This window comes from Trichosurus vulpecula, chromosome 4, assembly GCF_011100635.1.
Source record: "Trichosurus vulpecula isolate mTriVul1 chromosome 4, mTriVul1.pri, whole genome shotgun sequence".
NCBI lineage: Eukaryota > Metazoa > Chordata > Mammalia > Diprotodontia > Phalangeridae > Trichosurus > Trichosurus vulpecula.
In genome coordinates, this window is record NC_050576.1 from 145,638,517 (window position 1) to 145,760,412 (window position 121,896).

The 121,896-nt window shown below is 39.1% G+C and overlaps 1 protein-coding gene and 1 pseudogene across 1 annotated transcript; one reads left to right on the forward strand and one right to left on the reverse strand.

The window, feature by feature from the left end:
* Positions 1–13,447: 13,447 nt before the first annotated feature.
* EDARADD (EDAR associated death domain) lies at positions 13,448–111,814 on the reverse strand. The gene is made up of 7 exons (XM_036755551.1): positions 111,725–111,814; positions 111,093–111,660; positions 88,363–88,421; positions 78,742–78,781; positions 72,834–72,892; positions 27,134–27,179; positions 13,448–13,904 (listed from the first exon to the last, which is right to left on the reverse strand). Exons 1-7 carry the CDS (start codon positions 111,812–111,814, stop codon positions 13,525–13,527), a joined length of 1,242 nt encoding a protein of 413 aa, XP_036611446.1. The 3' UTR covers positions 13,448–13,524.
* LOC118847481 lies at positions 54,245–55,010 on the forward strand (annotated as a pseudogene).
* Positions 111,815–121,896: the final 10,082 nt, after the last annotated feature.

A 121,896-nucleotide genomic window follows, 5' to 3' on the forward strand; every position in this document is an offset into this window, starting at 1 on the left:
GGTAAGGCTCATAGCTTTAGAGCTGGAAGGATCCTTAGCAGTTATCTAGACCAAGTTAAAAAGTAAGAAATGTTGGAAGGAAGAGATCATATCCAAATATTTAAGATCTTTTGGCTCTTTAGTCTTTGATTTATTGGCATTATTAACTGGGCACCCTGCCAAAGATACATTGCAAGCCTAGCAAAATGATTGGCTTCATTCCAGAGATCAATATAGAAGTTTGGTTGGCACTCCCCTCTATGCCTCCAAAGGAACCATATTACCTTTCCTCTCCTGTGCCAACCTTAAAATGACCTGGTTTCCCATCAAAAGAAAGTACCTTACTTGCTTGGAATGCCTGAGGATTTTACTTCTTGCTTTTTGTCTGGATCATGGATCCTCTCTGCCCCCCTTTGCCCCTTTCCTGGGTTGTATTTACTCAATTGGGTTGTTTGGTAAAGTTCCACTGATATGGGGACCAGTATATTCTCTTGCAATTGATCCCATCATTGGATCTTATCATTTTGCCCATGTGGAATGGGCAAGCCTTTGGTAATTTCTCACTTTGTATTGCAGCTGGGCCATTTCAAGAAGTCACTTTTTGTATTCAAATGAAAAATCTAGTGTCTTTCTTTGCAGATGATAATAAAATAATAAAATAAAAAATCTAGTATTTGATCTGGGTAAACTGGGAAGGTTTTATAAGATCACTGAGAGTTTTTATTTTTATTTTTTATTTTTAAGGTACCTCCTGATTGGTGGAGCTGTGAAATGGTACAAATATTTTGGAAAGCAAATCAGAATTATGCAGATAAAGTGACTAAAATGTCCATAACCTTTGAACCAGAGACTCCATTGGTGGGCTTATACCCCAAAGAAGCCATCAATAAGAAGAAAATCCCCATAAATGACAAAATATTTACAGCAGCACTTTTTGTGATGGCTAAAAATTGGAAACAAAATAGATGCCTATTAATTGGGGAATGACTAACAAATTGTGGTATGTGAATGCAATGGAATATTACTATGCTGTAAGTATAAGCTGACTGCCACTGAGGCAGAAGGTCAGAGGCACAGCCGGGAGTACAGCTCCTTAGGCCTCTTCACTCACAATGGAACCTCTCTAAAGTTCTCCTTTGATGACCCATCATGGTGTGAAGATGACCCCAAGCACTCAAGAGCTATGCCAGCAAAGCTCAAACCTTGGCAGGTTCTACCATGTTGGAAAGGCTTCAAGTAGAGGCCTGCCTGCCTGCAGCATGTATGTCATTTGAGGACCAGTCTAGCTAAGTTCAGAGACTCATTAACTAGTTGGCTCCAGGATAATGAATTTTTCAGCCACAGAAACTCTGCAAAAAGACCATCCACTTAACTGTAGAGAAATTGCTGCCTGCCTCCCTGTGAAATCTCAGATCAGTCATATTGAAGTATTATAGTGAAAACAATCCTTCCATCAGTCAGGCAACAAGTATTTATTAAACCTCTGTTATATGTCAGGTACCGTGACAGACAGGTTCTGGGGACACAAAAACAAAACTGAAGCAGTTTCTGCCCTCAATAGGCTTACATTCTGTCAGGGAGAGAACATATACATTGTAGGTAAGCAATAGTAATGATATCAATAGCCAACATTTATGTAAAATGCTTTAAGGTTTACAAAGAGCTTATTTTATATTTGATTATATGAAATATTTTCTATCTAGTAAACATCTTAAATGTTGCCTACTTGTGACCCTTGCCTACCCCATATATCTTTATAACAACGTTTTTATATGTTTCCTGAGTTGATGCAGGCAACAACAAAAAACGTTATCACCCGGTGGCCACCCTTTTAAAGAACTTCTTTGCACTGATTTGTTGTTGTAGAGTCATTTTTCAGTTGTGTCCAACTCTTTGTGATGTCATCTGGGGTATTCTTGGCAAAGACACTGGAGTGGTTTGCCATGTCCTTCTCTAGCTCATTTTACAGATGAGAAAACGGAGGCAAGCAGGATAAGTGACCTGTCCAGGGTCACAAAGCTAATGAGTGTCTGAGTCCAGACTTGAACTCAGGAAGATGAGTCTTCCTGACTTCAATTCCAGCATTCTATCCATTGTGTCACCTAACAGCCCTTTGCACTGTTAGCTTGGTCGTAAAAGCCACATTCTACATTAAAAAGAAAACAAACTATTGTCACTGACCTCTTCAACAATCTTGGTAAGATTACTAGAAGTTCCTCATATCGAGAAGCAGAGGGCATTTTTTGGAATTAGAACAGGGCTGTCCAACCTTAGGTTATCTTAGGGCCGTATTAAAATAAAATAATTATTCAAGGGCAGCATTCAGAATTAAAAATATAGTACATTAATAGAAAGTCGGGGAATGCACGTCATCAATATGACAGGCAAAGGCACGAAGTGTGAAAGTAAACACAAAACAACAAAGTGACAACACAACAGTATGAAGGTAGGTGCATACTGACTAGTCTGCATCATACAGATGGACGCATCCCACGGATCCACTGAAAATTCTGTGTGCTATGTTCCATCCATAATACTGCTTAAAAACACCAAAGAAAATTAACATCAATTAGATTATTTATTAGTGATGGAATTAAAACATCTAATACGCATTCCATACAAATTATTATTTTATATTTTTGCTTGTGAAAATTAGAACCCACAGGTGGGCCTCATAAAATCGCACTGCGGGCCGCATGTGTCCTGTGGACCATATTTTGGACAGCCCTGAATTAGAAGAAAGAAGACATCTGGTTTTGGCCCTTACATTTACTAGCTGAGTGACGCTAAGATAAACCACTTAACCTTTCTGAGACTCAGTTTACTCTTTGCATAAAATAGGGATGGAATTATTTGAACTATCTGCCTCAAAGGTTTGTTGTGAGTTAGGACACCTGGCTGGGCTCAAATCCTCAGATTCTTACTAGTTATGTGACCATGGGAAAGACATTTAATTCTTCAGAGACTCAGTTTCTTTGTCTATAAAAGGGGGTTAATAATGCTTGTACTGCCCACCCTAGAGGACAGTTATGAGGAAAGTACCCCATAAACCATAAAGTATTACATATGTCCTCCATGATTAGCCTAGGGTAAGAGCGGGGTGGGCTAGAAAGACTGGAATCAATTTGAATCCCATTCACTAAGGCTAGCAGCAGCTTGTACAGCATTCATAGACGAAATATGACGGGACTAGAAGACAAAACAAAGAGCTGCTGTGGACGATAAGTTGGCAGCTTGTGTTTGGGGGTAGCTGGTGGAAAGAGAGGAATAAGGGAGTAGTTGGTAAGACTGGTCTCCAAGCCCTTGGCAACTTCCCAGTGAAACCCCAGTTTGGGGAAACAAATAGAAGTTCAAATGTTAGCTTGGAGCAAAACACAGCCCCTCTACTTGGTTACCAACTTGTCTAAAGCTTCCTTTATTGTCCTTGCCAACACCACTAAGCCACTGTCCATTATGTAGTTTTCTGTTGGATATTGTGTAAAAGGATTTTTTGTTTCCATGAAAGGAAGTAAAAATAGATTCTTCAAAGATCTGAACAGATCCTTGCTTCTGGCCACAGGTGTTTTATTTGACTTGGATGGAGTTTGGGAAATGCAGTTAGGCTCCAGCGACAATTATGGGCTACAATTTATGACTTGAATGAAAACATGAAATGTGCTTCCAAGTCTATCTGGCCCCTCCTCCAATTCTCCTTCAACTAGATATGCAGCTCAAATTTTAGTTCACTGACAATGGCAACCTGTATTTAACCCAAGGAAGAAGTACCTTAAAACAGTAAAAGTATAACCATTTCTTTTTTATGTATTATATTAAGACATCGTCTCTTTCCTATCATTTAAAACATAACTCTAAATTCTTTTACCTCCTCCAAGAATCTTGGACCAGGCATGGAAGAGTAATAGTTATTATAGTCAGCATTGATATAGTGCTTAAAGTTTTGCACAGTGCTTTACATAGGTCATCTTATTTGATCCTCATAATGACCCCAAATATGGTTCCTTGTGATTTGAGAGGCAGTGTGGAATAATGGTTAAAGAACTGGCGTTGAATTTTTATTCCTGAATCAGATACTTATGAACTGTGTGACCTAAGGTGAGTCTTAACTGCTCTGAGCCTCAGTTTCTTATCTGTAAAATGGGGGAGGATGGTGGTGAGGGTTAACTACCCTGAAAATCCTAAAGGGCTCTTTAATAACTCTTTAGATGTGAACTTCAGTTATTATTACCTTACAAATCAATCAACTGTTAACATCACCACCCACCTATTTGTCAATGAGCCATACTGGTCAATCACCCATGGAAAATATTTATAGGTGGCTTCCTTTTGCTATCTATGACAGTACTGGGTACTTCCCCTCACCATCCAAATGGTGCGAACTCAGGGGATACAGGTGATATCAATGTTAGCCTCAGCCAGGGGTGTGTTGGAACCAGCTTGTACCAGCTAGAGAAAGCTGATTGTTAAATTTTCAGTGACAGCATTTACACCTTGGAAATCTGCAAACTCTACAAGTCAAGGCTTGATTTATTACTTTTTCATTGTTTAGATTTAATAAAAATGATGGAAGAAATGTTAATGATACAGATCAAACTTTAAAAAGTGTGTCTTGTGTTTATTTTTCATAAAGCCAGTTGTTAAAAATTTACCAGCACACTCATAGCCTCAGCACAGTATAATTTAAGAGCTGAAATTTCTGCTTTGTAGAGTTCATCCAATACATTCCCAAGCCAGTTCCTTTACACTTTGCACTAATTGACTTTCATTGACTTTGGGCACATCACTTAGCTTACCTGAGCCTCAAATTTCTCATCGGCAAAATGGGATGATATCTGCACTGCAAATCTCACAGAGTTTTTGTGGAGCTTAATGAGGTGGTGTACATGAATGTTATTTTCAAATGGTAAAAGGCCAGATGAATGTAAATTACTATTGTTATGAAGGCCTAGTAGATTCTCTCCTTTGCTCCTTCTACTGAATCCCTTGCCTTAGTCTCACTCTGGCTTCTTTGGCTTTCTTTTCCAGGACAGTCTTGAAGAAATAAAGGGTAGCAGAAAATGATGGGTTTGGAATCCAATGGGTACCTTTTCTCTACCACTACCATAGTTCAGTCATAGTTCAGGCACTTATCAATCCTTATCAGGATTATGAAAATAGTTACCGGAAAAGAAGGGGTCTAAACCAGACCACTCCAGTGTTGCCTTGCTATCTTAACCTAACATGCATGGGCCTTAAACTAAGAGCTAAAAGGCTTTTGACTGCACAAGAATCACGTTTGGATTGTTGTTGAGTCAATTTTCGTGACTCCATTTGGAGTTTACTTGGCAAAGATAATGGAGTGATCTGCCATTTCCTTTCTCTAGTGCATTTTATAGATAAGGAAACTGAGGCAAATGGGGTTAAGGAACTTGCCCAGGGTCACACAGCTAGTGTCTAAGGCTAGATTTGAACTCACAAAGATGAGTCTTCCTGACTCCAGAAAAAATCCACTGTGCCACCTAGGTGCCCCAATGTTTGGATAGGCTGAGGAAACTTGGCTATGCCCTAGGGATTGTTTATAAATTATCAAACAAGTTGAGAAGTGATTGAATTCCAGAAATTGGAGCATACCTGGCATTCTGGCTGAACCCCCTTACCCTCCCTCCCAAGAACTTGGGTGGAGGGGAAGGGGGGCGTATAGCGAGCCTTGGCTTCAGTCTTGGCTAGATCTCCTTTCCTCCCTTCCTCCCTGACCAGAAGAGATATTTGAAAGTTTTTGGGGATTCTCATCTTCCCATCATCAGTGTCTTAGCAATGATCCTGGATCAGCTGGTGTCTATATCAGGAGCCATGAACAGATGGATGTAGATTCACCATGCTTAGGGGAAACTTACTGAGTACCCCAGGAATGAGAAAAAAGAACTTCTGGCAAGTAGGAGCTGTGAGTTACCCCCTTGTCACTTTTACTTCCCCATGGGTTCTGTGTATTTCCGTGGGAGAGTGTATCACAGACTGTAGTGGATATATTTTGTATCAACTATTTTTAATTGTACCACCTTCGTAAATACAATTTTCTAAAAGCTATTTTAGGGTTGGCTAATGAACTGATTTTCAATTGACAATTTGATGGGGGATCAAGATGATGCATTAGAGAATCACACCGACCTCTCAAGGGTACCCCTAAATCCCTAAGGGGGAAGATGTAGCTAGTCAAGTTCTGGGGACCAGAGTTGCTATTGGGAGTAGGAGTTAAGATAAGAGGTCTTACATGCCTAACTGGTCTCCCACCATTCAGTCTTTCACCTCTAACCTTCCTCTGCACAGCTGCCAAACTGATACTCCTTAAGAGCAGGTTTTACCCTGGCATTCCTCTGCCCAGGAAGCTTCAGTTGCCTTCAGAACAAAAATACAAACTTCTCTGTTTGGCATTTACTGCCCTTCATAGTATCCAGCCCATCTTTCCAGTTTGACTGCACATTACTCCCCCTTATAAATTCTACATTTCAGCAGACTGGCCTAATGGCCCAGTACATGGAATTCCATTCCCTACCAACATGCCTTTATATAGGCTGACCCCAGTATGAATACTTTTCTTCTCTCTCTGGCACGCACTCTCTCTCTCTCTCCCCTCCCACCCCTCCCATCTCCCTTTAAGGTTCAGCTCAACTGCTACCTTTTTAAAGAGATCTCTCCTGATTTCCCCTAGTCGCTAGTCCTTTCCTCCTCATCCCCATCACTTTGTATTTACTTTGCATCTAGACTATATTTTGCTATGACTATGAAGAGTACCCCCAGTAGTGTATAAGCTCCTTGAAGGCAAGGACTGTCAGGTTTGCATCCCCAGGACCTAGTGCAATGCCTTACACAATAAATGTTAGTTGATTGACTGACTGCTACCTGTGTGACTTTGGGCTAGTCTTAATCTGCCTCGGCCTCAGTTTCTTTATGTGTAAAATGAGAAGTGACTTGAATGATCTTTGGGGTTCTTTCCAGATATAAATCCTGTGATCCTCTAAAGCAGCTCCCTCTGCAGAGGTAGGAGGAGAAATGTAGAGGAAACAGGAACTCTGACAAGTGGGCACGTTCCGTCACTGTTGGTCACATTTCACCCCTCTGTGCCCTGGAAAGTATAATGGAGAAGTTACCCCATATATAGGTGGTAGGAAACTACAGAGAAACTCCTTTTGGGTGGTGGTAATTGCGGTTGACCTTTATGTAAGCTGTGATAGCATCTATCACTACATAGATTGGTTTTTTTAAAAAAAAATCTTTATTTGTAAGAAAAATACAAAATAACAAAGGAGGTCTGTGATGAAGCCTCACATACAACACAAATGAAAAAGTACAGTACCAAGACCCACAACAGGAGAATACCACAAAGAGTGCTCATAGTTTAGAAGCTGAAATCTTCCTTACTCACTGGAGAAATATCCCCCATGGAGTCTCAGAGGGTGTTTGTCAAGTTAAAAGGATTAAACCGTTTTTCATGGGTTGCAAATATTTTTTTCTTTTACAAGATGCTAAAAGAAAGAAAACCCGGCTTAGCTTAAAGGAAGTTGAAATAGACAGCCCCCTTTCATATCACTAAAATAGTTGATAAAAACTCTGGTCTTTGATTGTAGGATGTGCATTTCCACAACTAGATTCTGTTCTCGTGGATCCAGCTATGACCACTGGGGCAGAAATCGTGAACAACAGTGAAAAGGTCTGTTAGTTTCTGCCACGTGCATACAAGAAGGTGGAAAACAAGGACCTGTCCTGCTGAGGCTGATTTCATCACCAGAGCCATTCAGTTCCAGCCAGCAACACCCAGAGTAGCCTAAGGACATCCCACACAAAATCTGGCAACATCACTCTAAACATAGCAATAGAGCAGGAATGAGACGCATCGTAAAAGGTGGAGTCACAGACAGAATTAACTAAGCTGGAATCCGTTGAATATTCTTGAAGGGTGGTTTCTAGGATTTTGATGAATGTTTGTGTGTATATATGTTCTGATTACAAAAATGGAAAAAAAAGTTATGACATTATCAAGCTATATGCCCATTTATTAAAAATGACCCTTAGTTAAACAAAAAGTTCGACAAATCCCATCTGCATGCATAAGCTTAGCAAACAGACAATAAAACATCACCAAGGAAGGAGGCTGTAATGCATATATAAAAGATATTGATGCTTGAAACCAGAGAAAAATTTCAAGTACATATTACCAAGATCAGTGAGAAGGAGAACTAAGGAGAGGGAGAGTAGAGGAAGAAGAAGTAGCCTAACAGATGTAAGATACTTTTTTCAACAGAGATGGTAGCCTTTAGTAAAAACCGAATAGAGGCATGCCTTACTCTTCTAGAAGGAAAGGTAAGCAGAAGGGCTGGCTATGTGTAAGCTATTAATAGCATATATAAACGTAAAAAAAAAAGAAATCACATTTTTGTATTACATCTTAAAGACAGGTCAGAGAGATTAGTACTACTGATGCACACTTATTACCTTTTGATATGAAAAGTTACCCTTGGCCTCTGCACCATTTAATTATGTGGGTTGTGTCAAAGTATTTCATTTACCTGAAAGAAGAGATATCCAAGATGGCAAGCCCAGGATCTACATGGGAGAATTTTAATGAAATAAGACCCAGAATGAAGCTCCTATTATCAGTGGCCGTTGGATTCTTTTGCTTCCAGCTCAACCACTATTAGTCTAGATGAGCCAGAGTGACCTAGTGACAGCTACATACTCCACAGATTCAGGGGACCAGAACTTAGCCACTGACTTATTATGAGATACTCAACGACGCACTGAGGCTCTCTGTTCCTCCATTTGTAAAATGTGGACACTTGCCTTCTCTCTATTTTATGGGGGTATTACAGAGGTATTCTAGGAGTTCTTTGGGTGATAACTGTAAGAATTAGAGGAGGCAGTCAAGTACCTAAGTACAAGGTGGCTGGTTGTGGGAGCCTCATGGCCAAGGTACTGAACCCCTATAGGTAAGTTATCTTTTTTGTAAAATAAGGGAGTTGGGCCACATGATCCCTAAGAACTCTTCCAGCTCTAAATCTATGATCACTGTAGAGCTTAATTAGCAGCATATCAAAAACGCCTCTAATTCCATAGCTTTTAAACTCCAGCAGAGGGCAGTATCGCATCAAAATTCACTACTATCTTCGCATTAAAAAAACCATCAGTTGTTATCATTGCTACCTTCGACTCACCATTTCTCTTTGTTCACACGAGATATACCAGTCTAGTGCTCTACTGTAAAACAAGAGGGAGAAGAGGGAATTTGTATACCATAAAATGTACAGTCTTAAAGTGCACTCCACCATAATCTCTGCCTTTTTTTAGGGAGAGAAGGGGAATAGCAGTCAGGTATGTCTTCTCTTTCCCTTTTCCTAGGCATAAAATGAATCTAAATGACAACTGACTCGAAATCCTTAAATTAGCCAAGGAGCAATACCTTCCAATCAACGAGGAGGCATGCTGCTTACTTACGTATTTATAAAATGTGCCACATATTACTGACATTGAATCTCATTATGGAACCCTACAAATGAAAATGTGGTATAAGAAGTATCTGCTACAGGCCAGATCCAAAGAGCTTAACTTATCGAAGAAACAAAGAAAACAAAGGACCTAATACCAAGGCAATTTAGTCCATAAAGCAGTCACACTGCATGGACCCCGAGGACAGCACTAGAATGAAGCTATTGGGCTTAAATGGGAAACAACTTGATTAATTTACTATGAAGTTATTTCCTACCTTCCTACCCTTTTCTTCAGTGTACTTTCTCTTTGCTCAAACTCCTCCTAGTCCATAGAACCCTTTCTGAACATATTTATAATATTGTAGTGATCACCTAATATAAAAAATTATTATTAAGTAGTTTTAGATTAGCACATATATTTGATTTGCCTACATTTATTTTTAGGCTCAAACCACTTTTTGGTCTTATGGATCTATGTATGCAAAACTCACCCTGTGGCAGTAAACTTTTGATAAATGCACATGTTGAATTATCTAATCCTAATATCTAATATCTAATTATCTAATGAATTTATCTAATATAGTCAACATTGTCTTGAAAAGATCAGAGTATGCCAGATTTTAGAACAAATGGGCAGAGAAAAATTAATGCAGTGATAAATAGATGTCAACTTCTGTATTTGCCATGGGGAGGAAAACACCAAGAACTTTTAAATTTCATAACCATGCTGGTAAAATAAGCAAATGGAGTGTAATAGTGGAAGTTGTTAGTAACAAGTATCTACCTACTTTGGAAAAAGTGATGCAGATGAGTGGGTTGTATACTATGGTTCATATCTCACTTAGGTTTCAGTGGGATTCCCTTTAGTCCCTAAATGAAAAGATAAGGACAACTTTGGGTCTACATCCTGTTTAATTCAGTTAAGATTTCTGGCCTAACTTAAGAAAGGAAAGGTAATCTAGATAAATAAAAACCGAGTCATTTCATGATGTGTCTATAAAATGACTTAATACAGGCTATACCCAGCATATGTATAAAAGGGCTTTATATGTTACAAAAGTTCATTTGTGAGTGGATTGTCTGGGACTGAGAACACAGGGAAATGATGTCCCATATGGTGGATTCCCATGTTAGGTCACAGTTACCTATAATGTACCTAAATACTACTGTACTATTTGTGTCATACCTAACAATGTATTGGCAGTATTTCTATGGAAAAATATACCACACAGACTGCCCTTATTTCCACTTGAAGCCCTGATGAGACAGCAGAGATTCAACCTCTTTACATCTGCTGGGTATTAGGGTCTGGGGCTCCCACAGCTCCCAGTCTATGATAGTGGCTCCAGCCAGGTTGGATTTAGAGAAGGCTGAGGGATGGCAATATGGGTTTGGGGATGTCAGTGGTTGAGGACCTAGAGTAGGGACCGTGATGAGTATATTCATGTGCTACAGATCTGGCCACTAGGACAAAGTGAGAACCTGGAAATGGGGTCAGCTAAATGGGAGTATAAGGCAGTATGGAGTCTATAGCAGTGAGGAGAAAGGGGAAGGAAATCTGGGATAGTGGAGAGGGAAGGAGAATTCCTATGCCCACACAACAGGGATGGCCATTTTACAAATGGGGTGGAAGTATATTGAAGATGGTTTATATTCTAAAAACTCAATACCTTTAAGAAGGCTAAAGGGATGTAAGAAGCAATGAGAATCTAGCTTGTGAGTGAGATCTATACCTGTATCTATGTTACTCTTTATGCACCACTGCCTTTTTAGTTTCATATATTTACAAAGTCTAAATGAATACCAATTACAACTACACTTTCCTTCAATAAATTGTAGGAAGAAATATGAGAAGGCCATCTTTAGGTTAAACAGGCACCCAGAGGGGAACCTTCACTTAAATGTTCAGCATAGTGCCTACTCCATTGTCAATATTCAATAAAAATTCAACAAATAGTTTATCGGTTCTATTTAACAACTTATTAAGCACCTATTTTTAAAAATTACATTTCATTGTAAATTGTTTCAATCATATCTTATAGTAACTCTAACCAGGGAAGACAGTGAGTTGGGAATAATTAAGAATGGGCCAGAAAGCTTAGCAATCGTCTCTTTTATTTTAAAGTTAAAGTTCATCCTGCCATGGTGGAGCTGATTAAATGAGCAATATTAGGCTCTAAATGAAAACTATCATAAGGCATTGCTAGAAAGAGTGTTGGTGGCTTAGCAAACAGTTTTATTCTAAGTTACCTCTGAACTTTATTGATGTTGACAGGCAGTGTACTTCAAAAAAAGAAAAGAAAAAAAGTGTTAGCCTCAGGGCTTTGGGTACCTAATTCTCACTCATGACATGTATTTTTACATATATATATATACATATATATATATATATATATATATATATATATATGTATGTATGTTAGGGATTTCGACTGAGCTAAATACCAGATATCAAACTGAACTGCCCTAATATCTATTAAACCCAGAACTACATTTTTGTTTTCCCCTCAAAAACACATTACTGCTGCCTAATTAATTAGTTCTGATCAGAGGATAATTTGGTATATTGGGAAAAGCACTGGACTGGGAGTCAGAGCATTTGGGGTCTAATTTCTGCCTGTACCATTGATACACTCTGTGATCCTGGGCAAATGATCTAATCTTTTGGGGCCTCAGTTTCCTCATCTGTAAAATGAAGGGGTAGGAGGCAGCATGGTACAAAGGAAAGATGGGTTTGACTTCCTGTTGTGCCTGTCTTCCCCATGGACCATACAGGCACTCACCAAATCTGGAGGTCTTTGTCTAAAATAAGGGAATGGGACCAGGCTACCTCTCGGGTTCCTCCTAGCTCTAAGACTATGACACCAGCACTAGATGACATTCTCGGTTCTTTCTAGCTCTAATGTTCTGTGATTCTGTGGGAGGTGATGCCATCTATTCCCACTAAGGAATAAAGAAAAGACAATAGTCTGGGGAACTGGGCAGTCTTTCCACAGCATCCATAGAGATCCAATGTAGCTTCGATTTTTTTTTTCTAAACCATCAAGCCAGAACACTGAAAAAGTCTCTGAGCAAAGCCATTAATTAAGTTGGTTGGATTCCTGGATTCTCATTTCCGCTTGTGGAGGTTTTTCACTTCTTAGCTAAGTGCTTTTACAGTGTGACTGGGACATGTCTTGGCTGGCACAAGAGACGCTAGAGATAGCTATGTTTCAATGAGAGGTCAGTAGATCCAGACTGACCTCTTAATGGAACCTTAAAACCTTTCACTAGCAAAACGCTCAGTCTCGGTCTCACGTGGAAGATGCAAAAATGAGTGTTATATTAGCTTAACATAATTCATAGCTAATATTAAAGCATTTTGAAGGCCACCCATGGAAAACTCTCCTTCTATAGAGCAATAGTTAGTACTAAGTTTTTGTTCTAAGACTTTACTCTAACCTCTACAGTATTTACTTGTATTTTTTAAAAAAATTCTTTCTTTGAAAAGGTGAGCAAATAACATCTTTAGATCCCTGAAAGGGCACAAGGGTATTCAATGATACTAGATGGGCATATCAACTGCAGATGATAGTAATATCCCGGTAACTGGGCCTTATAGCACCTTACGATGGATGAGCGATAATGACATGGAAATAAAATGGAACAATCGTTTAATGGTGTTTGGCCTCCAAGCAATGGAAATCAAGGCTATTCATGGCAGATATTGTATGTGATTCCGCTGGGGTCATCAACAGCTTTGGGCCCTGGGAATTGTTCTTATAGTCTATATCATTAAAGTCATTGGATAATCTGATTTTATGAAGGAAGGAATTCTGAATTCAAACATTAAATCAAAATACAGATGTCCAAACACACACACACACACACACACACACACACATGCACGCACGCACACACATGCATGCACACACAATAACAACAACAAAAACCAAACCAAAAACTGCTTAAGGGAACACAAATGTCATCTTTTTTGAAGTAAACACTTTAAAAAAAAAGAGGGAGAGACCAATGTCCTCTCCTCCCCTCCATCCCAAGCTATAGTAGTTTTTAATGTCCAAAGAACCAATGGAATAAAGGAAGAAAGCTTTTAAAAGTGATTATGGTAGTCTCCATGCCTCCTCTTTGGCCATTCCTCTTCCACCCACCTCCGCAAGACTTTTTCCACATCAACTCTATGATAGAGCCTACAGAGCTCAATCAGCTGATCCACAGTTTTGTGACTATTCCGGAGCAGGAACTCCAAGGTAGGACTCTGTTGTTTCTGTTCCAGAAAACACAATTCATCATAGTGCATTCCCCATTTGCTTGCAAAATTTCTCCAGTTTTTAACTGTCGGGTGACAAGGATCCAGCTTTATTCTGATCACATCTAGCAAGTCCTCGTCATTGAGCAAGTCACTGATGTTGGGGGCCTGAAGCGAGCATAAGGAACATGTGCAATTTTCTTGGCAAGAGTTGTTCTTTATATCTGTAGGGGAGAAATAGCAAGTTCCAGTAAGTCAACAAGAAAACCACAGATAGGTGGGTTTTTTGCTTCCTTTTTCGAAACATTTTCCCCATCTCACTCAGGCTGGAAGGGTAGCAGGGACTACTGATGGGCCTAGTCCCATGTGGATCAACCAGAGAACTTTGATCTGCTCCAATTTCCAACCTATAATGGTTTGCCCCTTCGTAGGCAGCCTGGTGGCCCCCCACTCCCGGAAGCTCATCACACTGGCACTGGACTTTGTGTGGAGGCTCTATGGGTTTAGCTCACTGCAGCTAAGAATTCCTGAGCTCAGGAAATCCATCAGGTTTAGTCTCTGTCTGATAGCAGGAGTTACAGGTGTGCCTCAACATGCCTGGCTGCCTCTTCTAGCTTTAATCTCATTATCCTCTGAGTTGTCAGTAGCATTCGAATAAACGTGACATGGCATGGTCAAGGAAAATGAATATTTCCAGTATTTTTTTTTTACTAGATCTATGATTTCCTCAATGTGAGGGAACTCCAGGGAAGAGCTTCCTCTAGAGCTAGAAGGGACCGTCATCCAGCTCAGCCCTCTCATTTTATAGAGAAGGAAAGTGAGACCTGGAGAAATTAAAGGTCATACTGTCAGTATGTATCAGAGGTGGGACTCGAACCCAGGTCTTCTTAGTTCCAAGTCCAGCTTTCTATTCACCATACCATGCTGCCACTGTTTTCTATGCATGTGTGTAATGGAGATGTATATTATAAATAATGGCTATATAATGGAGATAGGTATATATACCTCATGGGATATTATGGATACATATATATGCACATATTATATATGTGTGTGTGTGTGTGTGTGTGTGTGTGTGTGTGTGCGTTTGTATCTTCTTTTACATACACGGGAATTTGCATTCCTCTACAATGAGGTTGCCAAACTTTACGCACCTATTTTTGTACTGCCTGATGGATAAGAATGGTTTTTACTTTAAATAATATTTTACATATTTAAAAATGTAAGAACTATTTTTAGCTCTCAGGCAGTACAAAAGCAGGCAAATAAGCTTCTAGTCAGAGCTGACCCCTGCTCTACATGAGGATCAGCTGCTGTTCCAGTAATGAGGAAGTGTTTGCCCTTAACTAGCTACAATACCCTTCCTTCTTAAGAACTTCAAGAATCATACCCCGTTCCTTGACAGAGATGACCAATCCTCTGTGACTCAACAGATCAACAGCAGATCAACAGATGACTCCCAACAGGTCACTGGGAGTTTCTGTGGCCAAAAACCTTCAGCCCTTTGTGGCCGCCCTGGCAATGAGTTTCTTTGAACTCAGCTAGGCTGGTCCTCAGATGACAGAAGTATGGTTGGTTTGCTGCTGGGTCTGTATGTAAAGCCTTTTTTCCTTGGTAGGACCTGCCTGTTAGATCTTGTACTCTGCTGGCACAGCCTTCCAGGTTCAGGAGTAACTTCCATGGCACAATTAAGCATCAGAGGAGGACTCTGGCAGAAGAATCCCTTTCCTAGTCCTTTTATAACTTTTTCAGAATAACTAATAACATGCATTTGTGAGATAGTTGGACTGAGTTAGGAATTCCCAAAAGGGTTTTCTCAGAACAAAGATAAATTGCCCATCTGTGTATCAAAGTTACCCTCATTAGCACCATGCTCTACCCCATCTGAACTAACCAGCCCAGGCATGTACATAGCCCCACTCCTCCCTGCCCCATCCCCCTTCCAATTTTAAAGTCAAAGCTGACAGCTTTTAAATGCCAAACACAGTACTTTAGGGTGTAAATGATTGAAAAACCCTTAAAGAGTTCTTTAAAAACATACACACAAACTTGAAAATCCACCCTGTACACATATTTGAAAATGAGTGATAATTGACAATGTCAAAACACTGATTTTAAAAAAATTATGGCCAATTTATCATCCTTCTGTTTTTTCTTCACCCATGGGGCTCTCTTTGAAGCTGAGCCAAAACCTTAGCTATGTACATGGGATGAGAATCAAGCTGAAAAAAAAAGAGACCCAACAGCTGTAGATTCTTCTCTCAAGTTCTCATTATATAAAAACAATTCTTCTGCAGCTTGAGTTTTCTGATCCAGTGCAAGACAGCATTCAAATTTGAGGTGCTTTTTACATTGAAGGTGCATTTAGGTACTTACTGAGAGGATAAAGGAAAATGGAACTGGTTGGTAATAGTGGCTGGCAAGCAATTCACACCAGCCAACTTTAGGTGTCTCCACATAACCAGGGCAAAGAAGCTAATTCTGCCACAAGGCCCCAAAATGTCTACAAGACTCCACTTGGATCAGGTTAAAATTGTGATTGACTATTAAGGCATTAGCTCTTGTTGATTTGAGTAGGGGCCACGAGGACTCTTAGTAGATATCACATCTTGCTCTGGCCTCTCTAACTGAAAGAAATAGTAATCTCAGAGTGACATATTTTACGATTCCTCCCTGAAGTCATGCTAGACCCTTCCAAGTCACTAATGCTTCCCTTCTACTCACAACAGCGCTTTGCCTTCTTATGTAGTGGCAGGGATAGGCCCTGGGCCTATGATCCCATTGGAATAGGAAACTCCCTTTATCAATGAAGGTCAGCACCCTCTTTGCCTGGGAGGTACCGAGAAGTTAGGTGATTTGCCCAGATTCACAGCCTGCATGTGTTGGTCTTCCTGGTTCTGAGGCCATCCTTCCCACTCTATTCACTATGCCGTACTATCTTTCATATCATGTATTACTTTATATTACTGTTACCAGATAATATGTACTTTATATGTAGTATTTGTCATGCTCTAGACTGTAATCTCTCAAAGGACAGGGACTGTGTTTAAAATTTGTAAGGGAAGGATTTGTTAAGAGAGAACTGGTAGATGGTGCTGTGGTACTTGATACATATTTGTTAATCAGAATGGACTAAAAGATTGGAAAATAACAACATTGAGGAACACCAGCATCCAAAGATTAAGTAGCTTAAGGAGCAAAGTCTTAGTAATATTCTTCAAGTAAATGAAATACACAGAAAATCACCCTTATCTTCATGAAGGGCAGAGAAAGGAGACACAGATTTCAGCTGCAATATAAGAGATTTAGGTTAGATATGACAGAACTTCCCAACAACAAGAGTTACTTAAGATCAGAATGAACTAGTAAGGGGCATTGTCAAATTCATTCTAGAAGCCTTTAAAAGAAGTATTGATGCCTATTATTACAAGATTATGTAGAATATTTTATGAAGACAGGGTGGGAGTTTTAAATAATCTTTTCTGGCCACGTGCTTGTATGATTCTATGCTACCTTTGTTTTTATATTCAAGAAAAAGAAATAATCAAGGAAAAGGATAATCCAGTTATTAATATGTTAGTAGAACTACTTTAAATCTTCAGTTTGTAAGATAAGTTGATTTCTTTAAATCACCAGTGAGAGCATGCATTAGTTTCGGTTTAAAAGGGCACGATGTGCCAAGAGTGATTGCCTTAGTGGGTTTTGTTTTGTTCTTTGTACTTCAATCACTAAATTGACAAACCAGTTAGTATATTGGAATTCACTTGAGCTGGCAACATCAGTGAATTTAAAGCAGCCCATGAGAGTCATAGACTATAATTAGCCACTCTGAGGGGTGTAGGAGGTGGAACATGTTTTATCTACCAGATACATTTTGTCCTGCCATATTTTAAAAACCTATCATGTAAAGTCAAACATGAAAGGGTAGAGTGCGTAATGCCAAAAGGAAAAAATAATAATGGGAAGAGGGAAGATGTGGAAACTACAAAATCCAAGTTAATTGAGAATTTTAATAAATGTCAATATTACTGGATAATTGTCTAAAGCCATGTGAAATTTTATTAGCATGTAGAAAAGGTACTTATTAACTGTTCATTGACTATGATTTCTACCTTCCTTAAGTGACAGGACAGCTTCAATACTATTGCTTAAAGAGATGTTAGAATCTAAAGGAAAAATGATGATAAGAGAAAAGCTATTGGTGCTTAATCATACATAAACAGAAGCATTTTTGGAAAACAGTGGAAAATTCATTGAAAGGGGTAGGTGCCCTTTGAATTTTTTTTAAAGTTGGTATTAAAGAAATGAGGCTACAAACATTCAAAACTCACCTGGATCCTACAATAACAACTACCTAAATAGGGTCTCCTCCCCATTACCTAGCTTTCATTGCCTGATGGCCCCCTATTTTGAACTTCAAAGCTGAAAGCAAGAATGAGCCCCACTATTCATACATTAGGCAAGGAATTCATTAACCCTTATTAAGTATTGAAGACTGGATGGACATTTCTCATAATAAGCCAAAAATCTGAGAAGATTTGATACCTGTAAGAGACACTAGTTTTAATACGATTTGGGAACATAAAGAAGGACTAGAAAGAGAATATTGAGAATGATAGGGCAGCTAGGGGGCACAGTGAGTAAAGTTCTGGGTCTGTGGTCTGGAAGACTCATCTTCCTGAGTTTAAATCTGGCCTCAGACACTTACTAGCTGTGTGACCCTGGGCAAGTCATTTAACCTTGTTTGCCTCAGGTTCCTCACTTATAAAATGAGCTGGAGAAGGAAATGGCCAATCACTCCAGTATCTCTGCCAAGAAAACCCCAGATGGAGTCACAAAGAGTCAGACATGACTGAAAAATGATGACAACGACAAATCTATCATAAGGAGAGAGATTTACAGAAAATCTCTAAAATATGGTTGAGTGGCTTGCCATAGGACAGTTAGGCAGGTAAACCATGAGGGCTATTATATACTTGTTACATAGATGAGAGAAATGTCTTGCATTTTCTACATTTGGAAAGTCTACCTGCGCCATCTGTCTACCTAAATCAAGCTCAAGTGGAGTCATTTGAATTGCTATAAGATTTTACATCAAGATCCAATTGTTTGGGGGATGGAGCCAAGATGGCGGCTGGAAAGTAGGGACTCGCTTAAGCTCTCCTCCAAATCCCTCCAAACACCTATAAAAATGGCTCTGAACAAATTCTAGAGCTGCAGAACCCACAAAATAGCAGTGGGAAGCAGGGCTCCAGTCCAGGACAGCCTGGGAAGGGTCTATAGCACTGTGCTGGGAACCGAGTACAGTCCAGCATGGGCCACACCAGGACAGAACAGACTGGGAGTTGGGTGGGCGGAGCAGGCCTTAGGGCCATGAAACACTGAGCTGTGGCAGTTACCAGACTTCTCAGCCTACAAACGCCAAAGACCACAGCACAGGTTAGTGGGAAAATTGCTGAATTGGGGTGAGAGTGGTCTGGCCCCAGCCCTGGGGGTGGCAGGGGTGGCGGAGGTGGCACAGTGGTGGCAGCAGCAGCACCAGGAAGCTCCAGTGGCTGCTTCCAGAAGTCCAGCACCAGCTGCTTCTGGAGTCTCTGGCCCATATGGTGGGAGGAATCAAGCGACAGATCAGAGAGTGCAAGGAGCATTTTGCTGGCACAGAGGCAGCTTTGCCCTGCTTGGATCTGGGTCGAGGTCCTGGTTGGTGGTTCTTGGGGGAGGAGGAGCACAACTGTGGCAGAGCTTGCTGTGTAGAAGTAGCTCTGAAAACAGCAGCACAGTCCCTAAAGTTTGGGACAAAGTACTCTCTACTCTACAAGCAGTCATACCTGGTCAAAAAGCTCAAAGATCAAGTAGGTGGCTGGGAACATGACCAGGCAGCGAAAAGGGATGCAGACTCAGACTCACACTCAGACTCTAGAATCTTTTTTTGATGACAAAGAAGATCAAAACATACAGCCAGAAGAAGTCAATGAAGTCATAGAGCCTATATCAAAAGCCTCCAAGAAAAATATGAATTAGTCTCAGGCCATGGAAGAGCTCAAAAAGGATTTGGAAAAGAAAGTAAGAGAAGTAGAGCAAAAATTGGGAAGATAAATGAGAGTGATGTGAGAAAACCATGAAAAACAAGTCAATGACTTACTAAAGGAGAACTAAAAAAATACTGAAGAAAATAACACCTTAAAAGATAGACTAACCCAAATGTCAAAAGAGCTCCAAAAAGCTAATGAGGAGAAGAATGCCTTAAAAGGCAGAATTAGCCAAATGGAAAAGGAGGTCCAAAAGACCACTGAAGAAAATGCCACCTTAAAATTAGATTGCAGCAAATGGAAACTAGAGACTTTATGAGAAACCAAGATATAAAATAGAACCAAAGAAATGAAAAAATGGAAGACAAGGTGAAATATCTCATTGGAAAAACTACTGACCTGGAGAAAAAAAAGAGCCTACACATCATCTTTCAAGAAATTATCAAGGAAAACTGCCCTGATATTCTAGAACCAGAGGGTAAAATAGAAATTGAAAGAATCCACCGATCACCTCCTGAAAAAGATCCCCAAAACAAAACTCCTAGGAATATTGTCACCAAATTCCAGAGTTTCCAGGTCAAGGAGAAAATACTGCAAGCAGTCAGAAAGAAACAATTTGAATATTGTGGAAACACAATCAGGATAACACAAGATCTAGCAGCTTCTACATTAAGGGATCTAAGGGCTTGGAATATGATATCCCAGAGGTCAAAGGAGTTAGGATTAAAACCAAGAATCGCCTACCCAGCAAGACTGAGTATAATGCTCCAAGGCAAAATATGGATTTTCAAGAAAAAAGGACTTTCAAGCTTTCTCAGTGAAAAGACCAGAGCTGAATAGAAAATCTGATTTTCAAATACAATAATCAAGAGATGCATGAAAAGGTAAATGAGAAAGAGAAATCAGAAGGGACTTACTAAAACTGAACTGTTTTGTTTACATTCCTACAAGGAGAGATGATGTTTGTAATTCATGAGAACTTTATCAGTATTAGGGTAGTTGAAAGGAATATATATATATATATATATATATATATATATATATATATGTATTTATCTCACATAAAAGTGGCAAGAAAAAGTAGTTCATCGGAAGGGAAGGGGGAGCAGATGAGAGGGAATGAGTGAATCTTGCTCTCATCAGATTTGACTTGAGGTGGTAATAACATACACACCCAATTGGGTATCTTACCCCACAGGAAAGCAGGGGGAAGGGGATAAGAAAGGGGGGATGATAGAAGGAAGGGCAGATGGGGGGAGAAGGCAATCAAAAGGAAACACTTTTAAAAAGGGACAGGGTAAAGGGAGAAAATTGAATAAAGGGGGACAGGATAGGATGGAGGGAAATATAGTTAGTCTTTCACAACATAATTATTGTGGAAGTGTTTTGCATATTGATACATGTGTGGCCTATGTTGAATTGCTTGCCTTCTTAGGGAGGGTGGGTGGGGAGGGAAGAGGGGAGAGAATTTGCAACTCAAAGTTCTAAAAGCAGATGCTCCAAAAAAAAAGTTGGTTTTGCATGCAACTGGGAAATAAGATATACTGGCAATGGGGTATAGAAAGCTATCTTGCCCTACAAGAAAGTAAGGGGAAAGGAGATTGGGGCAGGGAGTGGGGTGACAGAGGGGAGGGCTGACTGGGGAATGGAGCAATCAGAATATATGCCATATTGGAGTGGGGGGTGAGGGTAGAAATGGGGAAAAAATTTGTAACTCAAAATCTTGTGGAAATCAATGTTGAAAACTAAAATATTAAATAATAATAAAATATGAAAAAAATGGTTCCCCAGGGATATGTACACCCAAGCATGGTAGAAATCTTCATAAGATTAAAAACTGGAAATATCATCCATGTACCTTGAGGAGCAGCATGGAATAGGGTAGTAAGCACTGGACTTAAGAGTCAATTAGATCAGACTTTGAATCCTGTCTTAGATACTTACTAGCTGTGTAGTCCTGGGAAAGTTAACTTTTTGGGTCTCATTTTCCTCATATATGAAATAAGGGAGGTAGGACATGATAGACTCAAAGGTCCTTGACAGCTCTACATTTATGATCCTGACTTCCAATCTTTGTCTTTTTTGGAAGCCATGTAAACTACAGGGTGCTTAAAGTAGCTTAAAACAGAACTAAGACTTTTAGGACACCCTGCGTTATAGTGATAGGAAGAGAAGACTGACACATTTTAAATATCATTGTAACTGCCAGAAATGACAGACTTTGTTATATCTTTCCTCTCCTCACTACCCGTTATATTGCAACCTGTTTCAGGTAAGGAACTATCTTACTTGCTTTTATTTGTATCATCAAATGCTTAGCACAGTGCCTGACACATAGTAAACACTTAAGTTCTCAGTCTCTGTCTCTGTTTCTCTCTGTCTCTCTGTCTCTCTGTTGGTCTCTCTCTCCCCCTTTCAATCTCTTCCTCTCTCTCATTCTATTTTAGAAAACACAATGAGAATCCATTAAATGAAAGGCACGATTTCATTTGTGATTTCACTGGCATAGGGAACTCCTGGGTGAGGAAATTCTCTCTACCAATGCAAGTGGACACCTTCACTGCAGTTGAAAGACTTAGAGAATTATCTAGATTATTAAGAGGTTAAATAACTTGCCCAGGCTCACACAGCTAGTATGTGTCAGGGGTGACCCTTGATACCAGGTCTGACCCCGAGGCCAGCTCTCTATCCCTAAACCATACTTCCTGTCAATGTATTATAACAGCACAGAGTATACAGTGCAAAATGTCCTTTTTTAAAGCAGGAAAAGGAGGAAAACAAAAAGGATGAAATAATGAAGTTGCCAGTCTCTGGTCAATGTCACAAAAAATTCTCTCCAGCAAACCTTGACTAGAAACTCCTGAGCCTATTTATATTATTTCTGTCCTTGCTTAATTCAATTATTAATGAGAACTCTAAGGTAACAGGCACTTCCCTAGGTAGAATGGGGCCCAGAAGGCCTTCTAGAGAACATGCTTCTATCAAAATGGCATGGTTATTTGCTTCAAAAAGGATGAGTCATCTTTCATTATTTAGAATATTCCTTTAAATGAAATTTTGGAATCACAGTGACTTGGTCTTTCATGCCTGTAGTTTTCAAATGAAAAAAAAAATCTGAACCAACCACATGACAGTGGCAGATATTTCCTAGTGCTCATATAATTCAGAAAATTGCTGAATGTATTATTTTTTAGGTTCTACTTTGGTGGAAATTTACACCTTTATGAAGGATTCAGGCATCAAATATGCATGCAGTTAGAAGCAACTGGTAAGATCTAATGTAAAATTAGGCTGCATTTAGCTTTTTTTTTGGCTTGCAGACTGTAAAATACTGGTCAATTAACAGTTAATTAGGCATTTGAACAAGACTCAGAAATCACAAAGGTCATTATTAATTGTGCCTAGAAAATGGCTGCAATCAGGATGTTGGCAGTGGATCACAGATTAAGTTAATAGATCTGCTTGCAGGTGAGATGCTCTTTTATCTCACATGTTCTGGCTGCTAGAGAACTATTACCATGTGGGTGTTTCCCAGAACTTTATGAAGGTACTAAAGCACAATTGTTAGATCTCAAATGACTCCTAGTGATGCTCCCCAGGTTAACTGAGGCTGGCCCTGAGACATCTGATAACTTAGAAAAAAAGATGTGGTTAGCATTTAGCATTTTTATATTGGGGCCTCTGGAGACAGTCAAAGTCTCTGAAAGAGAAAATAATCCTTTAGCAAATGTAAAAAAAAAAGATGTAATTAGCATTTTTATATTAGGGACTTTGGAGAAGTCAAAGTCTATGGATGAGAAAATGTTTCTTCATCATACATAAGTGACTTTAAATTCTAAAGAATTCGTAAAATGAAATGTATTTGTGTGTCAAAGTCGGGTTAACTATTTTTTCATCAGGGATGTGCAAGCACACAGCTTTTCTCTGTGTGGTTTCCAATGTGGTTGGTAGCAAAACTATTTAAATTCCACTTCATGGTTTTGACAAATTAACTGTCCAATCATGTGTGCACATACAACAGATGCAGTTGCTACGTTGAGAGCTGGAAGATGATAAAGAATTATTCTTATTATAATTTCAAACTAGCAACAGGAGGCCAGTTTGGTGTACTTATAGAAGAACATGGGGAAGAGAGACACAGAATGGGCAAACACGGATAGGCGGCAACCTGCATCATTGGAGGGAGTACTCATATTGGTGAGATAAGAGATGATTCTTTTTTATACAGAAGACACTGACTTAGGGGCTCTGGTGGGTTTTCTCCTATTTCCTGAAATATTCTTAAGAGACGGCATCAACTTGGAGGCTGTGGCCTCCATAACTGCTGCTAATGAGTTCTGTGTTCTGACCAATTATTTGAATTGTTTTGTGTCTTGTTTTGCTTCTTGGAGGAGTGCTGTCTATTTTTATCCATCTCAGGAATGAGAAATGTTTGGAGAGACACATGGAATAATGTATATCAAGTAAATTGAGCTCTACTGGAAGAAAGCTACTAAATAAAAATATATGACATTAGTAGCTTAATAATACACATAACTTCCATAACTATTTGTGTTTAATAAGTTTCTTTTAAAATTACTTAGTAATTTTTTCCTTATTATGGTTATATGTTATATTTTTAGGAAGGCCCCAAATATTACAATTAACTAAGACACCCAAGTAACTGAATCTTATCCATTTAAAGAACAAAATGAAAACAGTTATCTTCAATAGAAATATTTTAAAAGTACATCATATGTTTTAATGCCTTTCAAAACAGAATATACCAAGCATATGTAAGAACTTGGATAAGTTATTTCTTGTACTAATCTTCAGAATGTTGGAGAGAGACTAGATGATTGCTAAAACTCTGGGATGCTATGATCATTTGACCTTTTCTTAATAGCTTAGGGTCAACATTATGAATATTGATTTTTCTAATATTTGCCCTTACATCACATAACCCCAAGTGACTGACTTTTCTAATTTTTACGTCAGTATTTTAATTCTCATCTTTCTCCCATCTCACAGTCAATCAGGATTTCATTTCCAACTGCTATCACTACTATTGTCTAGCAATTTTTATCCTCCTCCATCTCTCAACTCCAATGAGCTGCTTCTAATCTGTTAAGGACTGTGAAAGATAGCACACATTTGAAGATCATCAAAAAAATGCACTAGGAAAAATCATAAGCTCTAGAGGTGGAAAGGATCCTAGAGACCATCTATTAACCTATTTTTAGGTCCAATTAACCTATTTTTACAATTGAGGAAACCAAAACTTGGAGAAGTTAATTTGCTTACACTCTCTCCTTTCTCAGATTATCTTTACTCATCTATGGATGTGTCATATTCCTCAGAAGAATATAAGATGCTTGAAGGCAGTGTTTTCTAGGTGGTCCAGTGAACACAGCACTGTACCTATACACTGTACCTCAGAAAGACCTAAGTTTGAATCTTGCCTTAGATCCTTACTGTGTGACCCCCAAGCAAGTAACCTAACCTGTATTTGACTCAGTTTCCTCCTCTGTAAAAGAGGGATAATAATAGCACTTACTTTTCAGGATTGTTGTGAGGGTGAAATGAGACAACACATGTAAAAGACTATTTTTATATTATTATTCCAGCACTTTGAAGATGCCTTGAACATAAATAGGTGCTCAATAAATGTTTGTTGAGTTAAACTGAGTTGCTCAAGGTCATATAGATAGTAATTGGGAGTAGAGATGCAGCCAGGATTTGAATCCACGTCTTCTGATTCCAAGATTCAATGTTCTTTCCACTAATAGCACGTTGCCTTTTAGAAGTAAATTTAAGATTGAGATTGTCTCTTAAAATTTATATGATACATCCACAAAGGCTTGCTGCACTGTTCTCTTTTTTATTTTTTCATTGTGATTTGTTTCACAACTTTAAACTTAAAATGTAGTTTTAAATAAATTTTGAACTTGTCTGTAAAAAAAAGGCTATGCGGACAAAGATTAAGTCTTGCTTCCATATGTAGACAAATACCAACAAAGCTATTTCAGGGATCTTGAAGGTTACTAAGTTGGTGTAGAAAACCCAAAGGGAGTTAAAATCCTAAATTAACACATCTGTACACACAGTGAGTCAAACTGGCACTGCCAAAAAGTTTTAAGGTTGTTCAGTTTTAAAAGGTTGCTCTCTCTAAGGGTTATCCTATCTTAATGTAATTTAGCCACAGGCACATGCTGCATCTCTAGGTGCTACAGTGGATAGAGTGCCCAAGCAAGGCTTGTTTTCTGTACTGGGGATCCCTGAAGAGTTTGGCTCTTGTTTCCTTTGATTAATTCAGGGTATTTCATTGAGTCTTACTAGGTGCTAAGCCCCAGGCCCTAACCCCTATTAGGTGCTTAACCTATGTGGGTGTGGATTGGTAACTAAGGTGGGGCCCAAGGTGGGGCTAACTAAGGGAGGCCTTAGATCTTTGCTCCTAAGTTTGCCCCAAGCCCCTAGTTACTAGGTGCTAAGCCTAGCACCTAGCTTCCAGGGTCCTAAGGGGAGGTGCTAACTCCAGAGCCAATCATAGCAGCCTAAGTTCTGGTCATTCAGATGACGCTTGATGATGTCTGAAATGGTATAAGAAGGGAAGACAGAGCTATTTGCTCAGGGCTCTCACTCTTGGTGGCAAGCTGATGTGGAGACTCCGGGCAGCCGTAGTTAAGAGCCCTCCAGCTTGTCCGGACGTCTGGACTTGGTTTTCTTGGTAACTATGAATTGTATTTGGTCTGTGTGTAATTTGTTTGTATTTGCTCCGAAGTTCAGGCTGCTGGCTTTTTCCCCTAAACTGAGTGAATGGTATTTGTATGCTGAATTAAAGTAAGCTTGTCAACCCCTTAACATTGCTTTCCTTACTAACGCAGATCAAAAGAACCTGGGCTTTTGCAGCGTGCTGGTAGCGTGCTTGTTGTTGGGGTTTTGTTGGTCTTTCACCCCCACAGCAGCTGCTAGCTGGATTGTTGAAATGTCTTCCTAAGTCCAAATCTAGCCTCAGATACTTACTAGGCTGAGTGACCCTGGGCAAGTCACTTAATCATGTTTGCCTCAGTTTCCTCATCTGTAAAATGAGCTGGAGAAGGAAATGGTAAAACACGCCACTATCTGTGCCGAGGAAAACCTCACATGGGGTCATGAAAAGCTGGACACGATTGAAATGACTGAACAGTAACAACAACCTCTGATCCTAGATCCAGAGCTCTTATCTTGCACTGTGATGATGCCTCCTTGAGGACAAGCCATTCGACACTTCACATTAGTATAAACCAAGTCTTAACAAATGGTGTCTGGCAATTTTTCAAAATACATCTTTCTGTTTTACAGATTTGTTTTCAGTTGGAAAATTTTATTCTGTCAAATCCTTTTTTTCTTAAAGCTGGAACTTGGCTGTCATTGCAGCTTAGACATAATTAAGGTCAAGAGGTTACCTGAAAGTGGATCCCCAGTGCTGTCTGGATAGCCATTTTCTTCTCGCTACAAACGAAAAAGAGCAAACTTCATTAAACTTATACTATCGAACAAAGCGAATGACAGTTATCCAAGCTAATCAGTTAGATGGCTATAAAAACGTAGAATTTTGTGACAGGTTAATATATGCCATATAGAGAGAAAACATAGATAATTAATCTTCAATGATGTAAAATATATTTTAAATTTAAAGGATATATCCTTTTTCAAAAAAAAATTAAAGCATGAAAGAATTGCTTAATTTTCTTTTTGTGTCATAGACAAGGTATGACACACTTTTAAATTCAATCTACATCATTAATACTTTTCTTAAGTGGCGATCATCCAGACAATAAATCATGCTCTGATTTGTAGAGTTTGTTAAATTTTCAGTAGAGCTGTCTCCAAAATAGATCATTACTTATCTAATTATTGCCTCTCACCATAAATACCAATCCAAAGTGTTTTTTTTTTGTTTTGTTTATGATGTAGGGAAATCAATCCCTAGTGAGGAAGTTCCCTCTTCAATGTGGATGAGCAGTTCTTCTGCTATTTATAGTCTTAGAGAATGGCCTGGGTGGCACCTGGAGGTTAGCTGACTTGTTCAGTCGCAGAGCCTGTGTCTCTTCAACCATCACCTTTTAGTTCATCAAAATACCAAGCAGGAAACAAACTAAGTTGTGGCAGCCATCGACAAAGTCTTAGATGAGCTGTGTTGCTTCCATGAGGGTGATGAAGAACCTAATGGCTGCTTGGCAAGTGTGGTAGAGTGGGAAGTGCACTGCAATTGGAGACAGAGAACCTAGCTTTCAGTCCCCACCTGACTGACCTTGGGCAAGTCACTCCAACTCCTTGAATCTTAGTTTCTCCATCTGTAAAATGGGGAGTATAAATGATATTTGCACTACCAACCTCAAAGGGTTTAGCTAAAAATTCTTTGTAAAATGTTTATACACACACACACACACATATACAAATAATGTGCATTTATATTGTATATGAATAAATACACAATACATATTTACTATATCATAAACATAAAATCCATAATAAATCTATAAATATGTGAAATCTATAAATATATGCATATATTATATATGCAAGTATATATGAGCTGTAAACAATATAACATTTACATATATTTTTATATTTAAACATATTTTATATATTTATAACATAATATATGTATATATGTATCCATGTGTATGTGTATGCATGTATATATATGTGGTTTATTTTTACTTTAAAGGATTTTAAAAAATATTTTTAATTCTAGTGTATCCCAGTCTCAATATATTCAAAAGCAACACATTTATGGTAAATTTACCTCAGTACAATAAGCTTCCTTCTCTGTAGCACCTGTTCCTCCTCTACCTGTGGTGAACAGAAGGACCAAAAACCAAACCAAAGAACTACCTCTCCTATTGTTAGACATGAGAATGCATTTACCAAAGAATTTGGGGGAAGAAAAGGGGACTAGTCTTCTTTGAGACTGTCAAGAACAAAAAAGATGGTAGATCTAGAGCCAGTAGGGGTCAAATCCAACTCTCTAAGAGGTCAAATCCAACTCTCATTTTATAGAGAAAGAGTGAGGTCCAGGAAGGTTACAGTGACTTTAACCCAAGGTCAAAAGGAAAGGGGACTGAACCAGACTTGGAGCCTGGCTCCTTTCCTGCCAAATGCATTCTTTCCATTAACAAAGTTTGGGTAGGGGACGTCTTCAATATAGCTCTTTCCAGAGTCAAGGTTTTGTGCTTTATAACCTCTAGGGAACTACACAACTAGGAGTTCGGTCCTAACTAGCTGTGTGATCTTGAACAGATCGCTTAGCCTCTCTGAGATGCTGCTTCCTAATCCATAAAACAAAAGGGTTGGTCTATATGATCTTAGGCCATCCCTTCCAGTGCTAAAATTCTCCAATTCGATGCCCTTTGCTATAAGCTCCAATTGAGAGACCATCTTTAAGACAAGAAGGGCAACAAGAATGTATTAAGTGCCTATTATGTATCAGACACTGTGCTAAGTCCTTTACAATGACTATCTCATTGGATCCTTAAATTTGCAGTTGCACTTACGTCTGTGTTTCAGTTTCAGTATTAGTATTAGCGTCAAGTTTCTTATTTTTATTACTAGTTTTGTAACATCATGGGAAAAGCTGGGAAAGGGGGCACAAGAAACTATCAAGTCCAATGCCTTGCCTCTAGAAAGAACTATATAGAAGACATTTCACAAAAGAGATTTGTTGATGGAAAGACCCCTGAGTTTGGCATAAGAAGAGCTGGACTCCAAGTCTGTTTCAGTCCCTTTTCCTTCTGACCTTGGGTTAAAGTGACTGTAACCTTCCTGGGCCTCACCCTTTCTCTATAAAATGAGAGAGTTGGATTTGACCTCTAAGGTACCCTCCAGCTCTAAATCTATGATTTTTTTTTCCTCGACAGTCTACAAAGACTAGTCCCCCTTTCTTCCTCTAAATTCTTTGATAAACGCATTCCCATGTCTAACAATTGGAGAGGTGTTTTGTGTGTGGGACTTATTTTTTTTTTAAATGACTCACCTGCTTCGACTAAATCTCCTCTCCTCAAAACAGTCTTTAGTTGACTAAAGAAAAGCTCGTCACTGTCACTCATGCAGTACCTTTTCACAAACTTGAAGGCTGTGATTTCCCCTCAGCCCCTCCAGCCTGGTAACATTTTTTTTAATATGTACAGAGACAGTTGCTGAAGGAACAGAATAGATCCTTTTCCATCTGACCTTTCAGCTCTATACAAAGCTAAACAAGCCTGTTCTAAAATTTTAGGGACCTCATTCACCGGGTTATGCAGAGACTTGCCTTTTTGCTTCTTGCATAGTTTCAGAAATCCAGGATCATGGTACATCGATTTTTCCCCCATTTTAGTTATGGTATCCTTACCACCACTGAACTGAAAACTTGGGCTGAGGGAATGGAAGCAGGAACTTTCTGAGGTAATGCTAAGAGACATGAATTTCAGAACTTGGACACATCTTTCAGGAGCATTTTTGTAGTTCACAAAGCACTTCACAAATATCATCTCATTTGATCCTCACAACAATCCTAGGAGGTGGGTGCTATGATTGCCTCCACCCTTCTTTTATTAACAGATGAGGAAACTGAGGCAGATGGCAGTTAAGTGACGTGCCCATGGTCATACAGTGTGATGACAATTTAAATTTGAAGATCTTTTCCACTCATTAATAGCCCTATGTGACCTGCTTATATCACAGGAAGCCTGTCACATATGGTGGGAGGAGCTTGCTGAATGAGAGGAACTAGAAGGATGGAGCAGGAAATTCTCAGAGCAGTTTGAGCTGAGGGAGAGAGAAGATGTGTGCTAGCTGTGCTGTGAGTGATTGTTGGTAGGAAGACCCCAGGAGGGGGCCAGAATGGTTTTAAGATGGAGTCATTCTCTACTGTGATAATGTATATTAATATTTTTGCTGCTATGATAGATTGGACTTATTGGTTTTGGGATCTGGTTCTCTGGTGTCTGAATAAATGGTTTACTTCTTCTACCTTCTGTATGGAGAGTCTCTTATATTTTGCAATACAGAATTACACAGGCATATTTTACAGTTATCATCTATATTGTGATTATGGCCTTGTTAATACACACAGCCAGTAAGTATCTGGGGCCAGAGTTGAACTCAGGTCTTCCTGATGCCAGATCCAATGCTCTATCCATTTCACCACCCAGCTAACTCTTGTCAAGAAGAAGTGGTTAAAAATATAAATGAAGCTACTAATAACTAATATGTTATATGGAGCATTTAATTAGGGAAGTGTAAAATATTTTAGTAACTTTTACTGGAGTTAAAACCATTGTACATTAAAAAAAATCCTTTGAATATTGTTTAAAAACTGGAGGAAGAGAGACTGACCTTTTGGATGGTTAGTTCTTGGAGTAAACTTGGATTAGATCACCTCTATGTGAAGTTTAGAGGAGGATATAGAAAAGAAGAAAATGATGAGAAAGTGTGGATGATTTGAGAGCTATGATGTTAGAGGGGTTGCCGACACGGAAGAGCACTGATGAGATTACAACTCCACTGGGGTATTACTAATCTTTATCCTGAAAGTACTTTACTGAGCTACTTGCCTGGGGCAGTCTCATTCCCAATATACAGGTGGGGATTATGGCTAAAAGAATCATTAAATAACTTGCTTAAATTTTTTTTTTAACTGAACCTGTAATTTCATTAGTTTCGGGAACTCTCAGTGAGGTAAGTAACTATCTCTTTCAATGTAGGTCAGAAACTTCTCTAAAAATTATAGTTACTAGAGAGTTGCCTTGGAGAATGACAGGATAAGTGACTTGCTTAGGGTTATATAATCAATGAGTGTTAGAAGATGATGGGGTGGTTGGGCCCCAGCCCTAAGATTAGGTCTCTGGAAGCCTCCCGTGTCCCTTTTCTATATAAACCCCAGCACCATCCTTAGTTTCCTGCGGGTTTCCATAAGGACCCTGTCCTGATTTTGGTAAAGCTTTACAGTAAACTTTTTCCCACTTGACTAAGAAAAGGCTTGAGTGTGTGAATTCATTCCAGGCAGCTCTGGCATTCTCAGGGTCCCAGCATGCCCAAAACCTCTTCAAAGAGGGTCTTGAACCCAGGGTTTTTTCCCCATGAGGCTGACTGTCCACTACTACATATGACCTCATGCTTAAGGTTATTATGGAAGAGTTTGTACTTGTTATTCAGTTGTGTCTGCCCTATTTGGGATTTTCTCGGCAAAGATATTGGAGTAGTTTGCCATTTCCTCCTCCAGCTCATTTTACAGAAGAGGAAACTGAGGCAAACAAGGTTAAGTGACTTGCCCAAGGTCACACAGCTAGGAAGTGTCTGAGGCCAGATTTGAACTCAAGATGAGTCATCTTGAATCCAGGCCCAGCACTCTATCCACTGCCACCTAGCTGCCCTACTAGAATCTAGAAATATAATGTGCTCTGATAATTACCTTAGATTGTTTTCAGTTAACCTCTCAATTATAAAATGAAGTAGTTTTGTAGGGTTTTTTGTTCTTACTTGAATTATAGGGATGCTTGTGGTTCATAAAACTGCTTTAATGATATCACGGATTTTTGAGAAAACAGATCCATTTCCATATCTTAAGCTTTTATCTTAGAAAGGGAGGTAGTACTCACAATTTATGATTTCAGACTTGGAATTCAAATATAATCTAGGGCCTCAAGGCTATAGGTTCTCCACCCCTGATGGCTCTTGAAATTAGATCACAGTATCATGGCTCTACAGCTACAGGGAACCTCAGAAGTCATGTAGTCCAACTGCCTAATTTTACAGATGGTCATATGGTAGATGACAAGGCAGGATCTGAACCAAGGTTCTCTGACTCTGGAGATAGTACTTTTAGTTATGTGAGCCCAGAAAAACTTGGGATGATTTTTTAAAAAGTTTTCTAAAAATATTACTGTTATGAAATTCATTCTTTTTTTTAAAAACCTCACTAAGTTTTATTTAAATATCTTCTAAATAGTTTAGTTTGCAAAACATCCTGGCTCTTAGATAACAGATTTTGGTGTAAGCTTGGATCTCTATCTAAAAAAGTAAAGAGTTGTTTTATTTTAAAAAATTCTCCTGAATTTAACAAATACTAAAATAATAGCTCCATACACAAAGTAGAACAGAGAAAGAGGATTATTGTGAGACTGTGAATCTCTATTACAGACAGCTTGCTTTAAAAAAATAATAACAATAAATTCAGTTCTTTCAAAGCTGTCCTGCTTTTCTTAATTTCTTCTGTCCATTAAAAAAAAAGCCTCAGTGACCTTCTTTTCTTTCTTTTCTGGCAAAACTATTGTTAGATCCCCTTTTCCTCTACTGAAACCCTGCCGCACTGCCCCCAAAGGAAGCTTTGGAAGAAGACAATCTCCATCAGAAAGTGGGTTGTAAAAGTGCTGCTTGTTAAGAGAAACAACAGATCAAAGTTTAGTTCATGGACAGCATAATTAAGATCAAAGAGGGGGAACTTGGAGGAATTTCACCAAGTAGCTGTAGAACCCTTCTGTTTGAGAAAAAGGAACCACAGGTATCTTTCTCTCTCTGGCTTTTGCCCCATTGAGGTAGCAGGGGCTGAGAGGCCGTGGAACCAATGATTGGCAGAAATTCTTAGAGCAGATAGAACTTTAGCAAAAGCAAATGAATGCTCTCCTATTATTAATTTACAAGCATAGAGTTGGGGCTCACTCATACTAAGGAAGTTAAGACCACTGGTCACAAAAAAACGAAATGAAGCTTTGAACCCGGTGATGTGACACCTAATGAAGCTGTAGCTATGGACAGACAACCCATGAAAAGCTTTTGATGTTGAGATTAACATGTGGGGTGAGCAGAGGCCTACTTAAGAAGTTTCTAGTATAAAGTGAGACTTAAGCTGAGATAAATATTTTTTAAATTATATACTGAATTTATATTTCCTTTGAAAAAATTCAAGGCATATTTTTTTCAAGGTAGTCCTTGTCCTGAGGAATTGTGGCCCAGAGAGAAAACCACATTTATTTTATATATACTTTCACCTTTCTCAAGTTCACTTTCCCTACTAGAACTTTATATATACAGACTTACATTCCAAATTTAAGTGAGAGTACTTGGGAAAGTATGAGCTGAACATTAAATCCAACTTAAAAGTCAGATTCACATTCAGATAATCAGCTGGAATTCCTTTTAAAGTATATAAGCCTCGTTAATTGTAACTCCGCTAATTAGGAATCTGTGATCATTTAGACAGGACTGGGCTAAGCTGTTTGTTTAACAAACTCTTCACGGTGCAAATTACATGGAAATAAGATTATAGGGGAATACTTAAAAAGCTAAGAGAACTGAATGCTTCATGTGTCCTTGAACATTCTAAGAGCGTTTTTCTATATAAAAAACTTAAAATAGTCGCTTACACTCACCTATTAAATTCTTTATGTAAATGTATTTTTTTAAAAAAATAAGTACCTACTATGCACAAATCATTGTGTTAGGTGTTGGAGATACAGAGATCAAATAAGACACAATCCCTTTCCTAATGAAGCTTACAATTTAGGAGGGCACACTATGCATATGCAGACAAGTATAATACAAAATAGAAAATGAGAAAAGAGGTACTGGCTGGATCAGATATCATCTAAGATCCCTTGAACTCAGAAAGCTTTGCAAGAGTTCATGCTAAGAAAGTTTTCTGGTGGATCCATCAAGACCTTATCAACGTGGATGGTCCTTCCACTAACGCAAATTGTGGCACATCCATGTCATCCTATGTGACTTTGACCATCCCCTTCTATAAGTTCACCACAGAGAGGCCAACTAATATGTTCCAGGCCTTCTTTGTTGAGACAGTACCAAGGGAAAAAATGTGAATGACTGCAAATGGTCTCGGACCAAGCTATATTTTAATGATAAGCTATACTGGGCGTCTCACATAATCACATTCCCCAGTTTATGCCAGGGAGTTGGGCAGGTAGCGTGTGTGTGTGTGTGTGTGTGTGTGTGTGTGTGTGTGTGTGTACATATAGGTGTGTACGTGTGTGTGTATTGGACAAGCACTGCAGATGTTTTGAGACTTGAATTTGCAAAATTGCATAATGCCTTCAATGACTGACTCCAAATTGCTTGTTGTCATGAAAGCTTGTCTTTTTACCAGCTGCATCCTCTCAGTGACACTACATGGCTATGCCTGTGAATCATAGAATGCCATGATATCAGGAGAGTCAAAATTGCAGATAACCCAAAAGGTAATAGAAAGATCTAGGTAGACAAAGGCAGGCTGAAGCCTATTATCAGCAATCATTTGCACATAAAAGGCACCATCAAAAGCATGTATAGCCAGAAAAGGGAGAGAGGTCATGTAGTAAAAGCAAGGTATAATGTACAGATAGCTTGAGTGCTGCATTTCTAACTGCACAATATTAAAGGCTTAGAGTGGGCTTCCAGCACATTAAGTAGATAACTCTATGCAGAATTTATGTAAAGATTAAAAAAAAATCACACGGTATGAGAAAGCAGGAAGGCATAGTGGAGACATTACACCAGGATATATAGGGCATCAAAATTAAATGAATACATGGATACTAACACACATATGTATATATGTATACATATATACTATATATGTTTCATATATGTCTTCAATAGGTTTATGCATGGTTAAAGAAGTTAATAAAGTTTTTCTGGCATTATTCATTTGATAAATGTGGATATAGGGTCATAAAATTCTAGTGCTGTAAGAAGTTCAGATCATTTAATCTAATTCACTTATTTAAGAGATGACCCAAGAAGCAAAGTGACCTCTCCAAAGTCACACAGGTTGTAAGTGGCAGAGCCAAGATCCATTTGACCTCAATGGTAGTATTCAATCCACAGTCAATCGATCAGCAAGTATTTATTAATCACCTACTATGTGCCAGACACTATGCAAGGTACTAGAAATACAAGTACAAAGAATGAAACAATCCCTTCTTGCAACTAGCTTACATTCTAATGAGGGAAACAATTTGTGTATGTGTATGTGTGTGTTGTGAATAAATCTACATATATATACACAGAGTGTATATAGGATGTTTAGGGAGAGCACTAGCAATTGGTGGGGATCAGGAACAGCTTCAGTGGAAAGAAGGTATCTGAGCTGCTACTTAAAGGAAAAAGTTGACTCTGAGGCAGGAAGGAGAGAGAGGGAGGGAGCACATTCCAGGCACGGGGAATGGCTAGATAGAGCAAGGGCATGGGAGAAATGTTGCCAGCGAAGGACAAAGAAAATGCCAGTTTGACTGGATTGCTGACTGTGGGAGGAGGAGCAATATTCAATGTGGCTGGAAAAACAGATTTGGGCCAGGTTGTAAAAGGCTTTAAATGCTGGACAGAGGAGTTCATGTTTTTTCCCCTAGGGACAGTCACAGGATTTGGTTGAATAGCAGAGTCACGTGGTCAGATCTGCATTTAAGGAAAATTATTTTGGCAGCTGTGTGTAGGATGGACTGGAGTCAGTAAAGACTTTAGGCAAGGAGACCAATTAGGAGGTTGTTGCAATAATCTACATGAGAAAGTGATACGGACCTGAATTAAGGTGGTTAGCTATATACGCAGACAGAAAGGGTCAGATGTAAGAGATGTGAAGAGAGAATGGGCACTATCTGGATAACAGAGGGTGAGGAAGAATAATGAGTTGAGGATGATGCTGAGATTACAAACCTCAAACATTAGAAAGATGGCAGTGCCTTTGGCAGAAATAATGAAGCCTGGACCAGGAGAGGGTTGAAGGGGGGAAAGATAACGAGTTTGGGTTTAGACATGTAGAATTTAAGATGATTCTGGGTCATACAATTTGAGATGTGCAATTAGTGATATAGGACCAAAGTTGAGGGGAGAAGCGGGCTGGACAGGTACATCTGCGAGTCATCCGCATAGAGATGAAGGTTAAACCTATGAATGCTGATGACATTAATGAGAATGAGCAGAGAGGGAGAACAGAAGAGGTCCCAGGACAGAATACCCACAATTAGAGAGTATGATATAAACGATGAGCCATCAAAGGATACTGAGGAGTCGTTAGACAAGTAGGAGGTGCACCAGGAAAGTTGTGTCATGAAAACCCAGAAAGGAAGAGTCAATGGTGTCAAACGCAGCAAATAGGTTGAGATGTTAAGGAAAGAGATGAGATACGCCAATAAAGAGATCTTTGATTACTTTGAAGGCCTAGTACAATGTCTCCCCTGTATAACTGAACATGAAGAAAACTTCCATAACCTGTCTTGAGAAGACAGTCTGATCATATTTGCAGATAATGGGTGGGAAGCTGAGTTGAGATTTCTTTTTTCCCTAGAGTTCAGAATTGATCACAAATGATATTACCCAGAAAGAGGAGACAAAGGGGTGAATTCCCTATGCTTCCTCCCCTCTAAAATTAAGGACTGTTCTAGGGAATTATCCTTTAAAATGACAAATGTGATAGGTTTATCCTTAGGATCAGAACCCAGCAGAACTTAGCATTCTATTAAGCAGATCTTGCTGAAGCTTGAAAAGATTGCAGTATATGAAAAAGAGCAGGTCGGAACATGCTATGTAGGATCACCTGTAGCAAGTGCCAGCTTCGTTACATTCCCTGTTATTATAATTCTCTTTACTACTTCAGGTTTGTGGATAGTCTGGGCAAATCATTCTATTGCCAAGACAAAGAGGTTGTTTTGTGGACTGTTTTCCTTTTACCTCCCTCTATCATTTAAAAGATCCCCTCCATTTATTGATGAGTCCTATGGGATGGAGGGTAGAGCTCAGGGCTTGGAATCACAAGACTTGGGTTTGAATCTTGCCTCAGATACTTACTAGGCTGTCTCTCAGTGCCTCAGACCCTTCATCTGTAACATGGTGTAGTAATAATAATACTAATACCTGTACTACCTTCCTTACAGGATTGTTGTAAGGAAAGCACTTTGTAAACCTCCGAGTGCCACGTAAAAGATGAGTTATTATTTATCAATATTGTTGTAAGTATAAACACTTATTGACTGCCTGCCACAACAAAAAAATCCATAATTGTAGAGAAGCTTCAAATCACTCTGAATATAAATAAATGGGGTCTGGATGGGAGGTCACCTAATCCAGAGGAATACACTCTACTCAAGGGCCAGCAGAACCAGAGTATAATGTAATTGGGAAATGTTGAACAAGATAAATAAAACTACAGCTGAACACAGATAATATTACTTATTATTAATATTAATTAATATTATTATCTAAGTCAGTATGTGGCTAGTAAAGGTCCTTATACATGCATTAGTGCCCCCCTTTTATTTGAGTTTAACGTCACTGATCTAGTCCAACCCCCTCATCACAAAGATGAGGAAACTCAGGGCCAAGGAAGTTAAGCGACTTGCCCAAGGTCACACAAGTAGCATCAAGGACAGAATTTGACCCTAAGGTTTTCCGTCTCCAAAGACGCTGCTCTTTCTGGGGTATTACACCACCTCCTAAGAGCACTTGGAGTGGAGACCTTAATTCTAGTCCTATTTCTATGTCTAGCTAATTATATGACCCAAGACAAGTCACTTAATTTCTTTGTAATCAATTTCTTTTATAAAGAATTTCCTAAGTTGGAAAGTGACTATGTATGTAAATTACTATTTTCATGACCTAATAATAAAGTTAGCATTTATGTAGCACTTTAAGGTTTGCAAAACACTTAATAAATATTCACTTATTTGTTCTTCACAATGCCCCTGGGAGAAAGGTATGCCATTATTAGCCTGATTTTACAGATGGTGAAACTGAGGTTGTAACTTGCACACAGCTACTGTCTAAGACTGGATTTGAAACCAGGTCTTCCTGACTCTAGGTTAAGTGTCTAATGCACTGCACCATCTAGCTGCCTATGAACAATACTGGACTAGTTAATTTCTGAGACCTCATTCAACTGCAAAAATGCTTAGTGGCCTCTGGGCAAGTCACTTAACCTCAGTTTCCTCATCTGTAAAATGGAGATAATTGATAGCACTCACCTCCTAGAGTTGTGAGGATGGAATGAGATCATATTTGTAAAGTACTCTGCAAACCTTAAAGTGCTATAGAAAAGCTAGTTATTACCACCATCATCATTATTATTACAATGTAACCCAAGACCTCTTAATTGCCAAATCCAATGGCCCTTTTTAGTCCCTATTTTTCCTTGACTTCTCTGAAGCCCTGGACACTCTTGACGACTCATGCCCTCCTCTGGATATTCTCTCCCTTAGTTTCTTTGGTTTTCCTTCTACCTCTTTAGTGGTTTTTTTTTCTATTGAGCTTAGGTTCTCTGAGGTCCTGGCTGATCGTCTTCTCTCTTTTTTTCCTCCCTTGGAAATCTCATTTACTCGTGCGACTTCAAACACTTGGATAGTCTTCCAGAGTTCCTCAGACACAAGAACACAAGGTGGGTCCCAGGACACATCACTTTCCTGCCTTCTGCCTGTGCTTCCTGACAGGGGTGTACCACCTCCTACTTCCTCAACAAGGTTCCAGTGACAATAGCCATAATGCCACTAGGACCTGCTCATGCTTGCCTTGAGGAGGCATCTTAGGAGGCATCACCTCTGGCTCTTGCCTGTGTGAGGGAACTCCAGATGTGAGGATATTTCCTCCCTCCTTTCTCAGTCAACTCAGTGTATCAGGATCTCTCTCTTTGTCTCTGTCTTTCACTCTCCCCACTTTCCCAAATCCTGTCCTCATACTAGGGCACTTCGGTATACATGTGGCTCTTCCCTCAAATACCCTAACTTGTCAGTTTCTCAATGTACTCAACTCCCAGACCTATTCTTCAATTTTATCCCAGCTACAAAAAAGATGGTCTTATTTTCTCAAACCTGCTATCAGCCACAAGTATTCCCTTTCATGTTCAAGAGCTCCAAAATTCTTTTTCTGATTATCGTCTTTTATCATTTCATCTTCCCTATGCCCCTGAGGGGGATGGTTTTCTAATACTATGTAGCTTATGAGCCCTCACTGGTGTGTTTCCTGCTATGATTGTTAATTGAGAATCATTTAGTCAGCCAGACTCATGTAGTTTTTAGAAAAGGGTATTTACTAAAGTGGCACAGTGAGAATAACTGCTGCAAAAATAGCCCTCTTCCCCCCAAAAGTCTGTAACATACTTTCCCACAAGTCTATACAGAGTCCAGCAGAAAGTGGGCTCAAGCTTGGTGAGCACTTATGGCCAAGTGGTAACTAACAATTCCTGGTTGCTGTGAAGTTTTTTCTCAAGAAGATTCCCCCCCTAGACATGGCGTAGATTTTTGCTGGGCTCTTTGGAAGGCTATGAAGTTCAACATGCACTCGACTCCTGATTCAGACATTGCTGCCATCCACTGTTCTCCCAAAGGATGATGCTAGGATACTGATTGGAAGATGGGAAGTACAAAATACTGTGAACATTCAAAGCTCACAAAGTCATCCTCAGGCCAAGAGAGATGGAGAAGAAATAAAGACTGAAGCCAAAGTTCTCTCCTCTCTTCCAAGGTACTCCTTTCTCAGGGGGTTTAGCTGGTGTGATCTCTTCCCTTCACCAGAATCATTCTTGCATGCCAGATGCTCAAATAACTTGAGGTTAAAACTGATCTGTTTTATAGATGATCCACAAGTTAAACAAGTTGGCGATTTGGATACAGGAGTCAGGGAATTGGGAAGGATGATCATAAGGCTGTGAACCTTAGTTCCTGGGAAGATACTGGTACCATCAAATCAAAATGGAGATATTTGAAGAAGAGATACTCTTATTCAGGTATGGGTTGGATGAGATGTTTAGTTTCTGATTCAAATTCTGATGAGTTGGTAACTGATCAGATCTCACTTTTTCCGTCTATAAAATAAGCTGTTTTGGAACAGATGATTTTTAAGGTCCCTTCCAATTCTAAAATTCTATCAGAAGATAAGCCTGTGTAAATACCAAAAATTATTTTCGGTACTGTGAAAAACAAATACAAAATATCCTGAATTCTTGGCCAAGAAATACAGGAAATATAGGAAACTTGAAAGATCATGAGGGATGTGAAAGGTTTATAATCTTATAATCTTTCAGCCTTATCTCTCCCTATCAATAGTACCATACCGCAGACAAGGTAGACTATTAGGTATTTCCTGAACACGTCAGGTACTTTATCAACTGTATCTTTTTTCATGCTAGAATTTCTTTTCCATCCATACTTTCCATCTATTGATACCTTACCTATGTGTGTACCCAGTGGCATGTTAGTAAATGTTTAACAATCAGCTCTGTGTGTGTGTGTGTGTGATGTACTCAGGGCGCACTTCTAAGTTTAATTTGAATTATTAACATTTTCTCCACCACTTTCTTAAGTCTAGATAATCAATATAAAAATAAATCAAGCCCTGATTTGTGGCAGATTTTGAAGGTATAAATGCTCACACTGAAAATCTAATAATCAAGAGCCATTTGAAGCCAGATAGAGCTGGTTCTAGCACACCCCTGAGGGTGTCCTCAGGTTCTGCTCTGGACCCTCTCGTCTTTTCACTCTACATTCTGGTACTTGGTGACCTACTTCATCAGCTCCAATGGGTTCAATTATCATCTCTGAGCCAATGACTACCAGATCTCTGTCTCCAACCCTAGTTTCTCTCCTGAACTCCACTCTTACAGCACCAACAATGTCAAACTGGATATCCTCATAGACATTTCAAACTCAACATTTTCAAAACAGAACTTATTCTCTTCCCTTCTCCCCTCCCTGAAAAAATTATTCCTCTTTCACATTTCTTTATTTCTTTCAAGGCACCACTATATTTCCAGTCACCCAAGCTTACAACCTTGTAGTCATTCTTAACTCTTCATTCTCCCTTACCCCACATAGCTAACCTTTTGTTAACTGTTGTTGAATCTACCTCCAAAATATTTCTCACATCCTTTCCATTTTCTCCATTCACAAGGCCATCATTCTAGTCAAGGCCTTCATCACCTCTCTCCTCAAGTACTTCAATAAGCACTTAATTGGTCTTTCAGCCTCAACTCTCTTCCCCTTCCATACCATACTCCACAGAGTGGCCAAAGTGAGCTTCCTAAAGCAGGGCTGACTATGCCGCTTCCCTGTTCTATACTTAGAAGCCTGTAGGATCAAACACTGACACCTCGGTTTGGCACTTAAAGCCCTCCCTTTCCAGATTTATTATACCTCACTCTCCTTTAGACACTTTTTAGTTGGCCAAGCTGGGAAGACCTCCTGCAGAAGGGTAACATTTGAAATGAAATCTTGAAAGAAGACAGGGGTGTCAACAGGTGGAGGGGAGGAGGGGGACTATTCCCTGTCTAGGGAGCCCACAGCCAGTACAAAGGAGGAGGACCTGGAGCATTGGGCACAAAGAAGAGCAAGCGTGCCAATATATTGCTAGACTCAAACTTGTGGAGGAGTTTACTGAGCAGGGGAATGGCAAGAGGAGACCCAAGCTTTAAGAAAATCACTTTAGGAGATGTGTGAAGAGACTGGAACAGGGAAAGAATTGAGGCAAAGGGACCAATTAGAAAGCTATTGGAACTGCAATGAGGGCCTAAATTAGAGTGATGGCTATGTGAGACGAAGCTTGGTGGTACAATGGATGCAGTGCCAAGCCTGGAGTCAAGAAGACTCATTTTCCTGAGTTCAAACCTGGCCTCAGACACCACCAGCTGTGTGACCCTGGGCGAGTCACTTAACCCTGTTTGCCTCAGTTTCCTTATTGGTAAAATGAGCGGGAGAAGGAAATGGTAAACCACTCCAGTATCTCTGCCAAGAAAACCCCAAATGGAATCATGAAGAACTGGACATGACTGAAACAACTGAACATATATGAATAGAAATATTCAAGAGGTATTGTGAAGACAGAAATGACAAGATGGAGCAGCTAATTGGGCACGTGTATTGTATACGTTTGGAGAGTCAAGGATGTCAGGATGACAAGATTACAAACCTGGGTGACTGGGAGAATGGGGTTGCCCTTAATAATAATAGAAAAATGTGGAAGAGGGGTATGTTTTAGGGGAAAGATAATGAGTTCTGTTTTGGATGTGTTGAGTTTAAGATGCTTACATCATACCTGGTTTAAAATATCCAACATGTAGTTGGAGATATGGGGGTGGAGCTCAGAAAAGAAACTAGGGCTGAATAAAATAGATACGGTAATCATCTGCATAAATCTGATAACTGCCCATGGGAGATTACCTATGGAGATAGTCTAGAGAGAAGGGCCCAGGACAGAGACTTATGGGATACCCACAGTGAGTGGAGTGACAAGCATAATAAAGACACAGCAAAGGACACTTAGAAGGAGGGGTCAGGCAGGGAGGAAGAGAAATAAGAGATAGCATTGTCTTGAAAACTCAGAGAGAGGAGAGTAAACACCCCTTCCCACACGTGGCCTTTGGTGGTTCCCCTAAAAAATTACCTTGCATTTATTTCCTATGTGTAACAGAGGGAATTTCCCTCCCCCATCTCAATTGATATGATCAGAAGGGCCTCAATGTGATCACAAAGTATTAAGTAGGTGTGAAGGAATTTTCCCCACAACCCTAACACAATGTGTGAATGAGTACTTAATCAATTTGAGAGAATTATAGGACCTTGGCCATTGGATTAAGACAACCAGCACCACACAGGAGATATCTTGTGATTGTTTGAGAAAACCAGTTATGCTCCTTGGGCCTATATATAAAAGCAACAAGTTATTTAGTGGCGGAAGATTCCACTTCAACCACTGAATTTTCTCAACCACTGGAATACTCTCTCTCCTCATCTCTACCTCTCGACATCCCTGGTTGCTTTCAAGATTCAGTTCAAATGTTACCCTTCTGTAGGAGGCAATCTCAGTTTCCCTCCCATCCTCCTACCCCCAATTCAGTCCTCCTGTTAAATTTACCTTCTTTTTACATTCTGCGTATAATATATGTCCTACTTATTTACATGCTGTCTCCTCAACACATAAATTTGAAGAGTACTTTGTGGAGGTGGACTTCTTCAAATGTACCATGAGTAGGTTCCACAAGAACTATAGGGCAGCAAGACCCCCTCTCCTCAACTGTCCACATCATCAGGGTTACTGATTCAGCAGTAAGTGTCAGGAACCCTCGGGACATAGGTGCTGTTATCACTCCCGTTTTACAGATGAGGAAACTGAGGCAAACAGAGGTTGAGCAATTTGCCCAGGGTCACATAGTTAGTATTTGAGGCCGTCTTTGAACTCAGGTCAGCCACTCTGCCCGTGTATACCGGTTTCAAGGGATGTGACCCTTCTCAGTACAGAAGAATACTATCTATGAACTCGAATAAGGAGCAGAGCCTGGGGGCTGAGCTCAATGTCCTACTAGCAGAGATGCCTCACCTAAGCAGAGCTATGTATGGACTCTGTGGGGGAAAAAAGAACTTCTAGGCCTGAAAGTATCAGGAGTTGTAAGTTGTCATTGTTACAGATGTGACTTATTACCACTGTACTTTAAGTATGACCCTACTTTCCCCAAGGATGTGTCTGTGCCTGTGTGAGAGTGTATCCCAGATTTTTTTGAGGCATGTTTTATTCCAGTTGTTCTTATTATATTATGTTAGTAAATGTCTTTGCTAAAAATCTAATTAAATTTACTGGCATGATTATTAATGGGAATCACAGCAGTGGGAGCTCATGGGCTATAAGAGTAAGAGCATTCACCTATAAGTTTACCCCTAGAACCCAAGTTGCCCACAAGACCCAACACATAAAATGTAAATGTAAAATGGCGGACTATTCCAGAAAGGTTGTATCATAGACATACAGTGTACATGGTACATTCTCCCAGGAAAATAGATTCCCTATGCTTAGCACAATGCCTGGCACATAGCATATGCTTAACAAATGCTTTGTTGGTTGATCGATAAATCTTACTCATCCTTTAAAACCCAGATCAAATGCCATCTCTTCCTTGCAAAACTCCCAACTCCTTCAGGAAGTGATTTCTTCCCCTATCATAGCCTCCATAACATTTAATTTTATTTTTCCTCTTCCACAGTTCAACATATTCAAGTTTGTCATATATTTACCTGTGTTCACATCTTCAAAGAAGCGTAATATTGTAGATTCAGAATTGAAAGGGACTTTAGAGATCATTTAGTCCCATACTCTTATTTTAGAAGTGAGGAAATGGAAGCCTAGAAAGGTCAAGTTGTTTCTTTCTCTACACCATCTTTTGGTTATGTCCCTTTCTTTCTGCTCTCTTGAGACTGTCTCAAGTCCCTTCCCACTCCAATCCATCCTCTATACAGCTGCCAAAGTGATTTTTCTAAAGCATCAGGTGGGTTTTTCTCTCTACTATTGTTACTCCCTACTATCTACAATGCACGTTCAACATATATGTACTTATGGACTCATTCTATGGGTTTCCCATCCAACTTCATATCCTAACCCAGACAATATGCATGTTTATCTACTTTTTCTTTTCTCTCAGCGCAGATGACTAAGCCAGTGTCTTTTGAACTGCCATATATTTCACTGAATTGGCTTTTTAGTGCTTCTGGGCTTGATATAACCAGCACAATGCATCATCCCCAAAGTGTTGTTGTTCAGTCATTTCAGTCTTGTCTTATTCTTCGTGACCCTATTGGGGGTTTTCTTGGCAAAGATATTGGAATGGTGTGCCATTTTTTTCTCCAGCTCATTTTACAGATGAGGAAACTGAGGCAAACAGGGTTAAGTGACTTGCCCAGGGTCACACAGCTAGTAAATGCCTCTGGTCTGATTTCAACTCAGGAAGATGAGTCTTTCTGAGTCCAGGCCTACAGCTCTATCCACACTGCACCACCCAGCTGCAGGAGTACCTAATGAACTTTTCAATCCATATGAATTATGTCTTTATTTGAACTTTGCACTGGTGATCTTCCATGATACTGACAAACACCTTTGATGAGCTTTCTGGTATATTCTTAATAAGTGTTTTTTGAATGAACAAGTGAATGAATGAGTGAGAAATCCTGGTGCCCCTTGAATACTCCAGGTAGTTGCCCACCATCTCCTACTCCACCTCCCCACTAGGCTACCAGGGAGTGAAATATAGTAAAATATCCCCAATTTACAGCACACATATTAGATACAACTTTAAAGAGCATAGCCTATAACAGACCTTAGTTCTTAAAGCTCAGTTGGGAGGGGCAGGGGGTCATATTGCCATAGTCTGTGCTGCTACAGAAGATGGACGATTGAGACATTAGTATAATGAGGTAGGTGCATTTCTAGAGTTTTTTAAAAAGTAAAAATGTATAGATAAATTGTGAATTGAAGGTCAACATTTAGAAACAAGTGCATCATTCACAGCATAGGCCCTGGCATAAAAGGAGAGCATATCTCCCTGAAAACTCCTAGGTCTTTGAAGAACAGGACAAGTTATAAAAGGCTTAACATAGCACACACAACATGACAGCAGAATATTAGGTGGCTACTTTCTCTGCCAGGGCCCGAGGGCTTTGGGACCTTTCTTGAAAGACTTTGGCCCTCCTAGTTTCATTACCCTTCCTCGTAGTGAGTGATCAGAACAGTAATAGACCCATCTTCTTGACAACAGGTCCTTTATAGAGGCAGTTGGGTGGCACACTGGATAGTATGCTGGGCCTGGAGTCAGGAATTTAACCCAAATTTAAATCTAGTCTTAGATACTCGGTGACCCTGGGCAAGTCACTTAACTGCTGTTTGCCTCAGTTTCCTCAACTGTAAAATGGGGAAAATAGCATCTACCTACCCGAGTTCTTGTGAGCATCAAATAAGATGATATTTGTGAAGTGCATAGCATAGTGCCTGGCACATAGTAGGCATGTATAAATGCTTTTTTTTTTCTTCCTTTCCTTCCTTCCTCCTAATGAAAATAAGGATAATATAGGTAAGATGTTGTGATGCACCGTGTCTGTAGGAAATTAGAGCGGCTGGGTTCTAATCCTGGTTCTTTCATAAACTAGCTGTATAAGCTTGGAAAAAATCCCTTAACTTTTCTAGGTTATAGTTTCCTATCTTTAAAATAAGGTGGCAAATTTAATTGACCTCTAGGGTTCTTTCCAGCCCCAAAATTCTATGATTCTACAATGGAAAGAGTACTAGTCAGGGTTCAAATCCCACCACTATCATTAACTATCTGATATACAGATATAGAGTAAGTCAAGTAACTTCTCTTGAACCCAGTTTTCTCATCTCTAAAACAAGAATTAAAAAAGCTGTAAAAAGCTAGGTGGGGGAAAGTGAAGGAGAAGGGAATAAGCTTTATATAGCATCTACTATGTGCCAGGTGCTGTGTTAAGTGCTTTACAAATATTATTTCATTTGATCCTTGTAACAATCCTGGAAGGTAGTTGGTGTTATTATTTACAGTTTGCAGTTTAAGAAAGTGGGGCAAACAGAGGTCAAGTGACTTGCCCAGGGGTCAATCTATCAATCAGGAAGTATTTACTAAGCACCTACTATATGCTAGGAACTGTTCTAAGGGCTAGGTCATACAGCTAGTAAGTGTCTGAGGTCAAATTTGAACTCAGGTCTTTCTGATGAAATGTCCAGCACTCCGTCCACTGTACCACCTACCAGCTAGGTGACCTCTAGCTCCAAATCTGTGATCCTAAGATATTATTTGAATTGAATTATTCTGAATAAATGCATGAGATTGACATAGAGAATGGAGGGCTAGCCTTGGAGGCTGAAAAAGCTGGGTTCAAATTCTGCATCTGACACAGTAATCCTGGGCAAAGCTGGTAACTATGTATATATTGCTATGGACAGACAGTTAGAAGACATGTCTGCTGATTTGTGATATTTGCTCCATTTATATAATTTCTGCTTATAATTTCTGTTTGTATTTTCTCTGAAGTTCAAGGTGTTGATTTTTCCCCTGAACTAAGTGAATGGTGTTGCTTTTATTAAAAAAGCAGATCAAAGAACCTGTGCTACCAGCCCTCCTGTGTGCTGGTTTTATTGGTCTTACACCCCCACAGCAGCTGCAGCAGCATTATTGTTACAACTATCCTGATCTCCTCAGTTACTAGAGCACACTCCCAAATACTAAATTATGTTGTATAAATTTTGTATTTACTTATCAATCAACAAGCACTTATTAAGCACCCACTAGCTTTGAGAAACTGTTCTATGTACTAGGTTTATAAAGATAAAAATGAGATCTAATTCCTGCCCTCAAGGAGTTTATATCCTTAGGAAAATTTTTTTAGCACAATCTTCTGTTTTATTGATATTTAGGTAGCAGAGATGAGGAGGGAGAAAATTCTATGCATGGGTGGAGCAGCCAGTGAAAATGCCCAGAGTTGGGAAATGGAATATCTTGTTCAAGGAACAACTAGGAACCAGTGTCACTGGATCACAGAGTGTATGGGGATGAGAATAAAGCATAAGAAGACTAGAAAGGTGGAGGGAGGGCAGCTTATGAAGGGCTTTGAATACTAATTAGAAGATTTTACATTTGATCCTGGAGGTGATAGGGAGCCATTGCAATTTATTCAATGGTGTGTGTGTGTGTGTGTGTGTGTGTGTGTGTGTGTGTGTGTCTGTGTGTGTGTGTGTGTGTGTGAGAGAGAGAGAGAGAGAGAGAGAGAGAGAGAGAGAGAGAGAGAGGGAGAGAGAGAAAGACAGAAAGAGAGATGAGATTTAGGGAGATCATTTTGATAGCTGAGTGGAGAAGGAACTGGAGTAGGGAAAGATTTGAGACAGAGAGAGACCAACCAGCAGGATGCTGCAATAATACAGGTGTGAGGTGATAAGGTCCTGCACCAGGATGGTGGCAGTGTCTGAGGAGAGAAGACATCATATGAGAGAGACGTGATGAAGGTAAAATCAACAGGGCTTGGTAATAGAATGGCTACATGGGGTGAGAGAGAACAAGTTGAGGATGCCCCCTAGGTTGCAAACCTGTATGACTGGGTGAATGGTGATGTCCTCAACAGTCATAGGGAAGTTAGGAAGATAGGAACATTTAGGAGGAAAGATAATGAGTTCAGTTTTGGATATACTGAATTTAAGATGGCTATAGGATGTCCAGTGAGAGATGTCCAATAGGCACTTGGAGATGGGAAGTCAGCAGAGAGGTTACGGGTGGATAAGTAAATTTGAGAATCAACAGTATAGAGAATGATAACTGAATCCATGGGAACTGATGAAATCACCAAGTGAAATAGTATAGAGGGAGAAGAGAAGAGGGTCCAAGGTAGACAGAGCATGATGTAGATCCAGCAAAGGAGACTGAGAAGGAGTGGTGAGACATGTGGGAGGAGAACCATGAGAGAAAAGTATCACTAAAACCTAGAGAAAAGAGAGTATCAAGGAGAAGGGGATGACCAACAGTGTCAAAGGCTACAGAGAGGTCAAGAAGGATGAGGACTGAGAAAGGGCCATTAGATTTGGCAATTAAGAGACCATTAGTAACTTTGGGGGGCAAATAGGTGGTGCAGTGGATAGAGTGCCCAGTCTGGAGTCAGGAAGACTCAAATTCCCAAGTTCAAATCCAGTCTCAGCCATTTACTGGCTATGTGACTCGGGCAAACCCTGTTTGCCTCAGTTTCCTCATTGATAAAATGAACTGGAGAAGGAAATGGCAAACCACTCCATTATCTTGGCCCAGAAATGACCCCATTTCCAAGTGGAGTCATGAAGAAAGAGGAATTCTGGAGGGAAAAGTTTTGGTTAAATGATGAGGTGTGAAGCCAGACTGTAGAAAGTAAGAAGAAAGGAACTTAAGAAATATATTGTATACACACACACGTGTGTGTGTATACTTATTTTGTATATACTTCTGTTGAATACAAATTCCTTTATCTTTGTATCTCTAGCACCTAGCACAATACCTGGCACAGAGTAGATGCTTAATAAATTCTTGATTGATTTGATTGATTTTTGGATGAAAGTGTTGTTAAATTCTTGTGATGAAGAATTTTTGATGTAGGAGAAAAGCAATGAACTAAGCAAGAGACTCATTTCCTTTGGCTGCAGTTTTCTTGTCTATTTAAATCACATTTATTGATTGTCTATCCTATGCAGCATGGGATAATTTTAAGTGCTGGAAGTAACATTTGAGTTGAATTTTTAAGGATGTTGGGAATTCTAGGAGGAAGTTGAGGGGGTGCATTCCAAGCATGTAGGACAGCCTGAACATGGAGGACTGCAGAGACAAAAAATGCAATGTTATGGAGGAGGATCAAGGAAGAAGGCTAATTTGGCTGGAAGTTAAAGTGAGGGAAGAGAAATAATGTATGAGAAACCTGGAAAGGTAGGAGGCTCAAACCAGATTGTGATGGGTTTTAAATGTCAAACAGATGTCTCCAAAGGCAGAGGGAGCCACTGGAGATTTTTAAGGTGGAAGGGAGGCATGGAATTATCTGCATGAAAATTCCTTTGACGAATTAAAATTGCAACCCACCTATGATTTAGTCATTGTCTTACAAAGGCGACCGTGGCTGTTTACTTCCCGTATTCACACAGCTAGTAAACCTCACAGGATTTGTACCCAAGACTTCCTTACTGCAAAGCCATTATTATATCCACCCTTCCAGGTTGTCTATATGGTGTCAATAGAGGAATAAACAATATGAGAGCCTTTTGCAGGAACAAGAAACTCGAAAGTGCTGCACAATTCTCCAAATGCAATCTGGCTTACAATCCAATTCAATTCTGAGTCTTGTTTGGTATCTGTTTGCAGTGTCTGTCCAACACACACACACACACACACACACACACACACACACACACACTGAATGGGGTGCCTGTCAAAATACATGGTGTAATCTTGGCAATACACATTTTTCATTTATTTTGTGTTTCTAGGGTTGCCGTGGATGAAGAATTCATTACATGTGGCCAAACTGGGGATGAGTCTCTTGTTCTTTTCTAGACTGGTCCTTTGATAGCAGGCTCCATCTATTGCTGAGACTCATGGTCAAAGTCTTTCCAGCTTAGAAGAACCTTAAAGAACCCAAGGGTTACCTCCAAATAATGAGTCATTAGAGAAAGACTTTGTGAAGACATCCCACCCCCCACATCTTGTATTTTTTTAAAAAAAGCAAAAACCAGAAAACTAGAATCTTTTGATAAATCTGTGGGCTCAGAAATGGAGGGAGAATCTGTGAAAGACTAATGTGATCTTAGGTTGAAATATGGTGTTGAGAATGATGGAAGAGACAATTCTGTATTCTGATCTAGTCAAACCATATCTAGAAGGCATTAATGTGATAAGAATAAAAACATCCAAAGTTGGAGATTAAGATGGAGATAGAACTTAAAACTTTGTCATATAAGTACAGGTTGATGGAACTGGGGCTATTTAGCCTATAGAAGAGAAACCTTGTTGAGGCAGATGGGAGTATAACAGCTAATTTCGAATGACCGAAGGCCTGTCATGTTTAAGCTCATTTTCCTTGACTCTGAAGGATAAAAGTATGACTAAAGGGTGAAAGATACAGGGAGGCCAATTTTGTTTAAACCTAAGGAAAGACCTAGAGCTATTCCCAAAATAGAATATTGTTTTGGGGGAGTGGTCTACATGTAATGAGTTCAAAGGGCCCTAGATGACCACTTGTGAATTAGGCTGGGTCAAGAACACACTAGATAGCCTCTGACGTTTCTTCCAAATCTTGAGACTCTATGTGAAGGCCCTGGGATTTTACCTTATACCCTGAAAATCGGCAAAGATGATGAAAATGTGTAATAGTTAATGTTAGAGGAGTTGTAGAATGACAGGCACATGAATACATTGCTGGTAGAATTATGAAATGATACAGTCATTTTGGGAAACAATTTAAAATTATTTTTAGTCTCTTTTAATGGGGTGCTTGGGTGCTTGTGCTTGGTCCCCAATTCCAAGATCACATTTCTCCCTAGCCTCAAAACACTATCCCTGACAGTTTTCTTCCCAGACCAAGGACACTATGCCTAGCAATAATTCATGAGTGGCCCCCATAAACTACCTTTCCTCACAATTACTCATAAGTGGGTCCCCAGTAAAACAAACTATTTTTCCCCATCACAAGAACAAGCTGACTTCTGAAGAAATTCTCTTATAAAAACAAGACTATCTTGTAACCACAGAATTATCATGTATTGATTCCCAAAGTTATCATATTCAATCCAGAGGTCAAGCTATAGTCACAACTCTCAAAGCTATCTTGCTACAGACATAACAGACCAAAAATATACCCATGAGAAACCCCTTCCCCTGGTTTCTAGTAGTGAATGATGCTATGAGCAAGGTTGTAAGTTATCACCTAATTAGCATATCTGCTAAATAATCTACTACTTTTCCTATATGCTTTAGCATCATTTCTGTTAAGTGGCAAGTTCCTTAAGGAGCTCTGCCTGCTATATTGGCATTACAATAAACCCTTGCCACCTTGACTTAAAGAATGCTTGAGTCTGTGAATTCATTCTAGATGACCCTCTCCTGTACTCTGGTCTTTGGGGGGTCTCTGACTCCTCCCCCTCAAACCTCATCATCTTTGAACCAGAGACTCCATTAATGGGCTCATATGCTAATTGGTAAGAAGAAAGTCTTCCTATTTATAATAATAATATGCAATATTTATAACAATACTTTTTGTGAGAGCAAAGAATTGGGAACAAAGACACCCACTGACTGGGAAATGGCTAAACAAATTGTGGTATATGACTGTAATGAAATATTATTGTACTGTAAGAAATGATATTATGTGATAAATACAGAGAAGCATAGAAAGATCTACATGAACTGATGCTGAGAGAATCAAGTAGAGCTGAGAAAACAATAAACACAAGTACAACAATGTTCAATGGAAAGAACAACCATACGCACAAATAATAAAATATGAATGAAGCAGAATTACAAAGATCATGTGCGACTTTCCACTTTCTATGTGGAGGTCTGCTTGGTTTGACCTCCAAGGAGCATGATCTCCCACCCTGGATAAGGTGGTCCCCTGAAATCTCATCAACATGATGTTTAACTCAGCTTTAGATACTCTACACCTCCCTAAGCCTCCTCTCTCCTCTGACTTGGAGGGCTAGTGGTGGAGCACTAATCTCTTTCCAAAGATTTCCTTTGTAGAAGGCTGGATTTGGACTCTGCAGCTTACTCTCCACTATCCACCTGTACTCTGCTTGGTTCGAACGCTAAAGAATTGATGCCTCCCCACACTGGTACTGCTTGGGGTCTGTCTCCCCAGTCCCTTTGCTTTCCAGCTTCCTTTTGCATGTTGTCTTTCCCCTTTAGATAGTAAGCCCCTTGAGGGCAGGAACTGTCTTTTTCTTAATTGTATCCCCAGTGTTGAGCACAGTGCCTGGCACAGAGGAGTGGCTTAATTAATGACTGTTTAATTGAATTATTGACTTGAATGAAGAGGTCTGAGAGGACTGCCCCAACCTACCCTTTTGTGGTGGTGACCACCCATGGGGGATGCACATTACACATATTTTTGGACTTTTTCAACCTATTAATTGCTTGTACTTATTTTTTCCTTTTTTTTTTCCTTTGTCTTTAAAAAATACTATTTGCTGTATGGGATGGCTCTCTGGGAGGGAGAAGGAAAGGAATGCTAGGGGAAACTATGATGATGTGAAAAAAGAAGGCAATAATAAAAACTTATTTTAAAAGAAAATTTAAAAAAGAAAAAATTGTTAGATCTTCAGTACTGCTTGACAATCCTTTTTTTAAGCTCTTCGATTTGTAATCTCATTCCCTATCTGTAGCAGCCATTCTCAACCTCCTTCACCCTAACAGCATTCTGACCTCCACCATGTAAGTAGCTCCCTTTTGCGTTCTTTCCCTTCATTTCCAATTGACCTCCTATTTACTTAAGACATGAGGCTGCTCTACTTAGCTTCTCTAACTTCTCATTCTCCTTTATTAATTCATCTGATTTTTCACCCTAAATTAATGAAACAGCTACTTACATTCCAGTTTCTACAAAAAAAAAAAGGAATTTTATTTTCAAAATAGAACCCTTCCCCACTCACTATGTTGTTTTGTAAAAGTATTATTATCTTTCAGAGGAGTCTTTTTCAATCTAATTCATCTTAAATTATGAAAAGCACATAGGTAAAAGGACGAATGTTATGTACAAATTAGTTACAGTGTGATACAGGCCTAACTTTAAACAGAGAGTGACAACATGGTGTGATACAGGCCTAACCTTAAACAGGGAGAGACAGCATGGTGGTGTGGTAGTATATGGTAGTATATATCTCTGACATATACTATGTACTAACTGTGTGAAGCTCAGGAAGTCACTTAATCTCCCAGTGGCCTCAGGCAATTCTAATTGCGGAGAGGTAGGATTCTTTAGTTCCTCGTAGTCGGAAGCCGCCTACATCTATGAAATCACAGGTCCATTAAGAAAAAAACAAAACAAAACACCTTAAAGAACATAGGAAAATTGCTCACAGCTAGCTAAACAAACAATATAGCCTTTAATTTTTAAGGGAATGTGGTTTGCTGCAAGAAAATGGAAGAATTTTTGTTAAAGAGACAAGAGATATTCATATTCTAAGTTCATATGCTAGTTCAAACTCAGCCAGGACAGTAGTCAACCAATAATAGATTGTCATTGAAAGATAAAAGATAAACATTGGCCCAGTCCCTGGGCTTTCCCTTCGTCGTAGCCATGGCGGGAGGAACCCTCCAGGTCTCTTGGCTGCTCCCGCTCGTCCTGTCCGCCTTCGTCCAGCCCATCCGGGGCCAGGAAAGGATGAAGACGGACTGCTACCCAGGGATTACGGGTACCATCTATGAGTATGGGGCCCTCACCATGGACGGTGATGAATACATCCCTTTCAAGCAATATGCAGGCAAATACGTCCTCTTTGTCAATGTTGCCACCTACTGAGGCCTGACGGTCCAGTACCTTGAATTGAATGCACTACAGGAAGAATTTAAGTCCCTTGGCTTTGTTATCCTGGGATTCCCCAGCAACCAATTTGGACAACAAGAACCAGGACAGAACTCAGAAATCCTTCCTGCTCTCAAGTACGTACGCCCAGGTGGAGGCTTTGTGCCCAATTTCCAGCTATTTGAGAAAGGAGATGTGAATGGAGAGAAGGAACAGAAGTTTTACACATTCCTGAAGAATTCCTGCCCTGCCCCCTCTGAAGTTGTGGGCACACCCAGCAAACTCTTCTGGGAGCCCATGAAGGTCCATGACATCCACTGGAATTTTGAGAAATTCCTGGTGGGGCCAGACGGTGTCCCCATCATGCGCTGGTACCACCGGGCCACAATCAGCACAGTCAAGGTGGACATCTTGGACTATCTGCGGAAGCGTGGCAGCCAAGACAGGACTGCTGAAGACTGGCAGAAGTAACTGCTGTCTTCAGGGAGTAGAAAAGGGATACTGTTCAGGGAAGGGATCGCCCCAGCCCAAAGCCCTAACCAGAATATACTGTCTGCCTGAGACCCTGCTCCACAAGATGCTGCTATTCAGAGAATGTGTGTGGGTGCACGGGCAGACATCAGAATGCCTACACACAGAGATGTATTTTCAGGGGTTTGGTGCCTAGGTGTGCATGAGATCAGAGACAGGTATAGACACCCACCTCCATACCCTAGCTCCTTGCTCTACTGAATACTCATTTTCCAATATTAATGTTTTCCAATCCCAACCCACAGAGGAAAATCAGCTTTTAAGTCAGGTTACTGAACCTCTCAGATCTGTTCCTCAGGAGAACCCTGGTCCTGGAATTTCCCATGACTCCACAGTGAACCCCTCTGCCTTAGCTCATCTGAAGTAAGAGGCTTTGGAAGCCCAGTGACCCACTGAAAATAAGACAGGCCCCTTCCTCAGCTCAGTACAAATGAGTGCCTTCTTTCCCTTCTCTGAACAACCCCTTTAAACCCCCTTTGCCCTACCCCATAGTTACCCACTGGTGAGCTGCCCAAAGGGCTCTGCCAGGGCAAAAGACTGGTGTGAAAGAAGACAGAGAGTGTCCTAAAGTAAGGGATGGCATCTTTATGATGGTGGGATCCAAAGCCTCTCCAGGGTGGATCCCATCAGAGCCTGCAAAAGGTGTTATGACCCTTCATGCATTCAGGTTGTGACACCTAAGCAGGGATGCTGCCCCCTACAGGGGGATGCTCACCCTCTCCTATCACTCTAGCCCCCCCCCCCCCCCACATTAAGAGTCATACCCACTGGTGACAAATAAAAACCTTTCCGCAGCAAAAAAAAAAAAGATAAACATTGGAAGTGGTTACAATGGAAGAAAGTAAAGGTTTATCTGTCTTCCTAGACTCAGCATGACTCTCCATAACAGAACCTTTTAAAAAGGGGCTATTCGCCTGCCTCTCTAAATTGGTTTTTCCATATGATTTGACTCAAGTAAATGAAGTAGTAAAGTAATAAATGAAGAACAGAAAGAATGGTCTTTCCTTTATGGTCAAAATGGTTTATTCCTATAAGCTGACTAAACCATTGTCAGAATATGACTGTCAGTATCCATCAAACTTCCCATCCTATCTTCTGCCTGATGAAAAGTTCTTATTCTTGCTATCCTACTTTTCTTGTCACATCTAATCCAAATAATAAATGACCAACTACTCCCTCCACCTGACTCTTCCGCTGAACTAGGATCACAGATATCGAGCAAAAAGGACCTTAGAGATTATCTAGTCCAACCTCCTTATTTTTTTAATTCTTTTTTTCCTAAGTCTTTTTTTATTTATTTAATATTTTTAGTTTTCAGCATTGATTTTCACAAGAGTTTGAATTACAAATTTTCTCCCCATTTCCACCCTCCCCCCCACTCCAAGATGGCATATATTCTGATTGCCCTGTTCCCCAGTCAGCCCTCCCTTCTGTCACCCATCTCCCCGCCCCATCCCCTTTTCCCGTACTTTCTTATAGGGCAAGATAGATTTCTATGCCCCATTGCCTGTGTATCTTATTTCCTAGTTGCATGCAAAACTTTTTTTTTGAACATCTGCTTTTAAAACTTTGAGTTGCAAATTCTCTCCCCTCTTCCCTCCCCACCCACCCTCCCTAAGAAGGCAAGCAATTCAACATAGGCCACATGTGTATCATTATGTAAACCCCTTCCACAATACTCATGTTGTGAAAGACTAACTATATTTTGCTCTTTCCTATCCTATCCCCCTTTATCCAATTTTCTCCCTTGACCCTATCCCTTTTTGAAAGTGTTTGCTTTTGATTACCTCCTCTCCCTATCTGCCCTCCCTTCTATCATCCCCCCTTTTTTATATCCTTCCTCCTTCTTTCCTGTGGGGTAAGATACCCATTTGAGTGTGTATGTTATTCCTTCCTCAGGTCAAATCCGATGACAGCAAGATTCACTCATTCCCCCTCACTTTCCCCCTCTTCCCCTCCTGCAGAACTGCTTTTACTTGCCACTTTTATGTGAGATAATTTACCCCATTCTATCTGTCCCTTCCTCCATCTCTCAATATATTCCTCTCTCATCCCTTAATTTGATTTTATTTTTTTAGATATCATCCCTTCATATTCAACTCATCCTATGCCCTCTGTCTCTCTCTGTCTCTGTCTCCAAAAAGCCAATGAGGAGAAGAATTCCTTGAAAGGCAGAATTAGCCAAATGGAAAAGGAGGTCCATTTGAGTCAGTCTATTTTTAAGGCATTACTTTCTTCAGTATTTTTTTGGATTTCCTTTAGCAAGTCATTGACTTGTTTTTCATGGTTTTCTTGCATCACTCTCATTATTCTTCCCAATTTTTCCTCTACTTCTCTAACTTGCTTTTCCAAATCCTTTTTGAGCTCTTTCATGGCCTGAGACCAATTCATGTTTTTCTTGGAGGCTTTTGATTGTAGGCTCTTTGACTTTGTTGACTTCTTCTGTCTGTATGTTTCGGTCTTCTTTGTCACCAAAGAAAGATTCCAAAGTCTGAGTCTGAATCTGAGTCTGTTTTCGCTGCCTGGCCATGTTCCTAGCCAACTACTTGACCCTTGAGTTTTTCATCAGGGTATGACTGCTTGTAGAGTAGAGAGTACTTTGTCCCAAGCTTGAGGGGCTGCACTGCTGTTTTAAGAGCTACTTCTACACAGCAAGCTCTGCCACAGCAGCATTCCTCCTCCCCCAAGAACCGCCAACCCGAACTGCAACTCAGATATAAGCAGGTTCTGCACTCCTGCTCTGATCTGCCACTTAATTCCTCCCACCAGGTGGGCCTGGGGCCAGAAGCAACTGCAGCTGTAGTTCTGTAGCTGCACCACCTCCACTGCTCCCAGGGTGGTGGCTGAACTCCTTTCACTCTGTCCCTGCAGTTTTTTCCCACTAACCTTCTCTGTTGTCTTTGGTGTTTGTGGGTTGAGAAGTCTGGTAACTGCTGCAGCTCACTGATTCAGGGTGCTAGGGCGTGTTCTGTCTATCTCCTGGTCTGGTTGGTCTTAGCACAGCCCACGCTGGGCTCTGCTCTGCTTTGCTCCCAGCTCCATGCGATAGACCTTACCCAGTGACCATCCAGGCTATCTTGGGCTGGATCCCTGCTTCCCTCTGCTATTTCATGGGTTCTGCAGTTCTAGAATTTGTTTAGAGTCATTTTTTATAGGTGTTTGGAGGTCCTGGGGGAGAGCTTCAGGGAAGACCCTGATTTCCAGCTGCCATTTTGGCTCCACCCCCCCCTCCAACCTCCTTATTTTACAAATGAGGACAATGAAGATCAGAGAAGTTTATTGAGTAGCCCAAAGTCACAAAGGTACTAAATTTGTAGAGCCAAGCCTTGCCACCAAGACTCGACTTAAGTCTAGCAAGTTTTCCATTTGTAACAGTGACTGGGGATGCTATCCTTCTGCTACTTGTCTGAGCTATTTGCAAACCTGGAGGAAGAGGGATAGAAGAGTATATGGGTAGGAAAGAATGAGAGGAGACCAATTGTCCCTATACCTACTGGAGAAATGAGCCAGAAGAATGAGATGTTAATAGACAGCGGTGGTAATGACTTGTATTTTGTCATCTAATTACAATAACTGCTGGATACACCAAAAATGGAGCTGCCATTCAGGCAGACAATTTTAGTTGTCTGATCAACTGAAATCTTAAAAATCACTTTACTATGGCATAACACAATGAAGTTTCTATCTTATAGCCGAATCATATATTTTATACTATGTTTACCATAATGACATTTGGTTTACAGGATTTAGAACTAGAAGGTGCCTTAGAGATCATTTTACTTTATTTTGCAGATGAATAAACTGAAGCATCAAGAGCTAAAGTCACGTAGCCAGTAAGTAGTAGTCAGGATTTAAACCCAGGTCCCCTGATTCCAGTTCTAGTGCTTTCTCCACTGTAGTATCTGCTTTCAAGAAGGTTATCTTTTATTAAAAAAAAAAGAATAGACTACAGAAAAGGGGTGGTGGAGTAGGTCTATAAATTAAGATATAGTCATGTATATCACAAAAGTCCTGCTTTGATGCCTCACTCTGTCTTTTTGAAAGGCAGTATGGTGAAATGAACAGAACATTAAACTTGGAGTCAGGAAGCCCCAGATTAAAACTGTGCCTCAGATACTGACACTTACTAGCTATGTGATCAGGTGGCTTGGGTGGCACAATGGGGTACCTAGCCTGGAGTCAGGAGGACTCACCTTCCTGAGTTCAAATCTGGCCTCTGACACTTACTAGCTATGTGACCCAGGGTAAGTCACTTAACCCTGTTTACCCCAGTTTCTTCATCTGTAAAATGAACTGGAGAAGGAAATGGAAAACACCAGAAAATCCCAAATGGGGTCATGAAGAGTTAGACATGACTGAAACGACTGAACAACAACAACAAAGCTATATGACCATGGGTGAGTCATTTAGTCTCTATGGGTCTCAGTTTCCTCATCTATAAAACATGGGATAATAATGCCTGTAGTACCTACTTACACACAGTTTTCATGAAGCTCAAATGAGATAACATGTAAAGCACTATATAAATTATCATTATTATTATTATTATTGAAAGTTATGCCAGTGGAGTGCAAGCTCATAGATGCTATCCAGTTAGAAAAGCTTCCTACATGATCCTAGTGACAAGGCTGTCTATTATCCTAGGACCAGTCTGGATAACTATAGAAAAGGTCATCGTCAGTAGGTTAACTACTAGGTGATGAATTATTTGGCTATGTCAATCCATGAAACAAAGAAAAACACAGAATATCACTCAGTTCTCCGTGTCTCCCCTTCCATTTTCACAGTGACTCTGACAGAGAAATGGGATAGAGAAAGCTAAACATCACAAAGTTTCAAGATCACTTATAAATGTTAATTTGACTGTTGGAATTCTAAATGCCAGACAGTTTTCCAAATTGCAATTAGAAAAGAAATGGATTATATAAATATTGAGATTTCTCACTATAAATAAAACCAGAAATCACAAAAAAGTAGGTAAATTCTACGACAAACCTGACCAAACAGTGCTGCAGTAGAATGAACCATAGATTTGGAATCATGATCTGGGTTTCAAGTTCTGTCTGTGCTAACTGCTAACTGCTTGACTGAATAGTCACCTAACTTTGCTAAGTCTAAATTTCTTCAAATATAGGATTAAAGGGTTGGGTGACATGATCTCTAAGGTCCGTTGCTGCTTGAAATCCTATGAACTCTACTAAAACTCTACAATCCAAGTCAATTTATACCTTGATATTAGATAACTTGAATATTAAGGAGGGTTTATTGGAGGAGAGGAAAAGAATGTTCAAAAATATAGGTCGGATTCAGAAATGAAAGAGCTTAAAGGTTTATAGACTACTCAAAAGACTCATTTATAGATCATTAATACTTTTTTTTTCAAGAAAGTACTCAAAAGGTTCTGGTCATAATAAACATGGAATAGTATTTAAAGAAAGAATTTGCTATATCTTAAAAAACAGGAAGTTGTTAATGGTGTGGAAGTAATTTTTGAATCAGTAGTCTATGTAGTCACATCAATTTTTTAAAAAAGAAAATCAACCCTCAAGGGGCAGAAAGGATAATATGGAAATATACTATATGCAGTTATAACAGTTCAAATATTACCTATTTGAACAAGCAACGACTCTGAAAAATGGGCAACAAAGGTAAAGACATTGACTTTGACCATCACCATATCATAGAAAAGTTTCATCCATTGAAAACAAGTGTTGCATCAGCATGCCAAAGATACCCAGAAACTGCCCTACCCAGCAAATAGTTGCTTTTCTTGACAGGTAGTGAGACTAGTAGCAAAGTGATTCACCATTTTAAGGGACAAACTTGTTTCCAAAACATTACAGGAGAATATTACTAAAGATTATTTACAATATCACCTTAGAAAACAGGAAAAAGCAGTGGAAGGGAAAAGGCATGTGCAGAAAGTTTGGACCCAACAAACCTAAGACCATGGGAAGATGAAACTGAAAGAGGATAACAAATAGAGCAAATGGAACAGATTTATGATTATGTTTATGACAATCGATTCTCATCATCCATGACAATGGATGAGGAAGTGAATAAAGCATTTTAAGAAGATATAGTTTATACCCAACATTTCTGATAAAGGCTTCATCTCTAAAAATAAATAATAAAAAATATAAAAAATAAAAATAAAAAATAAAAAAATCTCTAAAAATATATAGAGAACTGAGTCAAATTTATAAGAATACAAGTCATTCCCCAATTGATAAATGGTCAGAGGATATGAATAGGCAGTTTTTAGATGAAGAAATTAAAGCTGTTTATAGTCATATGAAAAATCTAAATCACTAAAATCTCTAAATCACTACTGATTAGAGAAATGCGGATCAAAACAACTCTGAGGTAATACTTCATACCTATCAGATTGGCTAATATGACAGAAAAGGAAAATGATAAATGTTGAAGATGTGGGAAAATTAGAACACTAAGGCACTGTTGGTGGAGTAACGAACTGATCCAACCATTCTGGAGAGGAATTTGGAACTATGCCCAAAGGGCTATAAAATTGTGCATACCCTTTGACCTAACAATACCACTACTAGGTCTGTATCCCAAAGAGATCATAAAAAAGGGAAAAGGACCCACATGTACAAAAATATTTATAGCAGTTCTTTTTGTGATGGACAAGAATTGGAAATTGAGGAGATGCTCACCAATTGGGGAATGGCTAAATGTATATGAATGTAATGGAATACTATTGGTCTACAAGAAATAATGAGCAGGCAGATTTCAGAAAAACCTGAAAACACTTACATGAACTGATGCTGAGTGAAGTGAGCAGAACCAGGAGAATATTGTACACAGTAACAGCAACATTGTTCGATGACCGACTATGACAGACTTAGCTTTTCTCAGCAACACAATGATCCAAGATAATTCCAAAAGACTTAAGATGGAAAATGCTATCTACATCCAGAGAAAGAACTATGGAGTCTGAATGCAGATCGAAGCAGACTATTTTTCCTTTTTTTTTGTTTTTTTTTTCCTTTCTCATGTTTTTTCCCTTTTGTTCTGATTCTTCTTTTTACAGCATGACTAATGTGCAAATATCTTTTAACATGATTGTTCACATATAAGCTATATCAGATTGCTTGCTACCTTGGGGAGGGGGGAGGGGAGAAAGGGAGGGTAGGAGAAAAATTTGGAATTCAAAATCTTATAAAAATGAATGTTGAAAACTATCCTTACATGTAATTGGAAAAAATAAAATGCTATTAAGTGGGAAAAAGAAGATGTAGTTAGGCGGACAGGTTGGATCAGGATAAAAACAGATAGGAGAAACCCATTCTGGAGGCAAAACAATTTTTGGAGAAATGAGAAATCAATTTTCAAGATCTCAAAAAGAGAAAAGAACATACATTACAGATGAATAGGCAAAAAATTAGGAATGGTATTATTTTCTTTTTTTTCCAATTAATTAATTTATTTTTAGTTTACAACATGCAGTTCCATAAGCTTTTGAGCTTTAAATTTTCTCCCCCTCTCTTCCCTCCCCCCTCCTCAAGATAGCATGCAATCTGATCTATATATACATTCATATTAAACATATTTTCACATTAGTCATGTTGCAAAGAAGAATTATAACCAATGTAATGAACTATGAGAAAGAAACAAAACGAGAGAGAGAGAGAGAGAGAGCGCAAATAGTATGCTTCGATCTCTGCTTTCAGACTCCGTAATTCCTCCTCTGGATGTGGATAGCATTTTCCATCACGAGTCTTTTGGAGTTGTCTTAGAACCTTGTATCACCAATAACAGCCAAGTCTATCAAAGTTTGTCATCAAACAATGTGGCTGTAAAAATTGTGTACAATGTTCTGGTTCTGCTCCCCTCACTCAGCATCAGTTCATGTAAATCAAGTCCTCCTGCTCATCATTTCTTGTAGCAAAATAGTATTCCATTACATTCATATACCACAACTTGTTCAGCCATTCCCCAATTGAGGGGAATCCCCTCAGTTTCCATTTCTTTGCCACCACAGAAAGAGCTGCTATAAATATTTTTGTACATGTGGGTCCTTTCCTATTTGTATGATCTCTTTGGGATACAGCCCTAGAAGGGGTATTACTGGGTCAAAGAGTATGCACGTTTTTATAGCCCTTTAGGCATAGAGGAACGGTATTACTTTCAAAAGAATGTGACTAGGGGGATATCAACAACTAACAACCTTATGCCCACTTTTTTTTTTAACTTTCTAGTGACTTTTAAATAAATGAGAAATTTGCATTTTAATGTCACATTTACTTTTAGTACATTTCAATCCAAGGAAAAAGAAAACTGAGACATAGGCATGAATATAAGGTTATAGATACAGGTTAAAACTATAGTTTAAAAACTTTTAAACTTTAGTAGCTCAAAATGGCACCCAGACTTTTGGGACATCTTGTATTATACTTTGCCTTATTATACACATTTGTGGTTGTATGATAAAAAGTAACTTGAGGATAGATTGAATCCATCAAATGATTAACTGTGACAGGAAAGAAGATATTAAAGAGTTCTAAAGTACATTTGTTTAATTTCAAAATCTCAAACATTAGATCTTGACCTTGTTTAAAAAAATGTTTAAACACAAAGTTAGCTGAATAATTACCTTGAAAGGTTTAAACAGAAGTAATATGGAAAGTACTTCTCTAAATTCAATCTTACATATATGGAAGGGGAGAAAGAGAGAGAATTTTTTTGAGCAACACATACAATTAAATACTGCAAACTAGAAATGACCATTAAGGACCCCATTAAAGAGAATCTGGTGAATTAAAAAAAGAGTCATCCACTCCACAAAAGACATCTATATTGGGTTACTGCAAGTAAAGATAGCTTTTGTACACTAGTTTTTTCTTAACCAAAAACCTGAGGATTCACCTCTCTTCAGTTTAAGAAATAAAAGGCTTTCTACCAATGTGATTTACAACCTTCTTGGAACACAAGGAAACAGAAATGAAAAGTGAAGACTGATTAGCTAAACCTCATGCTTTAACCAAACTCTTGTTGTCTATTCGTTTTGGTCATGTTGGACTCTTTTTTGATCCCATTTGGGGTTTTCTTGGCCAAGATACTAGAGTGGTTTGCCATTTCCTTGTCCAGCTCATTTTACAGATAAGGAACTGAGGCAAGCAGGGTGACCTGCCCAGGGTCACACAACTAGAAAGAAAATGCCTGAGGCCAGATTTGAACTCATGAAGATAAGTCTTCCAGACTCCAGGTCTGCCACTCTATCTACTGTACCACGTAGCTGCCCATCTGTTAATACCTGTTCTTTAAAATTTTTAATTTTCCCTGGAGTAAAATGGTCCACATTATACTGTACAAATGCATGAGCTGCTCCTTCCCTGAAATTATCATTAAGATATAACCAAATGTTATTGAACACTTCATTAAATTCTCTGGGTTGGAACATGAATGATGAATTTTGCTGCTATGTGTGCCTTCTTCTCATCTGCCAACTTCTTCTCCAGATCTTACATCTTCCCTCTGGTGAGTGATAACAGCAGCAGGCACTTGACTTCCCTCTTCCCATATAGTCCCATGAACTCATGCCTGCTTTTAAATGTATGTTAAAAACATACTTTATAAGCATATGTGAAATGAACGAGCAGGCTCTAGCCAATGATATTGGATAGCAGAGCATATCTTCACAGTCACATATTGATTAAAGAAGGTAGAGAGAATCTGATGAACCGTATAGCACTTTTAATGATTTAAAGTTATTCTTTGAAAATGATTCATTTCTTTAACCCTAATATTTTCTTAGTGATGTTATATGCCTACAAATCACAGAACACCACAAATTCTGAAGAATGAAAATTACGGGTGAGCCAAAGGCTAGTGGAATGACAAATAGTGAGTAAGTAAGCTGCAGCACATTACCAGTGATGACTGGCATACAAGATATATTCCAGGAAATGTATAATCAGAAAAAGAAGTAGGCTTGTCTGGCAGGACCCATAAAGCTAGAATGAGCAATGAATGCTAAGTAAGACAGAAAGGGCTTATTCAGCTAGGATAGGTATTGAAGGTACATCAGAGAAGGTATCAGAATACTACTTAGGGCGGACAGGACAAATTTAATAACTGATAGAGAAAAGTCTGAACAAGTGATTTGCCATTCATCTCTGTCCTTTCTTTTAAGAATACCAATCTTCAGACTGGCAAGTTTAGAATAAGAGTACTTAACAGAACTGAAACCCAAGATAATTAAGGAGAGGGTTATGGAAGCACCTAGTTGCCCTCAATGAGTTCATGTTACTAAGCCTGGGTGAACTGCATCCAATGCCATGAAAGAAGCCATAGATACACTTTTTTTAGAGATTTTTTTTTAAATCATGGAAAATAACAACTGACATTTATATCGTGTTTTAAGGTTTGCAAAGTGTTTTTTACATTTGATCCTCACAATGAGTCTTCAAGGCACATGCTATTATTGTCCCCATTTTACAGGTGAGGAAACTGAGAATCAGAGAGGTCAATTCCTTTTTCAAGAAGTTCAGAATCAACTGGAAATTTTATAAAAAATGAATGTTAAAAATTGTCTTTACATGTAACTGGAAAAAATAAAACACTATTTAAAAGAAAAAAAAAGTTCAGTATCTGGCTCAGAATCTTCCTCTCTACCCCAACTCCTGCTCTCATTTGAGTGAACTTGAATATATATGTTGATGAACCCTCGAATGGTCTGTCCTCCAAACTCAACCTCTGTAGCCTCTTCAGTTTCTATAGCCTGGTCCTCCACTCCTCCACACAAGGGTGGTCACATTCTTGCTTGCACTATCACTCACAAGTAAGTATTCTACTTCAATGATCAAAAACTCCAAAATCCCTTTAGCATAACATAACTTCTTTTAATCCTGCCATCCTGCTTTATCCCTACAAAATCTATTCTTTTCCCTAACTAGGACCTCTAATCCTCACGCCCATCAGTACCTATCCCAGGCTACCATCCCTGATCTAAATTCCTTTTCCTCCCTTTCCAAATTCATCCCTACAGTTAAACTCTCTGAGTCCTCTCTGCTTTTGAGTCTCTTGCTTCTCTCCCTCCCTCCCCTCTCATCAATGTTCAAGCCTTGCCAAACCCCAGCTATGGACTATTTCCACTCTCCACTTCCTCCATCTTTACTCACAGGCAGATGAAAAGAGCTAGAGGAAATCATGAAACCGAGCCAGTTGAGTCTCCAAACCTTTGCACTGGCTGACTCTCATGCCTCCTATGCCCTCCCTCCTGACCTCCACCTCCTAGAAGCTTTTATTTCCACTAAAACTATGCCTGAGACAGGCATCTTAGATGAGTAGATAGAGTTGTTCTCTCAGTCATGAAGATTAGGGTTAAAATCCTACCTCTGACACATGTTCCTTGTGTGACCCAGACATTTAATCTCTCAGTGCCTTAGGCAGTTTTTAAGACCAGGTTATAGAACAGGTGCAGATCTACAGAAATGAGAGGTCTAGTCCACAACTGTTCCCCCTAACCCCAAACTCCCAAACTTTGCTCAGGCACCACCTTCTTCATTCCCTAGATTCCCTCCCCCTCCAAATTCTGAATTTACTGTATATATACTTATTCATGTACGCGTTATCTCCCCCAGTGATTATAAGTTCCCTGAGGACAGGGACTGTTTCATTTTTGTCTTTTTATCCCTAGAGCCTAGCACTTAGTAGACACTTAACACAAGCTTGCTGATTGATTGAATGAAGTCATACAGCTATATCTGAGACAAAATTCACATGGGATGGAGATACCCTTGTTTTTGCCATAAATTCTTCAGTCTCCTTAACCTTTATAACCGAGTCTTCTGCTCAAAGCCATGCCAATGACAGACAATTGTTTGACCCATTTTTTCCTGGAAAAATTTCAAAATGTCTTATAAAGCAAGTGGTTTATTAGTACTTAGAAATAAAAGGGTTATGTCTGGCCCGTTCTAACCTTCCTAAGCTTCTTACACTTTACTCCTCTCCATGTATTGGATGATAGAATGACACTGGTCTCCTTGCTTATCCTCACACATGACCCTCAATCTCAGCACATTTTCCCTGGATGTTCCCCATGCCTGGAATGCTCTCCCTCCTCACCTCAAACCCTGGCTTCCCTAGCTTCCTTTCAGTCCTAGCTAAAAGATTACCTTCTGCAAGAAGACTTTCCCCAACCCCTGTACTGCCAATGCCTTCTCTCTTAGATTATCTCCAATTTATTTTATGTTACATATATATACACACATAGAAATATCTATATATCTCTATATGTATATGTGTGTATGAATTTGTATATATGTATATGTGTATATAAACATACATACACATGTGTGTATATATACATATATGTATATGTGTATATATCTTGTTTACAAGCTGTCTCCCCCATCAGACTGTAAGCTCTTTGAGGGTAGGGACTGTTTTAGTCATTCTTTGCTTAGCACAGAGCCTGGCACATTGTAGGTGCTCAACAAATTCGTGTTGACTTGACATGACTTAGGTAAGATCCAGTCAAAAATAGGTTAACTCCACACAAACACGATTTGCTTTTTGATAAGGTTAATAAATTGGTAGCTAGTAGGGATGCCAAAGTCATAGCATACCTGGATTTTAGTAAAAATCGCTGACAATTTCTCATTCTATCTTTACGGACAAGACAGACATGCAAAGCATAGGTAAGCTTTCTTAGGGGTAGATATAAGCTCTTTTAATTAGGTTTAAAGGATCTAGTGCACAAATACAGGTTGAACAAGGCACGACGCATCAAAAGTAGACCGCAAGCTCGATACGAGTCAACAATTTTACACGGTAGCCAAAAATACCCAAAAGAAACCTTCATGGGATTCTACTGTCTAGAATGCAGGAGCTAACAGTCCTGCTGTGTGTGCTCTGCCCTGGCCAGGCCACATCTGGAGGGCGTGTTTGGCCCTAGAAATCCCTTCAGAGGAAAGTTGCTGATAAACTTGAATAGATCCAGAGGAGAGTATTGTGGATGATAAAGGAACTGGGGACCATGCCATAGAAGGATCAGTGGAAGGAAACGGAGGTAATTATTTTGGAGAAAAAAGATTTTAAGGGGGAATGTGATGGTTGCCTACAAATATTTGAAAATCCCTGATGTAAAAGAGGTTTTATTGGTCCTAGTTGGTTTTAGAGGACAAAGCTAGTAGCAATAGGTAGAAGTTACAAAAGGTAGGATTTAGCTTGATTTTAGGAAAAACCTTCTATAATTAGAGCTGTCTAAAGGTGAAATAGGTTGCTGTAGGAGGTGGTGAATTCCTTTCTCACCGATGGTTTTCAAGCAAAGCTTGCATTATAATCTCTCTTTAGGAGTGTTGTAGTGCAGCTTAATCTATATTGTTACTGTTGTTGTTTTTTCTATTTTGATAACTACATTTCAATATAATTGGCTTCCTCTGTAATCCCATGTATTTACATTGTGCATTTCACATATTGTTCTGAGAAAGGGTCCATAGGCTTGGCAAAAGAAAGCGTTAAGTAACCTTTGTCGTGGAGAAATCCCTGTTCAGACACAGGCTGAACTTCTGAAGTCCCTTTCAACTTTGCCAGAGAATTTTCATTTTTCAGCTTATTTATGATATCAACCCTTCTACTAAAGTCATACTTGTATGCCTTTTTGTAGCATGGAAATGACCCTGGATTTTCAAAGGTTATGATGGCGGAGCATAGAGCTACAATTCTTGGCAGGTGCCACTAAGTTGGAAAAGTTTCAAGTGTTGGTCCCATGATAAACCCTCTCTCATCTAGCCTAAGTTCAAAGGCCCTGAAGGTTGGTCATCAGTTCAAGATTTACTTCAGCCACAGAAAGTTACAAATGCTCTTTACTCAAGGTTTGAAGAAGGTCCTGTCTGTACAACGGAGAGAACACCTCTAGGATAAAAGATCTTTGAAGAGCTAAATAGGCACACCAATTGCAGGCCAAGGTATTCTGATGGAGTAGGATATGAGAGTTAGAACACTTCATGTAGAGGCCACAAATAGATGTTTTTATTCTCTAACATTGTCATTTAGTGATTTTTATAGTTTGAAGCAAAAACATTTTGAAAAATTACATTCTGGGGGATAGGATCTGAAGATACTATTCAAAGAGTCTGAACTTTGGAAACTTTTACTTTATTAATAATGGTAATAATGATATAAGTCGTTGTTGTCTAAGACCTTGAATTTTATCCAGGTAGAGAACTCTCAGGTTGGAAATTACTCCCACTGATGCATCAGCAACTGACCTGTAACTTAACTTGCCTGGGGGAGCTAAGAAATAAGTGACTTGACTATAGTCACAAAGCTAATACATATCCGAAGAACACAGGTCTTTTTGATTTCGAGGACAGGCCAATATCCCAAAAGTCATATAGTCTCTCAATAATGATCCCAGGTGACACATTACTTTACTGGATCCCTGTAACAAACTCTGGTGAGGTAGGTGCTTCTAGTATTGTTTTCCCTACTTTGTAGATGAGAAAACTAAAGCTCATAGAGTTGGCCTGCCTACAGTCACATGCTTGGGAAGTATTGGAGTTGGGAGTGAGCTCAATTTCCTTTAACTTGGAACAGAATTCCCCACCTATCAGTTTGAAATTTCCCTTCAAAATTAATCTGAATTAATAATATTTATTAAGCAACATCTTAAATCCATCACTCTGTTATTTAGCTAAATTCAAGCAAGGTACCATTTTTTTTTGGATGCTATCTAAAATTTAGTAGGTGGCTCAGTGGATAAAGTGCTGGCCCTAGAGGCAAGAAGACCTGAGTTCAAATCCAGATCAGATTACTTACTAGCTGTAAGACCCCAGGCAAGTCACTCAATCTCTGTTTGACTTAATCCAGTGGAAAAGGAAACGGCAAAACACTCCAGTATCTTTGCCAAGAAAATCCCATGGACAGTACAGTCCACAAGGTCACAAAGAGTCAGACATGACTGAATAACTCAATAACAACAACATGTAAAATTTAAAGTTTGTCTATTATCAAAACTACCACTTGGCTTAGACCAAACTTCTCCTAGTAAGGTAAGCTTCCTTACTAGCCTACATTTTCGAAATAAAAACAATAACTGACATTTTCATAGTGTGTTAAGGTTTACAAAACACTTTACTTTGCAAATAGAATGTCAACTCCTTAAGGATAGAGACTGTTTAATTTTTTTTTTTTTGTTCCCAGTATCTATCACAAGGCCTGGCACTTGGTGATTGAGAGCTTGATTAAAATAAAAGGCAATATATTTGAGACAATGGCATTAGATGGAAGTTTTTAAAAATAGTTTATTTTTCCTTTTTATGCCATCTTATGTTGTTCTTTTTACACAGACAGGGAAAGTTTAAGAAAGAGGAGGAGAAAAGGCCACAAAGAAAAGGAGATGTGGTCTGAAGATTCCATAGGATAAACAGCATTAACTTAGTAGGTTTTAATTAAGTGGGATACAATGTCCTCTTCCACAACTAATGTACAGTTTCATTTTATTACTAAGGTGCTTTACCTGCCCAATAATATCACAATTTAATAATAAAAGATTTATTACAGACTAATTTTTAAAAGCAAGACTAAACAAACCTACAAATTTGTCTTGTTAAAAATTTACTTCATGTTTATGGAAGGTGCAGGACAGAACCAGCATACCTTGAGGCTAGACATGCTTTTGGAAATATTTAATACTCTAAATATAGTTTTAGCACATGCTAGTCATTGCACAATTTTGCTAATGAGTTTTAAGTTACTGAAATGGACATCACTAAAAGTGTGATGAGGTGCTGAGAGACCAGCTTGAACATCCCTAAACCAATTAATTCCTCCCCATTTCACAAGGTTATAGTATAGAAGAACTGTTTCATTTCATAAAACATCTCCTTCACCAAAATGAAATTCTAGGACCTTTTAAGAACTTTTGAAAATACAAAAACATTTACTGCCCAATAGAGGTCAGCTAGGTGGTGCAATGGATAGAGCACCAGGCCTGAGGTCAGGAAGACTGCTCTTTGTGAGTTCAAATCCAGCCTCAGATACTTTCTAGCTGTGTGACCCTGGGCAAGTCACTTAACCTTATTTGCCTCAGTTTCCTTATCTCTAAGATGAGCTGGAGAAGGAAATGGCAAATCACTCTAGTGTCTCTGTCAAGAAAACCCCAAATGTGGTCATGAAGAGTCCAACATGACTGAAAAACAACAGACCAACAAAATAACAAAGAGTGGCTTATGGTAAAAAGTTATGTGAGTTGAGTCATGTGCAACTAAGGCAAAAAGAACCACCAGCAACAAAAACCAAAACCTCAACCTGAGATTTTGCTTCCTTGTTTGATAACAAATGTAGGTGTTTCTTTGAAAAAAACAAACTATACTAAAAAGACAGAATCTATCCTTGAGATCTGATTCTGCAAAGAATTACATAACAAGCAAGAAAATAACTTTAAAATCTCACTCTCTGGTTTACAAACTTTTGAGTATCAGATTTTTTTTTCCCCTAAAGTGAGCATTTTGAAATGTTTGCCCCAGTGGTATTTTGATTCACAAAAGGAATGAGTTCTTGCCATTAAATGTCTTACTTCCTTTAACTCTACACTCCCCAGTGGTATTTTGATTCACAAAAGGAATGAGTTCTTGCCATTAAATGTCTTACTTCCTTTAACTCTACACTAACAATACTTTTTTTTCTCTGTGACTAGACCCAAGATTTCAACTGTTGGGGGAACTCCTGGTTAAGAACCCCCTTCTACCAATTCAGACAAGTACTAGTTCTACAATTGATCATCTTAGGAGATGCCTGCAGGCACAGAGAAATGAAATGTTTTGCCCTGGGTCATGTAGCCAGTCTGTGTCACAGGTGAAAGTGGAACTCTGGTTCTCCAGATTCTGAGGCCAACAAGTTATCCTGTATTCTAGGTGGGCCCAGTAATTAAAAAAACCCTTAAATTATCTTTAATTTTCTCTACTGCTGTCCTTGGTTTTTAATTCTTCATGCACCATCTGGTTATTTTATTAATCATAGTGAAACTCTGGTTCCTAGAATACAGTACTGTAAATAATCACAATGATTTTTACTAGACCAAAAATAAAAACAAAACACCGCTACACTTCTCCTTTTCCATCACACCAAGTGGAAAATGAATGAAAGCAACTATCATTTCTAACTTACAGAGCTTAAATCATTTACCCTCATCAGGCAGACAGACATGCATTTCAAAGTCAGGATTATGAATAAAAAAACCCATAATAATCAGAAGAAAGGAAAATTGTAGAGATGGCTGGTTTTACTGGGATGCAATACAATAACTTATTCCAAAATCATAATTCCAATATATTTTACATAATTGCACATACATAATCTATATCAAATTGTTTACCTTTTAAGGGAAGAGGAAGGCGAGAGGAGGGAGAAAATTTAGAATTAAATTTTTTAAATGAATGTTAAAAATTGTCTTTACATGTAATTGGAAAAAATAAAAAAAACTATTTTAAAAAACAAAATTATAATTCCACTAATTTTTATTTAGAAAATCTGTTTTCAGTCTGTTCATTGCTTATGATGAAAATTACCATAAAAACTTTGGCTAGTTTAAATGTACCTTCTTCAAATATAATTGAGCTTATTTTGCTTCAGGAATTCTTACTCTTTATTTCCTTCATTAGTTTTCCAAGTGTTCATTTCTATTTTCTCTTATATTTGAACTGATTTACCATTTCTGTATTTAGCTCAAAATTATTTTTAAAGGAGGCCAAAAGGGAGGAAAAAAGCCCAGCCCAAATCTCCTAAGTTGAGGCAAAAGCTTAAAGCATCATAAGAATAGACAATGTTCCCCAAAAAATATTGTTTAAAGTATTTTCCTTACCTGATGTATTATGTCAGAACTTGGTGGAACTTTCAGTGTAATTGAATTATATTCCTCTGCTAAGAAAGACAAGACACAAAACTTGATATAGAGGAATACCAAATTAATTGACATATATTTATCCCTCCTACAAATGGCACTCTCAGTGACCTTGGACATTTCCTTGCCGAACATTCTGTTGGAACAAGTAGCCCTGCGTCACTACTCAGTATCTTAAGTGTTTGTGTTACACACTAGCAGTACATTCAGATTTGGCTTCTTTAGGACTCACCCCAAAAGGATCAAAGCAATATAGTTTCTATTTTGTTGTGGTTTCCTTCTGAACACTCAAAAGATAGAAAGGAATGGAACTGGGGCGGGGGTGGTAATTGGGGAGGAGGTAGGGGGTCAATTTATAATGTCTTCTAAAAATTGCTTCAAGTTGACATGTGCATTATTGGGTTTCTTCCACCCTGATTTCATTTCACAGTTTCCAACCTGTAATAAAAGTCCTATGGTGTGTGTGTTATAACATCAATTAAAAATTAGAATGAGGTTCAGCCAGCTTTTTAGCTTGAACCATGTAACTTAAAGACAATCTTTTCCTTCTACATCATACAACTAAGGCTGAGGGTACATCCTCAAACTATTTTTTACTTTTTAAAAAAGCTAGAAAAAAAAGAAAAAAGTTGGGAAGTTTAAAGCAGATTTATGCTAATTCTCTAAATGTATAATTTTCTAAAAAGAAAAAGTAAAGGCTTTACCTTTCACATTTAAGGTTAGAACTTTACTAATTGAAAAAAAAATAAGCTAGGGATAGGAATTGTGAGTTTTGTTCTCTTTCTTCCATTCCTTTTGACTTTTGAACCATACTAACAGGAAGCATAAATCTTAGCATCTGCCCTATACTTTCCTTCAAAAGGTCCTAGATATGGGACGTAAGCCCTGATTCTTACAACAGTTGACGCTGTAATTTCAACAAATTCACAATATTTTCTGTTCATTTTCCTGACTTCCTAGGTCAATTTTTATAACAACTTGAGCTTGGCAGCTTTTATTTAAATAAGGCATTGAAGTACTTTACATAGGTTCCTGGTTGTTCTTCTCTCTCTGACTTCCCTCCCCACTCCCAAACTAGAAAACAAACCAGGAAAGGTGGCTCAAATGTGATTTCTTACTATGTTGTTTGACCTTTTGCTATTGTTTCTAATCAACTTGTTTTGACCTAAAATTGGTACTAAAGAAGTCAACGTCTGTGTGAAAAGGGGTGTTCATGGAAAGAGTCCATAGGGGTTAGGGGTCTATGTGAATGAAACCAGTGCTCACCCTAAGACTGAACTATGACGCTATGAAGTTGGTGGGCAAGTATTATTAGGATGTAGACTTCATTTGGGGGCAGCTAGATGTGGTAGTGGGTAAAGGAGTGTTTACCATCTTTTTAGAGGCTAAGGAAAAAAATCAAAAGATTAAGATCTATACAGGTGTGATTTTCTAGTATTTTTCAAAATACTATTACAACAAACACAGTATTGTGGATATTGGAGGAATGGACTTGGAACCATCAAGTCATGAATTCAAATCCAGCCTTTGGACACTTTCTAGCTATTTAACCCTAAGTCAATTAAATTTCCTCAGTCTCAGTTTCCTCATCTGTAAAATGGGGATGATAATAATAGTGCCTACCCTCCCTGCTGGGTTATAGTGAGGTAATTTTAAATACACTATAAATTCATTCAGAGACAAATTTTTAGTGAATGCTATAAAAATACAGCAAGGGTATGGGCTGGCAATAATTTGTTAGGGAAAGTGGAGATCATAAAATGTTTAATAATGTGGTTGTGCATAACTGAAGGGAGCGCTTATCTATGTACTTCCATAGGGGTGGGGTTGTGGGGCTCAGAAAGGAAGCTTCTCCAACAAAATGGCACCCATTGTCTCAGAAAATGTTTCTATTTATTAAGCAAGTGATTGAAGATTTTCCATCAGTTGCCATGAAAACTGGAAGTATGGAAACCAGCCATTCCCATGAGATGCCAGTAAAAGTATCCTATAAATTAATCCTCTGAGTTTTTGCTCCAGACTTCAGTGTGGTGCCCAGACAAAGTTTTCACATACTTTATGGAAAAGTTTAGCGGATCAGATAAGTCTAAGAACTGCCACAGAAGAAATTTCAGCATTTACTCAACGGCAGTGACACAATTGTAAAGAGGGAATGATAAACCTTTTCATCTCATTAGAGATGTTGATCACCGAAAGTCCATCAGGTCTATTTTTGACATATATAGTAAAATCATATTAACTTGAAGCCCTCTAATTTGGGCTGGGCTACAGACTACCTTTGTATTATCTATGGAAACTGGGTTTGTGAAGTAAAGTAGCTAAAATTACATAGGGTATGTTTAACCTACCTCTAACAGTAAACTTTTAAAGAAGTTTATTATTTTAACTATATACAAATATGTACAGTTACAAATTACTCATCTATTAAATTAGGCAAGCCCAAAGAAATCTCTATTTTGTTAGAACTTAGTGTGTTAGGACTTGCCAGAGCTTGTGACCCACTGACACACTCTTTGAGAACACTGAGTCATCTCCATGCCTGAGTGAGGCATTGAAACATGTAAGGGTGAATTTAGTGAAGGTGAAAGTAATTAACCTTTGTTTTAAAAAAAAAACTATAAGTTTTTTTAAGACTAATTCAGTTAGGCCTTTCTTTCTACAACCCAATTATTTTGAATTAATGAAGTCTGATTTTAATTGTGAAATAAAATAGACTCTTGTTGGTTTAATTTATACAATAAATACCGGGGGCAATTTAAAACTTTTCACCAGATGCAAAATTGAAGCAACTTTTATTAAGTTACAGAATTCATTGCTTTTGAAAAATGATATTTTAAAGGTTATAAATCATATAATCTCTTTAAATCAAGTAGGTAAGGGCAAGCAAATGCATATCATTCTAATTTTAAATTATCTAAGATTTCACAAAACTCAAATTCTAGGAGATTCTAGAATTTTCATGTAACATAGTATTTACATACTAAACACCAAGCTTTAGTCTTCAAAACAGGAAATCTTTACATGTGATACAATATCTTCAGAAGAGTCAAACCATGATTTTGCATGATAAGGACTATACTCAGAGCTTTGGCTTTTTTTTTTTTTGGCCAATTCTGTTTTCAACTTGAATCATTGATGGTTGGCTTTTGCTGCATTACAATAAAATCTTCAGTTATTCTCTATTTTCATGTGCCTTGATCTCTCCCTCGATTTTTCTTTTTACAGCACTCCTCATTTCCTTAAATCCATTAAGCCTCTAGGCTTGTGAGGCTAACTCTGATAAATCTAACTTTGTACTTTTAATTGCTTTGCTGAAATAGGCATTTGGCTGCCTAGCCCATCAGGGTCAGACTATCTGCTTCAAGCTGGCTGGGAAATAGCTAGTATGGCATGGAATGTCAAGGGGGTGGGGAGGGATGGGAAGACAATAAATCAAACATGAAAAATGATTTTATTAGTGAACATTTAAAAACTTTGAAATGTATCACACACATATATGATCATATTCTTTGTGCGTATATATACATATGTTATATATATATATAAATTCTTTGAAATGAATCACACACAGATATATTTATATATGAGAAAGGGAGAGAGGTGTAATCATATACATGTGATTCATTTCAAAGAAGTTACATATATATATATATATATATATATATAGAATGTGATCATAAATATGTGATTCATTTCAAAGAAGTTTTTAAATTATATAATATATAATTACATATGTTTGTATGTGTGTATATATGATATGTATATGGAGAGACATAAAGAAAGACGAGACAGAGACACACACACATGTGGCGGGGGAGAGAAGTGGGGTGGCACTCAGGACATTTACTAGCTCTCGGTAAATGGTTGTATCTTTGAATAGCTGCTATTTTTATTATGGAAAATTAAAGCTGGAAAGGACCTTAAAGATTATTTGGTTTAACACCCTTATTTTGAGGTGTATTCAATTTTTCTTGAGTAGTACTACAAAATGGAGCTATTAAAAAAATGCGGGGGGCAGGGCGGGAATCTCCAAGTAACTTAGAAAATGTGGTGTTTCCTGAAAAGTCCTTTTAAATATAGTGGGCAGGGCTTACCTTGGGCACTCCCAGATGTCCCTTTCTGCTACTCTTTGTATTCTCGCTGGTGCCCCATCTTTTATATTTCCCTCCAATTCAGGGACCCAGTGCTTGCATGCTCTCTCCCTTCTTACTAGCATAAAAACCTGGCAATGTGTTTCCTTAACCTAAGTAAACAATGTCATATGTTACTTTTCCCAGGGTTGTTAGCAATGTAGGAGGTGAGGAGGGCAGTGGAGGTGGAGAATAAGAATAAATCTCTAGTTATGGAAGTTCTAACATCAGGGAATACAACGTACAGACATGGTGTCCCCAAAAGTCTTAGTGCTTAAATTGTACTAAGATTTTGGAGGACACTCTACATATGTTTTATGTTTTATTTTTATCAGATTGAAGGGGAAAGTTTCTCAGAGATGCTTTGCAATTAGTTTATGTAGTTGATTACTACTTTGCCTGTACTTATACTTAACCCACAAAGTACCTCCCAGTTCTCCAAAGAGGCAACTTTGAGATCATTTGCCTGTATAAGAAAACTGTTGGGGAAACCCAAGTTTGGTGGGAATTCCCACTGTTTCCATGGTAGTGACAGAGCCTAATAAAATTACCCACTTGGGTAATGCTGAGAGAGGAGAGAGAGGTTTTCTACCTCTGCCATTTCTGCAGAAATTGCAGGTATCTGCAGCTGTTTCTGACTGCAGGGAGTTTATCTGTCCCCTCCTCTCTCCCTTCCCACCCCATTCCTCCCCACAAGGGAACCCTCAGATTGAAAGCAAAATTTCTGACTTGGCAATGGTGTCAGGTTCAAATGTTCCATATACGTGTTCCAGCCTGTGATCTCATGATCGCCTGGCTTGCTTCAATGACAAAATCTGACTCTGCTAGCTGCCCTGCAGTGTAAGCCACGGAAGACGGGCCACGTGACTTCAGTGATCTATGCTGTGTGTTGGCACGGGAGGTCGAGAGTGCTCAGGTTCACTAGGTTTAGATGCACAAGTGGAACACTTTATAGTTTGGCACAAGCAGGCCATAGATGGAATGTCATTCAATTAAGGAATTTATTTAAGTTTTGATGAGACAAAGTGAGAAATAATTTAGAGATTTTGATGACAAAATCCATCTTAGAGATATTTGTGTAATAAGCCATATGTCAAATTATTTATATAGAAACATATGCTTGTACATAATATACTTATGTCTGTGTATATATATGTGTGTGCATATGTTGAACACACACACACATAATTGGGACCAGACCTTCAATTTTATTGTAATAGAGAATTATTGATGAGAAAGATTCTTTACCACAATAGATCAGCACCTTCTCTTCAAGAGTTCCCTAAGCCACTGGAAAGATCAAATGACATGCCTAGAATCATATAACCAGTCATGTGTCAGAGGTAAGTTTTGAATCCAGCTCTTCCTGGCTATGAGGCCATCATTCTATCCACTACACCAGGCTGAGGCTTATCATATGGGAGCCATAATTGTTTGTGACATCGGGGCAGCTAGGTGGCAGTGAGTAGAGCACTGGCCTTGGAATCAGGAGGACCTGAGTTCAAATCCAGCCTCAGACACTTGACACACGTACTAGCTGTGTGACCTTGGGCAAGTCACTTAACCCCAACTGCCCTGCCTTCCCCCCTGCAAAAAAAAAATTGTTCATGACATATTAAATTCTGAAAAAAGGACTGTATTTTGGCTGACCTATGGTTCAAAATAGCTTTGTCATTTAACCAAACTTAGTTAAATAAAAATAGTTATATTAAAATTAAAATAGCTATGATCATACATACCTTTAGGGAGACCTGTATCTTGAACAGGATATTTTTCTGACTGTATGACAACAACAACACAACAACAACAACAAAAAAGAGAAAGAAAAGTTGTATCAGCATGAAGATATTTGACAATCAGATCAGATTCAGGTAAATTGGAATGCTTCGCTAAGGGAAATAAATATTAAAATGATAACATTTTAAGCACTTTGCTTAAGGATTTAGTTATTGCTATCAATCCCATTTTATAGATGATGAAATGATTGCACATGTATAACCTATATCAAATTGCTTACGATCTCAGGGAGAGGGGGGAAGGGAAAGAAGGAGGGAGGGATAGAATTTGGAATTCAAAACTAAAAAATAAGTTAAAATTGTTTTAACATGTAATTGGGGAAAAGTAAAAGATTATTTTTTTAAAAAGAAGAAATTTAAGATCAGACAACCAAATAATCTGGCTAATGTAGCAAGAAGTCAATGTTGGTAGAATAAATGCTCCTAAGTTCCTAGCTTTGGCTCTGACCGCTAAACCACACTTCCTCTCTTCTATACGGTATTTATTCTCCATATCTTACTTCCTGTATTTGAAGTATCCACATCTCATTTGAGAGGAACTTGTTTTCATTAGATTGTAACTACACATTTCTCCATTATTTAAATAGATACAGAAGGAAATATGGTGGTAAGCGGAAAAAGTACACACAGAACGTGGAGTTGGAGGACCTAGATTCGAATCCTGCCTTTGATGCTTACTCTCTGTGTGACCTCACATAAGTTACTCCCTGGACCTCAGTTTCTTTATCTGCAAAATGAGGGAACTGGACTGGATGACGTCTGAAGTCTCTTCTGGCTCTATCTATAATATTATGATCCTAGGTTGAAACAGATTGAATTTGGAATAAAAGAGTTCTGATCTTGGCTCTTTCACTATTTGTGTAACCATGGACGTACAAATGATTCTAGATTAATAGGGAGCCGCTGGAATTTATTGTGTTGGGGGGTTGCCATAATCAGACTTGTGCTTTAGGAAAATTATTTGGGAAGTTCTGGGAAGCTTGGATTGGAGGTGGGAGAGAATTCAGGCAGGGTGACGTGATGGTGACTGTGTGAGTTCAGAGGAACGGACATGTGGGAGAGAATTGTGGAGGCAGATTTTGCCAGATTTGGCAAATGACTGAATGTGTGGGGTGAATGACAATGAGAAGTCAGGGGTGAAATGAAGGATACAAAACCAGGGGACTGGAAGGATCGTGGCCTCCACAATGGAAGGGACATTCTGGTAGGGGCGTGTGGAAATGAGCTCTACTTTGGATGTGTTGAGTTTAAAATGTTTATAGGACATCCAGTGCAAAATGTCCATCGGGCAGCTGGTGATGCAGGGCTGGAGCTCAGGAGAGATGCTAAGACTGGATATAACTTAGCTGTCATCTGCATAAAGATGCTAATTAAACTGGTCAGAGCTGATGACCATATTAAATGGGAGAGTGTAAACTGGAAAGATGAGGGCCTTGGGGAACACCCAGTCAAGGGGCAAGATGGAGATGATAAATCAACAAAGGAGGGGTCAGATAGGTAGGAAGAAAACCAAGAGAGAACACTGTGATGAAAACTCAGAGAAGGGAAAGTACCTAAGAGGAGAGGGTCATCAATCAGTGTCAAAAGCTACAGAGGGTTCAGGAAGAGTGAAGACAAAAGCAAAACAAAACAAAACAAGACCACTAGTCTTGTCAATTAAGAGCTCTTGAAGACAGCAGCTTCAGCTAAGTGATGAAGTTAGAAGGCAGACTGAAGAGGGTTGAGGAGAGGACAAGGAACAGATGTTAAATAATTTAACTTCTCTGGGATGTATCTTTCTCCTGAGTAAAATGAAAGGTTTGTACTGGATGGTCTCTAAGGTCCCTCTCAGCTATAAATCTATGATGCGATGACTTTGATGTCATGATTTCTGCATGCAGTTTATTCCATATTAAACAAACATTTGAGTGCCTACTATATATATATATATATATATATTCATAGAAGTTTCTAATTTGATGAAGATTTATAATCAGCTCTTAATTATCAGTACCATTGGAAGGGATTTATAAAAATAATTATTAAAATAACTCATTTCCATAACAAGTCATATTTTTATGGTGCTTTAATAGTTGTGAAGTATTTTCCTGGCCACCACCTTGTAAGGTAGATAGTGAGAATATTATCATCCTAATCGAGAAAACAAACTCAGACTGGTTAGGTGACTTGTTCAAAGTTACACAGTCAGTAAATATAAGAGATAGAAGTCAAACTGAAGTCTTCTGACTCTAGGACCTGTGCTCCTATGATCACTACTCATTTCCAAGAGAAAAATCACTTATATTTGCCTCTGGAACAAATCGTTATGTTTATATTTGAAATTTACTTTTCTTTCATGCACCGGCTCACCATAGTCCAAAGATTTATCCCCTAGTGGCTAACCTCCTGGTGATTTGTCTGCCTCTGTTCTGAGCTAGATCAGTCTTCAGATACTATAAAGAAAACACTTCTAGCATGAGAGAAGCTGCCAAAGTTTAGGCTCTCTTGAGCAGCTTTCAAAAAGCCAGGGTCATCTTCACAACATCCTCAAGCAAAAGACTCAACTAGAGGAAGGCAGGTTGGATGGATCCTCCCTGCAGGCGTCATGGAAGAACACAAACAAAAACTGTACATGACAAGAAATCATGGATAGGTTGTAATTCACACCAAAAGATGAAATGCCCACATTGATGAGATTACACACCCACTGATGGATATTTGGAATATAGCTATGTCTAACATCCTGGGGATTGAAGACACTTCAGAATAAATAATTGTGATACACTCAGGAAGGGCTAAATATCTGGTTGGCTTCCTCATCCCAGTATCTCCCAGGAATCCTCACCAACACTTCAAGTCCCTGTTTTTTACTCCATGACTGGAATGGAAGCATTCTTCCTCAGGCTATACTTCAGCCTCGGCAGAGGTGCCTTTCTTTCTCTGAGCTCCTCATGGGTCCAGCTCACACACCTTCCCTTAATGCTTGCTGAAATGAAGCCATTATAATAAGTGTTTTTCTTTAAAAAGGTCTTTCCTCATAGCTAAGCCTTGATAGGAAAAGGGAGATAGTGACTTCACCTCCCACTTCTACCTCCACGCTTCTCTTCTAATTCTAGCTGAACTAGAAAGTAACATGAGTCAGTTGATAAAAATGCTAGTAGCAAAAATCTGTGAAAGAAATCTATTGGCCTTTTGACTAAAATGAAGCATAATTTTTCCCTCTTTCTAACTGCCCTACTTCTGCCAAGGGCACCACTCCTTTTACAGCCATTCTTGGCTCTTCCCTCTCTTTCACCCCTTAGTCCAACCACTTGACAAGTTTTATTGATTCCACCTCTATAATAAACCTTGCTTCTCTCCTCTTCTTCCTCACATAGCCACCACCTTAATTTAGGTCCTCACTCCTCTCACACAGGCAAATGCAACAGCCTCTGAATTAATAACTTCCTGGCCTCCGGTCTCTCCTATCTCCAATCCACCCTCCACAAAGCTGCCAAATTGATCTTCTAAAACCACAGGTCTGACCATCTCTCCTATGCTCAAGGAACTCCAGTGACTTCCTCTTGCCTCTAAAATAAAATACAAATCCCTCTGTTGGACTTCTAAAACCCTTTCAGAATCTCTGGCCAACTCGGGGCTTTCCAGGGATTCTGCACAATCATTTTTTTCCTGAATGGTATGTTCCAACCAAACCGTCCTGCTTATTGTTTCAAGATAGGATCACAGATGTAGAGCTGGAAGGGCCATCTAGTCCAACCCCATCAATTCACAGGTAAAGGGACTGAGATCTGAGACAGACAGGGAAACTGAGGTTCAGAAGAGTATGGGAGAAGGAGGAGGTAGGACACATCTCTGTGTAGTAAGCGACAGGCAGGGTTTGAAGCCAGATCTTCGGATTCCAAGGCTTATGTTCTTTCCATTGTCCTATGCTGCCTCTCTATGCAACAGAACACTTTCTGCCTCCTTGCCTTTGCAGTCTCTCCCCATGCTACCATGCGCCCCCTGCTTACCTCAACCTCACAGACTCCCAATTTTTCTTCAAAGCTCAGCTCAAGAGAAACATCCTGTAGGAAACCTATAATGATGCCACTCCTTCAGCAGCTAGGGACTTCCCCTTAGAAATTACTTTTTATTCATTTTACTTTTTATTTTCTGTGAATGTGTTATACCCTCTCCTCACCCCATCCCCTACCCCAATTCCCACAGACTGTCCTTCAGGGGCAGGAATGTTTCATTTTTGTCTCCTTATCCCAAGTACCTAGCACTGAGCCTGGCACATAGTAGGCACTTAAAGTATGCTTGTTGCATTGAACTTAAATTCTCTGAACCTCGGTTTCCATTTCTGTAAAATGAAGATAATAATACATGTAGTACCTATCTCACAAGGTTGAAATAATGATTGAAAAAAGGCTTATAAATCTTAAAACCTTACATAAATGTTAGCTCTCATCATCATTTTTATTTTGTAATGGTTAAAGTTAGTCCAGTCTCATGATTTTCTCTACCAATGCTTGTTAGTCCTAGAGTAGGAATGAATTGTAGAGATTACCCAGGGATGATGATTTGCAGGTTGATGGATGAGGGAAGGTTAAAAAACCCCAAAGATTCTAAAGAAGCATTTGGTGAATTATCAAAATGGTCAAAGATGGTATTCAGGCTGGGTATGGAGGTAAGGGAAGGCAGAATGGATCGGACAGATGGAGAGACTAAGGATGGGCAGTGAGGTGTAAAGTTGCAATAAAATCCAAGAGTATGTAGAGAATGAGTAAGACTGGGAGAGAGAAAAGGTTAGGAAAGGCTTTGTTTGGAAACAGAATTTCAAAGTTGCAGGTACCAGTGATGCAATTCCATGAGATGGTGAGGTCTACTACAGGGCAAAGCCATGGGAATGAAGTGGAGTGGAGATTGTGGTATACAAAGATTTTGTGGACCTCAAAACATAAAATGTCATTGAGAGACAGTGGTAGGGGAATGGTATGGAAGCAGGAGAGGGGTATAAGATAATCTTCACCCCACTTCCTGACCCCGAGAGTCAGGAGAACTAAAAGAATGAATGGCTTTCGATGGAGAAAGTTCTCAGAGGAGAGCCCATTTCAGTTAAAGGAAGGAGGTAAGGAATGTTGACTGAAATATCAGGGAATGTAAGAGGGTTTGCAGTAGATTAGTGTTAGGGCACAGTGAAGATAAACATACTGTTTGGTAGCAGTCTTTGACAGGGACGGGAGTTCAGGAAAATGCTGTTTATGGTACACCATTTACCCTTATGTCGGAATGACTAGATAATGGGAAATGAGGAGTTAGTACAACAGGAGAAATACTGATGTAACATGTTCCACAGGCAGACCTTCATCATAAGGATACATGAAGAGTTAGCATGTACCGGAACTGTAATAAGGTCTTCTAATTTATAGATCTGATTACAACAAATTCCAAGTTACATTGCAGACTTTCTTGCTGTACTTGGATTTTCATTTGAAACATTGCCATCAGCTGGGGCTTAAGACTCCTTTGTTGTAGTAAGAATAGGGACCAGACCTAAGATTTCACGGTTATATGGAAATCTGCATTAGTAAACTCTCTCTACTAATTTAGATGGGAATGATAATTAGTATTATAGCTAGCAATTATATTACATAGTGCTTTAAGACTTGCAAAGTGCTTTTACATCTATCATAACATTTGACCCTCGCAACAACCCTGTGAGGTAGGTGCTGTTATTATGCCCGTTTCATAGACGAGGAAACTGAAGTTGAGAGAGAGGTTAAGTGACTTGCCCAGGGTCACGCAGTTAAGTATTGAAGGTAAGATCTGAACTCAGGTATTCCTGACAGTCCACCCATTGTAATGTCTTTCTTGTTGTTCAGTCGTATCTGATCCATCGTGACTTCATTTGGGAGTTTTCTCGGCAAAGATGCTAGGATAGCTTTCCATTTCCTTCTCCAGCTAATTTTACAGATGAGGGAACTGAAGTAAATAGGGTTAAATGATCGGCCCAGGGTCATACACCTAGTGTCTGACGTCACATTTGAACTCAGATCTTCCTGACTCCAGGTCTGGTGCTCCAACCACTGTGCCACCTAGCTGCCCCGTATTGACTCCTGTTGTGGTGGTTGAGTCATTTGAGTTGTGTCTAACTGTCTGTGACTCCATTGGGGGTTTTCTTATCAAAAACACTGGAGTGGTTTGCCATTTCCCCCTCCAGCTCATTTTACAGATGAGGAAACTGAGGCAAACAGGATTAAGTGACTTGCCCAGGGTCACACACTTAGTAAGTGTCTGAGGCCGGATTTGAGCTCAGGAAGATGAGTCTTCCAAGACCAGTTCTCGATCCATGTTTGTTATAACAGCATTTTTCAAAGATTAGAAAGTTATATCTGTACAGATTTGAATCTCTCAGGTTTTTTTTTTAACAAAGCATTTAATCTAAATGGATTTTTTTCTTGACCTTTAAAAAAGTATGAGAAGCACATGTTTATTTAGAAAATAATTTACTAGAAGCTGTAAATTACCAGACTTGGAGAGTCACAGTCTCAATCAACAAATGACTAAGCACTTATTTATCACTTACTATGTGCCTAGCATTTAAGCATCATGGCAAATACAGAAGATAAATGAGATCTAATAGAGTTAACAATCCATTAATTAACTGTGTGTGAGTAATTTTAATCTAAAGAAAGGGAAAGCTAATTGGACCAGGGTGACTGAGGTAGAATGAAAAGTTTTTATGGAGAAGGTGAGATTTGAATAGAGCCTAGAATTTTGATGGGCAGAGAAAAGGGAGGAGGGTATACCATAGAATATATGTAAGTAGACAAGTAGAGAGGAACGAGCACTGAGTATATTAAAGACAGGGACGAAACTGGCCTGACCTGACTTGGGCATAAGTAGGCGCTGTGTGTGTGTCTGTGTGTGTGTGTGTGTGTCTGTGTGTGTGTGTGTGTGTCTGTGTGTGTGTGTGTGTGTGTGAAGTGTAATGGAAAATAAAGTTAGATAGGTAGGCAGAGGAAAAATCATGGATAACTTTCAAAAGTCAGGTCCTTCATAGGAATTTAACTTCATGTGCCACTGAAGATTTCCATAGGGAGGAATCACAGAATAAAACCAGATTAGTCTGGTAGAAATGTGCGGGGTATATTGTATGAAAGACTGATGTGAGGAAGACCAACTAGGAGACTATCATGGTGGCATTAGAGCAAGAGGTGATAACAATGAGAATGAAGAGGGAAAAGAGGATCTGGGAAACATTTTAAAGATATAACAGGACTCTAAAAAATTGTATACAAGTAGGATTAGAGGTGTCAAACACACAGATTATAGGCAGCGTGAGTCCCACCACACTCATAAGTGCAGTTTAGACCAGATTAAAATGTAACTGGAAAATATTTAATGAAACAAATAAAAATGCAATAAAATATAGGTGATGTTAGTATGTGGTTTTCTAAGTCAATATGCCTCCAACGGGTTCCTTAAATATGGTTTAGTGGTCCCTCTTTCTATTTAAGTTCGACATCACTGGGCAACATAATAATAATTCATCAGACGAATCCAAGTTTTCTAGCCTGACGGACTATAAGAATGGTGATACCACTGACATTCTGCAGTATATTTTTTTAAAATAAACATTCATTCTGGGGTCTACTTTCTATAAGAGACAAGTAACTAATAAGCAAAATGCTTTCAGGGTTTATCTTTAAACACCTCCTAAACCCCCAAATAAAATAAAACTTTTTCCTTGGATACATCACACAATCAGTATATATTCAACCTCATTTCCTACCCTTCTATATCTGAAATACTAGATAATGATAAATGATAAGCCTTAGAAATGGCAAGATCCTTGAAATGCATTCTGAATCATCGAGGAAAGATTAACTTATGTTTGGTTTAGTTCAGTGCTAAGGATATTTTATAGTATAATCATTTTTTGAAAACTGGCGATCCATGTGCAACATAAGGTAAACTTGAATTTACCAGAGTTACTTAAACAGAATACCCCATTCTTTAACTAATGCAAATATTTTCTGCATATTATATTCATGGTTAGAAACAAATTAACTTTTTCAAAGGCATTTGTTATGTTATAATTCTTTTATGCCCATGTATTAGAGACAGTGTAGTAAAGTCAAAAGAATATCCCATCTGGAGTCAGAAAACATGCAATTTAAGTTTCCCATTAGCCATATATTAGCTGTGTGACCCTGGGCAAGTTGCTTAACTTTTCCAAGCCTTAATTTCCTTCCTCATTTGTAAAATGGAGATAATTATACTAGGACTACTTGCCTCAGAATATTGTTAGGCTCAAATGAGATAATATGTTAAAAACCAACAAAATCTTTGTTATGCTCAATCAAAAACCACTTATTAAGTGCTTACTATGTGCACTGTACTAAGGGCTGGGGGATATAAAGGCAAAACTGAAGCTGTTCCTGTCCTCAAAGAACTTATGTGCTAATTAGAGTAAATAAATGTGTGCAATCTTAATGTTTCTGCTAACATTCCATTTTCAATACCCAAGTAGGGATAGCACCAGGATTATTATCCAAATATTAAAATATAGATTCATCAACAAAAAGTTATTTTCTTCTAAAGTTCTAGGGAAAAAAAGGTTCAGTATGTGTAAGGTAGCAGTTGGCTGAATAAATCCATCAAAGCACACCAACCCATTCAATGTAGTTCTAGTTATAGAAATCACAAGCAAAATCTAATGAAAAGTCATAACTAGGGCAGGGTGACTGGAGACTTTGACAGGCACCAGCTTGGGAGAGGTGGGTTTCATCCTTGATTTGGAGTGGACTATAGACGTCTGTCACCATGCTTAGTATTCCTCCATTGTTTCCTGTCTCTGTGTAGACTGGAGAGAAAGGCAGGCACCAGGAGGGACTGAGGGAAAGAGGTCTTGGGCCAGTGAAGTTTGAAAGAAGAGGGAAAGAAAAAGGCAGTCCGTACTTGCCATACAGATATATCTATAGCTGGACTCTCCTCAAGCACACTTTCCTCTCCCTCCAAAACCCTTGAGAACACAAACCATATTCTCTAGGGTAGGAATTCTTAACCTGAGGTCTGTAAAGCTGTTTACACTTTTAAAAATAACTATGTCAATATAATTGATTTTCTTTATAATGCCATAATTTTTTTAATCTTATGTATTTAAGAATATTATCCTAAGGAGAGGTCATAGGCTTGGAAAGACTTCTAAAGAGATCCATGACACAAAAAAGATTATGAACCCCTTGTCTAGGGGCTCATTATAGCTATCCTTCCCCACCACCACCAAAATGAATTTGTCTCAGGTAACAGGATTTCGAGGTACATCTCGGTTTATAATTTTGTGTGTGTGTGTGTGTGGGGGGGTGTGTATAAAATTACACACACTATAGTTAATTTTTTCCTGCATGTGGGCTCAGTTCTGTTTTAAGTCTTGAGGGGGAAAATATCTACTATATCACAAAGTATATCCTATTTAATAAGATGTTTACCTCAGAAAAATATCACTTTAAGGTTCCTGATACAATTGGTGAAGTACTGAATAATGAGCCAGTGGAAATCAAATGACATATTTCCATTTAAACAAAAACAACAACATACCATTTTAAAAGATAAAGTGCTAGGATCAGTATCTTCTACTGGTTCTCTTGTAGCATGATCTGTAAAAAATAAATAAGCACAATGAAATTTACTTTCTTATAATGATTTTCAAGTTGATGTAGGACCTGAAACACATTTTTAAACCATTTCTTTTCCTTCTGAGAGGCTGCATGGCATAGTACATGGATAAAGCCTGGAAGACCAGGGTTCAAATCTTGCTTCTCACAAGTACAAGTTCTGTGACCTGGGACAAGTCATTCAACTTCTAAGGGCTCTAGGGAACTTTCTAAGGCTATATTTTGAAGAGAAGGTGCTAACCTGTATTGGTAGAGGGAATTTCCTATACTGATGAAATCACAGGTCCCTCTTCCAACTCCCCAGAGACCAGAAGAAGAAATGGGTTTAAAATTAATTGAAAAACCATTTTTATGAGAATTTTAAATTTCCTTTTATTCAGCTTTATCATGCCATTCCTCCTCGAACATTTGGCTAACTGAAGCCTGTTTCCTGTTAATATTAACCTCACTTGGCTAAAACCTGACTCACAGAATTATAGTACTAAGGAAAGACTTTTTATATGCCCGAGATAAGAGTGCAAAAGAGAGGAAGAAAGAAATATAGCATTTATGAAATTTTTAAGCCTTCCCAAGCAGGTTGAGCCAATTTTATTTGTGGGAGAATTTCCCTTACACTGAACTTTTGCTTATCTTTGTGATATGTAAATGTCTTTCTCTCAATTAGTTCACCAGGACTTTTTAAAAATGTAGCCTTGTGATTTCGTAAGTGTAGGAATTTGCAAACTCACTGTTTAAATCTGTAACTTAGTCGGTATACTAATTTGTCTAACTCAGTTTGTTCAATCTTAATTGAAGGAAACATGAGATAATGAATCTATTTGACTAGCCAGAGTGACCTTTATGGATATAAAAATTATTATATGTTAAAAAAATTGTTTCTCTGTCTGACATAGCTTTCTCCAAAAAGACTTTGTCAGAAACTCTAATCTTTGTTCAGGGTTATTCTTCTGTCTCCTGAATCTGTCTTAAGCATAATGAAACTTAGGTTTTTAATCTCTATAATTTCTGCATTATGACAGATTTATTTGGCGGCAGTAACCTATTACACAAACTCAAAGGGGAAAGTTTCCCCATAACATTAAGTTAGATAAAAGAAATTGGTAAAAAAAAATACATTTTAGGACAGGTTACTGATAAAAAAACTTACAAATCTATAGATAATCAAACGTAACCATACATTTTTGGGATATATACATGCATACATATTATATATAGAGAGACATAGCATGTTGCTGTTTGAAGACAGATTATATGCTGGATATGGATTTAAATCCTGGTAGATGTGAGTTTAGGCAGCTAGATTGTATAGTGTATAGAGCACTGGACCTGGAATCAGGGAGACCTGAGTTCAAATGTGGCTCCAAACACTAGCTGTGTGACCCTGAACTAGTCATTTAACCTGGTTTGCCTCAGTTTTCTCATATGTAAAATGAGCTAGAAAAGGAAATGACAAACCATTCTAGTATCTCTGCCACAAAAATCCCAAATGAGGTCATGGAGAGCTGAACATGACTGAAATGAATGAACCAGAACAACAAAAAAATGTGAGTTTGCTGTCAAAGCTGTGCCTCTTTATTCTGAACCTTATATTTCTGTAACAACCTTTCAACATTAAAAAATATTTATTAAGATGCTAAATGGACAGGATTTTTATTAGGAATTCTACAAAATTAAAAAGGATACATTATCTGCCCTTAAGAAGTTTTCAATTCAATTAACTTTACACATACTTATTAAGTACATACTAGGTGCTGGAGGCATTATTCTAGGAGCTTGTGAAAAATACTATAGTTTTTTTTTTCTCTGTCAAGGAACTTACATTCTAATGGGGGTGGGATGGAAAGGAGATGGCTACAAGTACCTGTATGACAGATGGTAGAATGCAATAAGGACAAAGGAAGGATCTAGAGAAAGCTGCATAAGAAATTTGAGGATGGAGGGGATGACTTGGGGGAGAGATTAGGAAAGGCTTCAAGGAGGGCACAGCATCTGAGACAAACCTTGAAGGAAGAGGAAGAAGAGAAGGATTTCAACAAGGGGAAATGTGTAAGAGGTGCATTCTGAGGCAAGAGAGGACGAGATAACACTAAGGGACAGCTGATGGTACCATTTTGCTGGAATGTAGAGGGTGTGAAGGGCATAGACTAAAACAAGGCTGGAAAGGTCTGCCTTATTGGAGTCAGCCTTGAATGGAGTCAGGTTGTGGAATCTTAAATGCCAGGCAAAGGAGCTTGAATTTTACCTTACACATAATGCTATCTCCTCTTTCTCAATCCCCTGGCTTCTGAACACACTACTCAACTAAAATTGCTCCCTCCAACTTATTAATGATCTCTAAACTGCTCAGTTTGTTGGGCTCTTCTCAGTTCTCATCATCTTTTAACCTCAGTGCAGCTTTTGATACAATTGACCACATCCTCCTCCCAACAATTCTCTTCCTCCGCTGGTCTCTCCTGGTTCTTCTTATACTTTTTGGACCACACCTCCTCAATAACCTTAGATGGACAATTATCTCTCACTTGTCTCTTTAGCATAAGTCTTCCCCAGACATCTACCCTGAGTTCTCTCTTGTTCTCTTACCCAGACCAAGAGCACTCATCTGGAATTCTCAGCCTTTATCAACTGATGTTGATGAGTCACCACTCAGTTCTGGAAACTAAAGTACAATGTCCCAGCAAGATAAGAACATGGAGACTGTCCAAGTAATTTTGTTATGTGGTCTGATACCACTGAAATGCTGCTGCAGGCATCTAGGAACTCTGCTATATTTAAGTGAAGACGGTTATGTGGAGAGGTAAACAATATTCTTAGAGATTTCAACAACTCCCATAGATTCAAATACCATCTCTATGTGGATCACTTATAAATCTTTCTGTCTGGCCCTAGTTATTTTTGAGTTCTAGTCTTGGACCTTCTGGTGGCCCAGAAGGCATCTCACTATGTCCAAAATATAACTCGTTATCCTCTCCCAAAATCTCCCCTTCCTACAACTGTCCCTATTAATGCTGAAGGCACAACCATCCAATACGGTTCAGTGGGAAAAGTTCTGTCTTTGGGGTCAGAGGACCTTGCTTTAAATTCTGGCTCGCCAAGTCATTTTAACCTTGATAGGCCTCAGTTTCCTCATCTGTAGAATAAATAGGATTTGAACTAGGCAGCATGGTACAGTGCAAAGAGCACTAGCTATGGAGTCAGAGGACTTGGGTTCAAATCCCTCCTCTCACACTACCCATGTGACCTGGGGAAAGTCAGTTAACCTTCATGGGTCTCAGCTTCTTCTTCTGTAAAATGAAGGGTTTGGAACTGATGGCCTCCGAGACTTTTCCTGTTCTAGGTCTACGATCCTTCCAGTCTCCCAGGATTATAACCATACAGTCATCCTTGATTCCTCCCTCACTTGTGCACTCCACTTCCAATCAGTAGTCATCTTGTTGAATCCACCTTTACAATAAATATCTCTTAAATCTATCCCCTTTTCTCTACTCACTCAGTCACCACTATAATTCAGGCCCTCATTACTTCTTACCTGGCCTCTTGTTACAGCCTCTTGACTGTTCTACCTTCTTCTGGTCTCTCAGTCAATAAATATTTATTAATTGCCTACTGTGTGCTAGACACTGTGCTAAGTGCTGGGATCTAAAAAGGGGCAAAAGATAGACCCTGACCTCAAGGAACTCACAATCTAATGGGGTAGAGAATGAGCAAACAAATATTTACAAACAAGCTACATAAAAGACAAATAGGAAATATTTTTAAATGGGAAGGCACTAGAATTAAAAAGCGTTGGGACAAGTTTCCTGCAGAACATGAGATTTTATTTGGGACTTCAAGAAAGTTAGTAGATGGGGTGGGAGGAGGAGAGGACAGTGCATTCCCAGCAGGGGGGACAACCAAAGAAAATGCCCGGAGCCAAAACATAAAATGTCTTGTTGGTACAACAGACAGGAGGCAGTGTCACTGAATGGAAGAGTGTGTGGCCAAGTATAAGGTGTAAGAGGACTGGATGGGGGCAAGGTAGATTATGAAGGCTTTGACCACCAAACAGAGGATTTTGTATTTGATCTTGGAGGTAACAGAGAGCCAATGGAGTTTATGGAATGGAGTCGGGGGTGACATGATTGGGCACAAGCTTTAGGAAAATCACTTTAGGGGCTCAATAGATAATGGATTAGAATGGGGAGATTTGAGGCAGGCAGACCCACCAGCAGGATACTGCAGTAACCTAGCCTGCCCTAGAGTAGTGTTAGAGGAGAGCCTGGGGTTTATTTGAGGGATTTTGCAAAGGTGAAATCTCTCCTCTCTAATCCCATTTCCACATAGGTACCAAAATAATTTTTCTAAAACAGAGGCCTGACTGTTACTCTCATGTTCAGAAAACCTTCAGTGGCTCCCTAAGGTTGATGGGATAAAATGCAAACTCCTAGCCGTGGCATTTAAAACCTTCTCTATCTGGCTCCCATGTTTCTCGAGTTACTACTTCATGAACTCTGTGTTACAGCAAAACCAGCTGTTCTTTGGACTGAATGCTGCCATCTCCCTCAGCACAGTGCCTTTGCCTAGGATGTCTCTCTTGTCTATGATGATGATGGTAGTGGTGGTGATCGTGGTGAGCATGATGATAGCTAGTCTTTGAGCCTTGCAAAGTACTTTACATATGTTGGCTCTTTTACTGTCTACCTTATCTGCTCTTGGTAATCGTCCTTTTAGATCCTTCCAGGTATTTATGCTCTCTTCCCCTTAATTTTCTTTGATTCTACTTATTTGTGTATATATTGTATCCCCCATAATGGAATGTAAACTCCTTGAGGGTTGCTGTTGGTTGTGTCATTTTGACTCTTTGTGACCCCATTTGAGGTTTTCTGGTCAAAGCTAGGTTACTTCCTTCTACGGTTCATTTTACAGATGAAGAAACTGAGGCAAACAGGGTTAAGCAACTTGCCCAGAGTCTCACAGTAAGTGTCGGAGGCCGGAATTGAACTCAGGAAGATGCATTTTCCTGATTCCTAGCTCAGTGCTCTATCCACTGTCCCTTGCCTGGAGGGTGGTGTCTGTAGTTGTATTTTCAGCCTTGGAAACAGTAGGCACCTCAGTGTTTATTGAATTTGTTAAATTTAGTCACTAAAAGTTTCATAAGGGGAGGAGGGGAGGGCTGTATCTGATATAGTCAGACTTGTGGTCCTAGATTATCTATAAGAGAAGAGACCACATGGCCAGGAACATATTGAAAGATATAAAAAGATCTATACTGGGTGATTTTTTTTCTTTCTTTCTTTTTTTTTTTGGCTGTTCTTTCCATTATTCTGTGTTTTCCTCTGACACATTTCTTATGATGTTAGAAAGAAAGTGATGAGATGGACAGGACATCAAGACAGACTAACCTAAAACAAAATTATGATATAGCCCAAGTTAGTGTTTAATCTTGATCCTTCTATTCCCATTAGCATCCTATGTTGCTTTTGTTGTGGCTAAACATCTTCAAAAGGCCATCTATAATAGGTGTTTCCACTTCCTCTTTTCTCGCCCTCTTCATAATCCCTTCCATTCAACTTCTGACTTTATTGTCCCACTGAAACTGCTCTCCCCAAAGTTACAGACGATCTCTTAGTTGCCAAATCCAAGGGCCTTTTCTCAATCCTCCTTTCTCCTTGACCTTCCTGAAGCCTTTGTTGATCTGTTGATCACTCTCTCCTCTTTGATACTCTCTTCTTTTTAGGTTTTAGTGATACTACTCTCTCCTGGTTCTCCTCCTACCTATCTGGCCATTCCTTCTCACTTTCCTTTGCCAGATTGTCATCTAGATTACACCCTCTAACCATAGATGCCTTACATGCTTCTATCCTGGACCCTCCTCCCTTCTCCCTCTACACTACTTCCCTTGGTGATCTCATCAGCTCCAATAGATTTAATTACCATCTTTATGCTAGTCTCTGTTGATCCCAAATCTACCTATCTTGCCCCCAAACTTTCTGCTGACATCTAATCTGACATCTACAGCTGCCTTTCAGACACCTAGTACTTGATGTTAAGTAGACATCTTAAACTCAACAAGTTCAAAATAGAATCATTACTCCCCCCGCCCCAAACCCTCTACTCCTCCTACCTTCCCTATTACTATAGAGGGCAATACCACCCTCTCAGTCCCTCAAGCTTGGAATCTAGGAGTTATCCTCAACTCCTCACTATTTTTCACATACTCCTTGCCCACATCCAATCTGTTGCCAAGGCCTGTTGATTTCACCTTTGTGGCATCTCTCAAACAAACCCCCTTTTCTCCTATGACACTGCCACTACTCTAGTGCAGGCCCTTATCACACCTCATGCCTGGACTATTACAATAGCCTGCTGGTGGGTCTGCCTGCCTTGTCTCTGCCCACTCAAGTCCATCTTCCATCAACCACTAAAGTAATTTTTCTAAAGCTCAGGTCTAAAAGTATCACCCTTCTATTCAATAAATTCTAGTGGCTCCCTATCACCTCCAGGATCAAAAACAAAATCCTGTTTGGCATTCAAAGCCTTTCATTACCTACCCCCTCCTACCTTTCCAGTCTTCTTATACATTACTCTTAGTCATATTTTTTTTTCTATCCAGTGACACTGCTGTTCCACCAACAAAACCCTCCACCTCTCAGCTTTAGACATTTTCTCTGGCTCTCCTTCATGCCTGGAATGTTCTCCCTCCTCGCCTCTGCCTATTGGCCTCCCTAACTTTTTTTAAGTTCCAAACAAAATCTTATCTTCCTTTCCCAACCCTGTTTAATTCTAGTTCCCTCCCTCTCTTAATTATTTCCTATTTATTCTGTATATAGCTCGTTTGTACTTAGTTGTTGTCTCTCTTCTTTAGATTCTGAGCTCTTTGAATCAAAGACAGTTTTTTGCCTCTTTTTGTATATTCAGAGCTTACACAATGACTGGTACATAGCAGACACTTAGTGATTGATTGTGTTTGGGCTCTAAACCTCCCTGTTCTTGGCCCTTTTCAATGAACACTTGTGGTTAAGAACATCCCACCCTTCTCCAAATCAGTGACGAAATGCTCTCATAATCAATTCTTTCTCACCCTCCTATCAAAATTTATTGTTGGAAGTTTCATCTGTTTACACTAAAGCAGTATTTCAATATAATTTATTTTCCTTGTAATCCCATATATTTTTTCATGCATTTAAAACATTATGCTAAGAAGGCGGTCCACAACCTTCATCAGACAGTCAAAGGAGAGCCCTAACACAAAAAAGTTTAAGTGCTCATGCTCTAAAATAGGAATGAGTGACAATAAACTACTACCTCTTTCAGAGGTATGTTATTTTAATAGGAAGTAAGTACCTAAAGTTAAAAGAATATAGTTTTAAGAGTTGAAATTCAGGAATTCCTTAAGTTTTAGGAGGAGTTTCAGGGACAGTGGGGGATGAGCGCCTTCTTGGTGTATGAAATTATATAGATCAGACAATTTTCTCTTCTCCTTAAGCATGAAACCAATCCTGCATTCCAAGAGAAAATGAGTATTGGGTGTAGAAGTGTGGGAGGTGAGAAGCTACAATAAAAGAGCAATGGAGAAGATAGAGGAGCAAAATTGGGAAGGAATAAGAAAAACACATAAAAAACAGTAGTTAGCATTTTACCTAGGCAGATATGTCTAAGAGAACAGGGAAGAATATAATTCTTTATCTTAAAAAAATATTAAATTCCAACATCAGGACACAAAAATATTTTTGGTTTCATGATGAAGTTCTTTGGGGCTAGATAATTTATTAATGGGAACAGAGGCTTTAGGCTATAACTTTAGTCTTTTGAGGTCACTTCCATTGATATAGGGGAATTTGAATGGAAGGGCATTCCCAGCAAAATTCACTCCTGCTTTCTTGTGCTTAACTCTATGGCTAATGAAACTGGCTCTCAGCTGTCTGAGATCAGGTTTCAGCTCCATTCCCCATATTTCTTAGGGATGTGTACCTTCTGTTAGTATGGCATGGTGGGAAGACCACTGGCTTCTAAGTCAAGGAGAGCTGAATTCTAGTCCCAGACTGTATGACCTTGGAAGGTCACTTCTCTGGGTTTCAGTTTATTTCTCTATAACATGAATGATTTGGACTAAATAATCTCTAAGGTCATCCAGGGTCATATTCAGTCAAAGATGAGGGGAAAACTCTTCAAATTGATGGTTGCTATGACACATTTCTGTCGTTCTGTTGCTATGGACCATTTCTGGTCCATAAATAACTATTTGACTTTTAAAAAATATATTAGCATATCACGAGACACCAACATGTAGTTGAACTTAAAAAATATTTAATAATTTCCATAACAGTCCAATAAGATACATACCTAACAATAATTTTTAAAATTAAATAATACCTGCATTTGAAAGATACAAAACAAAGGACTCTCTGAGTTACAAGCTACCAAAAGGGGATATTAGGAAACACTTCATGGAGAAGATGGAATTTGAGCTGGAGTTTAAAGAATAGGTAGGCATTCATCAGGTAGTGAAGCAGGGGAAAGGTATGGAAAGGTATTCTAGTAATAGAAAACAGCTTGAGAGAAGGTAGAAAGACAAGAAAGTGTGAGACATAGTCCAAGATGGCTAGGCATAAAGAATGTGGAAGAAAATAATATGAAATAAGACTGGAAAAATAGAGTGGTTCCAGATTGATTGTATATGGCCTTGAAAGCCAGGAAAAGAAGTTGGATCTATACTCTACAGGCATTAGGGAGCCACTAAAATTTTTCAGGTTACTATAAAATAACCAGAAGTCTGTATAAGGAAGATATCTGGAAGAGGCATGAAGAATGAATGAAAGACAAGAGAGTGGAAGCAGAAACCCTGTTATTAAACTAGTGTAGTAGTTCAGGGTTGGAGTAGAGGGGTTATGAGGGCCTAGACCAGAGTAGCGGTATAGGAATAGAGAAGTGGGGAGAGATGTGTGGAATGTTACAAATGTAGAGCTGTCAGTCAACTAGAATTTTTAAGCACCAATGCCAAGCACTTAGCTAAGTGCTGTGGACACAAAGAAAGGCAAAAAATGAGTCTCTGCTCTTGAGGAGTTCAAAATCTAATGGGGAAGACAACCTGAAACCAGCTCTGAATAAACATATACACACATGCATACATAATATACATAAACACATATATGTATACAAACATACATGTAGGTATGTGTGAATACATATGATAAATTGGGGGGCAGTTTCAGAGGGAAGGCACTAAGATTAAAGAGGACTGGGGAAGTCTTCTTGCTGGAGGGATGACTTTAGCTGAGATGTGAAGGAAGCTAGGGAATTCAGGAGGCAGAGATGAGGAGAGAGGGAGTTCTAGGAATGGGAGACAGCCAGGGAAAACACTAGGAGACAGAGACAGTGTGTTTTGTGCAAGTAACAGCAAGGAAGTCAGTGTCATGGCACCAAAGAATAGGTGGTGGGGAGTAAGGTGTAAGAAGACTGGAAAGGGAGGAAAGGGGAAGATTATGGGGGGCTTTTATGAACACATAGGACTTTGTAATTTCTTGGATAAGAGAAGTGAAGGAAGGGTCAAAGATAACCCCAAAGTTTCAGACATGAGAGATTAAATGAATCACAGATCATAAAGATGCTACCCGTTATCTTTGAAAGATCATAGAGAATTGAAGAGGTGCTTACATAAGACTGATAGGGAGCTGGGAAAATGTCCTGATTTTCAAAAAGGAAAAAGAGTAGAGTCTGGTTAATGAGGATTTAGAAAGGAAAGCACTGATCATAAAGTCTTCTTACGTCACAACATGGCTCCATAAAAAGGCAGTGATGACAGACTACTTTCTTTTATGACACATTTATTAGATAACATCAGGGGAATGAAGTTCATGTAAGTACACCTGAATTTCTACAAACTATCTGACAAAGTTTCTTATGCTAGAAAGCCAAGATGGTGGAGGATGAAGGAAGCAGTGCAGTTGAGCTCTCACTCACAACTACTAACCCTAAATGTTCACCAGCCCTGATAGAGAAATTCAGAAAAATAGTCACAGTAAGTTCTTTGTCCCACCCAGGTTAGCATATGGAGATGAAGAGGTCTACAGATAGTGGAGACAGAGTCAAGGCAGGAGCACACAGTGCAAGGGAACACTCCAGTGTCTATGGAGAAGCTGTACACTAGCCCCAAAAGAGGTCAGTGACCCATACTAGGGGACCCCCAGATCCACACCAGGGCACTTCAATAAAGATGGGGCAATTTGTAGCTTTGTTGCCCACTACCACCCTGGGTGATCTAAGAGTGAGAAGGGGATGTGTGAACAGTTTGGGGAGGGTCTAGGTAGTTTACTGAGAAAGAAGGAAGTTCAGAAGCCAGCAGCAGCAGCAATGAAGTGGCTCAGATTTCAGGTACAAAGCAGGGTCTTACTTCCAGCATCTAGCCCAGCCTGCAGAGGAATAACCAAGGCAAGAAACCCAGACCAAAGGGGAGCCTATAATTCTGCCACTTTGAACCAACAGAACTTTCCAGCTGGCTGGTAGAGGAGAAGTCCAGCATTAGTCAACTCAAACACTGGTCAGGAACATGAAGAACTCAGAGCAGGGAGTCAACAATCAGACTTTGCCCTGGATCAGAGCCTTTGGTAATACTGAAAGCATGAAAGTCCCCTGCCTGGAATAACCCAATTCTCAATACCCAAAGAAAGCAGCAACAGAACCAGCCAACACCTTCCATCCAGAAGTGCTGCAGTGGCCAGCCCTAACATCAGGTCTGAAATCAGGAAGCAGATGGAAGAATGGAAGACAAAAATAAGAACCACACCATAATGAACTATTATGGTGGCAGGTTGGCTTAAGAAACAAACACAGAAAAAGAGAACAACTCCAGCAAAAACCTCAGAAAAAAACACAGCTGGGGCACAAACTCAATGAGATTTCCGGGAAGAGAAGAAGCAAGAGTTTAAAAAAAAAGTATAAAAGTGGTTTTTTTTTCTTTTTCTAATAAATGGAATGAGAGTACTTGAGGGAAAAAAATGAGAAAACAAATGAGAGCTATGAAAGAAATAATTAGAAAGGGAATTAACATATTGGCACAAAAGATAAAACAAAACAAAACAGAATTTTTCCCAATTTCCCAAGCAACAAATTCCCTGAAAATTTAAATGCAGCAAAGAGAAGCAAATGATTCCATGAAGCAACAAGAAATACTAAAACAAAGTCAAAAGGCTGAAAAAATGCAAGAAAATATAAAGTAATTCATAGCAAAAACAACTGACCTGAGGAGAAAAGTTTGGACTATCTGAACACCATGACCAAAATAAGAGCCTATAGGTCCTATTTCAAGAAATCTTGACAAAGGCCCAAATTTCTTAGAACCAGAGACTAAAGTGGAAATGGAAAGAATCCACCAGTTACTTCATGAAAGAAACCCCAGGAACATCATAACCAAAAGCCAGAGCTTCCCAGTCAATGGAAAAATAGTGCAAGCAGCCCAAAAGAAAGAACTGAGAAAGTACTGAGGAACCACAGGATCACACTCAGTTTAGCAACCATCACTATAAAGCAGCAGAGAACTTGGAATGTAGTATACAAGAAGGCAAAGAAGATAGGTTTAAAACCAAGAATAACTTACTCCACAAAACTAAGTATAATACCACAGAGGAAAAAATAGATCTTTAATGAAACAGAGAAATTCCAAGCATTTCAAATGAAAAAACCAGAGAAACTTTGAAATTCAAACACAGGAGTGAAAGGGTAAACATGAATGAACAGTGATAAAAGACTAAACAAGGACAGGCTCACATTCAAATATGGAGAGATAATACATCTGAATTCTATCATCATCAGGCTTCATAGAGAGAATTCAATTAGACAAGACCTGGGAATGGTTCTGTTATGTCTTGATGATCTTTAGAAAAGAATAGTAAGAGAGGGAAAGAGGAATATACCAGGGGTGGGGGTGAAGATGGAGAAGAAAGGAAAGGAAGGTTAGAAAAAACTATCTCCTATGATTAGGATGCACAAGTAGACATTTATCCAACAAGGACAGGGGTGGAGTAGAATGGCTGATATTTGAATCTCACTCTTACTTGAATTGGTCAAAAGTAGGAAGAACAAACACACACACACACACACACATGCGCGCGCGCGCGTGCGCACACACGCACACACACACTTGCACATGCACATGCCTACATGCCACAGAGTTGGGTACAAAAATCCATTTCACACAACAGAAAACTGAGAGGGAAAGGTGATAGGGGAATTAGAGAAAGATAGGATTAAGAGAGGGATTAGTGCTAAACAAAACAGTCTCAAAGGATAGACAAAAATATTTATAATTCTTTTTGAGATGGCAAAGAATGGGAATCTGCGGGAGTATCCATAAACTGGAGAATAGATGAACAAGTTATGGTATGTAAATGTGATGGAATATTACTGTGCTGAACTCTTATCAGAGTAATGACCAACCAGGATTCCGAAGGGCTAATGCTGAAACATACTACTCACCTCCTGATAGAGAGGGGAAAGGACTCTGAATACAAAATGATATAATTTTTTTTTTTGATATGGCCAGTCTGGAAATTTGTTTTAATTAACTATACATGTTTGTAATGAGTTTGTTTTTCTTGTGTTCATAATGGTGGGAGGAGAGGGGGTTGAAGTGGGATGATGAGAAGGCAGGTCTTGGATGACTAAAATACAATATTTTTTTTTTAAAAAAAGTAAATAAAACTGGAAGGTGGCAATATTAAACTAGATGAACAGTAAGGTATCTTCTAAAGAAAAAAGTTAATTTAGAGTCAAACCTGTTTAAATGTCCGCACCCAACAGTCATAAATGTACTCATGTCAATTTAGAAGGAAGTCTCTAATGGAGTGCCCTCAAGGCTCTAGCTTTGACCCTGTGCTGTTTAACAAATGACTGATGAAAATATGAAAGTCCTACTTAGAATAAGTGGCATTTTTGTCCTGTTTTAAAGGTGGCAAAGCACTTTACATACATCATTTGAGCTTTATGGCAATGCTGTGATTTAGGTTCTGTACAGGTATTTTGCTTATTTTACAGATGAGAAAACTGAGGATCAGAGAGATTAAGTAACTCCCCTATGGTCACACAGCTGGTAGGTGCTTAAAGGATGGGTTCAAATTCAGGTCTTCGTGCCTGAATCCATCACATTCTGTCTCTATACTGCACTGTCTTTCCTATTCTTCTCACCTTCGAAGATGAGGTGAGAGATAGTGTGGCAAAGGGAATAGAGAACTGGTCTCAAAGTCTGGAAGACCTGGATTTAAGTTCTGCCTCTGACATATATCAGCTATGTGACACTAGACAAGGTACTTAACCTCTTATTGTTCTAGGCAACTCTTTTGGTGGGGGAGATGCAATCAGGGTTAAGTGACTTGCCCCAGAGTCACAAAGCTAATAAGTCTCTGGGGCTGGATTTGAACTCAGATCCTTCGAACTCCAGGGCCAGTGCTTTATCCACTGCGCCACCTAGCTGACCCACTAGACAATTCTTTTAAGACTAAAAATTGGAGAAAAATTGTCGATCTGTCTTGGTTGAGGGAGTTTCCTTACCCAGAAGTTCCCTATACCAATGAAATCACACATCTAGTTCCTAGCTCTATGAAGCTGAGAGATATAGCAAATCTATTGGATGACTGGGTCAGGATCGAAAAAGATCTCAACCAACCAGAGCCAAACCTAATTAGATACGATTTAATGGAAATAAATGCAAAAGCCTAATCTTGGCTTCAAAAACTTATAAGTGCAATATGAGAAAGCGGGGCCAGGCAATAAATAATATTAGTGGTTTTTAATAGACTACAAATTCAATATGTAAGTCAACAGTTTAACATGACAGTCAAAAAAGCTAAAGTGATTTTAGACTTTGAAGTCCATAGGCATAATGTCCACAATGAAGGGACAGTGCTATTGTATTCTTTCCTGGTCAAATGCATCTTAAAGCATTATATTCAGTTTTGGGTCCCATATTTCAAGTAGGATATTGACAAATTGGAGTGATTCTAGACTACAATAGTGAGGGGACAAGAGACCATGCCATACGATGATTTGTCGAAGGAACTGATGTTTTCCCCGGTCAGAGAACATTGATTTAGGAAAATCATGATAGTTTCATTCTAGCATTTGAAGGGTATGTGGAAGAGAAATTAGGCTTCAGCGGACATTTAGGATGAATGGGTAGAGAAGTTGCAGAGAAGCTGGTTTCGGCTTGATATGAGGAAAAACTTCGTAAGAAATAGAGGCCCAAAAGAATGAGTTGCCTCTAAAGGTAATCACCAGTGGCCTTTAAGCAGAGGCTGGATATTCACTTGTTCGATGATGTTGCATAAGAGATTCAGTCAGATATCGTTTAGACTGCATAACTTCTGGATTACCAATGAACCTTTGAAATTCTGAATTTGATACCACTGAGAAAAACAGCAAAGTCAGATCCAGATTTAGGGGAAAGATAATATATTTTGGATATATTGGATTTGAGTTGGATATCTGAGTGGGCTAGTCTTCTAGACCAGGGGTGGGGAACCTGCAGCCTCTAGGCCACATGTGGCCCTCTAGAACCTCAAGTGTGGCCTTTTGACTGAATCCAAACTTCACAAAACAAGTCCCCAGGATTTATTTGTTTGGATTGGAACTGGAGATGCAAGCCTGGTTTGAAGATACAAATTTGACATTAATTTATAGAGGTGGTAGTTGAAGATGTGGAAGTACATGAGAATGCCAAAGGGGATGGGAGAGACAGATAGACAAACAGGAAAGCTAAGGTTTTGGGGATTACTCAGCTTGAGGGGGCAACAACAAGAAAAGAAAATTTTAAAGGAAACAGAGAGAAACAAGACATTAGGTTATCTCTGAAGCCAAGAGAAGAGAAAATATCCAGTAGAAAAAGGCACTCAACTGTGTCAGATATTACAGATGAGTTAAATAGGATGAAGACATAAAAGAGCCATTAGATATGGCAATTTATAAAGTAAATGATGGCATTTGAGAGAGCAGAAGCCAGATTACAGGGAGCCAAGGAGAGGCAGTGATGAGGAAATGGAAGCATTAGGGGTAGTCACATTTTTCACGTTGAGTCATTTGCAGGTTCCATGTCAAATATTCTGATACCTTCTCTATGTGGAGCTAGAAAAATCTGAGAGGAGACAGTAGATACATCAAGTCAATGTATACATGTGTGCTTCTAACGGCAAATACTAGACTGCAAATTACTCAAAGTAGGTTCAAAGAACTACTCCTAGCTCACTTCTTTCTGAGCAAATGCAGCTAAGCAAGAGAATGTACCAGATGCTTTCAAGCTTCACTATGTGCCATAAGCCAAAATCATGGCTCTTTGTGCTTTCTAGTGAGGAATTAAAGGTGATTCTTTGAATGTGTGATTGCAGAATCTATTTTCTGGGTACTATGGATTTTCTTTTGATCTACAGCTTTTTCCATTAATGGTTATAAAGAACTCCTGAAGTCTTGAACTATATCCATGATCACAAAAGTCTCCAAAGCAAGGGAGATGGCTATGCCGACCCCCTCTTTGATTCTTCTCACTCTTAGGTGCAAATGTGTTGCAGTTTCTTGAAATGGCTCTGCACCACCATTCTCAGAACTAGGTGTGGGAATGAAAGAAAGAAAGGCATTGAGATAAAGAAATAAGACTCTAACTTTGATTTCCCTGGCACCTACCCAACCAGTATTTCACAGATTTAAAGGTGTCAGTCAGTAGGATGCTGAATACTCAAGAGGATCAAAATGGAGGGAGAGGAGGAGAAGAGAGAGGAGACACATAACAAAGAAACATGAAAGAAAGACCCAGACAAGGGGAACATATTCAAGTGAGGAAAAGAAAACATAGAAAGCAGAAGCAAAATAAGATGAAAAAAGGTGATATAAGCATTGTAAGAAAGCATAAAATTAATAGCACTCTGTCCAGCAAGTCCAGAATAAGGGTGTGGCTGGCTAGGGAAGGGAGTTGGAGAGGAGCGGAGCTTCTGGTGGGGTAAACTTCTTTTGCTCTAATGGCTGGTAAAAATCGTAGGTAGCAGGAAGGGGAGCCAAGATGGCAGACAGAAGCCAGAAAGCTGCCTAAGCCCTCCCTAGCTTCCCTAGGAAACAATGTTAAATCAAGCCTCTAAATGGATACTGGAGCGATAGAACCCACAAAGAGACAGTGAAACAATTTTCCAGTTTAAGATAACTTAGAAGGACTTCAGGAAGGATCTGTCTCACTTGGGTAAAAGGGGAGCATAGCTCAGCACAGGTGATGTCTAGGCAAGCCAGGCAGAGGTTCTTAACTAGTGCACAGATCAGCAACTGAGGCCCCTCTGTTCTGGCTCAGCAGGTTAATGGCACAGCAGGCCAGCTATGAGGGCTCCAGCCCCAGTGCAGAAGGCAAATTGCTAGCCCCAGAACCCTGGCACAACAGGTGCAGCAAGCTCAGGTCACCCCAGCACAGTGGGCAAGCCATCAACACCTAAGGCCCCAGCGCACAAAACCAATGACCAGAACTCTGGCCCCCAGCACAAGAAGCTTAGGACAATGCCCTCAGTGCCACAGGAGGAGAGCTCACTTTTACAAATGAGCAAAAAACAAAAAAGAGCTCTGACCATAGAAAGCTACTATGGCAACAGGGAAGATCAAAACACAACTCAGAAGAGGACAACAATGTCAAAATGCCCACATGTGAAGCCTCAAAGGGGAATATGAATTGGAGTTATGCAGGAGAATTGTGAAAAAAAGAGTTAACAACTTGGAAAAGGAAGCACAAAAATTGAAACAACACTTTTAAAAGTAGAATTGACCAAATGGAAAAGGAAGTAAAAAAGCTAACTGAAGAAAATAATTCCTTAAAAATCAGAATTGGGCAAGTGGAAGCTAATGACTCCATGTGACATCAAGAATCAGTCAAACAAAATCAAAAGACTGAAAAAATAGAAGAAAATGTAAATCAGCTCATTGGAAAAACAACTGACCTGGAAAACAGATCCAGGAGAGATAATTTAAGAATTATTGGACTACCTGAAAGTCATGATCCAAAAAAGAGCCTGGACAGCATCTTTCAAGAAATTATCAAGGAAAGCTGCTAGAGCCAGAGGGCAAAATAGTCATTGAAAGAATCCACTGATCACCTCCTGAAAGAGATCCCAAAATGAAAACTCCAAGCAATATTGCAGCCAAATTCTAGAATTATCAGGTCAAGGAGAAAATACTATAAAGAGCCAAAAAGAAACAATTTAAATATCGTGGAGGAACAAGTCAGGATTACACAGGACTTAGCAGCTTTTATACTAAAGGAGTGGAGGGCTTGGAATATGATATTCTGGAAGGCAAAGGAGCTTGGACTACAACCAAGGATCAACTACCTAGAAAAATTGAGCACAATCTTTCAAAGAAAAAGATGGATATTCAATGAAATAGGGGACTTTCAATCATTCCTGATGAAAAGAAAAGAGCTGAACAGAAAATTCGATCTTCAAATTAAGACTCAAGAGAAGCAAAAATGGTAAACAAGAAAGAAAAACAAAACAAAACATGTTATTCAGTAAGGTTAAGCTGTTTGTATCCTTACAAAGGCAGATAGTACTTGTAAGTCTTAAGAACTGTATCTCAAAAGAAAAAGAAATTGAGGGAATAAAAATAGGCAATGAGGAAACAAAACTATCACTCTTTGAAGATGATATGATGATATACTTAGAGAATCCTTGAGAGTCAGCTAAAAAATTGCTTGAAGCAATTAACAACTTTAGCAAATTTGTAAGACATAAAATAAACCCACATAAACCATCAGTATTTCTATATATTACCCAAAAAGCCCAGCAGCAAGAGATAGAAAGAAAAATTCCACTTAAAATAACTTAAAATAACTTTGCCAAGACAAACCCAGAAACTATATGAACACAATCACAAAACACTTTTCACACAAATAAAGTCAGATCTAAACAACTGGAAAAACATCAGTTGCTCATGGGTAGGCTGAACTAATATAATAAAAATGATAATTCTACCTAAATGAATTTACTTATTCATTTCCATACCAATCAAACTACCAAAAATTATTTCATAGAGCTAGATAAGATAACAACAGAATTCATCTGGAAGAATAAAAGGTCAAGAATATCAAGGGAATTGATGAAAAATGCAAAGGAAGGCAGTCTAGCCATACCAGATCTAAAACTATATTATAAAATGGCAGTCACCAAAACTATTTAGAATGGTGGATCAGTGAAAATAGGTTAGGTACACAAGACACAGTAGTAAATGATTACAGTAATCTACTGTTTCATAAACCCAAAGGCTCCAGATTCTGGGATAAGAATTCACTATTTGACAAAAACTGCTAGGAAACTGAAAAAAATAGCATAGCAGAAATTAGGCATAGATAGACCAACATCTCACACCCTATACTAAGATAAGGCTGAAATGGGTACATAATTTAGACAAAAAGGGTGATGCCATAAGCAAATTAAGAGAGCAAGGAATATTTACCTGTCAGATCTATGGAGAAGGGAAGAATCTGTGACCAAACAAGAGATAGAGAACACTATGAAATGCAAAATGGATAATTTTATTATATTAAATTAAAAAGGTTTTGTACAAACAAAACTGATGCAACCAACATTAGAAAGAAAGCAGAAAGCTGGGAAATTATTTTTACATCCAGTGTTTCTAAAATTTCTAAAATATTTCCAATTTCTAAAATATATAGAGAACTGAGTCAAATTTATAAGAATAAAAGTCATTCCTCAATTGATATATGGTCAAAGGATATGAACAGGCAGTTTTCAAATGAAGAAATTAATATCTATAGGCATATGAAAAAATCCTCTAAATCACTATTGATTAGAGAAATGCAAATTAAAACAACTCTAAGGTATCACCTCGCATCTATCATATTGGCTAATATGACAGAAAAGGAAAATGATAAATGTTGGAGAAGATGTGGGAAAATTGTAACACTAAGGCATTGTTGGTGAAGCTGTGAACTGATCCAACCATTCTGGGAGAGCAATTTGGAACTATGCCCAAAGGGCTACAAAACTGTGCATACCTTTTGACCCAACAATACCACTACTAGGTCTGTATCCCAAAGAGATCATAAAAAAAGGAAAAGGAGCCTTATGTACAAAAATATTTATAGCAGCTCTTTTTGTGGTAGCCAACTTTCAACAGCTAGATAAAATCAAAATTACATATTCTCCCCCTCTAGGGGAAAAATTCTGATTTGGTCAGGATTATGCTGTATGTTACTAACAGAGTTAGTGAGATAGATATGAAAACAAATTAGTTTTCTAATGGTTGTATGTGTTATATGTGTCCTGAAGTTTTCTATTTTGGAAAACCCAAAATTGAGGGGATGCCCATCAATTGGGGAATGGCTGAGCAAGTTGTGGTATATGAATGTAATAGAATACTATTGTTCTCTAAGAAAAGACGAGCAGGTGGATTTCAGAAAAACTTGGAAAGATTTACAAAACTGATACTGAGTTAAGTGAGCAGAATCAAGAGAACACTGCACACAGTTAACAACAACATCCTTCAGTGATCAGCTATGACAGACTTATCTCTTCTCAGCAATACAACGATCCAAGACAATTCCAAAAGACACATGATGAAAAATGCTATCCACATCCAGAGAAAGAACTATAGAGCCTGAATGCAGAGCAAAGCGGACTATTTTCACTTTTTTGTTGTTTTTTCTTTCTCATGGCTTTTCCCTTTTGTTCTGATTCTTCTTTCACAACATGACTAATGTGGAAATATGCTTAACATGACCGTACATGCATAACCTATATCAGATTAATTACTGTCTTGGGGAGGGGAAAAAATTTGGAACTTATCAAAGTCTTATCAAAAAGAATGTTGAAAACTATCTTAACATGTAATTGGAAAAAATACTATTAAGTGCAAAAAACAAACTGGTGAGGAGTTAAAGCAAGAGATAAAAGCTGCTGGCTTTGCCCTTATGTAGACATACTCTGGTATGAAAGATAAACATAACTAACTGGATGGTGGATACAACAGTACAGGAAGCTTTTCCTAATGTTGACGCCAGGTTTGGAGTGGTAGGTTCAGTAGGTACAGCCAACACTAAAAGTGTCAATTTTCTGTGAAAAGATATAGGAAAACTAAAATTCTAGTCTTATATTTCAACATTGAAATGAAATAAAGAATATAATTTCTCATAGGATTGAAAATGGATCAGTGAATCTTATCACCATTATACAAATCAAAGACCCTTTCTTCATCTTTAATTTTCAACAGCTGGATAAAATCAAAATTACATATTCTCCCCCTCTAGAAGAAAAATTCTGATTTGGTCAGGGTTATGCTGCATATTACTAACAGAGTTAGTGAGATAGATATGAAAACAAATTAGTTTTCTAATGGTTATATGTGTCCTGAAGTTTTCTATTTTGGAAAACACAAAATTGTCCTGGGTTTTCTTAATGGGAAAAGGTTATATGTTTTTTATTCTACTGTTTATGTATATGTGCATATGTAGATATGTGTCTGTATCTGTCATGTAAAATACATAGATACATATATATATGCATATATATATTTACTTTAGGTGATGAATCCAGTTAAAATACTAACCCTGTTGAAGAAAAAAAAAGATATCAAGAGTATGTTTCTTCTGTCAGTTTGGCAGAGCTACTGTTTAACTTTTCTATCTATTCTTCAGCTTCAAGTTATACCACATTATCTGATAACAGTGTACTATGATTTCATTATATAAATGGAGGAGTTGCCATTCTGAAAATCAGAAGTCTTAATGAAATAACAGAAAAAGGCATCACCACTAACATTTTTTTAAAAAGATCATCAGGATTAAGTAACTTGCCCAGGAACACAAAGTTAATAAGTGTCTGAGGCCAAATTTCAACTCGACCCTCTTCACTTCAGGGTTTGCGCTCCATCCACTGCACCATCTAGCTGCCCCACCATTAACATTTAATACTTTGGGGGGTACCAGGTATAGAAGCTAGATCCATTATCAAGTCTTAGAATTCACCAGAGGGCAACAGGGTGGAGACTGGCCCCTAAGAGTTGAGTGCTTAAATTTCTCTGATGGTACTCCTAACATCAAGCACAAGAAGAGGTGAAAAGAAATGATGAGTGTGGAGGTAAGAAGGAGGAATCCAGGAAGTAAAGGAGGGCTCCTAAAGGATCAGTATGAGCAGTAATAGCTTAAGAGCAGGACAGGAAATAATTTGCCAGGCAAAAATCACCTAGCATGACATGGCATTTGTGCCACTAAATTCTACATTTGGATATGCAAAAGATCAGGTCTCCACTCCAGGAGTTTCCATAATGCTTTATCTCCATTTCCTGCCTCTTTTCAAAGGAAAGGGGTGAATTGGAGGTGGGTATATCCTTCTTACAGAGATATCTAGGCGAGTTTATCCATTTTCTTCCATTTGTAACTTCACACTGCTTAATAATCAACGGCCCTTAATAAATACTTGTTCACTTGTTTGCTACTCTAGGAAACTCCTCAAGGCACAGCACATTAACAAACAGCTAAAATCAATACTCTGATTTAAACTTTCGGTCAACTATTCATCTCCATTTCTTAATGTCTTTTACCTTTTTTTGTGTCCCTAGCACTTAACAGAGTCCCTACCACATAGTAGGTACTTAATAAATGTATAAGATGTCTTTTCTGTCAAAGTTCAAGTAACTGAATATGAAGCACACTCATTTCGAGTAATTACTTTTGGCCCTTCCTAGAGGGGCCAATCCCAGAAACTTCCAGAGAAACAGCATCGATGGAGTCTGGATTCTACATAGGGAGGACAAGACCAAGAGGATGCCCCTAGCTATGTAGTTGGGAGAGGTAGTGAGTTCATGGTGAGTTCGGTCGAAGGTTTTTGCTCCATTTCAGTATCAGAGGCAGTATAAAAAGAGGAGAAAACATTGCGGTCAAACCCACCATAGATGTGAACTCACCGCTCACTGAATTTCTCTTGATTCTGTGCCTTTCATTGTACGCCCAGTCCTTAGCACAGCGACTGGCCTATAGTAAGTAAGCCCTTAATAGATGATTGTTGACTGACCGGATCCTGACTTTCTAAACTTTCTAGTAAGTACAGCGGGGAATGACACGGTTCACTTTCTCCACTCCTCACCCAACCCCCACTGTGGGACTAAGGTAAGAAGGAGATGGGGGAGGGGGGCGGGGAACTACACAGTATGCAAGTGGGGAAGGTGGAAATAGGAGACAGAATCAAACACTTAAACTGCTTTATGCCAGGGAGATTGGCTGGACGTGTTTCAACCTGGCATCTCCCGGTCCACAACAAAAGCGACGGGGGCCAAGAAATGGAAAGAGGGCAGGAGGAGGCTCAAGAGGAAAGAAGAATGGGATGGGGAAAGGAGACAAGGAGCGGGGAGTGGGAGTGGGAGGGGGGGGGAATTAGCAACTGCCCACCCTCGATCTTGTTTTTCAGGAGTTCCCAAACGACCACGGGGCCCCTTCCTGCACAGCAAGCACTGCTCCAGACGGGGCCCCGGGTGGGGAATGTGGGTGGGGGTGCCACGTTGGGTGCCCATCCCGCGCCTCCTCACGTCCGGTCAGCCGCTGAGACTCAGTCCTCCTCTCTCTCCCCGCCCCTCTCCTAGACCCAGCGGCCAGCCCTCAGGGCACCGCTACCCGCCCGGCAGGTGAGGGTACGCCCCACCTTGATGTCAGCTTACCTGTAAGCAGAGGGTCCTCGGCAGAAGCCATGGAAGCGGGGTGGGGGCGCACCAGTACCAGCTTGGGGCTGGGGAGCCCGCTGGGAAATGGGGAAGCGTGGGGAAAGCGAGGCGAAAAAAAAGTGGAAGGAAGACTGGGAAGGGGAAGGATGGGAACTCCGGCTTTCCCGGGTCGGTCTGATAAAAACACCCCAACTCCTCCTCCTCCTCCTCCTGGTGTCTTCGCTGGCTTCTTCCTTGTACTCACTTCCTGCTTGGGTACGAAGCGGAGCCCCCTCTGTGCGCGTCTCGAGCTCCCTCCCCTAGCTAGGTTCCGAGCTGGAGTGGGGGCTCCCTGCCGCTCTCCCTGCCCGCGTGCGGGCGCTCCGGCTCCGCTAGCCCTGCTACCCCTTCGCCCGCCGAAGCCGAGCGCGTTGGCTGCCCGCTCCGGACTCCTCTTTCGCCGCGGCCGCTCCTTGGAGCCACGAGCACCGATCCCACAATTGCCTAACTGCGGCTCGGGACCGGGCTTCTCGATCTGTGCTGCGAACCAGATGATTAACCTTAGCCGACGGTAGCCGTAGTCCCACTATATGTAGGCAGACCGCAGTGAACTTCCCTGGATGCCACCCTGGTTAGGACCCCAGAGGTACCTGTGTGCGGCAGGCATAGTTTGTGATATATACGGTAGTCTGATATTTAAGCAATTTCCTGATCTTTATGTAGACGGGGTTCTGATGCATGATAGTACATGCTAATAATTTCTATTTTGATTTTTTTCCTTTTTGCATTAGTCATTACCTGACCTCCCCCGGGGAAGTACTACAACAAAGAGAATGAAAAGACGATTCTCATCGCAAAACTCATTAGCAGTACCTAGGCCTTTTAGTGAAGTAGTTACTGTGAATAAGTGTGGAGATGTTTAATTCTTATAAGAAAGCTTAGGATTTAAGTTCTAACGACGAGCAGATCTAAAGTTGGAAGCGACTTCAGAGGAATCTAGTTCAATACCTCCATTTTGCAGATGAAGAAACAGACTCAGGTTAAAAGACTTACCCAAAGTCACACAGGTAGAAATGATAGCTGAGACTTTAAAGGGATTCCTTAGTGGGGGGAAAGCCCTCCCTCCTCACCTAATGGAATTTCTTAGCTTTCTTCAAAGTTCGGTTCAAACGTCACCTCCTACAAAAAGCCTATCTTAATCTCTCCAATACAGACCCCAGTTGCTAATACCCTTCTGATGAAAAAATATATATATTTTGTATTTAATTTTCTACATGCATGTTCAATAAGATGTGAGCTCTTGGAGGACACAGACTGCTTGGTTATTGTATTTTTATCCCCAGTACCTAACATATAGCATTTAGTAAATGTTTGCTGAATTGAATCCAATCAGTATATTGTGGTCTGGACCTATGGTGTAGGAAACTCTTTGTATGGAAATTACCTATGACTTCTATTTTCAGAGTTGTCCGAGGTCATGAGAGGGTAAGTAGTTTACTCAGGGTCACAAAGCTAGTATGCATCAAAGGTCACAGGCAAGACTTGAACTCAGGTCTTACTAAGTCCAAAATTGGCTGTTTTCTGTTAAACTATGCTGCTGAAAGGCATAGGTAGATAGAGAGACAGACACACTGGTAATAGATATATACATATTTATGCATATGGGCATATATGTGTAGGTATGTATGTAAGCTATACTAGTACATATGTATGTATGTATGTATGTATGTATAGAGAATATACTTTAGTTATATTTCTAAGTATTCATAAAAGCCTTTATTAATCACAAAGCTTCCACACATATGTGGTGACATTGAAGTAAATAGAAGTTTGGAGGGATTGTAATTATTCCCTAACTGCCATTCATATTTAGGAAGACAAGGATGAAATTGACTACAAGCAAGTAATTTCTTGCCCTTTACCACAAAAAATTGTTTACAAAGGATGAACACTGCCTAAAAATGGGATTTGTACCATTTTTGTAGCAGTGCATAATATTGTTAATGTCACAGACTAAGTACATGTTTAACATTAATCACTTGACAAGCATTTATCAAATACTTTCTATGTGCTAGGCATTGACCTAATCACCTGGTCTGATCTGCTCAAAAATCACCAGCAAATGACTGACATACTAAATGACTGACTTACCGGCTTGGTGCCCAGGGAGTGGCTCTTTGCTTAACCCAGGCTGCTTTGCAGTCCTGAGTCCCATAGCACTTTGAAGATGTCTTCTTCAGTCTCAGAAATATGCCATGGATGAAACAATACATTAGTCAAAGAGATGAGGCTTTAAAAATGGAAAAAATCCTCTGTGTAGGGAAAATAAAACAGCCTAGATGAAATATCTCTGGGGAAGCTGTGGGTGGAAAGACACACTTCCTCTTCCTCTCCCTCTGCCCTGTGATGGAAAGGGAAATTTTTTAAATGGGTATTCTTTTTGTTGACCAGTTGGGGAGTTTGTGTTGTGGTTCTGCTTTTCTCATAAAGGGACTAATTTTTGAGATCAGTCAGCTGGAACTGCTTCTAATCAACTCAGGAGATCTTGCCACCAATACAACCTCAGTGGACGCCCAAAAACTTTAGGTTGCCTTGACTCACAACTATAAACCTCTAAAAACAAAGATTTTGTAACCGGAACCCCAGACCTTGGACTAGAATTCACTTATTGATAAATAACTCGGATGCCTTATTATGCCAAGTAGAAATTGGTAAGGGGCGGGGGGAGTATATGACTTTTTTATTTTTTTAATGAAAATTGGATCAAGGACAAACCTTAGTATTTCCAGTTCCCTCTGATTCCTGTTAACTTCCTCAGGTCTCTATACTACCATTTATAAAATGGAATGCACATAGAAGGGATAGTAATAATTAAACTACCACATGGGTCACTATGAAAGAGGAAACTAACAAAGTTTTTTTGCTTGGGTAGCACCATATACTAAAATTGGAATAATTTAAAAAAATCACAGAATAGGAGAAGGTTCAGGGGAAGACAGATGAGCAGGATAATTATGAAACTGATGTGTTGAATTTATTATATATTTTACAAATAAATAAATATGTAGTAGTGCAAAGGTTCTCAACTTATGGTCCTTGAATTTGTTTTTTTAAAGATATTTTGATAACTGTCAATACAATTTATTTCCTTTGTAATCCTCTGTATTTATTTTATGTACTTAAAAACATTATTCTGGGGTACCTAGGTGGCACAGTGAATAGAGCACCGACCCTGGTGTCAGGAGAACCTGAGTTCAAATCTGGCCTCAGGCACTTGACACTTACTAGCTGTGTGACCTTGGGCAAGTCACTTAACCCCAATTGCCTTGCCTTCCTCCCTCAAAAAAAAAAGAGAGAGGAAAAAAAAACACATTCTGAGAAGGGGTCCATGGGCTTTACTAGACCACCAAAGAAGTCCAAGACACACAAAAGGTTAGAGAGCCCTATACAAATATTCATGGTTTCATACACAATCTTCTTTCTGTTCTTTGTATATGGCAAAGTTCATATTTGTCAAGTTTAGACTAAAAAATTTTTTAATAACAAAGTTATAGAAATCATTGCAAAAATAAAATACCATATACAGGTCCTCAGTCATTATCTTCACTTTCCCTTGAGAACACTAAAAATGGACAAAATAATCAGTCAATACAAAAAAAAAAATTTCCCTGAATCTAACCTCTCTCTGATCCACTAGGGTTTCCTAAGAATTTGGATTTTTTACACAAACTCAAGTTGATGGCACTCCATTTCTTCTACATTAAGCATTTTATTTTTATTGACTCTTCAGAGCAGAGCCTATGCCTAATTTCATTGGAACCTCCTTTCTGCTGACTGCCTGGCAAGAAGAGGCAATTAATCTGTTGAATAAATATTGACTTGTTGACTAAAAGAACTTCATTGATTTGAGTCAAGCATTTTGATTCTTCTAAAAGGAACTTTTTTGTCAATGCAACTCTAGTGAGCTCAGTCTATAAGCTTAAGAGGCACACCTCATAGATTCACCAGGGATGTTCGCTGCTTCTTTGATGTTAGATATAATTTACCTTTGCATTTGAGTAGCACCATGGTGCTAGCAGCATGATCCTGGGCACACTGTAATGTCTTGACTTGCCCATGAATTGGATCGAAGTGAAGCAGAGTTGCATAAAGTCGTCAGCCTCACTCTCCCTTCCAAAGTCATAGAAGACAGAAGTCAGGAGGACTGGCGATGGCCCTGGATGCAGTGCATGACCTTGTTGTCTTTTATGTCTGACCCAGCTCTGAGGGCTCCAGAGCATCAGTTTCAGCTGCCTCCGATGCTTTTGGAACAAATTGTTCTCATCCACCAATTTCATGGAGGGACGTCTTCACATGCTTTGGGTAGACACCTCTCTAATTTCATGGATGGGTTTGTGGCCTGTTACCCTCAACCTGTTTTAGCCCATCAGTGTTGATGGTTTTACTGGGGTGTGGCTGCTGCTCATGCTACTGCTTCTTGGAGCCATAGGTGAGAGTTGAGTGCGTGGCCAATAAGTGCTTAATAAATGTTTATTGACTGACTGACTATTGAAACAATCCCATGTTAGTTTTGTTCTTTTACCAGAACTGGACCAATATTTATCACAGTACTTCTCATAACAGAATCAGATAGCAGAATCACTGAAGATGAAATAAAAGAATCACCAAATAACTTTTTAGGAGCAGACTAAAATATAATGGGAAACAGGAGAGAGACAGGAGAAATATCTTATTTTTTTAAAATTGATATCTTTTGTTTTTATATCACCTTCACTTTCTAATATCTCTTTCCCTCCTCCTACCCTATTATGCTCACATAATAAAAAATAAACAGAAAAGGGGTGGGGGGGGGAAGAGTTCAGCAAAACTACTAATACATTGGGGCAGCTAGGTGGTTCAATGAATAGCGCACCAGCCCTGGAGTCAGGAGGACCTGAGTTCAAATCCAGCCTCAGACTCTTGACACTCACTAGCTGCGTGAACTTGGGCAAGTCACTTAACCCCAATTACCTTAGCCTTTTCCCCTCCAAAGAAAAGCAAAAATCTACCAACACATCAACCAAGTTCACATGCCTTCACATGTCTCTCCGTTCCCTTAAGATGCAGCTCAAGCACCATTTTCTGCATGAAGTCCTTCTCCCCAACTGCTTGTGTCTTTTGTTCTATTCTTCATTTAACTACTTTGTATATATTTTTATTTATTCACTTTATATGTATGTTATATATATTTATATATCTACTTCTTGTCTCTCCCATTACAATGTAAACTTTCGTTCTTTGTTCTTGTATCCCTTGTTGCCTACTAGCACAATGCCTGTCACATAGTAGGTTATTAATACATACTTGATGATTGATTGATTGGTCCTACAATATATGCAATGTTCTAAACCCATAGTTTCCCACCTCTGGAAAGAAAGGCTTAGAGGTGTATTCTTATCCCTCAGGAAAAAAAATTTAAAACATACACTAGGGAAGTCTCAAATAATATAGCTCTGTTGAGACCTTCTGAAATTTAATGTAGCAGATGGAATAGTGTGGTATGTGAGGCACATAGATTAGGTAAATTTAGGTACTTGGAATTTCTCTTGGTAAGACTGACTAATTTTATATCCCATCTAAGTCTAGTACACAAAGCACTTTTGTGAATATGCATTTGATGAAGGAGGTGTAAAACTAGAATGTAATGGTAATTTAGGTATATTTATTTATTTGTCAATTTATTTAACAAACCACTTTTTCATCTGGTATGGTACCTCTTGGAGGCAAGAGTAGGTGTGGGGTCTTGGGGACTGTGAAGTTATACAAATCTCAGAATGAATTTCTACTCAGGATGGCTTCACACACTGGCACCATTTTCAAAGGCCTTTGTGAAACAGTATTTGAAGAAGTTGTTCGAAAGTAAAATAAAGATTTCTCCCATAAAATGTAGTATCCTTTAGGCCAGGGCCTGTTTTATTTTTGTCTTTGTAAATCTGGTGCTTAGAGTACATAGAGTACACTGAATAAAAGCTTGCTGAATAAATTAAGGTACTTACAATTCATTCATTCAATATGTATCTATTGAGCTACATATTCAAGGCTGTAGGCTACATATTCAAGGAGTAGGCCCTGAGAAGGCTATAAAATAAATGTAATATATAGTACACCTTTTAGGACTATGTGAATAGATGCATATATTGTAGGACACAGCCTTTGTGTTGGTTGACTTTTGCTTAACTTTTTCTTATTGTTACAAGAGAAGGCTTCTTGGACAGGGATGAAGGAAATATTTCAAAATGACTCTAATTTTGGTAGCCAGACAGATAGATAGATAGATAGATCAAACATTTATTAAGCTCTTATTATATGCCAAGCACTATGCTAAAGGCTGGTGATATAAATACCAGCATGCAAGACAGTCCCAACGCTCAAGGATCTTACATGCTAGTGAGGGAAGACAACATATAAAGGCTAAGTGAAAAGAGCATTTGGGGGGAGAAGGGTACCTAGGTGAGGGCAAGGTGATTGGCAAGAAGATGGAGAAGTCTAGAGAGTAAGCTGAACTGGGAATGAAGGAACCATGGCTGGGCATCTTCAAGAAATGGTCCTGGCTATGGAGTTCCAATCAGCAGACTGGGCCAAAAAGCATCAACAAAGTGTTAGTTTAAAAAATAGCCTGTTTCCTCCAGTGGCTTAGTTTCTGTCTCAGAGAGACACAAATCTTTTGCATGTGAAACAGATAAGTAACAGTTCAAGGCGTCATATGGTTGAAGGCCCCAGTGACTCCTGATGAAGCAACACTAAAAACAGGAGTTTGAAGGTAGACACTAGTTTTGCCTGGAGCCAGAAAGACCTTGGAGATAAGATGGAACTTGAGCTGGTCATTAAAGGATAGGTAAGAATTAAACATTTAGAGTATGGTCCTATATAACATCCCAAAATCTAAATATGGGGGCTGGTGGTAGATAGCAGTGCCCAAGGCAATGAGGCTTGATCATATATAGATCATAGATTTAGAAATGGACAGGATTATAAAGGTCCAAAATTTTCAGGAAACTGAAGGAAGCCCACAAGCTAAATATCTTGCCAAAGGTCGCAAAGGACAGGCAGATTGGGACTAGATTATGCAGAGTCTTAACTACTGGCCTGAGGAGTTTGGATTTTATCCTACGAGATATTTGAAATTTTTAAGAAAGGAAATGGATTGACAAAATCAATCTTTTAGGAAGATTAGTATGGCAGCAGGGCATAGGAGTAAATAGGCATGTTCATAAAATTTAAAATACTATTTAATTGTGAGTTCTTAATATCATTAGTATTTAAAATGTGGGATAATTCATATTCTTGAAAACTTTAAGTACACTTAATGAAATGGTTGCTTTTTTTTTCCTTTAAGCATTAAGTTGACAAGCCAAAAGTTTTAGCACTTTCTTGATTCTTCTTTGATAAGCTTGTAACCTTCCTCTAAAGATACTGAAGCGCTTAAAGAGCCTTTCTACGTTTCCAAGTAATAGTAGATTAAATCTACAATGCCTACTCATACTTTTCTACATTGAATTACTCAGTGCAGAGGTACAGTCAAGTTGGAAACCACAGTGCCTGCTCTGCCTTTCCCACAGAGGGGGAAGGTAATCTGTGGTTGATTCTCAGTACAGCAAACTATTTAAAACACTCACCACCAGGAATGACCAGTAGGAAAAAAGAAGAGAAAAGAAGACCTGAAACATGGAGAAACTATAAGTCATTGGGCACTTATTAAGCACTTACGATTAAATGCTTGTTGACTTCAGAAAGTACTTCCAAAGAAACCTCAGAGTTATCACTCTCCAAATGTTCCTTTGTTCAACTGGTTGTAGAGCATCAATATGGGTGAGTAACTGGGCTCAGTCTTTGGCCCCAGAAGATGCGTCCTATTCAGTATCTTTTTACAAAAGACTTTTATTCCTATAATTCTTATTCCTATACAGCTCAGCTATGTGCCTTTTTTTCCCCCTGCTTTTATACTCCCACTATACCATCTACATAATCCTCATCTCCATTGTTGATAATGTATTGAGACTGTCCTCCTATATGTATCATGGAGGTGTCCTTGTGGCATAAAAGGAGACAGAATAGGCTTCTCTAACCTGTTCTCTCCCAACCCTTTGCCAAAGGAGAATTCAATTCCTTCCTGGAGGGGAAGCTAGAGGTTGGGCCAAATGCTTGACCACTATGCTCTCCTCAGAGAGAGGGGATACCAGGCCAAGATTATATGTATCTGGTCCTTTAAATATCATTAGTCTAAGAGATGTAGTTTTCGGGGTCAAGCTAAATTTCTGATTGGATGTTTCTTAATGGGGAAAGGAAGATCAAAGCTTTATATCCAAGGCTTGACCCCTTTACCACCACATATGTTTCACAATGAATCCACATAGCAGGTAGCAAAGAAACCCATTTATCCAAGTTGAAAGCAAAATTGAAATCAGAGAAAGTATACATAAGAGAATATATACCAGACAATTTGGAGTGAAGTTCTCCCATTGGGATCAAAATAACTCAGCTCAACCAAGAGAGAGAATCTTAGACCTCACCCAAGGGGAAATTTCCTGAAGTTTCTAGTGTAGCCAGCTGGGGATAGGGACATGATGGAGACTACTAGCTCCTCTCATGTCAGCTGCCTCCCATTGTGTTATTCTTCCTTCAGCAACCTGAAGTGGGGCCGGCATCTTCCAGCTTTTCTCTCAAAGCTGGAAGCCAGAAGTGCCCAAAGCAACTACAAAACCTGATGAGCTTGAAGAGACTTTTGAAACCCAGAGAAAGTCTGAAAGGAGAGAGCTCTCCCTTGGCTGTTCTTACCAACTCTACTCTGCCCTTTATGCAGGTGTGGGATGCTGATCTCCATGAGCAATGAGGACAGAGTGTCCATGAGCAATGGGGACAGATTCCTGTACCAATGGGCTTTGGGACCCAGGTTACATTAACAAACACCCCTTCATTATCAATCTCTTTTTCTCGCACTCCTTCAACTTTCTGCCCCTTACTTATAACCTGGCTTTCTCCTCATCCCTTAACACCTGCATCAGTGCTAGCTGCTCCTTTTTTTTTAGGTTCCTTCCCTCTCCACCAAGTAAAGAGGCAGAGTTGGCATACTCTTTTCTCCTCACTTTCATTTCCAGACTCTCCCTTTTTCACTATCTCTCTTCCTTTGAAGTTTGCACTGTCCAATCATATCATGCTGTCCAGACTTAATCTATGGACTTCCTAGTCATTTTCCCTTCTCCCTCAATGAATTCAGTTCCTATCTCACAGTCTGATTTTCCACTCCAACATTTATCTTTGCTGATTTGTTATTCATATTCATGATGCTGACTTCAGTTTATCACCTTCCCCACTCCACAATTCCCCACCCCACATAACTCCTATAATGTCATTATAATCGCACTCAGCTACCCACAGGGTTTATCACACTTCGTCATCAGCCCAAATTGCTTCCCCATCCAAGCTGTTGAACTCTTGAAATTTTTGTTCCTGATTATAATGTGCTGCCCATTCACTCCTCCCCTTCTTCCACTCCTTCTACCATTACCCCTATTCTGCCCTCACTTTCCTCCCAGTCTTGACTTAATAGCTAATGGTTCAATAGAGCCCTCTCCTTCATCCATAAATCACTCATACCTTATTTGAATACTATTCAGCACCTTCTGATCCTCTACCCTAGATCACTGCGATCATTTTATTTCTTAGCTCCCACTTTTGAGCAACTGCAAACTGATAGAGTAAATCACAAAATGAAAGATTGGATCCACCAAAATTTCATCTTTATAAACTTAACGGGACCCTGAATTGCACACAAATCCTTTTATTCACATCAAGCAGTTAACAAGCTGATGAGATCTTACAGGTTAATGAGATCTTACAGGTTGATGAGGTTATCCCAATAATGAGCTTTCTAGTGCATAATGGAGTAGTCAATCAGAGAAGTCCCAAAGTAGTGTAGCCAGGTGAGAAGAGATGATGTTTGAACCTAGCTCTCTCATTAAATGGAGACATGTAATATTGATTTGGTAATGAGGGTATGAATTTTTTGATTCCTCTGAAATATTAATTCACTTCCTCCTATACTTCTAATTTTTCTTATCATACCTTTTACTCTTTGGATTATTTAGCCCAGTGGTTCTCTGTTTGTCATTTTTACAGTCACTCAGACATTGTGTGTGGCTTTTCTTTAAAAAAAAAATCAAAGAGACAGAAACACTCCCCCCTCCCATATGCTTAATCTGCATCTTACACAAATGACAAGAAAATAAATATTTCATTTCTTAATCTTTCATCTCTATCTAAATGTTTAACATTTTTGCTTTTTGGTCGGTTAACAAGTTGAATACCCTGCTTATTTCTGGGGTCTCATGAAGGCATCATACAAATTCTTCCCTTTTATTTTATGTTTAGGCTCAGATTTTTAGCATATATTATTTTTGAGTTCTAGCCAGTGTTCTTTGCTTTTCAGAATATCATATTCCAATTTTCCTTTGATTTCCTGTGTAAGATAGTGTCCCTTGAAGGTGATGCCTTTTCCTCATGGAACAGTTTTGTGCTGAAAGGAGCAGGAAAATACTTTTGGGTAAAGAAGAAGTATAGCAACAGGTAAGGGATTTAAGACACCACCTTTGTGATAGATGAACATTTTGATGGCTGAAAGGAGTAGGCAAAGACATTTGGTTTAATAAAAATTGCATTATATGTGGAAGAAGAAAATTGTCAGATGGGATTTGAGCAGTTTGGGGCAGAAGATGTAATGTGACATTATATGCATATAAATATAAAGACTTAAAACACCTTGTGAAAACTGTAGAGCTATTTTTTG

What these genes read in the sequence shown, in the direction of transcription:
- EDARADD (XM_036755551.1), bottom strand. Translation starts at nt 111,814, where the DNA reads ATGCATCAGAACCCCGTCTACATAAAGATCAGGAAATTGCTTAAATAT. An exon ending in ACTATGCCTGCCGCACACAG is followed by an intron (nt 111,661 to 111,724) that starts GTACCTCTGGGG and finishes GCCTACATATAG; the next exon opens with TGGGACTACGGCTACCGTCG. An exon ending in CGAGGACCCTCTGCTTACAG is followed by an intron (nt 88,422 to 111,092) that starts GTAAGCTGACAT and finishes TATTTTTTACAG; the next exon opens with ATCATGCTACAAGAGAACCA.